General features: G+C 41.7%; 1 protein-coding gene, 1 non-coding gene and 3 pseudogenes across 4 annotated transcripts; 3 read left to right on the top strand and 2 right to left on the bottom strand.

Moving 5' to 3' along the window:
- On the top strand, positions 21,529 to 22,047 carry Gm5870 (predicted pseudogene 5870; annotated as a pseudogene).
- On the top strand, positions 28,110 to 75,864 carry Abcg3 (ATP binding cassette subfamily G member 3). 3 transcript variants are annotated; one of them, XM_017320905.1, is made up of 16 exons: positions 28,116 to 28,372; positions 33,087 to 33,308; positions 35,499 to 35,558; positions 36,159 to 36,273; positions 36,790 to 36,942; positions 41,390 to 41,526; positions 42,623 to 42,774; positions 44,092 to 44,193; positions 47,244 to 47,491; positions 49,662 to 49,744; positions 57,748 to 57,837; positions 59,280 to 59,404; positions 62,445 to 62,599; positions 71,690 to 71,779; positions 72,653 to 72,738; positions 74,303 to 75,016. In XM_017320905.1, exons 1-16 carry the CDS (start codon positions 28,173 to 28,175, stop codon positions 74,334 to 74,336), a joined length of 2,052 nt encoding a protein of 683 aa, XP_017176394.1. In that variant the 5' UTR covers positions 28,116 to 28,172; the 3' UTR covers positions 74,337 to 75,016. The 3 variants fall into 3 exon arrangements, with proteins under 3 accessions (XP_017176395.1, XP_017176394.1, NP_084515.2); NM_030239.2 differs by having other exon boundaries at positions 28,204 to 28,372; positions 74,818 to 75,864; XM_017320906.1 differs by lacking the exons at positions 47,244 to 47,491; positions 49,662 to 49,744; positions 57,748 to 57,837; ... (3 more) ...; positions 72,653 to 72,738; positions 74,303 to 75,016 and adding an exon at positions 44,510 to 44,674 and having other exon boundaries at positions 28,110 to 28,372.
- On the bottom strand, positions 74,164 to 74,270 carry Gm24097. The gene has a single exon (XR_003956042.1). It is a non-coding gene; the product is annotated as a U6 spliceosomal RNA (small nuclear RNA).
- Positions 75,865 to 75,968: 104 nt separating the features above from the next.
- Gm29716 lies at positions 75,969 to 128,360 on the top strand (annotated as a pseudogene).
- A 2,174-nt stretch (positions 128,361 to 130,534) lies between these two features.
- Positions 130,535 to 131,336, bottom strand: Gm29714 (annotated as a pseudogene).
- Positions 131,337 to 134,710: the final 3,374 nt, after the last annotated feature.

Genomic DNA, 134,710 nt, shown 5'->3' with positions numbered 1-134,710 from the left:
TTTTTTTTTTTTTCCGTGCAAAAAGTTCTATGTATTCGTTCATTTTTGTGCATGCACATGTATTCACATGCCACAGTGTATGCTGTTCCAGTCAGAAGACAGATTTAAGGATCACTTGGGTCCAGATTGTCTGAATGTGAACACATAAAGAAAGTAAGACTAAGCAGGGAAGACTGTCCCAGCCTAAGCCCTCTGCAGATGCTTGTCACAGGTTTCTAGGAGTTCTGGGTGCTGCTGTAGTCCTTGCAGCCTGCTGTCTGCTGCTTCCATCTGTAGTGCAGGATTTTGCTCAGCCTGGGCTTTTGTTTCTTTTGATGTGGCTGCTGCTACTGCACAAATGATGGTCTGTGGTTGGTTTGTGGAGCTCCAGCCTGCCTCCCAGTACTCAGAAAGGTGTTAGAAAGCTCAGGGTAGGACTACTGACTGCCTTTTTCCATGGCAGTGTACATAGCACTATGGGAGGAAATCCTCAGAGGGTAGGCTGCCAAATTAGGGGAATTTCCCAAGCACTCCACCTATATGAAGATCTATAGGCAATAAATGCTACTGAGAGGGAGAATCTGTGTTCTTCAAGTAGGAGTCCCCTGTTAGATTATCCAGTCATAAGTGGTCAGCCCTAAATACATACACATACAGCAATACCAAATAGACTCGATACATCACATGCCCATGTGCACATGCACACAGATGTGTCTTTACATCCCTCAGAGAAAGACATCCTGTCACGTAGCTATGGAAACTACTCATAGTCAGTCCTTGCAAATTTCTGAGGGAAAACTGGGTAAAAGTCCCAAAGTATGTGACATTTTTTTTTGACAGCATGCCTCAGTGATCAAAGAATGACATAACCAGAATATAATTTCCTCCCTTACTTGTTGGTGTTTAGAAGTTATGCTGACCTCCCTTGGACTGATATTTTGAATACAGTGGGTTAGTCTTCAAGATAAGTCAGTAAATTCGTAGCAACAAGAATGAATAAGTTCTCCAGTCATTAGAAATGGCACAAGACTTCAATTATATTTCCACCACTGAGCTTCTTCATAATAATTGTACCAAAGTATCAGCTCAATACTTCCTGAGGTCGAGCCAAACTCCAATGGCAGCTAATTCTACCCATGTCAACAATGCCCAGTGTGCACATAGTCACCTTCAGTATCATAGATACAGCCACATCAGACCTATGTCTTACTTATAAGCTACTAAGGGTCTTGAATGTCTGAATCTACATTCATTTTCTCTGGAATAGTTACTCTAGATTTTCCATTTTATCTTCAGTGTATTCTTCTGACTTTCTGTGTGAAAACATGAAGGTATCTGAAATGGAAGAGCATTCAAATACAGCTCAGACAGAAAATGGAAGTGTCTAGAGACATTTGGCCAAGAGGCTGACTTCTAAGTTGATATTTGTTCTGCCCAAACAAAATCGAAGTCCATAGTGAACTCTGTAAAACCCTTTCATATCATGAAACCAATGACCTTATATCACTTCTGTGGGTGCTTTTGGATCACATTCTCCCTCAGGCATCTTTCAGTATCTCATGGACCACAAATACTGCTGGCTGTCTTAGGGTTTTACTGCTGTGAACAGATACCATGACCAAGACAAGTCCTATAAAGGTCATCATATATTTGGGGCTGTCTTACAGGTTCAGAGTTTTAGTCCATTATCATCCAGGTGGGACCATGGCAGTATCCAGGCAAGCATGGTACAGGATGAGCTGATAGTTCTACATCCTCTTCTGAAGGCTGTTAGCAGAATACTGACTTCCAGAATGCTTGAATGAGGATCTTAAAGCCCACAACCACACTGAGACACCTACTTCAACAAGGCCATACCTCCTAACAGTACCATTCTCTGGGCCTATCATATACAAACCATCATACTGGTAATGGCAGTGTTCACTTGGTTAGGAATGAAGAAAAAGAAGCCTTTAACACTGCAACACTGCTCAGTGTAACTCCTGCTCCCTCATCCTCAGGAGGCAACCCCAGAGCTGAAAGCTTCAACATGTCCACAGAGAATACATTTATACTCTCCAGATTGGCAAGTTCTGTCTTTCACCATCCAGTATTTTAAAAAATATTCTATGGCATAGTTATCTGAAAACAATCATGATAGAAACAGTCTACAGCAATCCAATGTTTTCTGCTCTTACATCTTCACTAGTGCAAGGCTCAGGATGAGGAGTCAAGGTCACAGGATTTGTGAGCCTCCTTTTAAAATCTTACTTCTGTGTGGTGCTGTGCATTGAGTATTTCATTGTAGCACATTATTCGGTACTTTTGTGTCTTTCTATACAGAAATAGGTATTTGATAATATTCATGTCTTAGTAACTTTTCTAGTTCTGTACTAAGGTACCATGACCAAGGCAATGTACAGAAGAAAGACTATATTTGAAGCTCATTGTTTCAGAGGGTGATTCCATGACCATGATGACAGGGAACATGTGCACAGGTGAGCAGTAGCTGAGATCTTACTTACCTCTGATGCACAAGCACAAGGCAGAGAGAAAGAGCTAGATGGGAATGTGAGTCTTTTGAAACCTCAAAGCCCACCCAAGTGACACCAGCTCCAACAAGGACACACCCCCTAATCCTCACCAACCAGTTCTACCAACTGTAGACCAAGCATTCAAATCCATTAGCCTAAGGTTTAAATCACCACAATTGGTATACCATATTGAAATATGTGTTCATACTTCCAACTTCTCAGAATGTTGGTCGTATCATATATCTCCACATATGAAGGTCCCCATCTTTAATAGCATTAAAATATGAGATAAAATATAAGTAGCTTTAAAAATATGAGAACACTTTTTTTTCTTCAGTGAAATCACACAAGTGACTTCTTTTTTAAAACATTATTTAGATTTGCTTTTTATTTTATGTATATGGGGACTTTTCCTGCATTGCCTTTGGAGTCCAATAGAGGACTTCAGATGTCCTGGAATTGGAATTAGAGATGGTTGTAAGACTCCATGTGTGTGCTGAGGACACAGCCCATGTCCTCTGCCAGAGCCAATGCTCTTAACCTTTGACCATCTCTGTCCCTCTAATAGAGAAGTTATTTCTTAAGAAGATCATTGGGAGTTCTAACCATGCCAAAGTATGTGCCAACTTATAAGGTTCTAAAAATATTTATATACTTCATGACTTTAAAATAACACAGTGTGGCTTAGCCTGCCAACTCTGTCTTTTCCCCTCAAATTTTATGTTAATGTGGAAGTGTTTTTTGTGAACAATTTTGATGATTTTAGAGAGAAGATAATTTATTTTCTCTCAGTGTATTAGTTCTCTGAGAATTTCATACAATTGATTTTGATCCTATCTCCACTGACATTGCCTCTTTCCCCATATACCCAACTTTACATCTTTTCTCTCAAATCCATTAAGGACAGTTTATGCTGCTCATATACTCCAGGGTGTATAGCATTCTGTAGAGTGTGGTCATCCCACCAGATGCCGAAACATTAAAGAATAAAAATCCGACTCTTTTCCCCAGTAACTATGACCCTTAGCTAGGATTGAAACTGTGTGTCCCTGTTTCCTCTCCACCCTGGAATTCCTTCTGGCTTGGACCAACAGAGGTGATAATCTATGTTTAATGATAGAATCCATGGAAGAGTGCAATGAAGTGTAAACCTGAACATGCAGGCTCTGACAGTCAGAATAAGTACAGCCATACGTGTTTTCATGTCTTTGGAGTTAGGATTAACTAAAACCCACAAACAGGATAAATGTAAAAATAACAGAAAATTGTCTCTTAGCTTTAGACCCTGGGACTTCAAAATCAGAGTGTCAGCATGCTGGTATCTGGGGAGTTGTCACTTAGGTCAATGACCACTGACTTATGGTGTCTCCTCACACTATGGGAAGGCCAGTGAGTTGTCTTAGGAGCTTTTGTAAGAACAGCAATTCCAGGCACAAGACCTCTGCACTTCCCACTTAAACATCTCATGAAAGGCTGCACATCCTGTGGGGTTGAGTGTAAGGACTGAATTTTTGAGGAAGGCAAACGTTTACTCCATTTCAGTGAGTGTTTGTGATCTTAGACTCAATCTCAGAGCCATGGATCTTACTGAGTTGGAGATTTGATATTTGCCTATCTTTTTACAAAATTCACAAAGGATTTGAGGACTCAGGTGACAACCTCTGTGGACGGCATCAACAATTTAGCAGTTGTAATAAAAAAGTTATTTCTATCACAGAAGTGGTAGAAATACTATCACTGCTGTTAGTCCAGGCCAGACGGAAGGGGACAAAGAGTTCCACTTCTAGCTAAAGAGTCATGGCTACTGGTGGAGGCTGGGGGAGTCATGTTTTTATTTTTTAGTGCTGCAGTTGTGGTTGTATGGCCACCATCCAGTGAATGTTATAAACCCAAGAGTGTATAAGCTGTACAAACTATACTTAGTGCCTTGTCTAGGGGTAACTCTGGTCCTTCATGAGAACTCAGCATTGTGCAGAAAGCAGCTGGCCAGTGCAGTGAGCAGAAGGCCCAGTGACTGGGGCTCCCCTCAGTCATTCTCTAGCAGCTTCTGATGCTCACACAGCCTGTTAGAAGGAAGTTATTGCTGTCTTTTCACTTGTAAATAAGTCACATTTTTGATTCTTGACTTATTCCAAGTCTTAATACACTAGAATATGCTTCTCATGAGTGGTAGTCAAACGGACTTTTCTACTGGTTTCTTTGAAAGTTCCTTTCTGTTTTTTTCCCATTTGGTCACATTTCTGTACATTTTCCTTGTAGGAATCAGTAGTAGATAAGGAGGTGATTTCTGCAGAAGAATGAAGAGACATCTGTGATCACCAAGGGAGAGCTGGTCAGCTTCAGCGGCTCTCAGGGAGAATTCAGCCCCTAAGGTTTCAGTGTCTGGAGGTCATGAGGGAGAAGACTGAGCATGACTATTGAAGGTGCTCAAGAGAGGAGTGAAGGTAAAGAGCAGGGACTAAGCCAGGTATGGTGGCGCACGCCTTTAATCCCAGCACTCGGGAGGCAGAGGCAGAAGGATGTCTGAGTTCGAGGCCAGCCTGGTCTACAAAGTGAGTTCCCGGACAGCTGGGGCTATACACAGAAACCTTGTCTCAAAAAAACAGAAAAAAAAAAAAGAGCTGGGACCATGGGGAAGGAGTGAGGGTGAGGCAGGGAGCACTGAAGATATGAGGTGAGTATAAGGAGGTGTCTGATGGCATTGGCATACTCAGCACTTGAAAATTCTGAGGAAACAAGGCACCTTAGCCTTTTTTCAGTGTTGGGAACCAAACTCAGGGACCTGAATGATGGCCTATTACACAACCAAAGATCATGTATGTGCATGTGTGTACATGTATATGCACGTGGGTGTGTGGGTGTGCATGTCAGTGCACTGTACTGTGTGTGCATGTATGTGCTTTGTGTGTGTGTATGCATGTGTGTGCATGCATGTGTGTGCATGCATGTATGTGCATGCATGTATGTGCACTTGTGTGCGTGCATGTTCATGCTTGTATGCCTGTCTACATGCAGTTGAAGTATAGAAAGACTGTAAGAGTGCATACATACACCTGTCCTGAATCGCGAGTCTGGGTTTTGGCCAGTGAGGAGTCAACCTCCAAACTGAATGCAATTCCAGCTTAGCAGAGTTGCTGGGCAGCCAGAGAGACAACCCTGACACAGTTCAGCCCCTGAAAGGCATTTCCTGGAACATGATTCTCATGGAAACTGAAAGCAAGTGAGCTCTTCTGCAACCAAGGCATTCTAGGAACTTAGTTGCTTTCTGTGTCAGGAAAAGAGGGAAAGTGATTTTTTAAGTGAGGTATCCAACTACAAATTTAAAGTACAAAGATAATTAAGCTACTTACTCCTGTGGCATTTTTCTTATTTTTTTAAAAGTCTTTTTCTCTTTCTCTGTTCTGTCTCTCAGTTTCTTTCTTACTGACTCTGTCTCTATGTGTGTGTGCATGCTGTGTGCACACACATTTGTATGAATGCATGCATGTTCATGTGTGTCTCACTGTGGTAGAGCTCCTTGCTCTCCATGCTGTGTGAGGCAGGGCACCTCTTTTGTTTCTCAGTATTCTTCTGCCGCTGTCACGTGCCTTGCCACACTAGCACTGAGGTTGCATATGCACACTGCAGCCTCACATGGCCTCACATGGGGATCTAATCTCAGGTCCTCAGGCTTGAATGGCCAGGGATCTACAAACTAAGCCAAGTCTCCACACCCCGGGCACTTCTGCAGAGTGCTTGTAGACACTGCATTTTACACTGTCATACCTATGTGTCACATCTAGAAAGGCTTCCTGGCATGGGTGGTGGTTTTGACTGAAAACTTCACCAAAGTCTCACAACTGTCATTATGACTCTTCAGTGTCTGCTGACTCCCTGACCTCCATAGTGAAAGCCGCCCACAGAGCTTCCAAAGTCAGTGTGGCTGTGTGATTTTGAGCTGTCTGTGTTCTTCCACAGTCTCCCTGTCATCTGTCAGAGAATAACTACTGAGAAAGCATAGTAAAAAGGCAAAAGCAGAAGTTTATTATTTTAAGACACAATGAAAATTCTTGATAAAAGGGTTGCAAAAAGAGGTTTATAGAATCTCTCAACATACCTTCAGAGCAGGGCAGGGCCATAAATGAGAATATGAACACCAGAAGAGACCTGAACAACTAAAGAGTGACACCACAGTCCCATTAGAGAATGTTTTCATGGTCTCCAAGTATGGGAGAATAAGGTAAAGGAGAGGGTACAGCACTGAGGGGTTGTAAGTGTAAGGGGTTGAGAGCCTGTGGGTTCCCTCACTTGTGACAGAGTCTTTAGAAAAAATGGCATTCTAGATCTTCAGTGAGATCCCCACACTTTTCTTTGAGTTTTGGGGTCTCCAATTTGGAAGTGAATTTCCCACAAAGTAATGAACCCAGTTCTATGTCAGGTGACACCACTGTTCCCAAGCCCAGGCCACACTCCTGAGCACAGCATCTTGTCTGCTGCAGCAGGCTTCAGATCTGGACCCAGCAGCTTCTGAGTCAGCCTTTGAGCTCGCTCAGACACCACAGGAAAATGGAGGCGCCTTTGATTTGCCTTTGCTTTTGGTGGGCATGGACTTAGAGACTGCATGTTCAAGTTAGAACCGACGTGGACTCAGTAGATGAGTCCTTGGGAAACAAGTCTGTTAGATACCTTCTTGGTTAGGCATAGCGCCTGTGTTCAGGACCCATCTCAGCACTGTGATCCTCTCTGACTTACACCTGTGCAGGTCTTGTGCATGCTTCAACCATCTCTGTGAGGTTATATGTGTGTCAGTCTTGTGTCTGAAAGACATTTGTTTCCTGTTGTCTTCCATCACCTCTGGATCTCACAATCTTTCTGACTCCTCTTCCACATAGTTCCCTGAGCCCCAAGAAGAGAGGTATGATGAAGATGTCCCAGTTAAACTGAGAGTTCCAAACTCTCTCCCTGTCTGCACATTGACCAGTTGTAGGTCTCTATGTTGACCTCTATATACTGCAAGAGGAAGTATCTCTGATGTGGACTGAAAGAGGTCAAGGGTACCCCATGGGTACTTTACTCCATGGGCAAAGTAGTATGTCATAAGGAGTCACTTTATTGCTCTGTTCTTCTGTCAGAACATCAGTATTTGATTCTCCTCTAGGCCTATGGCATAACAATTCACATTCTGGGTCTCTTTAGTAATGCCATGTGTAGGCTCCATGTCATGGAGTGGCCTTGAATCCAATGAGAAAGTGAATGGTGACTCCTAAGTGCACAACCCACAGTATTATAATCATGGTTGATATAATTAACTCAACAGGGATACAGAAAAACCTAGTGATGTGCTGAATGCTGAATGTGATCCTTCCTCCTTCTCATCCGTGAGAAGGATGATGGTTCGTGCTGAGTTATGTCAGTCATGTAGCCACAGAAAGGGCAGTGTCTCAATTAAAAGTGTAGAAAAGTAAAATAATGCGGGCTTAAGGGGTAGAGAGAGAAAGAGACAGAGAGGGATACATACACAGAAACACAGAGAGACACACATGGAGACACACAGAGAGAGCCAGACACAGAGATAGACAGAGTGACAGTGACAGATACAGAGGCACAGAGAGAGAGGAAGGGAGAGATAGACAAAGACAGAGACACAGAGGGAGACACAGAGAGACACAGAGAGAGAGAGAGAGAGAGAGAGAGAGAGAGAGACAGAGAAACACAGAAAAAAAACCAGAGAGACAGAGACACAAAAAGAGAGACAGAGAGAGGCAGAGAGAGAGAAACATACAGAGAAACAGAGGCATATACAAAGTGGAGAGAGAGAGAGAGAGAGAGAGAGAGAGAGAGAGAGGAGGAAGGGGAGGAGCAGGGGCCGGGAGGAAGATGAGAAGAAGAAGGAGAAGGAGGAGAGGGAAAAGAGTTTAGTGCCTCATTGAGGATCTGGGTTCAGAGGGAACTTGCTCCAGGCTCTTGTTCTGAAGACAATGTGGTGCACTGGAGACCTATGGTTAGAAACAGACATGGAGCAGTTTATAAAGAGAACAGAAGCATTCCCAGGAGAGGGAGCGAGCAGTGAGCCAGGAAAGAGCTGGATTCCTTGGTCATGAGCTATGAAGCTCTTTGTATAGCCTTCATGGAACAGCTGCCTCTCCCACTAGTATTCCAAGGTCCTGTCTCACCAGTGTCAGTCCTCCTTTTGAAGTTGGCTTCCCTCATTTGCTGATCTTGAAGGCTCTACCTCTTATCCCTATTCTCCTGTCACAGCTGGGATCCAGGACTACACAGAAAGGCAACTGTGAGCTGGGCACAAGCAAGGAAACCAATGTCTTCCTCCCTGCCCAGCCTCCCCTGCTCCTGCCACCATGCTTTTCTTTCAAGAAGGACTGGATTCTTGGAATCTTGAGCCAAAATAAGTCCTCACTTAAGGTGCCATGGTTCTCAGAGAGAATTCCAGTAACATTGCACCTTTCATTGTGCTTGAACTGCCAAAAAACTCTCCCTCTGTGTTAAAAATTTATCTATGTTCTGCCAAGTCTGATAATGTGACCTGTTTGGGACTTATGATGGGAAGAGAGAGGTAAATTCTGCATGAATTGTAATTCTACTCTGAACTGCATAGCACACCTACACACACCACCTGGCCCAGAACGAATAGAAACCTGTATAAAGTTTTTACTTACTGAATGTACAGTTAGAGAGCTACTCAAACACAAGCAGGGTTAGGAGCACTGAGATTGAACTCTCCTATAACCAGCTTTGGACCTCCTATCTCTAATATTAAGGAAGGGTTTGAATGCCTCCTGCTCCCACATGTCTGTTTAGAATTTGAAATACCATGAGAACTGAGGGAAAGTATCACAGTTTTTCCCCCATAAGAACATCAAACACCAGGGCAGGGAGGGAAGGAGCATCATGATTAACCTTACATATGATGAAATTATCTTAGGAAAGGGAGGCATGTGGAAGGGACGTGTGGAGGAGGCAGGTCTGGAGTTGGCAGGTTTGAAGGAGGCAGGTGTGGAAGTGGCAGGTGTGGAAGTGGCAGGTGTGGAGGAAACAGGTATGGAGAAGACAGGTGTGGAGGTGGTAGGTGTGGGGAAGCAGGTGTGGTGGAGGCAGGTTTGGAGGATGCAGGTGTGAAAGTGGCAGGTATGAAGGAGGTAGGTTTGGATGGAGCAGTTGTGGAGGTAGCAGGTGTGGAAAAGGCAGATGTGGAGGAGGCAGGTGTGGAGGAGGCAGGTGTGGAGGAGGCAGGTGTAGAGGAGGCAGGTGTGGAAGATGCAGGTGTGGAAGTAGCAGGTGTGGAGGAAGCAGGTATGGAGGAGACAGGTGTGAAGCTGGCAGGTGTGGAGGAAGCAGGTGTGGAAGAGGCAGGTTTGGAGGAAGCAGGTGTGGAGGTGGCAGGTGTTGGGGTAGCAACTGTGTAGATAAAAAAGTTTTGATGAGGCAGAGTAGGGAAGGTTATTTCTCATTTTTAATAGATTTTAAAATTATTGCCATCTACTCTGTCACATGAGTTATGCTTAAAACAATTAGACCTTGGGTAATATCATTAACCCTTGGGGCAGATATGACATTCTAAAGGTTTCCAAAGAGTGTAATATTGCAAAGAAACACTATATTGTTCCTGTCCTTAAGAGTTCATCCAAATGAGCCTGTCAAGTCACCTGGACAGGAAAATACCCCTCAAAAAGTTGTAACTTGAAACACATGTTATACTTAAACACAATTACAAAGGGCACTATTACTGTAGCTGCTAACTGACCCTTAGTTAGAAAGTGGAACTCTTTGTTTCCTTTGTTTTTTCTTTTCTTGGGTACCAGTCCAAATCCTCAGCCTGCTCTCCTCATGTGAGGCACTAGGCATGCTCATTCTCTGTCTCTGAAGAAATCCCTTTCCCATTAGGAGCTTATAGACTTCCACTGTTGGTCTTCCCTACTGTCTTGGTCCACAACCAGAAAGCATGACCCACTCTCCTTCCTCTTGGTATAGTCTTCCCCACAGTTACCTGGAAACAGCCTGGTAGGCCTGGCCCATGATAAGAGGGGCTGTTTGCCCCCTCTTCTCTCTCTCTTACTCTCTTTCTCCTGTTTCCTGCTTATTTCTCTCTTGTGTTCTTCAACTCTTCTCCACCCCCCCACCCCCCCACATGGTCATGACCAGCCTCTATTTCTCTACTTTCCCCTTCTCTCTGCCTTTCTCTGCCTCTTCTACCCTCTTCACCACCTTCCCATGACCAGAATCAACTCTATTATACTGTCCAGTGGCTGATCCCTCAGGGGGAAGGGATACTTCAGCATGGGCCCCCTGAGAAATCCCCTTACCACACAGCTCACCACATCCCCATAGAACAAAGTTCTATACCTCTTTATCTTTTTATATAATCACAACAAGGATGGATGTCTCAGCACTGGCCTGCTGAGGTACCTCCTCCCACCACATCATACCTCGCTCTATAAAACATATCCTTGGCTTTATAAAAAAAAAAAAAAAACATCAGTATCTGCTTCCAAACTAAAGAATATATCATCCTATTTCAAAAGAGATAAAATAAACTATGCCTAAAACAATTAAAAAGAAAAGTTAAATTTTCTCTTTCTGCAACTACTTCTGTGAAAGTCTGGCAGTGACATCTAAGCCTTCCATCTGACAACCTTGTGGATATCTCCTTAGCTGTGTAGACTCAACTTATTTTGAGGTTTCTGTTTGCTTTGTAGTTTAGAAAGCCCTGTTGGCTTCTAAGGTTGGTGTTCTCTGAGTATGAGAGAGCTGGGAGGAGAAGGGAGTTTCCAGTATGTATCAGAAACAAACACAGCTCAGTATGGGAATAACTGTTAACACCCTTGCCAATCCCTCTCCAAAGCAGCTCTCTAGAGAGAGCAAGCCCCCTGTGCATCTATGACACCTTGTGGACTCATAAAAATTCAAATTCAGGGCCAAAGGAGATGCCTTATTCAGTGAAGTGTTTGTTTTTCAAGCATGGGGATGTCCATTTGGATCTGCAGTGAAAGGCTGGGCATGGCAGTGTGTGCCTGTAATCCCAATGCTGGGGTGGGGTCAGAGACAGCAAGGCCCTGAGGCTCACTAGTCAGCTAGTATAGCAAAGCAGTGAGGTCCTGATTCTGTAAGAGACATTTCAAAAAAAAAATCCGATTGCAGAGAGCAATAGAGGAAGACACCCAATGTCAACTGCAGACATCAGCAAATATGTGCATTTGCAGAGGTGCACTTGGCTGGCACACACACATACACACACACACACACATACACACCTCTCTCTCTCTCTCTCTCTCTCTCTCTCTATATATATATATATATATATATATATATATATATATATATATATATATATATAATAGAAACACAGGGGAAGGAACAATCAGGTTTATCCTGATGTTTTGTAGATTCAGTTGAGTGCTGAAGTGAACAAAAGGCTTAAGCAAGTGTTAGAGGCAGCCCTGCTCCTGCTGCTCCCCTCAATCCTGTCTCAGAAGTGCCACTCAACTGACAAGAACTGGACACATCCCTGGTTTGCTCCAGACCAGAGACTCCCCTGGCCTTAGCGGAATCCAAGAACTTGCTGACACAAACTTCCTCCTAGTCCTGGTGTGGACTCTGTGTGAGTTCTACCTGGGTCTGCAAATGGGTGGCCATGCTGACATATCAGATCAATAGCTGCAGAGTTCACTGAAGCTGAAATAAGGTAACAGTGCTTCAGCTTGGGAAAAAGAAAGAAAAGGACCTAGGAAACATTTTTTTTTTATTTCATAGGTAGCTAAGTATACTGTTTTTCATATCTCCTGTCCAACTTTTCTACAAAGTGACTAGTGAACATGACTAATGTAGATTTACTATTAAATTCAGTTAATCATAATTCTTGAACAGATTACTCTTCTTTTTTTTCTGTTTCCTTCACTAGCTAGTTTTTGTTTGTATGCTTAATTCAATAGCAAGGGAATGGACATTTATCAAATTAAATAGATTAAAGTATATATATATTATATACTAGATAAATACTGTATTTCCTTCTTTAGACATTAATGAAAGAATTAAAAACTTCAACCCAACCCCTCTGTATATATTGAAATTCTTCCTAGGTAAGAAATGCTTTTTATTTAACACCTTGTGATAACAACTCCACAAAGCCAGTTTGGTATACCTCACTGTTGCAAGCTTGCCAAGGTTGGTATACTCCACAGTGCTGACCTGAATCCCAAAGTTGTGCATCAACTGTCAGAACCCTGTTTTCATGTCTTCAGCCATTCCAAGACCAAGACCTTTCTGGGAGGCAATGGACCTCATGATTACCTTTTAAAGGATGCTTTTCCAACTCACAAAGAATAAGAGAGACATGGGGTTTCTTTGTGATGAATTGACATGTGAGTGAATAGGAACCCAAACCCACCATGATGGCAAAGTTACAGATTGTTTTAGTCAAACCCCCAAAGTTACATAAAATAAACTCATAAAAAAAGATGTCATAAAGTTAGAGAAGTTTTACCATGAGGGATCCACCATAGAAATGGAGTAGCTCACATGGCTTGACAATATTTGTTCAGTAGACACATGTAGATTCTCACTATGTCATACAATCTTCGATATGCACAAGATAAGACGTGGACACATTCTCTGTACAAATGAAATTTGGTTGTTACAGATGTTGAACAGACGCTCAAATTGTTTAGGATCCTGGAAGCTTTCCAATCAGCCTCCTTGGTGTGGTTTATCTTAAGAGCCTCATGTTTCAGAACTAGGCAAAAAAGACAAAGGGAATTTGCATCCTGTCCACGCAGAAGCTAATAATGAAGTAAACCAAGGGAGCTTCAAAAAGGAACAAGATCTGGAGTCCTGAATTTCCTGTTTACAGAGGAAAGTGTCCCACACCACCCTAGTGATAGTAAAGTAAAAGAAAAATATGAATAAAATAGAAAACTGAGAAAAAAGAAAAGTAAGATTACAGAAGCAAAGACCTAAAACAATATAATCAAATGAATGTCCCTGACTTTTCTATTACCTTATTTCTCCCTGGAGAAGAGAAAAGATGGCCCAACACATTCGTCTTGAGAATTCCTCTATTTCCTTGTTTCCAGGTAGACTTGGTCCTGTTCACCATGCTGTTTCTTTCTCTCTGTTTTTCCTCAAAGAAGGAATGGCCTGTCTTCTCAATCACACTTTTCCTCAAAAGAGGCAATGGGCCATGTCAGTTCTGGCCACTTGCTAAAAACTGTCAGGCAATCTACAGCTAGCACTCTGAGAATGAGTCTATACCAACTGGTAAAGGCCCTTGCTACCAAGCCTCAGGACCTTAGTGTGATGCTTGTGGCCTACATAGTAAAAGGAGAGAACATCTGCAAGTTGTCCACATGTGCACAATGGTATAAGCATTCGCTTTCAGTAAATAAACAAACAAACAAAAACAAACAAAGTAAAAATAATGGGCTACTATTAAACTGACAACTAAAGACCCAAATTATTTCCACATTTTAGCAAACTTTCACAGGCCACAGCGGATCTGTATTACAGTTTCATTTCTTTTGCATGATGAAACTAAGATGTGAATACCAGCTGCTAAACTCTTAGGATTTGAGTTGATCACTTGAAAATTAAATTTCAAACCAAGTTTTTAGGCAAACACCTAAAAAAAAAAAAAAAAACCTTGTAGAATTGTATGTTATGACACAAGATTAACAAGATTATAGGCTGTTTTTGCATTTTGAAACAATAATAATGAAACTGGCTCACTGACCCTTGGAACAACTCCATGATCTTCGGTGAGGAAGCTTTACCTACCATGACATGTGTAGGTGGTGTATGCTCATTTGGTTCTTCACAGAGATGGAACTAAGTGCTCTGTTTGTTGTGATGATCAGTTATACCTGTCAACATGACACAATCTATGCCAACTGGGAAGGGTCTCAGTGAGGAATTGTCTAGATTAGCTGGGTGTATCTCTGAGACATTTTCTTTCTTTTTTTTTCCTTTGTTTTATTTTAAATTGGGTATTTATTTCAATTACATTTCCAATGCTATCCCAAAAGTCCCCCACATGCTCCCCCACCCACTCCCCTACCAACCCACTCCCATTTCTTGGCCCTGGCATTCCCCTGTACTGAGGCATATAAAGTTTGCACGACCAATGGGCCTCTCTTTCCACTGATGGCCGACTAGGCCATCTTCTGATTCATATGCAGCTAGAGACACGAGCTCCAGGGGGGATATTGGTTAGTTCATATTGTTGTTCCACCTATAGGATTGCAGATCCCTTCAGCTCCTTGAGTACTTTCCCATGCTCCTCCATTGGGGGCCCTGTGATCCATCCAATAGCTGACTGTGAGCATCCACTTCTGTGTTTGCCAGGCCCCGGCATAGTCACACAAGAGACAGCCATATCTGGGATCCTTTTAGCAAAATCTTGCTAGTGTATGCAATGGTGTCACCGTTTGGAAGCTGATTATGGGATGGATCCCCAGATATGGCAGTCTCTAGATGGTCCATCTTTTCGTCTCAATTCTGTAACTCCTTCCATGGGTGTTTTGTTCCCGATTCTAGGAAGGGGCAAAGTGTCCACACTTTGGTCTTCGTTCTTCTTGAGTTTCATGCGTTTAGCAAATTGTATCTTATATCTTGGGTATTCTATATTTCTGGGCTAATATCCACTTACCAGTGAGTACATATTGTGTGAGTTCTTTTGCGATTGGGTTACCTCACTCAGGATGATGCCCTCCAGGTCCATCCATTTGCCTAGGAATTTCATAAATTCATTCTTTTTAATAGCTGAGTAGTACTCTATTGTGCAAATGTACCACATTTTCTGTATCCATTCCTCTGTTGAGGGGCATCTGGGTTCTTTCCAGCTTCTGGCTATTATAAATAAGGCTGCTATGAATATAGTGGAGCATGTGTCCTCCTTACCGGTTGGAACATCTTCTGGATATATGCCCAGGAGGGGTATTGCAGGATCCTCAGGTAGTACTATGTCCAGTTTTCTGAGGAACTGCCAGACTGATATCCAGAGTGGTTGTACAAACTTGCAATCCCACCAACAATGGAGGAGTGTTCCTCTTTCTCCACATCCACACCAGCATCTTCTGTCACCTGAATTTTTTATCTTAGCCATTCTGATTGGTGTGAGGTGGAATCTCAGGGTTGGTTTGATTTGCATTTCCCTGATGATTAAGGATGTTGAACATTTTTTCAGGTGCTTCTCAGCCATTTGGTATTCCTCAGGGGAGAATTCTTTGTTTAGCTCTGAGCCCCATCTTTTAAGAGGGTTATTTGATTTTCTGGTGTCCATCCTCTTGAGTTCTTTATATATATTGGATATTAGACCCTATCTGATTTGAGATAGGTAAAGATCCTTTCCCAATCTGTTGGTGGCCTTTTTGTCTTATTGACAGTGTCTTTTGCCTTACAGAAGCTTTGCAATTTTATTAGGTCCCATTTGTCAGTGATCGGTCTTACAGCACAAGCCATTGCTGTTCTAGTCAGGAATTTTTCCCCTGTACCCATATCTTCGAGGGGTTTCCCTATTTTCTCCTCAATAAGTTTCAGTGTCTCTGGTTTTATGTGGAGTTCCTTAATCCACTTAGATTTGACCTTAGTACAAGGAGATAGGAATGGATCAATTCGCATTCTTCTACATGATAACCGCCAGTTGTGCCAGCACCATTTGTTGAAAATGCTGTCTTTTTTCCACTGGATGGTTTTAGCTCCCTTGTCAAAGATCAAGTGACCATAGGTGTGTGGGTTCATTTTTGGGTCTTCAATTCTATTCCATTGGTCTACTTGTCTGTCACTATACCAGTACCATGCAGTTTTTATCACAATTGCTCTATAGTACAGCTTTAGGTCAGGCATGGTGATTCCACCAGAGGTTCTTTTATCCTTGAGAAGAGTTTTTGCTACCCTAGGTTTTTTGTTATTCCAGATGAATTTGCAGATTGCCCTTTCTAATTCGATGAAGAATTGAGTTGGAATTTTGATGGGGATTGCATTGAATCTGTAGATTGCTTTTGGCAAGATAGCCACTTTTACTATCTTGATCCTGCCAATCCATGAGCATGGGAGATCTTTCCATCTTCTGAGATCTTCTTTAACTTCTTTCTTCAGAGACTTGAAGTTCTTATCATACAGATCTTTCACTTCCTTAGTTAGAGTCACACCAAGGTATTTTATATTATTTGTGACTATTGAGATGGGTGTTGTTTCCCTAATTTCTTTCTCAGCCTGTTTATTCTTTGTGTAGAGAAAGGCCATTTACTTGTTTGAGTTAATTGTATATCCAGCTACTTCACCGAAGCTGTTTATCAGGCTTAGGAGTTCTCTGGTGGAATTTTTAGGGTTACTTATATATACTAATATATCATCTGCAAAAAGTGATATTTTGACTTCTTCCTTTCCAATTTGTATCCCCTTGATCTCCTTTTGTTGTCGAATTGCTCTGGATAGGACTTCAAGTACTATGTTGAATAGGTAGAGAGAAAGTGGGCAGCCTTGTCTAGTCCCTGATTTTAGTGGGATTGCTTCCATCTTCTCACCATTTACTTTGATGTTGGCTACTGGTTTGCTGTAGATTGCTTTTGTCATGTTTAGATATGGGCCTTGAGCTCCTGGTCTTTCCAAGCCTTTTATCATGAATGGGTGTTGGATTTTGTCAAATGCTTTCTCAGCATCTGAGGAGATGATCATGTGGTTTTTGTCTTTGAGTTTGTTTATATACTGGATTACGTTGATGGATATCCGTATATTGAATCATCCCTGCATCCCTGGGATGAAACCTACTTGGTCAGGATGGATGATTGTTGTGATGTGTTCTTGGATTCAGTTAGCGAGAGAACTTTATTGAGTATTTTTGTATCGATATTCATAAGGGAAATTGGTCTGAAGTTCTCTATCTTTGTTGGGTCTTTTTGTGGTTTAGGTATCAGAGTAATTGTGGCTTCATAGAATGAGTTGGGTAGAGTACCTACTGTTTCTATTTTGTGGAATAGTTTGTGAAGAACTGGAATTAGATCTTCTTTGAAGGTCTGATAGAACTCTGCACTAAACCCATCTGGTCCTGGGCTTTTTTTGGTTGGGAGACTATTAATGACTGCTTCTATTTCTTTAGGGGATATAGGACTGTTTAGATCATTAACCTGATCTTGATTTAACTTTGGTACCTGGTATCTGTCTAGAAACTTGTCCATTTCATCCAGGTTCTCTAGTTTTGTTGAGTATAGCCTTTTGTAGAAGGATCTGATGGTGTTTTGGATTTCTTCAGGATCTGTTGTTATGTTTCCCTTTTTGTTTCTGATTTTGTTAATTAGGATGCTTTCCCTGTGCCCTCTAGTGAGTCTGGCTAAGGGTTTATCTATCAAAGAACCAGCTCCTCGTTTGATTGATTCTTTGAATAGTTCTTCTTGTTTTCACTTGGTTGATTTCGCCCATGAGTTTGATTATTTCCTGCCGTCTACTCCTCTTGGGTGAATTTGCTTTTTTTTTGTTCTAGAGCTTTTAGGTGTGTTGTCAAGCTGCTTATGTGTGCTCTTTTTAGTTTCTTTTTGGAGGCACTCAGAGCTATGAGTTTCCCTCTTAGAAATGCTTTCATTGTGTCCCGTAGGTTTAGGTATGTTGTGGCTTCATTTTCATTAAACTCCAAAAAGTCCTTAATTTCTTTCTTTATTCCTTCCTTGTCCAAGGTATCATTGAGGCGAGTGTTGTTCACTTTCCACATGAATGTTGGCTTTCTATTATTTATTTTGTTATTGAAGATCAGCCTTAGTCCATGGTGATCTGATAGGATGCATGGGACAATTTCAATATTTTTGTATATGTTGAGGTTTGTTTTGTGTCCAATTATGTGGTCAAATTTGGAGAAGGTACCATGAGGTGCTGAGAAGAAGGTATATCGTTTTGTTTTAGGATAAAATGTTCTGTAGATATCTGTTAGATCCATTTGTTTCATAACTTCTGTTAGTTTCACTGTGTCCCTGTTTAGTTTCTGTTTCCATGATCTGTCCATTGGTGAAAGTGGTATGTTGAAGTCTTCCACTATTATTGTGTGAGGTGCAATGTGTGCTTTGAGCTTTACTAAAGTGTCTTTAATGAATGTGGCTGCCCTTGTATTTGGAGCATAGATATTCAGAATTGAGAGTTCCTCTTGGAAGATTTTACCTTTGATGAGTATGAAGTGCCCCTCCTTGTCTTTTTTGATGACTGGGTTGGAAGTCGATTTTATTAGATATTCAAATGGCTACTCTAGCTTGTTTCTTCAGACCATTTGCTTGGGAAATTGTTTTCCAGCCTTTCACTCTGAGGTAGTGCCAGTCTTTTTCCCTGAGATGGGTTTCCTGTAAGCAGCAAAATGTTGGGTCCTGTTTGTGTAGCCAGTCTGTTAGTCTATGTCTTTTTATTGGGGAGTTGAGTCCATTGATATTAAGAGATATTAAGGAAAGGTAATTGTTGCTTCCTATTATTTTTGTTGTTAAAGTTGGTATTCTGTTCTTGTGGCTGTCTTATTTTAGGTGTGTTGAGGGATTACCTTCTTGCTTTTTCTAGGATGTGGTTTCCGTCCTTATATTGTTTTCTGTTTGTTTGTTTGTTTGTTTTTTGTTTGTTTGTTTGTTTGTTTCTGTTATTATCCTTTGAAGGGCTGGATTCATGGAAAGGTAATGTGTGAATTTGGTTCTGTCGTGGAATACTTTTGTTTCTCCATCTAAGGTAATTGAAAGTTTGGCTGGGTATAGTATCCTGGGTTGGCATTTGTGCTCTCTTAGTGTCTGTATAACATCTGTTCAAGCTCTTCTTGCTTTCATAGTCTCTGGTGAAAAATCTGGTGTAATTCTGATAGGCTTGCCTTTATATACTTGACCCTTTTCCCTTACTGCTTTTAATATTCTCTCTTTATTTAGTGCATTTGTTGTTCTGATTATTATGTGTCGGGAGGAATTTCTTTTCTGGTCCAGTCTATTTGGAGTTCTGTAGGCTTCTTGTATGTTTTTGGGCATCTCTTTCTTTAGGTTTGGGAAGTTTTCTTCTATAATTTTGTTGAAGATATTTGCTGGCCCTTTGAGTTGAAAATCTTCATTCTCATCTACTCCTATTATCCATAGGTTTGGTCTTCTCATTGTGTCCTGGATTTCCTGGATGTTTTGAGTTAGAATCTTTTTGCATTTTCTATTTTCTTTGATTGTTTTGCCAATGTTCTCTATGGAATCTTCTGCACCTGAGATTCTCTCTTTCATCTTTTGTATTCTGTTGCTGATGCTCTTATCTATGGTTCCAGATTTCTTTCCTAGGGTTTCTATCTCCAGTGTTGCCTCACTTTGGGTTTTCTTTATTTTGTCTACTTCCCTTTTTAGGTCTTGGATGGTTTTATTCAATTCCATCACCTGTTTGGTTGTGTTTTCCTGCAATTCTTTAAGGGATTTTTGTGCTTCCTCTTTAAGATCTTCTACCTGTTTAGCAGTGTTCTCCTGTATTTCTTTGAGTGAGTTATTAAAGTCCTTCTTGATGTCCTCTACCATGAGATATCATGAGATATGCTTTTAGATCCAGGTCTAGCTTTTCAGGTGTGTTGGGGTGCCCTGGACTGGGCGAGGTGGGAGTGCTGGGTTCTGGTGATGGTGGTGGTCTTGGTTTCTTTAGTAAGATTCTTACATTTACCTTTCGCCATCGGGTAATCTCTGGAGTTGGTTGATTTAGTTGTCTCTGGTTAGAGTTTGTTCCTCAGGTGATTCTGTTAGCCTCTATCAGCAGACCTGGGAGACTAGATCTCTCCTCTGAGTTTCAGTGGTCAGAGCACTCTCTGCAGGCAAGCTCTCCTCTTACATGGAAGGTGCACAGATATCTGGTGTTAGGACCTCCCTCCTGGCCGAAGATGAAGGCCCAAAACAGGACCTGTCCCCGAAGCTGAGTTGCTTTGTTCTGTCCCAGAAGCTGTTAGTTTCTGTATTCCACACTCTCACCTGTGCAGAATTCTCTCGGCGGAGTCCTGGAACCAAGATATCTGCCGCCAATGCTCAGGCAAAGCACTCCTGGGCCGGGTGGACACCTATCCTCTGGCCGGGAAAGTGGCTGGATGTCTGGGGCCCGAAAAGGGGGCTAGAGCTTAGAAGCTCTGTGGCTCTCGCCTGTCCCAGAAGCTGTTAGCTTCTGTATTCCACACTCTCACCTGTGCAGAATACCCTGAGACATTTTCTTAACTGGGCTAACTGCAGTAGGAAGACCAACCCTGAATGTGGACAAGGCCGTTTCCTGGACCAGAGTCTGGCCTGAGTGAAAACCAGGGTAGGCTTGGCACACATGCATCTACTGCTGCTCTCCTCTTCAACTGCAGACATAACGGGACCAGAAATGGGCATGTGCTGTAGAGTCCCCACAATGCATTAGCTGACGTGAAATTCATTGGCATAGATTCATTTGAGGAGTGCGTCCCCTGGCTGGCCTGGAACTTGCTGTATAGTCCAGAGCTGTCCTCAGGTTCACTGCCTTCTCTGCCTCCAAAGAGCAGGTGGGATGTGATTCTAGAACTTTTAAACACATGTACCTTATGCCCCTGTTATTGACCTACAAACAGTTTTAGACATCCTGAATGTGTCTACCTTCAAGAGAAAACCAAAAAAAGTAAGAAAAAAAGAAAAGAAAAAGAGAATCTCAGGCTGGGGACATAATTCACCTAGCAGGTACAAGGTTCTACCCACCACCCATGCCACCAGAAAAGAATAAGAACAACAATGAAATAGAGATAAAGAAATAAAGACAAAATCCCAAAGAACTTTGCAGGGTTGAGCAGCAAACTAACACAGAGGACCTGACAAAGATCTGTGCCATGTTGGAAGGCAGCCAGGATTCCTTTCCACCTGGGGAGAGGATCTGTTTGCAAAACTGGATTTGAGGTTTTGTCGTCCACAATAGGGAGAACGGTACAGCAAATGAAAATCTAAGGACTAAATAAACATGGTGGGGTTGGGGCAGAGAGAGAGGGGGACATAGAGAGAGACAGAGAGAGTGAGAGAGAGAGAGAGAGAGAGAGAGAGAGAGAGAGAGAGAGAGAATAAGGTAGCTGAACAAAGAGCAAGAACGGGAAAGCTTCCCGACTACCCTCTTCCTGCCTCCTGTGCCCACCGTTCTTAGGCATCAGCATGCCGGGTCCAAAGCCCAGTGGCACCAACGTGGGTTCCTCTGGCCACTCTCCCAGCAAAGCGGTGGCCACAAGGGCTGCAGGATCCACTGTCTGGCAGAGAAAAAATGCCAGCTGTGGGACCCGGAGCGCAGGCCGCACCACCTCTGCAGGGACTGGGGGGATGTGGCGATTCTACACGGAAGATTCCTCAGGGCTCAAAGTGGGCCTTGTCCCAGTGCTGGTGATGAGTCTTCTGTTCATCGCTTCTGTATTTATGCTGAACATTTGGGGCAAGTACACGTGATCTTAGATTGGGCTACATCCATCTGTCATCTGAAGAAGAAGAAGGAAAAAACCCAACATATCTTGGACCAAAAGTGTAGTGATTTTCTGTTCACGTATATTATTCTACAGAGAATAAGAATTGACTTTGAGAAATCAGTTTTTTCTATGGCTAATAAACTTTGGAATTGCTTTAAAAAATAAAAAAAATTAAAAATGGGAAAGCTTGAGAGGGTTCTAGAATGAAAGAGGGGAAGGGGAGGGGAAGAGAGAGAGCACAAGAGCTTGAAAGAGAGAGCCAGAGAACAAGCAAGAGTCAGAGGGCAAGAGAGCATACCAAACTGAGAGCACAGGAGTGAGAAAATGAGAGAGAGTGAGAGAGGAGAGAGCTAGAGAGAGTTTAGGTGCAGAGAGCATTGTCCATGGGCTGTAAAATGCCAGGCAATTAAGAGGACCACACAAGATTTGTCTTTTAAATGTGCTTGCTTTATCCACACAAACACTCCACATTCTATCCTGCTGTTTGGGTAGAAATGCTGCTGCAGTTTCAGTCTTTCCTGGTGAGCAGAAGCTTGAAGGAGGATGGCCCTGAGGTCCTTTGTAAAAGTAGCTTTTATTCTGCTGATATAGTTGTTGTCTCCAAGGCTTGCTGCCTCTGCCTGCTAACCTCGGCCTACTCCTGGAACTTCTGGACTTGGTACATTCTAATCCAGGCCTAGAGTGTTTTCAGCCTCTAAGACTTACTGCTGAATAAGCTCACCCTTTCCTGTTCTTTCTGAGCTCTGACTGGCTGCTCAACTCAGCTGTTCTGGCTCAAACTCCTCTCCAAGCTGAGTGATTCAATCTGGCTTCTCTCTCAGCCTCTGACTTTTTGCTCTTCTTGGCCTCAAACTAAAGGTTGAAACACAAAGCAGGGCGGGGGGAGCTGCAGAGTGAACCATTGTGTTTTCACAGGAAGGATTAAACAAGGGAGTGCCCCTTGGAGACTGGGCCATGTCCAGGCACCTAGCTTCAGGGTCCTTAATTTATTCTCCTAGACATTTGGTGCAGAACTCAGAGTGATAAAGGGACAAAGGAGCAGGTCAGCAGCATGGAGGTAAACTGGTACCTTAATTCTACTTCAGTGAACTCTCCCCCTATTCATCTGTTGGGTCAGCACGGCCACCCATTTGCAGGCTCAGGTAGAATGCACACAGAGTCCACACCAGGACTGGGAAGAAGTTCATGTCAGCAGGTTCTTGGATTCCACTAAGGTTAGGGGAGTCTCTGGTCTGGAGCAAAGCAGGGATGTGTCCAGTTCTTGTCAGTTGAGTGGCACTGCTGAGACAGGATTGAGGGGAACTGCAGGAGCAAGGCTGCCTCTAACAATTGGTATCTCCAACTTCAACCCTCTTCAGATTGAGAGGATCTTGAACAAACCTGGCTTAAAATATAAGCCTGCAGTTAACCAGATCAAGTGCCACTCATACCTAACTCAGGAGAAGTCGATTGAGTACGGCCATTGCAAAGGCATCATGGTGACTACATACAGTCCCCCTTGGTTCTCCTGATAGGCCCTGGGCCAAGCCTGAAGACCCTTCTCTCCTGGAGGATCCAGGATCAAGGCAATTGCAGCCAAGTGCAATAAAACTGCAGCCCAGATAGTGATCCTGTTCCCCATTCAGAAGAACTTGGTAGTGATCCCCAATTCTGTGACTCCAGAGCATATTGCTGAGAACTTTAAGGTCTTTGGCATTGAGCTGAGCAGCAAGGATATGACCACTCTACTCAGCTACAACAGGAACTGGAGGATGTGTGCCTTGATGAGCTGTGCAAAACCCAAGGATTACCCCTCCATGCAGAAGTCTAAAGCTGCGGCAGACAGATCCCTGCTCCTCCCCAAGTGACAATAATTCCTCTTACAAATCTCAGGTGTCATCTTTCTCTAATTATTTGACAACTAATAAAAACATAATTAATTCTAAATGTTCAATCAAGATCACTTGGGAGCTACACCTCTAGATTACTAGGTTTCCAACGGTAAAGAAAAAAACACAACAGATATTTTCTGTTTGAGAAGTTATTCCTGGGGAGAAATATTTTAAAAACTGTAATTCTGGGAAATTGGGCAGAAGTGAAAGTAGTTACTGTAAGTGAGGAGCATACTGCCTCCTAGTGGTGACTTCTCCTGCTCTGCTTTAGTCATTTCTCTGAGAAGGTTCCTCCTTTAAACAAGCTTGCCAGCTATTTGAGACTGTCTTGGGAAGTATGGCACAGTTTCCCTGATTTCTTTCCCAGATCATTTGCCATTGTGTATGGGAAGGCTACTAATCTTTGTGAATTAATGTTGAGTCCTGTCACTTTGTTGAAGTTGCCAGTCCTGTCTTCACATCATGCACTTCTATCCCCTGTATGTATTATTATTTTTTTTTATACAGGTCTACCTATAAGGATATTACACCGACCCTTATAAATCCGCTGTAAGTTGAAAGTATTGACAGTTTACAAATGCATTTAACATACCTAAGCACTAGACAACTGAAGGCAATAACTTGCAGCACAATGAAATGTGTCACTCAATTGTCTTTCTGATCACGTGACTGACTGGGAGCCACAACTTATTGCAGCCGCTCAACACAGCAAATATCAAAATTCACAGTTCAGAGTGCAGCCTGGTGTGGTGGTACAAGCTTGTAGGAGCTACAGAGTAAGGATTAAGGCGTAAGGACCATGAGTTTGAGAACAACCTGGACTACAGAGCAACTCACTGGTTTTAGTCCATGAAGATCCTGCTCAAACATACAAACAAGCAAGCAAGCAACAACAACAACAAAAACACACTTTTAAAAAGTGAAAGTACAGTTTCTAAAAAGTATACATGGCCATAACATCATCTTGAAATTGAGAAATGGCTGAGTCAACCATCACAAGCCAGGGACTCTCTGTGTGATGGGTTTGCTTCTGTCCTAAGGACACATTTTTCACCAAGTATGAAAGCCAGTAAAATGGTTCTTATTCCTAAAAATTTTTACCGTGGGAGATGGTATATACAATCATGAAATTTATAGAAAATCACTTACCTTTAAGGCCATAAAGAAAGAATCTGCCTCTATACTGCTGGGGTTCAAGGTGTGTACAACCCTTCCCCGCATATGAGAATATTTAATAATAATTTAATAATAAATATTTAATAGTATATTAAATAGAGTATTTAATAGTAATTTAATAAAAAAGGGGAAAAATGAGGAAGATGTACCATAGGTCAGGTATGTTTCTGACATCCATCTATTTCAGCTTACTGTGAGTTAATAAGAATTATAGTTTGACAAATGTTTGTATATAAACATACCTGGATTGGTCTGGAAGATGGATCAGTGATTAAGACCACTGGCTGCTCTTCCTGAGGACCTGGATTTAATTCCCAGTACCAATATGGTGGCTCACAGCTTTCTCTAACTTAAGTTCTAGGGGATTTGACACCTTCTTCTGGGTTCAGTGGGTGCGCGCGCACACACACAGTGTGCACTTACATTCCTGTGGACAAACATCCAAATACATAAAAATAAAAAGAGAGAATGAACCTTTAAACAAAGGGAATGAGGATATGCTGTAAAGACAGGGCTGTCAAGAGGTGGCAAACAATTTTCAGAGCAGTTCACTGAGGGAGGAAGCTTTCCTGAGAGAGATGTGAAGAAAGTGCTGCTTGGGATAAAGGTTTCTTCAGGAAGACGCTAGTGAAAGCTGTAACAGAAAGGATATCTTCTATTACGAGCTAAATCAGTTCTAAGGACTCAAGATTTCCAAATTGGTCCTAAAAACATGGCAGCCCAACCTCTGATCTCTGGCCCACTGTAGTAGGATGTCTCGCTGTGGGGAGAGCTGTTTGTTTTACAATTAGTGACAGGAGATAAGAGAGATGGGGGCTGTGGTTTTATTCCCAGGGTTCAAACTTAAACCATCAAATGACCTCATAAAGATTCACCTCAGAGATCATATGCCTGCAGTGAGAGCTTTGGAAACTTCAGGAATTTAGCATAGAGACTCTGGTTAAACTCTTTCTGATATCCCCTAACTTTGTAAATATTGTTAAAGGAAAATCCACAGACTATAACACACTCATTAGAGATAGTTACTACTTCAGGGAAATATTTTTTATAGGACTTCTTTAAAATTTTTATTTAAGAAGGATTTATTTATGTATTTTATAAATGTGAGTGCCCTGTCAGCATGTACACCTGCAGGCCAGAAGAAGGAATCAGATCTCATTATAGATGGTGTGAGCCATCACGTGGTTGCTGGGACTTGAACTCAGGGGCATCTGGAAGAACAGCCAGTGTTCTTAACCTCTGAGGCATCTCTCCAGCCCCACAAGAACTTCTTTAATTATATCAGAGTTCAAGGGGTTTAAAGAGGATGCAAAGAAACAGCTCAGTGAATCAAGGAGAAAGAGTCTATGTGCCCGAGTGATGCCTGAGAGAACACACACCAGGCTGAAGGAAATGATGAAGACAGGCCCGGTCTTGAGGATGGAACTCCATGAGGAGACAGAAACACTGAGGAGGACTCAAGCTGAGATGGAGAGGGAGAGTCCAGTAACTCAGCTAGAACCCACAGGAAACCTTGACGCATGGAAAATCTCGACTCAGCTGGGCATGGTGGCACAGGCCTTTAATCCCAGCACTCAGGATGCAGAGGCAGGCGGATTTCTGAGTTCGAGGCCAGTCTGGTCTACAAAGTGAGTTCCAGGACAGCCAGGGCTATACAGAGAAACCCTGTCTCGAAAAGCAAAAACAAAAACAAAAAGGAAAGAAAAAAGAAAATCAGAACTCAAAGTTAAAGCAGAGATCTAGAGCAAATAATCAAGGAATATGGAGAAGAAAATAACACGGGAAAGGAACACCCAGGAAATGTGGGACAACATAGACAAAATGAGCCTTTCGATTACAGGCCCAGGTAAGGGAGAAGAAGCCCAAGTCAGAGGAATAGAACAGACTAACAGGATCATAGGCAAAAGCTTCCCTAAGACTAAGAGAAGGCACAAGAAGCACACAGAACACCAAATAGACAAGACCAGAAAAGACATGTTCCAGCATGTGTACACACCTACATCACACACGTACACCACACAGATCCTTAGTACCTCACCGTCACAACCGGCAAACTTCCATTTAGTAGTTATTCCCAGAAAGCGAGAGGATTCACTTAATGATACTGTCTTCCTACCAAACCAGAAAATGTAGGCTTGTAATTGAGTCTCAAAGCTCTCAGCCATGGCTGGAGAGATGGCTCCATGGTATAGAGCACTTGCTGTTCTTTCCTGAGGATCTGGGACATGGGCGGTCACAGCCATTCGTAACTCTAGTTCCCGGGGATCTAGAGATCTCTCTGGCCTCCGCAGGCACCGGGTGTGGAAGTCATACACAGACTTACAAGAGAGATTTTAGTCAGGTTTGAGGTACAACCATCTCCTTCATTTCAGGACAGGTGGCCACATCTAGAAGCTAAAACTGTAGAACCGGGCGGGGTAGGGTGGGGCTGGGAGTCGGGCGCCGACTTAATGTCCCTTCTTAATCCATGCTTGAATGTTAAAAACGTCTTGAGTACTGAAATTTTACTTGGATGACTTCAACATTGGCTTAAGGTTCGTCCAATGCTATACACGCACACGCACACGCACACACACACACAGAGCAGTCTGACCCAAGTAAACAGTCCATACTTAATCACTGTGCCCTCTTCTTGCTCTTTTTCAGATAGAGTTCGATGTTTAGGCCTGGCACACAAACTCCCAACCTCCTGTCCCAGCCTCTCGATTATAGGGATTACAATCGTAAACACTGAATTATTTCTTAATTGGTCTCTTCAGTTATAAAAAGAAGCTATAAATCAAATTATATTAAAAGCATGGGCACTTAACAAAACATATCCTTTGTCGTCCTGACCCATTGTTTGTCCTGTTCTGTGATAAGCATATATTCATCTCCTGTTTATTTTATCCCATTTGTTAAACAAAACAAAACAAAATTCAAAAACAAAAAACAAAAAAAATTCAAAACACACCACAGAAACTGTTACTTTCGCTTTGTCTTTTCCTGGATGCTGGCTTCTCAGAGTCCAATGTGAGCCTGAATTAGGGCAAAAAGTTTGCCCAGGTTTCCGGATCTGGCTGAACCCCTAGGTGAGCCCTCACCCCAAGACGCCACTCCAACCACGCCCCACAGAGACTCCCCCCTTCCCGCCCCTGCACCAGGACTCGCCCCTGCCCCTTTCCCCATGGCTTGGCCCCGCACCTGTCCCAAAGGGGGCCCCAGCCCCAGGGCTCCCCTGATTGCATCTTCCCCATGTCGCGCCCCACCCTCCCTTCCGCCCCACTGCCTGCTACTTCCTCTGCTCTCTTCGGGTTCCCTGCTCCTGACCACGACCACAGAGGCTCCAAGAGCTCTGCAGAGCAGAAGCCAGAGCCTCTTGCACCTTCCAAAGACCCGAGCTGCAAATCTTCCTGTGCAAGTAGCAACCTGAGCCCCTGCATTATCTCACAGTGGTGAGTGTGGGTGAGCAGGATGCAGAAGAGTGCAAGAGAGGGCTGGGAAACCCACTGCAGCTTCATTTGCAACTGTGAAATGCAAAGCAACTTGGTTCATAGAGGGTCTCTGTTTGGGTGGGTTAGCAGTGTACAACTTTTGATTGCCAAATGTATGAAGGCAAACACAGTTGGTGTTGGGCAGGTAAAAGTTTTACTGGTAGCAGAGATACCAGAAGTGCATGAGATATTTGTTAACACCGTTACTTTAAGGGAGCTGGGCAGTTTATAATTTTTTCTTTATCCCATGATATGAAATTTGTCAGGCAATCTCTAATTCGATATACAGATATTTACCAACTTCTTGCGACTCTTCCTCAGATAGTTCAGAAAAGGTTTCAACAGACAGAAAAGTTAAAGACCAGAATTATTAGACTGCAAACCTTTTAGTGGATTGTGTATCTATAATCTGTTTTATTTTCTTCCCTAATACTAGAAGTGTGGTCACTCCTTAGGGTGTTAACATGTGCCTCGCCAACTTAGTGTGTTCTCTTGCATCAATGTGCACTAAGACACAAACACATGCAGAACGTATTTTTGCATGTACCGTGGTTGAGCATCCGTGTAGCATTTGAGAAGAGAAGAAATATCATAAGCAGAAATAAAATGCAAACTAGAATGGAGGGCTTCCAGAAGCCATGGACATGGAGAGATCAGAAGGGGCCCAGTGCACTGAGGGACCCTCCAAGGTGAAAGTTGCATTTTTAGATGATTGATTTGTTTTTGTTTTGTTTTGTTTGTTTGTTACATGTATGCAGGTGCTCTGCTTGCATGTCTGGAGCCCACAGAGGCCTGTGAGGGCCCTGAAGCCTCTGGATCTGGCGTTGTAGGTGTTGTAAGTCCCTCCCTGCATTATGCAGGCGCTCAGAATAGGAAGAGTATGTGCTCTTAATTGCCGAGCCATATCTCTGGCCCCTTAAGTTGCTTTCCTGTGACCATAACAAGAAGGGGTTGCTCAGCCCCACAGCTCAAGAACAATAAGGGAAGCGCATTGCTTTTCAGAGAGGCTTTTGCCAGTTTGCCTTTGAGGGAACGTTCTTGCATGTGTTAATTTGGGATGTAGAAGAGACTCAAAGGAAGACTATGCTACGAACCATCCCATGATGCCAGCAGCAGCACTCATGCCAGGGTAAACTGTGGCTGTCATTTTCCTTACCCTGTGTGGTACAGACAGGTCTTACCTAAAGACAAACTGAGATGTCCTATGCAGTTAGGCAAGTCTCATGTTCTGGAAGTATTTGGTAAATACTTACCTTGTAGTCGCATTGCATATACTTTGGGGCACCATGTGACATTCAGTACATGAAAGCTATGATCAGTTCAGCACAATTTTCCTGTCATCACAGACAGTTTGTTGACTATTTTTTATTTAAATTTAGTTGTAGTTAAAAACTGTTTGAAGTAGGAAGGCTTAGAATGAGCTGCTTAATTAGAATTACTTAATTACTCCATTGTGTAAATATACCACATTTTCTGTATCCATTCTTCTGTCCCTTCAGCTTTTTCAATCCATCCCTTAACTCTTTCATAGAGGTCCCTGACCTTAGTCCAAGGGTTGGCTGTAAGTATCTGCATCTGTCTCAGTCAGCTCTGCTGGTAGAGCCTCTCAGAGGACAGCCATGCAGAGGGGTAGGGGCATGAGGTGAACAACTCTGGGAGGGGAGACCAGGAGGAGGTAACATTTGGGTATAAATGAACAAAATAATTAATTAAAAAATTATGATGACCTCATCTTGCATGACCTGCAGGATATGACTGAGAGACCAAAGAAGAACTTTTTTATTAGAGTAGAATCCTGAACTACAGACTGAAGACAGGAAACTTGTGTCCCCTGCCAGCAAGCACAGCACGGCATCAGTAACAGTGTCAGGGATTGATGCCCAACCATGCATGGGATAGGTCCCGAGCTGGGCCAGTCACTTGACTGCCTTTCCTACAGTCTCTGCTCCATTTTTGTCCCTGCAGTTTAGCTCAGACCACACTCATTGAGACCTGGGAGTCTCTCACCGCCCAGGTGTCTGGGCAATTTTTTTTCTTTTTTCCTCTCCAAGAGCAATAATTCATCACCTTGTTATTGAAGCTCTGGTAGTTTATATTTCAGTTCATTTAGTCTGCTGGAGACGCTTTTCCCTGAATTTTAAAACTTTATCTGCAAAGTTCCAAATTTCCATTTTTAGAAACTCCAGCTGGGCAGTGGTGGTGCACACCTTTAATCCCAGCACTTGGGAGGCAGAGGCAGGTGGATTTCTGAGTTTGAGGGCCAGCCTGGTCTACAGAGTGAGTTCCAGGATAGCCAGGGCAACACAGAGAAACCCTGTCTCGTAAAACCAAAAACAAAAAACAAAAAACAAAAAGACAAAACAAAAACAAAAACACCTCCATATTTATTGCTCAGATATAAAAACAATAATCATAACGGGCATAAGGAAAGTAATGGGTGAAACTAATATAGAATAAAACATAAAGTTAGAAACTGATAAAGGTAAAAAAATAGTGAAGAGAAAAGGAAAAGGAGCGGAAAAGAAAAGAACAAGAGATTAAAAACAATATAGGTACAAAAATTTTAAATGTATAAATAAAATAGATAAATTGCAGGTCTCTAATCCTGACACTTGGAAGTTGAGGGTAGAAGATCAAAAATTTCTGGCAAGTCTGAGCCATACAAGGAGAACCTGTCTCAAAGTTAAAAACAGCAAGATTAAGTAAACACAAGACAGGGGCTTTTAAAACATTTAAATGTTTTAAAATATTAAAATGAATATAATATCAAAATAACACATAACATTTTTAATATCTGGAGGGCAAGGAATTAGAAGAGACTTCTCTTTGGCTCTCAGAGAATTTGCCATGTCTGTGAGCATCAGGTCATAGTCAGTGTGTCTCCTTGTTCTTTGTTGCCACCTTACAGGTTGGTGCTGTGCACAGTATTCAGGTGCTGTGCACAGTACTCAGGTGCTGCACACAGTACTCAGGTGCTGTGCACAGTACTCAGGTGCTGTAATAACAGAGCATCTGCTCTGCTGACTTCCCTCCTTTGTGTACCTCTTTCCTTCTGCCCAGAGGACTCTGTGGCCTGTGGTCTATGTGAAAACACCAGTTTGTAGGATTTATCTAAAAAAACAGCTGTGTCTCACAGATGCTTTGGGGGAAGTGGAGATGGCAAACAGAGCTTGGTGTTCTGCAATGAGGAAGAGGAGTCCTGGGACCCGAGCTCTCTGCCTGCCTAAGATTTTCAGATCCTACCCAGCAGCTAACTCCCACACAGTGAGGAGGAAGCTGTGATAACTGGGTAATCCTTGCAACTAGGGGTCAGAGCTCTCAGCCCCTGTCTGCCGCACACAACATGCAGTGGGAGCCAGTTTCAGAAACCAAGAGTCTGCCAGCCACCTGCTCAGAACTCTCAGGCTCAGCAGTGTGCCTGTCAATCACTCCTACTTCTGCTACTGTCACTCATGGCTGCCACTCAACCCGTGTAACCAGGACACCATGACTTCTGCTGGATGATTTGGATCCCCCTCACAGTCAAACTCAGAACCTAGAAGCTCCTGGTGCTTGCAGTCTGAGAACTAGAGAGAGTATAGAACTCGGGCTCTGCCCATCTCGGTGTGTCTTTGTATTATCTGGGACAGTGATTACCAGAGTAAGCCTTGCCATGAGGGACTCCAGTTTACAAAGCAGTGGTTGCAAATGCTAAAGCAAAATGACTTTGTAACATATGTGTGCAAATATCTAGCACAGTTAAAAATAGATCGTTAAGTAACTTATAAATACAAATATATAATGCCTACGAACACATTAAGCCTGGAACACCTAGATACATGGATGTTTTTAAGACCTTGTCAGAGAAACCAAGCTTGTATGCTGCCCAAAACACCAGAGCCATGAGCACTGCAATGCCCTGTCTTGGGTCCCCCCCACCCCCAAGCCATCGTCAGGCCGCCTGAGCTGTGCGTGCATCACCACATACACAGGCAACAAACTCTCAAGTCTATCCTCAGGATCTCTGCTGACCATGATCAGCCTCACTTGAAATGGCCCACTTGAGTTCCCATATGTTCAAACCTCATAGGCCTGGTGTCAGCTCTGTGCTCTGCAGCAGTCTACACCTTACTGACACTGTGCCTTGAACCAACTGTATATTTTGGCTGCCCTGTTACAGAATAGCTCAATCTGGATGTGTATCTGTTCCTTTGCCTTCCACAAGTTTACATATATGCCAGCATGCATGAACATCACACACACACACACACATGAGTGGGAGTGGGGACACACACATGCACACACACACACACGGGGGGGGGGGGTGGGAAGGAGGTATTAATGGTGGTCATTGGTAGTCATGTATTTTTCCTCTGAACTCATAGTATATCATAATAATCTTTTGAAGTAAATAAAATCTTCCCTTTCATCTCTCTTTATTAATTACAGATGGCATTTATCTTCAGCTCAATATGCTCATTAGTTTCTTAGGAATATGGTGTCTTAGGGGTCTACGTACTCAGTCATGTCTGCTTCTCATCTAGGTCCTCAGGTAATCACAGAGATATGTATGTTCATCAGGAAGGAGTCCACCCATGGAAGGAAGTCCCATTTAAAACCATCCGTGAGTGTGATGATCCGTGTTACGATCGTGTTTGTCTGGACCTTCAACTTGCTATTGATTTTCCTTCCACAGGAAGAAAGAACCTCCTGAGATGGCTTCTAATAATGACCCCACTGTAATCTCAATGATAGAAAGACATCTTTGTGACCTTCCTGAAACAAACACCAGTGACCTGAAGACATTGACTGAAGAGGCTGTGTTGAGTTTTCACAACATCAGTTACCAAGAAACAGTACAGAGTGGCTTTCCACTTCGTAAAAAGGCATATGTGATAGAAAGACTATCAAACATCAGGTATGTCCATGAGCTAAAGACAACACTGTTTGGAATAACATTCTTTTTTTTTTTTTTTTTTTTTTGGTTTTTCGAGACAGGGTTCCTCTGTAGCCCTGGCTGTTCTGGAACTCACTTTGTAGACCAGGCTGGCCTCGGACTCAGAAATCTGCCTGCCTCTGCCTCCCTAGTACTGGTATTAAAGGCATGTGCCACCACACCTGGCTGGAATAACATTCTTAAGAAACACAGACTTTTTATTTATAAATAAGCTGATGTGTGTGTATGTTTGTGTCTATGTATGTATATAAGTTTATCTCTGTGCATGTGTGTACATGTCTGTGCATGTTTATGTGTGTGTATGTGTGTGGCATGCACACACACACATGTGCACACACACATGCATGTCTGTAGATGTGTGGATGCTATTACACACATGGCACAAGGCTCTCAGAGTACAACCTTGAGCATTGGTCTTCACCTTTTCCTTGTTGGAGAAAGAGTCTCTGATGGTTCACTGCTGTGTGTGGCAGGCTAGGAGCCTGCAGGCCCCTGGAGATTCTCCTGGCTCTGTCTCCTCTCCAACTGCTTTAGAGGTGCCTACTACTGCACCCAACTTTATGTTAGTTCTAGGGGGTTAACTTAGGTCCTTATGTATCAAGTGCTTCCCCATCAATCCAGCCTCACCATGTTCTACCTACAGATAGGTTCATGACCACAGTGACTTTAATGGGTTGGTGACTAAAGAACAACAAAATGGATTAATGACACAAAAAAGGTGGCTCTTTGGAAATACAAATAAGCTTGACAAACCCTTAGACATAGTACCAAAAAAGAACTGATAAATTTTAGTTCAATAAAATTAGGGATGAAAAGGTAATACCAAAGACATACTGTTAAAGTCAAGAGATGATAAAGGAATATTGAAAATTTAAATTCTAGAAATTTGAAAATCAAAAAAGAGTTGCGTACATGTCTATGCACACAGCCCTCCCAAAGCTGAACTGAGAGTTTCCAGCAGGCTGACTGGGTCAATCACAGGTGGTGAGATGGGAGCAGATAGAAAAGTGCCAACAGCAGACAGTCAGGGCCTGATGTATCTGCTCCAAGTTCATTGACAGCTAAAAAGGACAAAAGAAATGTGGAAACACAGTGTTCCACAAAGTAAAGAGAGCAGCCTGTAAGAAATCCTAAGGAGAACAAGCATACCAAGATTTCCCCAGCGCAGTCTGTGTTACACTCTCTTTCTCTCAAGCCCAGCCTTATGGTGTTCTTGGACACTGGACATTTCTGCTCCTCTACCTTCAACTTCCACCATTTCTTACTAAGAAGGGCATGGGCAGGGCAAAGTATTGACACATTATCTGAATGTGAACTGGTGAATGGGAAGCTAACTAAGCTTCTATAAGAATATATGCCTTTCAGCCTGAATATTCACTACTCTGACAGATTCAATCAGTTTTCTGAGACTGATTTGTGTTTGTGCTGTATCCATACATCAATAAGGAATGTCCGTGCTCTGAGCGATGTATTTCAATTCTAATCTGAGTGTATTCTAATTTATGTGCCAGAGAAGGAAACCATCATTTTCGGGATGTATATTTTTTGTTTCCTGTTTTGATTCAGGTGTTGTTCTTGAGTGTTGATCTCGGCAAAGCTTTCCTGACCTTTGGAGTGCTTCTTTCTACTCTTTGGATTTCTACTGAAGATGTATTGATTTTGGTTCTATTCCATTTTAATAGCAACAACAGAGCTTCTGATACCCTATGGATCATTGATTTCTCATGTAGAGGTTCACTTAGTAGCAAGCAGGGTTATGAAGACACTGATAATCACACATTAGCAGGAAGCTGTTATATACGTGACACAAAAAGGCTGTGTGTGCAGTGGAGTCTTCATGAGAACTGGCTGCTCACTTCAAGGAACGTGAAACTTAAATGCATCACATTTCAAAACAGAGAAATGATTTCAATAATAAACAAAAGGAATTTTGTGATATCTGAGACTTTTTTTTTCTGATGAGTCCCCACTATTAATTGATATCTTTCATAAATAATAGACCTCTATTAACATTTAAAATTTGTTATGCGTTTCTGCTTATATTCTGTCTACAATTTCATCCAAATTCAATGAGCATTTTCAGTGTAGACTCTAAGATAATATAACTTATTCATAATAGAAAAATAAACCAGTATGACTTTGTGTTTACAGTGGGATCATGAAACCTGGCCTCAATGCCATTATGGGACCTCAGGATGGGAGCAGATCTTTGTGAGTATTACAGAAAGCATACATAAGCCCTTCGCATCCAGTTCATGTGCTTTAAAAGCAGTCCCCTTTACGGGTGTTATTTAAGCATTGTTATTACAGCTAGTCTAGTCCTATGTGCTATGGATGATGTGCAGGAGGGATGTGTTCTAATGTTCCACAGTGAACAGGAAGTTTCTATGTCCACGTTATGAATAGGAAATGGTAATGTGATTGGCATGTGGTATTAATACATATTATTTAATGAAGTCGGGAGATAATATTGAAATAGAAAGATGAAGCAGAAGTTGTCTGAAAGGAAGAAATCATCGGTAGGCCTATTTCTCAAAATACAGCAGCACATTACCTGGATCCTCAGGTTTAGATAGCAGGGAAAGGTATTTATGTAGACCATGTCTTACATTTATAATTATGGGCTGAATGACAGCACATAGTGAAGAGAAAGGTACGTGTGTGTGATTTTTGTTAAACTGCTGACTTGTTCACTACATTATGTTTCTGGTTTACTTACTATGCAGAATTTTAATTTTGAGTCACTAAAGGATGATACAGTTTTCATTGAAGGGAGAAAATAAACTACACAATATAATTAACCCTTTGTAGGTTGTTAGATGTCTTAGCTGCAAGGAGAGATCCGCGTGGATTATCAGGAGATATTTTGATAAATGGCAAACCTCGACCTGCTAATTTCAAGTGTACTTCTGGTTATGTACCACAAGTAAGTGTTGGTGGGTTGTATTTTCAGTTTCCTTTGCTTGTGTGGGACAGATACTCAACTTATAGACTTGTGTCTTTCCAGTTAAGTGTATGATGCACTCAGAGGCCCCACATTTCCTATGCCAATCTTTCATAGTGACTCTTTACCTGGAGTCTGACTCTGTGGCACAGCATTAGCTATTGCAGCCGTGACTTAAGTCAAAAGGACCACTGTTGTCCACTTTTGCCTTTCCTCTAGCTTTCTACAATCCTTAGAAGATGTCTTCTGTAAATAACTGCAGGCAGCAATCACCAAAATTCCTGTCCTCTTCTTGGAAGGCAAATTGTTGCGGGCATGGGGGAAGGGAAGGGGGAACATTTGGATCAGGCTCTGTGTTTGGGATTAGTGAAATTGACAGCTTGTTTTAAGCTGTCAATTTAGAGCATTACATTGGGTGTGTTGTTTGTGTAGGCTAGGTTACATTTGTTAGAGTCTTAGTGATAACTATGCCTAATTGAAATTCCATTCGCCCTTAAGAATGATGTGGTGTTGGGCACAGTGACCGTGAGAGACAATTTAGAGTTCTCAGCAGCTCTTCGTCTCCCAGTGACTATAACAAGAGATGAAAAGAGAAGGAGGATTAATGAGGTGCTTGAACTTCTGCATCTGAATAAAGAACAAAATATCAAGGTAAGATGTGAGGAAAAATATTGAAAGACTCATAGCAAGAGAAAGAGAGAGAGAGATCTGTGTGTGGATGACATGCCCCTCCACAAGCTGTTTCCTGTAGTTTGTGTGGTCAAAGGTGGCTGCTTTCTCTGTTAATGACTAAGTGACTGGGTACATGATGTTAAGGTGGAAATTAAGCTGTAAAGCCATCTTAATAATGGTTGAGCCTGGGAATGGAGAGTGATCCAGCGGGGAAAAGTGCTCCTCACATGGCCATTTCAAGTCTTCCTCACATGACATCTCTACCCTTAGTGTTAAACTCATGACTCATCTGAGAATTTGATGAGTTTTCTTTTTCTGTTGACCTTCCCTTCCTCTAGAGTGGTGGTTCTCAATTTTCTAAATGCTGTGGCCCTTTAATACAGTTCCTCATTCCTGGTTACCCACAAGCACAAAATTATTTTGTTGGTACCTTATAACTGTAATTTTGCTACTGTTGTGAATCCTAATGTAAATGTCTGATATGTGACCCCTAAGGGAGTGGTGACCCACAGGTTGAGAAGCCATGACCCAGAGTTACTTTGTTCCCTTGTTGTTTCAAATGTATTTCTGGAACTGACCTGTGCTGCAAGACTGAGGACTCTGGCTTTGTGCTTCTCCCTACCTTAATTTTTCTTGCAGGTTGTACTTGGTCTCTGACATCCTCTTCTAACTTATTTAGTGCTTGTTATTTTTTGTAGCCTCTTGTTTTGTGTTTTTATCTCATCCCATCTAAGGTGGTTAGTTCTGACTGTCTACTTGACACAATCTACAATCCCTTGGAACCATCTAGAAAATGAAGAATACTCTAGTCACGTGGTTTGTGGACATTTCTATAGGTGCTTGTCTTCATTAAGTTAAACCATGAGGGAAGACCCAGCCCACTGCAGGCTGCAACCTTCTTTGGGCTTGGGTCCTTGGGTGGTGGAAGAATGGAGAAGGTGAGCTGAGCACTGGCAGGCAGGTGTGCATTCTCGCTGTGCTCTGGACTGCATGCAACCAGCTGCAACATGCTCCTGCCTTGACTGTCCTGCAATGATTGACTGCACTTCTGAACTGTGCTCTGAAACAAACCTTTAGCACCATGTGTACTTTCATCAGAACATTTCGTCTCAGCAACGAGACGGAAAACTAGGATATCCTTTTGCCCTTGCTCCCTGATTCCCTTTCTTCTGACAACATTTACTCCCAGGTTCTGTATAAGGTTTCAGAGATAGAGCCTTGGTCAAGAGCAACAGTGAATTGACCAACTGTCTCCTGGGGAAGCTTGTGCAGGACCAGGAAGGGCAATAGATGAGTGGTGAGGTTCATAGCTGACCATGTAGTGGATAACATGTTTCCTTTTTTTTTCTTTTTAAAAATATTTATTTAATGTATATATGTATACTGTAGCTGTCTTCAGACACACCAGAGGAGGGCATAGGATCCCATTACAGATGGTTGTGAGCCACCATGCATTTGCTGAAAATTGAGCTTAGGACCTCTGGAAGTCAGTGCTCTTAACCACTGGGCCATCTCCTAATAATCAGTTTTTTACTGACATATTAAAGGGAATATTACATAGCACCTCACTCCTGAGTACTGAATTATTCTTCATCTCTTTAAAAGGACATTTACTTACCTTAACAATTCCATTCTTAACTATCAAAATGAACATATCCTTGCCATGCTCAGCTCTGTCAGGTCTATAACCCTTCACAGTCCCCAAATGTCCTTGATTATTTCATTGCTAATAGAACCTGATCAGGAACTTTATAATATGCTTCAAGTTTTTAAATATCTTTATTTAGATATTTATTTACAGGGTTGTTTCCCTCTTTTTGGGTCCCCAAAACCTTCCTGCCTCTCACCATGACATTGATTCATGGAGAAGATTAAATGTAGATATTTGGTGAATGGACATTGGGTGCTATGGATGGAAGTGGCTTAAATGAAGGTAATTCTCATGACTTACCTCCTGTGCTGGCCATTTGTTAGAACAACGAGGACTAGGGTGGCACTGGCTGTTGATTCTCTTTAATCTTCTATGAGACACTTGTCTTGGTGAGAAGAATGTCACAAATGCTGCCATTCACCATGTTTTCTTTCTTCCTGAGTAATAGAAATCTGTTTGCTTTGGCCCTTTTTATAACTTGGTTTTATATTTAAAATGAAGTGCTTTATTTTGTTTCAAACAGTAAGTAGTAGTCAGCGCCCTAAGTTGCTTACTTGATTTTTTAGTGACAACCAATAAAGATATTTATTAACTCCTTGAAGGTCATGAAGTATAAAAGATTTCAAGAATTTTAATCATGAAACTTTTTAATAATCACTTTGAAAAAGTGTGTGTGTTACTGTGTGTGTTTGTGTGTAGCTGTGGGTGTGAGTGTGTGGATGTGAGCCTGTGGGGTGTGTGTGTGTGTGTGTGTGTGAATGTGTGTATGTGAGTGTGTGTGTGAGGGTTATGTGTGTGAGTGTGTATGTGTGTATATGTAAGTGTGTATGAGCCTGTTTATGTCCCTTCCTGAGGCTCACTGCACACACAGTAAGGTCATAGGACATTGTATTCAGGGTTCATTCCCACCTGGTATCCCGAGCTAGTATCTCGCCAGCAAGAATTCACTCGGACAACCAGATTCTTCTACGGCAAAGCTTTATTGCTTCATCAGAAGGAAGACCCCGAACAAGGAAAATGGTGCTGCTTATATACCCCTCCGTGTGACGTGTCAGCTCCTGATTAGCTGCTCACTCATTACCCCACTACTACGCCCCGGGGTGGGCAGTGACTTGACAGGAATTTACTCTTGCACCTGTGCACATTACTTGTTTACCAGTTACGCACAGTGGAGGCTCATGATGGCGATTGCTCACGGCTCTCCACAACCTGGTATGGAGGCAGGGTCTGGCTCCTGCTGCTGCTTTACCTGCAAGCTTATGCTCCTCTGTTCTCACTGTAATTACATTCTGATGAGCTACAGATGCATGCCACTGCATGTAGCTTTCTATGAGAGTTTCAGGGATTGAACCCAGGCTTCAGGCTTGTGTGGCTTTCCCCTGCTAAACCTCTTCAGCTGTCATAGACTTCGATATAAGAAACATAGAGGAGAGCTGGAGAGATGGCTCAGAGGTTAAGAGCACTGACAGCTCTTCCAGAGGTCCTGAGTTCAATTCCCAGCAACCACATGGTGCCTCATAACCATTTGTAATGGGATCTGACGCCCTCTTATGGTGTGTCTGAAGACAGTGTACTCACACATATAAAATAAATAAACCTAAAGAAAAGAAACTTAGAGGAAACATAGTTACCATAGCAATGTGATTGTCATGTAGTCAGCACAGTAGTGTATTTGCTAATACCAGCCTTTGGGCTTCTGAGTCGGTTGTATTTTATCTCATACTTGCTAAAGCTATTTTTCATGGGAGTATTTTAAATGAACACTAGGCAGTATTTTACTCCTGAGAACTTAATTACATTTCATTCATCAAAGCAAGGACATATGCAAATCTATAAATTCTAAACTATCAAGATGAATAATTCCTTTGTATCGTCAGCCTTGTCATGTCCACATTCTTCCACATCCTTCAACATTCTTTATTGTATGTTATCAGTAGGGCTTAATCATGGTTTTGTTTAGTAAACTTAGTGAGTTTAAGCTTCAGAATTGTTCCCTATTTCTTTATCCCTTCAACCTTCCTGTGATTTACCTTACACATTGACACTGTCTGGTTTAAAAAGACAGTTCCAGTTTGGCCTGAAGAATGGCCCACTTTTTTTTTTTTTTTTTTTTTTTTGTATTTGCCTATAAGGGTGAGAAATTAATTCTTAGTTGCTGTCCAGTGTAAGTGATGTCAATTCACAAAGTCTTAAGGAACTTGAAAAATGTACTAAGAAGGCAATTTGAACGTTCCACTTAGCACTCGGGAGGCAGAGGCAGGTGGATTTCTGAGTTCTACAAAGTGAGTTCCAGGACAGCCAGGGCTACACAGAGAAACCCTGTCTCAAAAAAACAAAAAAAAACAAACAAACAAAAAAAAAGGAATGTTTGCTAAAAGCAGTGTGTGTGTGTGTGTGTGTGTGTGTGTGTATTGGGGTGTTGTTAAACGATTACAAAATTACTAGAGATATTTTATCTTCTCCTCTCTCATTTTCCTCATTTCTTTAGACAGTGATCTCACTATGCTGGTCTTTGCTTGTGATAACTCATCCCATAGAATACGCGACTTGATAATGAACAAACAATAAGTGTTATTAATATGGCTACATGTCAAGTCTGATCTGAGCCTCATTCTACACTTTAGTTAGGAAAGAAACTTCCTTCTTTTCCCAGGTGCCCATGTTTTCTTTCTTTGGAATAATGATTTAACACAATCTTTTATTGCTGGAACAAGCTAGTTCACCAAACGATAATGACTATGTTCTTGTTGATAACAATGGTCATTGATGCTTTAGCCTAGATCCAAAGAACTCAGGAAAAGGACCAGTATAGCAATGGAGCTGGTCACTGAGCATCCCATTTTGTTCTTGGATGATCCCACAACTGGCTTAGATTTGAGAACTACGACTGATGTCATTTTAGTCCTGAGAAGGTATGTGCTAAAGGGACATTAAGGTGTAATTTACTTAATGCCTGGTCACTTGTGTGCATTTTTGGTGCAAGAGATTCAGAAGTAGGCAAGAGAACTCTTGTTTATTAGAGGGAAACTTCAACCAACAAAGAAGAGGTATCATGAACATAGCCTAGAGCATAGGATGAGTGACTGTGGAGAAGGTGGAGCACTGTTTAAATAGAATGTCACAAAACCCTCAAGCATGTGACAAGTGAGCTGAGGCTGAGTAAAGAGATCTGAACAGAGTGATGGCTGCAGAGGAAATGGATTTTCTCTGAGGCAAAGCACATTTGATGTGTCTGGAACATTCAAGGGACAGGGTAGACTAGAACCCAGTGGGCTGAGGAGAAGGAAGCTTGCTTGCTAGTGCACTGTTAGGGACAACCCAGACTGGGTGAGTTGACAGAAGTTGAATTTCTAACAGTCTAGATCCTGGAAGGTAGGTATGAAGATATCCATAGGCTGTATGTCTCCTTGAGTTGTGGATTGTGTATACTCCTTCTCTCTCTGTCTATGCCCTGATCTGTCACTTAAAAAAGGTTCAGCCCATTATAATCATGGCAGGAACAAGACAGCATCCAGGCAGGCATAGTGCAAGAGGAGCTGAGAGTTCTACATCTTTATCTGAAGGCTGCTAGCAGAAAATTGACTTTCAGGCAGTTAGGATAAGGTCCTAATGCCCACATCCACAGTGACACACCTACTCCAACAGGACCACACCTTCTAATAGTGCCATTCCCTGGGCTGAGCATATGTAAACCACCATGCTGATCCAATTCATTGTCTCAGATGAATTGGATGTCTACACTGCCTGGGGATCTACATTGTCAATAAAACTCTGGTAGTCTGTGAACACCTGATATTCCACACGTTAAGAAGTTCTAGACTTTTAAATAGAAGCATGGAGCTTGGTTTGTTTCTGGAGTGCATAACACAAGTGAGATGAGGTGTTTAAGATGTGGAAAATTCAACCTGAAATGGGAACAAAGAGTATAACTTCAGGAATGAAATATTCTATCCAGAATTCAAGGTTCTGGTGTCCTGTGACTCCACATGTCTCCCTCTCTGAACTTAGGATGTCGAAGAAGGGACGGACCATCATCTTCTCCATCAATCAGCCTCAGTACTCCATCTTCAAATTTTTTGATAGCCTCACCTTAGTGGCTTCAGGAAAAGTTATGTTTCATGGACCTGCACAGGATGCTTTGGAGTACTTCAGATCTGCAGGTATGGCTGTCTATTGCTATGAGAGCTTCTTCATTCACAGGATCTGCAAAGAGTACAGGGGATATCAGGGATGCTGTTTGACTCTTGTGCAGACTTAATTGTGTGTGGGTTTCTTCACTTTAAATACCCGTGGTTACTTTGAGGACAGGAGTTTTGTTAGTTTAACAATATGGCTTGTTGTTTAGGTCTCTTCTTTGGCCTCAGGGCCCTTATCCATCATTTGAACAGCTTGGGAAAAGCACCATATCATAGTGTCCTTGCTCATGTAGCAGATGGTGGTTTTCAGTTTTCCCCTAGTGTGTGATCTGACTCTAAGTTGCTGTTGAGTTGTTACTTAACTTAGTGGTGACTTTGTATTTTGGGTTCAGGTGGGAGTTTTTTCAAAGGTTCATGCAGTCAGCTTTATCTTTTAGAAATATGGATACAGTTACGGAGGATTCTCTGACTCCAAATATAGGCTTACCTCTTTGCTTTCCAGCACTCTTTATTTGTTAGTGACTAATCATAGTCACTTAAAATGTGCAAACTTGCCCGGCAGTGGTGGCACAAGCCTTTAATCCTAGCACTTGGGAGGCAGAGGTAGGCGGATTTCTGAGTTCAAGGCCAGCCTGGTCTACAGAGTGAGTTCCAGGACAGCCAGGGCAACACAGCGAAACCCTGCCCCAAAAAACAAAAGAAAGAAAGAAAGAAAGAAAGAAAGAAAGAAAGAAAGAAAGAAAGAAAGAAAGAAAGAAAGAAAGAGAGAAAGAAAGAGAGAGAGAGAGAGAGAAAGAGAGAGAGAGAGAGAGAGAGAGAGAGAGAGAGAGAGAGAGAAAGAGAGAAAGAGAGAAAGAGAGAAAGAGAGAAAGAGAGAAAGAGAGAAAGAGAGAAAGAGAGAAAGAGAGAAAGAGAGAAAGAGAGAAAGAGAGAAAGAGAGAAAGAGAGAAAGAGAGAGAAAGAGAGAAATTGTGCAAACTTGGCGAGTCTATGGAGTCTAATAAAAATTTGGGCTGAGTTCAAGTGCTTGTCTTTACAGGAAGAGTTTGCATATATATATATATATATATATATATATATATATCATACACATAAACATATATACTCTTTCTACATTAGACAGGAAAGAAAGATTGCTGAAATATTGTGTGATTTTATATGTGTATATATACATATATATACATATATACATATATACATACACATATATATGTGGAAAAAATAAATTAGTGGAAGAAAATTGCAAGAAGAGGAAGAAGTTAGACTGTGCCTTCCCCCCCCCCCCCCCATTCTCTGAAAGAGTGTCCTCAGGTTTGTGTTCTTGGCCTGCATTCTTTGTAGGTTACAATTATGAATCGCACAACAACCCTGCAGACTTCTTCCTGGATGTCATTAATGGAGGTTTCTCTAATATATTAGACACAGAGGAAGACGGCCATGAAGGTATGTGAGTTTTCTAGAGTCAGACATTTTTGCCTAACTGATTTCCTTCAAACACGACAATGTGGTTCATTAGAATATAGCTTTTTATGTTAATTAAGTGTCCTAAAATTAGCTGGTAGACTTTGTTGTTGGTCAGTTCCGGGTGCTTATGATTTAATTTATGAAAGAATATTTATATGATATTGTCGGTAGTAATGGAAATTTCTGTTAGAAAGTAAATGCACTCATTGCTTGTCATATTATTCTTTGTACTGTTTTAGATAAAGTTTGCTTAGGTAGCCAGGCTGTCTTTGCATCTGTGTGTTTTCTATTTCAGTTCCTAAGTACAGGCATTATAGGGCTATGCCAACTTGTCACAGAAAGCCACCTGAGAGGAAGAAACCTCCATTATGAAAATGCCCCCATAAGAGTGGGCTGTAGCCAAGTCTGTAGAGTATTTTCATAATTAGTGATTGACCTGTGACCTGGCCTGGTGGCATTGAAACAGGTAAGCCAGTCCTAGGGCAAGAGAGTGGGAAAGCTGGCCCTGCCCCTCATCTGGGCAGTACAGTAGATCTGGTCAGGGTCAAGAAAGCACAGGAGAGCCTGTCCTGAGGGTTTGAGAACAGGAGATCTGGCCTTGCCCCTTCTGGCTGCAGCACTCTAGAGTGTGGGCCCTATACCTCACCTGGGTACCACAATAGAGTTGACTCTGGTGCATGGGGGCTGGTGAACTGGTTTTAAGGTCATGGGAGTGGGAGAAATGGTCCTGTCCCTTGCTGGCTGCACCACTGGGTGAGCTAGCTGGGGCAGTACTAGAGAGGTCACCCTGGTGATAAAAATACTGGAGAGCTGGTAGGCTGAGCAGCTCAGTTACCACTGAGGCCCAGACCCAGGCTTTGTGTTAGCCCACTCCAACATCTACCCCATCTTTGATCTGCAGGAGCTTGTGAAAGAGCCAGTCCTACAGATCCAAAGCTACAGGATCTCCATGACACAAGGCAACAGCAGGATATCTGAGAGAAGTCCCCATAAGAATCCAGTATTGATAGTGCAGCAAAAGCCAGACATCTCAAAACAGAGCACTGACTCGTTGCAATGAACATTTGCAAAAGGTTATTCTGTATAAAAAACTGTGACATACTATAACTTAAAGAAATTTGACATTTTATACATTTGAATGTACATTTGCATGTAGCAGAAAGCAGGGACCAGACCATTATATTAAAGAACGACCATCCAGAGACTGCCCCACTTGGGGATCCATCCCATAAACAACCACCAGACCCAAACACTATGGCAGATGCCAACAAGAGCTTGCTGACAGGAGCCTGATATAGCTGTCTCCTGGCAGAAGTGGATGCTCACAGTCATCCATTTGTCAGAACACAGGGTCCCCAATGAAGAAGCTAGAGAAAGTAACCAAGGAGTTGAGAGGGTTGGCAGCCCCATAGGAGGAACATCAATATGAACTAACCAATACCCCCAGAGCTCCTTGGGATTAAACCACCAATCAAAGAAAACACATGGTAGGACTCATGGCTCTAGCTGCATATGTAGCAGAGGATGGCCTAGTTGGTCATCAATGGGAGGAGAAGCCCTGTGTCCTGTCGAGATTCTATGCCCCAGTATAGGGGAAGGCCAGGACCAGGAATGGGAGTGGGTGTGTTGGGGAGCAGGGGGAGGGGGAAGGGGATAGGGGATTTTCAGATGGGAAACTAGGAAAGGGGATAACATTTAAAGTGTAAACAAAGAAAACATCTAATAATAAAAAAAGAATGAGATGTAGACTTTCCAAATGACAAATATAAAGTAGGTTTATCTATGACCATTTAATAAATAAATAATTGAATTGGAAGAAGAAAGAAAGAAAGAAAGAAAGAGAGAGAGAGAGAGAGAGAGAGAGAGAGAGAGAGAAAGAAAGAAAGAAAGAAAGAAAGAAAGAAAGAAAGAAAGAAAAGAAGAGAAAGGAAGGAAGAAAGGAAGGAAGAAAGGAAGAAATGTAGATCCGTATGAGAAAGAAGCCTTTGTTAAGAATTAGGGTCCAGAAGGGAAAATGCCATCCAGTTTTCTGAATCCATGAGGTAATAACAGTAGTTAGGCCAGTTTAGTGTATTAGTCAGGGTTTTCTAGAGTCACAGAACTTATGGAATGTTTCTATATATTAAGGGAATTTATTGCAATGACTTATAGACTGTATTCAACTACCTCAACAATGGGCAACTGTGAGTGAGAAGTCTAAGAATCTAGTAGTTGCTCAGTCCCAGGAGGGTAGGTGTTTCAGCTGGTCTTCTGTAGAAGTAGGTTCCAACAGATGTACTGGCAAGTAAGTGGAAGCAGTTGAAGAAGAGTGAATCTTCCTTCTTCCATTGTCCTTATGTAGGCCCCCAGCAGAAGGTGTGTACCACCACACCTGGACCTAAAACTTGCTTTGTCCCAAACTGACCTTGAGCTCAGAGGTCTGCTTGCCTCGGTCTCCTGGGATCAAAGGCGTGTACTACCTTGCCAGGGCCTAAGCTTTTCATGGCCACTATACCTCACAATCTCAGAAACCTGTGTCTTTCAGTCTCAAGATGTGCATCACAGGTGTGCCCTCCATTTCTGGATTGTAGTTCATTCCAGATATAGTCAAGATGACAACCAAGAATGGCCCTCGTAGTTAGAAATGCTCTTCTAATATGTAAAGGAATTACACAGTAGCAGTTGTTATATTCTCAAATTTTTGTGAGCTGAGGATGTTAGTCAGCCAGCAGAATGCTTGCCTAGCAAGCACAAAACCTTGAGTTTAGTTCCTAACCCTGCATAACTGGGTCTGAAGGTGGATGCCAGTAGTCACAGCACTTGAGACCCAGATTCAGGTGGACCAGGAGAAGATTGATGTCACTCTTGGCTATATAACAACTTTGAGGAAAGTCTAGGTTACATTAAGACTGTCTCAAAGAAAAGTCAATACATAACACGTGTGAAAAAAATCAACAAATAGTACATTCAGGAATTCTACATGCTATTCAACAGAAAAATTGGTTAACATATTTTCTTGTTTCTGATCTTTATCCACTTTCATCACAAAGATGACAAATATGAAGAGCTTTTTGAGAGACAGTATCAAGTCACAGGAAAACTGGCCAATATGTATGCCCAGTCCCCATTATACAGTGAAACAAGAGCCATCCTGGATCAACTCTTGGGAGAACAGAAGCTGGAGAGGAGCTCAGCCGTGGAGACAACATGTGTCACCCCTTTCTGCCATCAGCTCAAGTGGATTATCTGTCAATCATTCAAAAATTTCAAGGGTTTTCCATGGGTCACTGTGATTCAGGTAATGTGATGAATTATTTCAAATGTACTGTGAAAGGCTCAAGTGGGAACAGTTTGTGTCTGTGTCAGTGACTTCTGAGTCACACTTGCCTTCTGCTACTGTCCATTTGTTTGTGGTCCCTATATACTTGCCATGTAGAAATGTTCACTACAGCAAGTAGAACATGAATACCTCCAAACTTACAGAAAACTTTTTTAGTGGGTTTTTTTTGGGGGGGCAGATTTTTTATTAGGTATTTTCTTCATTTACATTTCAAATGCTATCCCAAAAGTCCCCCATACCCTCCCCCCTCACTGCTCTACCCACCCACTCCCACTTCTTAGCCCTGGTGTTCCCCTGTACTGGGGCATATAAAGTTTGCAAGACCAAGGGGCTTCTCTTCCCAATGACGGCCGACTAGGCCATCTTCTGCTACATATGCAGCTAGAGACACGAGCTCTGGGGCTACTGGTTAGTTCATATTGTTGTTGCACCTATAGGGTTGCAGACCCCTTTAGCTCCTTGGGTACTTTCTCTAGCTCCTCCATTGGGGGTTCTGTGTTCCATCCAATAGATGACTGTGAGCATCCACTTCTGTGTTTGCCAGGCACTGGCATAGCCTCACAAGAGACAGCTATATCAGGGTCCTTTCAGCAAAATCTTGCTGGTGTATGCAATGGTGTCTGTGTTTGGAGGCTGATTATGGGATGGATCCCTGGGTGCGACAGTCTCTAGATGGTCCATCCTTTCATCTCAGCTCCAAACTTTGTCTCTGTAACTCCTTCCATGGGTGTTTTGTTCCCAATTCTAAGAAGAGGCAAAATGACCACACTTTAGTCTTCGTTCTTCTTGAGTTTCATGTTTTGCAAATTGTATCTTGTATCTTGGGTATTCTAAGTTTCTGGGCTAATATCCACTTATCAGCGAGTACATATCATGTGAGTTCTTTTGTGATTGGGTTACCTCACTCAGGATGATACCCTCCAGGTCCATCCATTTGCCTAGGAATTACTTAGAGGGACTGTAATGACCAATCCAAGTAGGAAATTTCATTCAACAGTTGCATACAGTAATGAGAGGCACACTTGGGAGTTCCTCTCAGCTGTTTTCTTTAATTCACCAGCCCATCCTCAAGTCCAAGTACAGACATGAGTAAAGTGAGCACAAAGGATTTTTCCTGGTGCAACATTTGTTGTGGTAGATGGATGGTACCTGCACAAACAGATGAAATTCATAGCATGCCAGGTGAAAGATCAGACTTTGGAGAAAGTTTAAGTGGAGAAGGGGTGGGGATGGCTGGAGAAAGGGAGAGGAAGAAGGGATGAGATGATCGGTAGCTGAAATCAGGCTATGAGGAAGCGATGCCATTGAACCCCTGTGTGGGGATGAGGTGCATCTACTGTCTGAGTGATGAGCCTACTAAGGAGTGCTGTTTCCCTATGTAGAGGCTGGTGTTTGAAAGCAATAGCTACTCAGAGAGCAGTTCATACACAGTGCAGCCAGACTTAACCAGGCTCCTCCCTGTCAGGTAACTGGGAACTGGGAGGAGGGCACTCTCTACTTTTCTTTAAACTCTCTGTAACAATGGTCACCCTGCCTTAAATTTTCTGTAATTTTAACATGAATGCCACAGAAATGTAGTTCTCCCAGCTTTCTTGGGCCAAAAAATATTTATTTATGTTTTTATTTGATGATGGTGTTGCTGTGTTATCTGTTGGTCTCAGGGTCTTAGCCATTAGAGGACAAGTGATCTGTCATGGATCTCCATCCATACTCCTGTGCAACCTTCACAGTCAGGTTACCTGGTTATTGTGGGTTGTTACTTTACTATCAGATATGTACTATCTGTTGAGTACAGAAAGATGGCCAGATGTTGGCTGCGATGAAATTTTTATTTTTATTGTTTGACCTTGCCTGGCCATTCCTCCTGCGGTACAGGGAGAAACCTTAACTTTTCCAGGGTCTGTACACTTAAGGCCTCAGATTGCAGGGCTCTCAAATTTTAATTTAACGTACTAGCAGTCTATAAACATGTGCGTTTTATATTCTCCCAGGATTCTGGTCAAAATATGGTGTTCATCTCATTGTGAAGATATGATTAGGAAACCATGTATCTTAAAATAATGGACAAAAAAGGAGCATTTTTCACTCCTAATGGAAATTTTCCTTTTTCTCATTTTCTGTTTGATAGGCCATTATCACAGTCATATTGGCTACAGCCGTAGGCACTGCTTTCCGTGTCCTAAAAAATGATTGTATTGAAGTCCAGATGAGGTAAGCAAACTTGGGTCCTGAGTTTGAGACAATGCTGTCATTTTATTCAACATTATATAAATCAATTGATACTTGAAATTTGTGACAAGCAAGCATTCATTATGTGGTCCAATGTGTAGTACATTGAAAGCTGAGAGAAAGAGCCCACTTTTCAAGTGTTTATATGTAGATAGTATGATACTATACATACCACACAGTTCACATTTTAAAGTTCTCATCTTATATATTACATCCCTACCATATTTTTCCTCCCCCTCCCCAGTTTCTCTATCTACCTCCCCTCTCTCCTAGATGCACACCCATCTCTTCTCCTAAGAAAATAGCAGGCCTCCCAGTGACAGCACCAAACATGGAATAAAAAGCTTCAAGAAGGTTAGACACATGCCCTCCTATCAAGGCTAGATAAGGCAACCCAGAAGGAGGAAAATGGTTTTAACAGGTTTTGGTGTATGTGACTCTAACCATAGTCTAAAGGTGGGGCAATTTTCCACCTTCCTACATGGAGTCCTAGAACTCTGAGAGGAGATACCCCCCTCCATATGAATCAGTCTCAATTCCTGGCATTCTCTATTCTACTCTCTGCCTTCGAATATGACTAATTTTGGACCCTGAATTACAGTCATAAAGTATTTGTGGTTTGTTGTTAGTTTGATTAGGTTCTTGTTTGTTCTGGCTGACTTGATAGTGCAATGTATTCATGACTCATCAAAGTGTGGTGGTTGTGTGGAGTTCTCAGGCCCTGTAAAGCAGAATAATTGTCTATTGCATGCATATGCTATTGGTTCATTCATCTTAGCCTAGAAATGCGGTTTTCTCTCACCTCTAGCCAGAGGTGACCAATGCTGCTGAATGTGTGATACATGTGTTTGAGCCCTGGGATTTTGTCCTTAAGGAAGAGAGATAGAGTTGACATACCATAAGGCCATTTTGTTATGTGAGGAACTGCTGCCCTGACTCCACTCCACTGTACTATTTGATATTCTTACCAGCAGAACAAATGGGCTCAATTCCATATTCTCGCCCAAACATATTCTTTCTTGTATTGAACAAGATACCTTAAGAAGAAAATAAGTAAGAATCCATTGGATGTTTTATGAATTGTTTGCAGAACCCATTTAAAGTTGGAATGTTTTCTTTTCATTCCAAAATTATTTTTATGTGTTTACTTAGTATGTGTATATGTGTGGGCATGTATATCTTACAGCCTGCATGTGGAGGACAGAGGACAGCTTATAAGAGCTGATCCCTCCACCACATGGGTTTCAGGGATTGTTTGCAGGTCATCAAGCTTGGCGTAGTCATCTCACCTGCCAAACCTACTCATTGGCCTGGGATTCTTCCTTGCTATTGAGTTATAGTTATTTTTGTTTCTGAAATATGATACCCTTGCCACATACACAATGCACATACATTTTCTCCCATTTATGTGTTGGCTTTTTATTCTGTTGATAATGCCATTGGTGCATGAATGGTTTTAGCTTACCTATTTATTCTGCATTTGTTGCTCGGGGTCAATTTTCTTGAATATATTTGGTTTGTTGAATGTGAGTGTTGGGTACCAGGATGCAATTCAGTTATTCTGAATTGTAGATGCCACTTTTGTGGTTGTTGTCTAGTTTGAGTTCTAATGTGGCCTTAAAAATATTCACTTATGTTCCAGATGTAGTTTCTCAGCAACATCACCATTGTCAAAATTCTCACTGAAATGTATGTATGGCAAATGCTTTGCTCAAAACTTTGCTCCCTGCTACACATCCCGAGATCAGGGTACCTCACAATGGCCAGATAATTTGACAACTAAAGAAACTTCAGGAAGCTTCTCTTGTGTATTTGTGAGGTGTGTGAGTGTGTTAGTGTGTGTGTGCATATGTATGATGGAAAGTGTGTCTATAAGGTGTGTATCAGTGTGTATTTATGTATGTGTGAGAATGTGAGTGTGTGTGTGTGTGTGTGTGAATATATAAATGTGTGAGAAAGACTTGTGTGTTAGTGTGCATGAGTGTGTGTTTGGGTGTAATTATGCCATGTTGGATACTTTATATACACTCTTGTGTGTGCTTCATCCAGGTTTATGTAGGTGTGAATACATGTACATGTGGGTCAAAATACATGTGTCTCCATGTGGGGGCCAGAGGTTGAGACTAGATTTTACTTGATGACTCTCCACTGTCTCTTTCAAGACAGGTTTCTCACTCAACCTAGAGCTCAATTATTGGCTGGGCTGGCTGGCCAATGAGCTCTAAGATCCTTCTCAGTATCCTTCATCTCTGTAGTACAGGTGTGAAGTGTGTGCCTGGCTTTTACATGGGTTCTAGGTCTGAACTCAGGTCCTCGTGGCTGCATGGTTGACACTTTGCTGAACAGGCCACCTACACAGCCCCACAAATCAGTTTGATGTGTGGGAAAAAAACAATTAGTTTTGAAAGAAAGAAGGATAAACCCAGCTCTTCAGTGGGTTTCCTCCTATGTGGATTGGCCGTCAGTCTGCACAGAGGCAATTGTTACAACAGGCATCTTCTCTGAAGTCTGAAGACTTGGCAATCCTCCTAGGACTTGGCTTGTGCCTGTGATGTTGGCACATCTCAATCCACCACAGCTCAGGTCACAGGATAGAAGATGTAGACACTGTCAAAGGAAGCATTCAGAAATAAACCCCCAAAACCCCAAAGTGGAAATGTTCTTGGAAAATGCAGACATAAAGAAGAGTTTTATTAGCTGTTTCTACATTGGCCTTTAGAAATTGTGAAATACTCTTAAGATGTATTTTTCACTTCCTCTCTTAGAGCATGTTAGAGGAAGTTGAACTGTGTGAAAATGGCCTTTGTGTGTGGTGAATGCTTCCTGAGGAGTGTTTGTTTCTTTTGGTTGGTGGACTTGTCACTTGCCTACTTGGCAGAACTAGAGTCATATAGGGGAAATGAACCACAATTGAGAAGATGCCTCTGTCAGACCGGCTGTAGGCAAGACTGTGGGATTCTCTTGATTAATGATGATGTGGTTGAGGCTGGCCCACTGGGGACAGAGTTATCCCTAGGCTGGTGGTTCTGAGTTGTACGAACAAGCAGGCTGAGCAAGCTATGAGGAGCAAGGCAGGAGGAGCATTCCTCCCATGGCCCCAGCTTCCATTCCTGCCCCCAAGCTTCTGCCTTGAATTCCTGCTCTGGCTTCTCTTAAGCTGGACCATTACTTGGGATATATTAGACAAATAAACCCCATTCTCCCAAGGTTGCTTTTGGTTATAGTGTTTACCACAGCAACAGAAACCTAAGCAGGACAGTTAGAAACACTTCCTCAGTATCATCTATTCAATTATTTTTAGGGTCAATATTAGTATTTAAACCATCAATGAAGTTCAGAAGGCCAGAAGTCGCTTCTCATGCTTGGATCCAGTGTTGCCTTTGTACATTCTCCAAGCAGTGTAACTGGGAACTGGATTTGAATTTTGTGGCATATGAACTCCTTTGGGTCAATAGTGTTGAGATGGCAGCAGAATAGGAAGGAACTGGCATTAAAGGAAATTATTACACCCAGAAATTGATCCTGTGCAAACTAACAAACATATATGAAATAATTTTTCCAAAATACGTCTGTAATCTGATGTTCATTGGAGCACTACACATAGTAACCAAGTTAAGGAATTTAAATGTCTGCCAACATTAAACTGGCAAAGAAAATGACAATTGTAATACTGTGCTTATGTTGAAAATGGGAATTTCACCAATAAAGGATAGAATTGAAGATTTAAAGAACACCATTCAAAGTAAAATAATCTAAGGACAGAGAGACAAACACGTGTTTCACTTACTTGTGGATTGTAAAGCAGTTCATCCCCCAGGCAGTGTGGCTGACAGAGGCGACTGCCAGAGGAGGTGTGCATCGAAGAGACACATGCAGGCTAAGAGTGAAAAATCCATTAAACTGGAGAAGTAACATTCTCTTCTACTGAAATAAGGTGTATGGCATATTCAATCCAGCAAGTACAATATACACCTCAATGTTTCTGAGCATATATTTCAAATGAGGTACCATAAAGATGATGTAGAGATGGGTGGGTACCACTTCCTTTAGTTGATTAAATTATTTCATAAAAGGTATAATTTTTCTTTTATACTTTATACATTTAACTAAATTTGTTAATCTATAGCTAAAACATTTTTAAAAATCAAAAGAATTGGGAACAAAACAACCATGGAAGGAGTTACAGAAACAAAGTTTGGAGCTGTGACAAAAGAATGGACCATCTAGAGACTGCCATATCCAGGGATCCACCCCATAATCAGCTTCCAAACGCTGACACCATTGCATACACTAGCAAGATTTTGCTGAAAGATCCCAGATATAGGTATCTCTTGTGAGACTATGCTGGGGCCTAGCAAACACAGAAGTGGATGCTCACAGTCAGCTATTGGATGGATCACAGGGCTCCCAATGGAGGAGCTAGAGAAAGTACTCAAGGAGCTAAAGGGATCTGCAACCCTATAGGTGGAACAACATTCTGAACTAACCAGTACCCCAGAGCTCTTGACTATAGCTGCATATGTATCAAAAGATGGCCTAGTCGGCCATCACTGGAAAGAGAGGCCCATTGGACTTGCAAATTTTATATGCCCCAGTACAGGGGAACGCCAGGGCCAAAAAAAAAAAAAAAAAAAATGGGAATGGGTGGGTAGGGAAGTGTGGGGGAGGGTATGGGGGACTTTTGGGATAGCATTGGAAATGTAATTGAGGAAAATATGTAATAAAAAATATTTTTAAAAAATCAAACCAGTAAGTAGATGTGGCATATAGTGAACTGTAGCCAGGGTCACAAGGTACAAGGTTCCCTTTCTAAATTGTCAATAAAAATGAAAACACAGATAGGAACTGGAGGATAATTTATTGGAAACAGAGAGAGAGGGGAGAGAGAGAGAGAGAGAGAGAGAGAGAGAGAGAGAGAGAGAGAGAAAATACCTGCCATCTGAGGTCAGATGTGTGTCTGGGGCGGAAGGGAAGAGTGGAGAGAGAGAGAGTTGTACATTTAGTAGAGTAGGGGTAAAGCAGATGGGCCTTAAAAAGCAGCACTGGCTGCCCAGGAGAGGACTACGAGCCCAAGATTGCTGCTGGGTTCTGTCGTGGGGTGCCTGGGTCCTCTGCTTTTATTTTATTCTTTGAGGCAGGACCAGAGTTATACCCTGACAGTCCCAGAATTGTCCTGTAGCTCAAGCTAGCCTCAGTCTGCAGTAATCTTCCTGCCTATGCCTCCCAAGTTCTGGGAGGCCAGGCTTCCTCCTCTTCCCAGAGTCTCAATCCCATTCTTTCTTGTTCAACATTTTACTTTAATCTGGCCTTTGGTAGATGGTAAAAAGAATGGAGTTCTTTACATAGGAGCAAACTTGTCTCCAATAAGATCCCCTCATCTGATCTGGATAGCTATCCACTGTGTATCTATACAAGGAGAGTCACTGACCCCTGACTGTCATATGTGCCAGGATGTTAGGGACCCCAATCATGCCATTTGTCTTAGAGGAACCTGACCAGGAAACACATGACTACAGGGGGCTTTTATCCCCTTCTTCCTGCTTACTATCATGTATCGCATGAACACAAATTATTTCTTCATAAATATGCATGCCTGAATTCATGTTTTTGCACTCTTTGGAGACTTCGAAACTCTTCAGGATGATAGTTTCCCTATTTTAGGAATACTCATCTTTAAGGATGACTCAGTGGAGATGTCTGTGGTAAGCTGTTGAGTGGGGATTCCCTTCACTGGTTCATGTTTTTAGTTCTTACTCATTTGTGAAAGCAAAGTGGCTAACTGAATGTGAAAATCCCTTGGAGTTTTATTTAGCTTTCTTTATCTCTATATTAGGAATAATACAAATTTTGTTAGTTAAATTGAAGTGGTCGGTTGGGTTGCTATGACTAACTGCTGCAGGCTCAGTGGATTTAAGACTAAATGTGTCTCCCCACTGCAGTGTGAGAGTCTAGGGGAGGGTTCTGTCATGGGCTCTTCTGTCTGGGTACCTTCTCTCAAGGGCCTCTCATGACAGAGGCTACATTGCTGAGTCTTCTCCAGGTGAGGACACAGATCACATTGTGGGACTCTACTCTCATCGTTTTATCTAAAGCTAATTAACTCCCAAAAGACACACTCTAAGTTCATTCTATTAGGGACCATTATCAAATTGTTGAATTTTTAGAGGACACACATCAATCCATAGATAGCTGCCATAGAGACAGAGAGGGTGAATACCTCATGGGACTCACACTTCCTGAGTTTTGTTATTGTTTTTTATCAGAGCAGTTCTACGTTTTTCCTTTCTATGTTTTAAAAATATTTATTTAACTTTCTACATGTATGAGTGTTTGCCTGCATATTTTTCTGTGTACCATGTGTGTGTGTGTGTCGGTGCCTGTGAGGATCAGATGAAGGCATCAGATTCTGTCTTAGCTAAGGTTATTGTTACTGCATCAAAACACCCTGACCTAAAGCAAAAGCAGGAAGGAAAGATTTGATCGCCTTTTATTTCCACGTTGTTGTCCGTCACTGAAGTAAGTCAAGAGAATCTTTTGCCTGGGGCAGGAACCTGGAAGCAGGAGCTGATGCAGAGATCATGGAAGGTGTTGTTTACTGGATTGTTCTCCATTGCTTGCTCAGCCTGCTTTCCTATAGAACCCAGGACCACAGCCCCGGGATGGCACCAAACACAATGGGCTGGGCTCTCCTATATCAATCACTAATTAGGAAAATGCTCTACAGGCTTGCCTACAACTGTAACTTTTGGAAGTATTTTCTCAGGTAAAGTTCTCTCCTCTCAGATAATTCTAGCTTGTGTCAAATTGACATACAACTAGCCTGCACAGGATCTCCTGCAACTCTAATGACAGTTGATTATGATGTACCATGTGGGTGCTGACAACCAAACCTGAGTCTTTTGTAAGCATTCTTTACTGTGAGGTCATATCTCCAGGTCTGCTATCTATCATCTATCTATCTATCTATCTATCTATCTATCTATCTATCCATCCATCTGCCCGCCCGCCTGCCCATCCGTCTGTCTGTCCGTCCGTCCACCCACCCACCCACCCACCCACCCATCTATCTACCCATCCACCCATCTATCTATCTATCTATCTATCTATGAATCTATATAACTCAATACGCTGTCATCTATCTGAATCATCTATCTATCTATCTATCTATCTATCTATCTATCTATCATCTATCTATATCAATCATCTGTCTGTCTGTATGTATGTATGTCTGTTGGTCTGTCGGTTTTTCTGTCAGTCTGTCAGTCTATCTATCTATCTATCTATCTATCTATCTATCTATCTATCTATCTATCTATCTATCTCTTACACGTGTTCGCGACCGGCCAGGAAAGACGCAACAAACCGGAATCTTCTGCGGCAAAGCTTTATTGCTTACATCTTCAGGAGCCAGAGAGCAAGAGAGCAAGAGTGCAAGAGCAAGAGAGAGCAAGAAAGCAAGAAAAAGAACAAGAACAAGAAAGCAAGAGAAAGAAAAAGAATGGCAAAACCCTGTCCCTTTTAAGGAGAATTATCCTCCGCCTAGGACGTATTACTCCCTGATTGGCTGCAGCCCATCGGCCCAGTTGTCATCACGGGAAAGGCAGAACACATGGCGGGAAAACTGCCCCTGCACGTGTGCAGATTATGTTTACTACTTAGAACACAGCTGTCAGCGCCATCTTGTAATGGCAAATGTGAGGGCGGCTCCCCACATCTATCTATCTATCTATCATGTATCTCAATCATCTATCTGTCATCTATATATCTATTGATATCAATAATGTATGTATGTATGTATGTATGTATGTATCTATCTATCTATCTATCTATCTATCTATCTGTCATCTATCTATTGATATCAATTGTCTATCTGTCTAAAAGAAATGTCTGTGTAATGTTATTTAATCTACAGAGCAAGCTATGTTGGGAGAAAACTGTCCTAACTTGAATTTGCTGTTTGCTTTTTCTCCATTCTCTCCCAACAGAGCTGGCCTACTTTACCTGCTCACCATCTTCCAGTGTATCACAAGTGTGTCTGCAGGGGAGCTCTTTGTGATTGACAGGGTTCGCTTTCTGTGAGTAGTCCCTGCTGCACTAGGCATCAGCACTGGTGACCAAAACCATTACATTCATAGTTGGACCTAGAGCTTTATCTCATGAGTTACTAGTATTTTTCCATGCTTGTCTTAGTTGAAAAATTAACAAATTATGAAATTTTATGCTTATCACATGGCATCATGTGTTTTGAAGTACATGTAGAAATTGCCAATATTAACTGCAGAAACATGTGGGAATTCAAGAGCAGAGGTAACTGCAGCTCAGTGGAAGTTTCAAAGTTGGGATGTGGTCACCAGGTCTCAGTGCTATAGACAAAGCAGCAGTAGGGGAATCAAAGTGATGATTCATTCATGAAGCCCTAAAATGATGTCAGGGCTTTGATAGAGCTTAAGTGTAGTGGGTTTAGCAGCAAAGGATCAGAGAGTTAAAGCTGCACAAGAATAAGAGTGTGCAGCCCCCTTGGGTGAAGGACTAGAAAGAGCCAGCAGATGCTCTATAGTGAACAGCTGTCTGTCTTGTGCTTTTCAAACATGGAAGAAGACTTCCCTGGTGGCCTATGCTTAGGTTTCGTGGTTTCAAAGCTGGACAAGATTTGCCTACAAGTGCATACCAAGGAAAGGACCATTAGAGTGAATCCAAGTGAATAGCTCAGTTGGTAAAGTGCTTGTATGAAACCCTGGCGTAGATACACATCACCACATAAACTTCAGCTGGAAGATATTCTTGTAATGACAGCACTTGTGGGTGGGGCAGGAAGATTGTCATTTTAACTACATATGGAGTTTGAGGCCAGTCTGCACTAGTGGTCCTTTCAGTAAAATAAAATAAAATAAAATAAAATAAAATAAAATAAAATAAAATAAAATAAAATAAAATAAAATCAGCGAAGCAATGAAGACACTGGCTTGGAGTTTGGAATGGCTTAGGGATAGGTGCCAGGTCGGAGAAGGACTGGGTGTGGTAGGTGGAAAGGATTCATGGTTGTAAACTGAGATTGGTGAAAGAAGAAGTATTTCCTAAAATGAGATGCCGAAGAGAAGCAGGTAGTAACTGCAGCGTGACCTCAGAAGGCAAGTGTCACCATCTTTGTAAGAAGGGGATGGAGAGGAGTCTCCATGACCACTGTTCTGAGAGCTGAAGTACCTCAGTGAGCCAGCCTTAGAGGAGCAGAGTCTCCGTAGAAAGTGGAAACATTGTACTCTTTCCTTGCAGGATCTGTTCTGTGGCTTAGTGGACCAAACGGGATTTCTCTGATGGGAGTCACAATGAGAATGCCATAAGGATGGTGGCGGAGGGATGCTGGTTCTAAGACGGGAGGTGTATGGGAGTCAGCCTGGAGCACAGGGACATTGTCCTCATAGGTTCCCTGTGGTATCAGCAGTCAGCATAGCCAGCATCTGACCTGTGCTTGCTGGACTAACTTCTTAATAATGTATAACAAGGACTTTTGCTTCTGTAGACATGAGCACACCAGTGGATACTACAGAGTGTCATCCTATTTCTTTGGGAAATTGCTGGCTGAGCTAATACCCAGGAGGCTTTTGCCAAGTACTGTATTTTCTCTAATAACATATGTCATAGCAGGTAAGTAACAAAACTTGAGATATGTCTTTAGTCTTGGGGGATCATGGTCTGGTTTGTACAACTGTGATAAGCCTTAAAGTAAAAAAAAGTATGTCTCCACTCTGTGTGAACTAAAACAGGTGATTGATGTGAGTACAGTCTCCAAAACTCCTTTAAAAAAGAACTCCAAAAGCTGTTTATGAAGAATGTAGAAATAGTTTTCAAGTTTGAGGCAGAGCTAATTGAGCAAGAACATTTATTATTAGATATCTATCCATATGTATTTTAAAAGATTTATTTTTCTTTTATTTGAGTGTTTGTATCTCTGCCTCTCTGTCTCTCTCACTCTGTCTCTCGCTTTCTCTCTCTCCTCTCACTCTTTCTCTCTCTCTCTCTCTTTCTCTCTCTCTCTCTCTCTCTCGTGTGTGTGTGTGTGTGTGTGTGTGTGTGCGCGCGCACGCGTGCACATGTGTACTAACTGAACCCAGTACCTGGGAGGCCAGAAGAGGATGTCAGATCCCTAGAACTAGAGTTACAGGAGAATGTGAGCAACCATGTGGGTGCTTGCAAGTGAATCCAGGGCTTATTCAAGAATAGCACATGCTCTGAATCACTGAGACATATCTCTAGTCGAGTCATATATTTTTCTCTGTGTTTTTGTATAAGTGTGTTTATGTAAGTAAAATATTGAAAAGTGGATAATATGGCATACATATGTATGTGTGTAAAAAGACTAAATGTATAAGTGTCTTACACTTGAAAAGAGAGAGGACACTGAATTTGGGGTTTGTTGAAAAGAAATAATATAGTTATTCAGAATATGTGCAGATTTTTGTGTTTTAAAGCTAGGCTTCATCCTAGACTCTCTAGAATTTCCAGTTTTTTAACATACACATTCATTGTTCCAAAATGAGTACAGATAAAGCTTAGAATTCAATTAATAAGAGATTTATCATCTAGAATCAGTCATTTAGGTCATAGGATTGCTTATGGGTAAATGTTCTTGTCCTGAAAACCTGACAACCTGAATCTGATCCTTGGAATCCAAAATAGAAGATAGACTCCCTCCAGAAAGTTGTCCTTCTCTCTGATACATGCACACCATGACACAAGTGCACAATGACATATGCACACTATGAAACATGCACACCAAGACATTTGCACAGCATGACACATGCACATGCTGACATATGCACACCATGGCATATGCACACCATGATACATGCACACTGTGACACATACATACCATGACACATGCACACCAAGACATATGCACAGCATGACATATGCACATACTGACATATGCACACCCTGACACATGCACAGCATCGAACATTCACACCACGACATATTCACACCATCACACATGCAGACAGTCCCATATGTACACCATGGCACATGAACACTATGGCACATGCACAACACACACACCATAATACATACATACTCTTATCCACACCATGATAATAATAATAATGATAATGATAATAGTAATAATAAAATTTCTAAACAACTGGGGATGGAATTCAGTTTCCCCAGATTCCATCTTGTTTTTCTGTGGCTATTCTAAACATACACGATGATGTATGTATGACTCATGCATCTGCTCCAACAAGATTATGGATCAGCTTTTGAAACTTACTGCCCTCCTCCGTAGCTGTTGCATGATTTCCTAGGGAAAAATAAAGTTGGAGGCATCCTCCCATCCTCTAGATGTTAAAACCACTAGCTAGCTGCAAGGTTGTTTAAATGGTTGAATCCCTTCTTGTAAGTCAGGGTAGGAACTCAAACAGGAGCCTGGAGGCAGGAGCTGAAGCTGAGTCCATGGAATAATGCTTCCTACTAGCTAGCTGGCTTGCTCCAAAAGATAGGAGCACACCATGACACATGCACACTATGTTTTAAAATAGAATTAAAAACCATATATAACAATACTCTGTGGTCACATGGAGGGAAATGATGAAATTGGAGACCCAGAGTAGTTTCTTATGGAACCCAGGACTACCTGCCCAGGATGGCATCAGCCATAGTTGTCTAACTCCTCCCAATCTAACAGAAGCATTTCCTCTTCCCTCCCCTCCCCTCCCCTCCCCTCCCCTCCCCTTCCTCTCCCCTTCCCTTCCCTTCCCTTCCCTTCCCTTCCCTTCCCTTCCTCTCCCCTTCCCTTCCCTTCCCTTCCCTTCCCTTCCCTTCCCTTCCCTTCCCTTCCCTTCCCTTCTCTTCCTTTCTCCTCTCTTTTCCTTTTTCTTTTCTTTTTCAACATATGGTTTCTCGGTATAACAAGCCCTGGCTGTCTGAACTCTCTTTGCAGATCAGGGTGGCCTTGAACTCACAGAGATCTACTTGCCTCTGCCTCTCAAGTGCTTGGGATAAAGGCCAGAAGCATTTCTTCATTAAGGTCTCCTCTTTCCTTAGGGCCCTAGCTTATAACAGATTGACAAAAACTAACCAGCACAGTCCAGATCTCAATTTCCTTATAATACAATTATAACAAACACAGGGGAATGTGGATAGGAGTGTTTTCTCTTGGTCATTCTCCTGTGAGAGAAGGCATAGAATTTTGGCCAGTTGTGTTGCCTGTAACTCTCCATGTTGGGATCTCATAAGTTGTTCTTAATTATGTATAAAGGAAAACAGGTATTATATTGAAAGGTATTTTTCTGACAAATCTAAAAAGAAAGAGTTAAGAGCGGGTGATGCTAACCAAATCCCACATTTGGTTCCCAGCACACACATCATTGGTTAGTTTTCAACTGCTTGAAACTATGGCTGCAGAAGGTCTGATGCTCTCTTCTGGCCTCCGTAGGGAAACTGCACACATGTGGCATACTTTCATACAGACACAATAAATACATATTTAAAAAATAGAATAAAAAAACCTCCACTCTGTCTAACGATTCTCTGTGGTCACATGGAAGGAAATAATGAAATGGGAGACCCAGAGTAGTTGGATGGCTTTAAAACAGTTACCAGTCTCTGTGATTATTAAAGTATTATTTGAAAAATGCATAATTCTCTGACTTGGGTATTTGGACTAATTTGTTTTTTTTTTTCCTCTAAGGAGTAAAAATGAGTATGAAGTGTTTCTTCACTATGATATGTACCATCATGGTGCTGGCCTATTCTGCCAGTTCCCTGCCATTGTCCATAGGAGCTGGGGAGAATGCAGTGGCTGTTCCAACACTGCTTGTGACCATCTACTTTGTGTTCATGCTGGTGAGTGGGGTTTTCTCAGAGAAAAAGTTGCCTCTCTTCCTTCTTGGACATGGAACCCTTGGGACATGACGCCCTATCCTAAAGCTTATTATGGTCTGTAGTAGAGAAGGAGCTGCCTTTCTTCCTCTTCTGTGACTATCGCTCCAATGTCAGTACTAGGATGTAGTTAACAGGCCGTTTCTAGTGGGTTCTTAAAAGACATTTCTTGGAGTCATATTAGAAACCACAATAAATTGGAATTTCAGTAAAGTGCTGTGGTTGGCTGATTCCCTTACAAAGGGAACAGACTGCTGTCTTGCTTTCATGCTGGTATAAGAGACATGCTGTCATTTTAGTCACAGCAAAGATGACTTGGCTCATTTACTAGTTTCTAATGGGAAAGCAAAAGTCAGGAGAATATAAGTGTTTATCAGGAGGACTCTATTTCAGGGCTCCCTTGTGTTCTGAAAAGCATTAGAAACAATGGGAGATTCCAGAATCCTTAGCACGAAGTCAGTTTCTTGTGTTAGCATACTTCTGCTCATCTTTGTAAAATCGGTTACTCAGTCTTAGTCTTGTATGCCCACAAATTATACACAATGTATATCAATCAATGGACAAATGGAACCAGAGTCTACACTTTCCCACCAAGCTGATCAGGTGAATAGATGTATTGAGTGTGCTGCTATTCACCCCATTTCTTCTGGTGCAAGAGCATCCTGTAGCTTGGCAATGGGGGATGCATGGCTTTAAGGAAGTGCCCAGGTTTGTTCCTATTTCCTATTAATATGGTCATATACATATGATCATCCAGTAATATAAATCTTCAGTAAATATGTTTTTAATTTAATTTTGTTTGAGTTATATAAATGCCTATAAGATGTTTTGTTCAAGTCCACCCCTATTTTCTCCCTCCAAAATTGACTGAGAAATGTCCCCGAGCCTTAGGGGGCCATGGATTTGATGGGTAAAGTATGTTACTGGCTGTGGCAGCTTTGGGTGGCTGTGGTCTTCCCCCTCTGCTGTTTCCTCCCTGCTTTTTGCATTCATGGGAACACATGAGCATCCAGCTTCCTGATCCCATGCTCATTTCTGCTGCCTGCTGTCATAACCCCCACCAAGATGGACTCTTATCACTCTGGAAACTGAATGCTGAACAAACTCTCTCTTCTACAAGTTGCCTTGGCCATGGTGCTCTGTCAGCATCAGGAAAGCAGCTGCTACATATCCAGTCACACTCACTACTCCTCCCATCCCGCCTCATGTTTTGTTTCACTTTTTTTTTTTTTTTTTTTTTTTTTTTTTTTGGTTTCTAGAGACAGGGTTTCTCTGTATAGCCCTGACTGTCCTGGAACTCACTTTGTAGACCAGGCAGGCCTCAAACTCAGAAATCCACCTGCCTCTGCCTCCCGAGTGCTGGGATTAAAGGCATGTGCCATCATGCCCGGCTTTGTTTCACTTTCATGTCCACTTCTCCCCTCCATGCTGGGATGTGTCAGGCTTGATCTTGTTCAAGTGTTTCACATGTTGTCACAACTCTTTTGCTTTCACATGTGTCACTGCACAATTATGACTGGACGACACTGCTTCACTGTAGTTACCCACTGCTTCTGGCTCTTATAGTCTTTCTAACCTGTGTTTCATCATGATCTTAGAACCTTGAGGGGGGTGGTGTAATACAGAGTCCCCGTGCACGGCTGGATCCTTTGCAGTCTCTTTTCTCTGCATGTTGTGGGTCACAGTGTCAACCAACATTTATTGATGTTGTGGGTCTCTGTCAATCACCATCTACTAATGTTGTGGGTCTCTGTGTCAATCACCATCTACTAATGTTGTGGGTCTCTGTGTCAATCACCATCTACTGATTTTGTGGGTCTCTTTGTCAATCACCATCCACTGATGTGGGTCTCTGTCAATCATCATCTACTGATGTTGTGGGTCTCTGTGTCAATCACCATCTACTGATGTGGGTCTCTGTCAATCATCATCTACTGATGTTGTGGGTTGCTGTGTCAATCACTATCTACTGAGGTTGTGCATCCCTGTGTCAATCTCCATCCACTGATCCACTGATGTGGGTCTCTATGTCAATCACTATCTACTGAGGTTGTGGGTTGCTGTGTCAGTCACCATCTACTGAGGTTGTGGATCTCTGCCTATCACCATCACCTGCAAAAATAAGCTTCTCTGAATTAATGTCTGAAATATACTAATCTATGGGTATAGCAGTAACTCATTAGACATCAGTTTAATACTATATTCATTTAGAAGAATAATAGCAGAGTCTCCTCTGATACTTATGACCTCACTAGCCACAGCATCACACAGGTTTGTATCCTGCAGAGAAGGCCATAATATAATCAGAAAATGAGTGTTTGGTTACTGCCATGGTAGTAGTCTGTCTAGTGTCCCCCATGTGTCTCCTTTTCACCCAAGGGAAAGAAAAGAAAAAAAAAAGCAGGCAGAATGGTCACTGTCTTTAAGCATACTTGCAATTTACCACGAAACTCCTGCCCCCACTCCCAGGTTGATTTCAGCACATTTAGCTCAGTGCCCATAGTTTACAGCACCCAATCAAAATGTTAAGTCACCACACACAAGAGACAAAGAAAAAGTGATGAAACATTTTGCTCATTAATTACATCAGGACATGGACTCACAGCACTCTGCCTAGCCTACTGGCCTGCCCATCAACAAGTGGCTATAAAGGAAGCCTTGGCATTCTGGTTCTTAGCGCTAAAAGCCTGTAACATACTTAGGTGCTCCTGTTGGGAGCACACCACCAGAAGTTTTTGGTGTATTTCTCTCTGTGGAGTCCTAACAAATACACCTTAACTACTCAACATAAGGCGAACCAATACGTGTTGTGTTGTTAGCAAAGAATCTATCACCACGTGTCCTTCACTTGCTTGCTTTAGCAGAACATCCTCTCTCCTGTAAGCCCCTTTAACAAAACAGTCCTTCACAAGTTTGCCTTAGTCCTTCACCTGTGTCCATTTCAGAAAAACCCTCCCTCATGTGATTGCCTCAGCTAAACACTTTCCAATACAACTGACTTTCCAAAGAACGTTTACATTTACATTTCACCCCTAACATGTTTCAGATGTGAACAAATATGGGCACCCTGTTCTGAAGCCGATAGGCTTCTTAATGAGATAGTGAAACTCACCAGTAGATTTCAATAGCAGCAACAAAAACAAACTTTAAGATACTGTATTCTTGTTATTGGTTTAAAAGATTGGGCTTTACTCTTCTTCTGTAGCCTGATGATAAAGAAATAGTTGCTTTTAAATGTATATTGTAAACAGTCATACACCCATGCCCCATGGAATTTTTTTAGAGTTAGTTTTAAAAATGTAATAAGAATGTAAATATGATGCTTGGTATGTTGGAGCACGCCTTTAATCCCAGCACTTGAGAAGCAAATGCAGGTAAATCTTTGAGAGTTTGAGGCCAGCTTGGGCTACAGAATGAATTTCAGAGCAGCAGGGTCTAAACAGAGAGACCCCGTCTCAAAAAATGAAAAACAAACAAATTAAAAAAAAAAACAGAAGAAAGAAGGAGAAGGAAGTGAAGATTAAACTGAATATTTCCAGAATGGAAAGAAAAGGTTTATGTAGGTTTTAAGCGACCAAGTAAGTTATTTATGATATATAAGCAATAAATTTTAGAGATGATAGACAGAGTATTACAATTTGTAAGTGAATGGTCAGGATATTGATGTCAAACCTTTACTTAAATCAACAGAAATGATATAATTTACAAACTCATGGTAACAGTTATAAACACCAAACTGGCTTCTAAAGCTTTATGCAACCAATTTCACTTATCACAGATAACAAAACGGAAATTCATGTACTCAATGTAATTACTTGTGGTTTTGCTACCTTTGTTTAACTGAATTACTTGGAAAAACAAAACCAATTTCATTTCAAAATGTCTGAGCTTTATCTGCATGTTGCACAGAGTTAAATTGACAAGGCTGGGAAAACTAGACTACACTAGTCTATTTCCAACAAAGCTTGGAAGCTCCAGCCAAGAGAATAATGGTGGTCAGACAGAACATGCAGTATTTTGGTCATTGTCTTCTTAGGTCAGATAGGATGCAGAACAATGAGACCCTTCTGGTAAATGGTCTGTTGCAGAGAGGTCATGGAGTGTTGAGAGACTAAACTCTGACCATTCTACATCTTACAAGAAATCCACTGGGGACCCCAAGCTATGAGTGATACAATACAGAGGTTACAATTGTGTGTGGATTTTCCTGGTTGGTATTTTGTCAGAGCAACTTGAAAGAAGCTCTGGTCATTTTGAAGAGGAAACATTGTCAAAAGGTGGTGTGGTTTGCCCAAGGCCAGCCTGGTTTACATACTAAGTTCCAGGACAACCAGGGCTACACAGAAAAACCCTGGAGAGAGGGAGAGAGAGAGAGAAAGAGAGAAAGAGAGAGACAGAGAGAGAGATACAGAGAGAGACAGAGAGAGAGGCAAAGAGAGACAGAGATAGACAGAGAAAAACAGATAGTGATAGACAGAGAGAGACTGAGACAGAGCAAATAGACAGTGATAGACAGAGAGAGACACAGAGAGAATGACAGAGAGAGGGAGCGAGGAGAGAAAGAGAGAAAGAAAACACCAGCCTCAGTACCTCTGTTGAGAAAATGATTCCATCAGATTCACTTATAGACAAACCTTTGGCGGTATTTTCTTGATTGATTGATGTGGGAGGGCCCAGCCCACTATGTATAGTACCATTCTGGGAAGGCCATCCTGGGTTGTATAAGAAAATAGGCTGAAGAAGTCACAGGTGTGTGCCAGTGATCAGCATCCATCATGGTCCCTGCTTCAGCTCCTGCCTCCAGGTTCCTTCCTCCCCTGAGTTTCTATCTTGGCTGCTCTTAATGATAGAATATGGTCAGCATGGTCAGCGAAATAATCTCCCTTTTCTACATACTTTAGCTAATGATGAGGTTTTACAGCAATAGAAACCATACTTATGTAGGAGTCTATACAGGTATGTTACAGACATGTGTGTTAATGATTTGTAACTTACCAAAACAGAAAAAGGGGGTTGGAGATAATTACAAAATCAGATGTGAGATCTGAACTGAAACCCTGTTGGGGTATCCAGATGGACTTCCACCGATACCAAGGATACAAATCAACAGACAAACATAACTGTGTACTGATAGGATGTGCCACCTCCTCCTATGGACATAGGCCTCTTCCCTTCCTTCCACCACTGTTGCTTAATAGGACGAAGAGTCTTAGAGTGACTCATGACTAAATAGATTTAATTAAGGTTAAGATAGCTCTTGAGGAGAAGTGTTCTCTCTCCACATGAGTGTGGCATGGCCTCCTGCATCTCCGTATATCCACAAGCCTTCTCCCCAGGGAAACTAAAATTGGATTCTCATAAATGATGTCCTGGATCTCTCCTTCCCCCTCTTAGTTTCACCCACACTCCTCTGATAAAAACTATCAGCTTATCATCTCCTGCTTGGGCATCAAACACTGATAAACAAAACAAAACAGAAGCCAAACTGAAGCCACCCTGGGAGGGCCCCTATACTGAGATGAGAACTGAAACCACCAATAGAAGGTTCCAGAGGGGGACTACATCACCCATCCCAGTGCTTAGGGAAATAGGAAAAACCTTAATAATTTTTTAAAAAATCTTGTTTATGATTTTTTAAATGATAATACAAATTTGTCAACATAATGAAAGCAGCTTTTCTACTAAGAGTTCAGTTATGAGTATCTAGCCTTAGACTTAATTAAAAAAAATAAACAGAAAGCTTTCTTTGGGACAGATTCATGTGTCCCAGGTTTTCCCCTTTGGATCATGCAGGCAGCCTTTAAAGTTAATTCTGAAGAGCATCTTAACAATACCTCATTCCCTAAAGGACACACAGTGTTGGTAGAGTTCACTTTGTTTTGCCTTTTGCTAGATGTGCTTGTAAAACTGGATGTAGAGAACTGAATATTTGGGTGCCACTATACAGTGCATGTGCCCAAGGAGTGCTTGCTAAGTATGCAAGGCAGGAAATCACTGGGCTCGTGTATCCTTTGATTTGAATGGGACATTGATCCTACAGAGCAAATGACATTCAGCCTCTTTATGAGGACACGTGGGGTGATAAAGCTTGCCAGAGTCTGCTGCTCTTGTTCCCCGATGTCCAGGCAAACCTCTAGAAACCCTCCTATCAGTGGAGAAGATAAATTATTCCTCATACAAAAAGGGATGTATTCTCTCACCAAAGGGTTGCAATCCTTCCAGTCGGTGGGGATCTCTCCAGTAGGTGGGGATCCCTCTAGTGGGTGGTGATCCCTCTAATGAGTGGTAATCCCTCCATTGAGTGATGATCCCTCCAGTGAATGGTGATCCCTTCACTGAGTGGTAATGTCTCCAGCAGTCTTGCTCTTGTTATTCAGGTTTGGTCTGGCTACACTGCATCTTTTGATTTCTGCGATTTATATTGGAATTTTGATGGGGACTGCATTGAATATGATGACTGCCTTTGATAGGATGTTGCAATAAATCTCCAACCCAAATAAGCCCGGGCAAAGAAAACACAACTAAATTAATATGAATACATCTGTTAGCCTAGATTGGGCAGATTTAGCGCTACACTACCATCTTCCCCATATAAGAGACCCTTATAACTGGAGGTCTCTCCAGGCCAGCTGCTTCTGCTCCACCTTCCTTCTTCCTCCTCCCCTGTCAGCCTTTCTTTCTCTGTCTCCTTTTCTCCCAAAACCTTCAGCTCCACCTTCCCTTCTTTCTCTACCCAATCACCAGCTCTAGCCTTTATTTATAAATTAAGGTGGGAAGAAGGTTTACAGCAAATCACCTGAGTACTGACTCATTCCTTGTTCCCAGCCCCTCATAGGACAACAGAATTAACTTCAAATACAATTGGCCCCGGGGCTAGCCACAACAGGGTCTTTTGTATTTCCATGTGAAATCTGAGGTGTTTTTTTTTTTAAATGTCTGTGGTTTATATTGGAATTTTGATGAGGACTGCATTGAATCTGATGATTGCTTTTGGCAGTATGTGTATTTGATATCTATCTATGGAATATAAGTATAGGAGGTCTTTCTGTCTTTTAGTATCTTCTTGAATTTCTTTATTTTCAGTTTCTTAAAGTTTTTATTGTAGAAATATTTCAGTTGGTTGGATTTATTCCAAGACATTTTCTCACTTCCCCATTTTTGAAGTTATTGTGAATGAAAATTTTTCTTTCACTTCTTTCCCATTAGGCTTATAATTTTTCATGGCGTTTTATCAGAGCAAGAGGAAAGTAACTAAAACAACTGGTCATTGTATAAATTTTCTATATGTGACCTTAAAAACTAGTTCTGAAGCTGAATGTTGTATTTTATGCATAAGCATTTGCTCAGGGCAAGTCTGAATGCACACACACTGTGGTCCCTTTGACTAGTCTAGTATACTTTAGATGAGACAGAGCAAGTATTATGTGAACTATCTCCTGCTCATCCCCATCAGTCTTTTCTGGCAACTCATTTTGAATCTGATGTTTGGTAGCTTTATAAAATGGGGAGATTGGCCACTTTTTCTGCTGTTCTTCATCAACACTGTGTAGTTTATCAGTTCTAGGCTTGAACTTGTCTTAAGGCTGTTGTCTTAGTCAGGGTTTCTATTCCTGTACAAACATCATGACCAAGAAGCAAGTTGGAAAGGAAGGGGTTTATTCAGCTTACACTTCCATGTTGCTGTTCATCACCAAAGGAAGTCAGGACTGGAACTCAAGCAGGTCAGGGAGCAGGAGCTGATGCAGAGGCCATGAAGGAATTTTTCTTACTGTCTTGCTTCCCCTGGCTTGCTCAGCTTGTTCTCTTATAGAACCCAAGACTATCAGTCCAGGGATGGCACCACCCACAATGGGCCCTTCCCTCTTGATCACCAACCAAGGAAATGCCCCACAGCTGGATCTCATGGAGGCACTTCCCCAACTGAAGTTCCTTTCTCTGTGATAACTCCAACCTGTGTCAAGTTGACACACAAAACCATCCAGTACAGCTGTATTTTAATTGAATCCCAAATTACTCCTAGTCAGGAATAGAGAGTCAACACTCTTATAAGTAATAAGTTTTATTGATCGTTGGAAGTAGAAGTGGGTGTCTGTTGTTTAGTGTTTATCCTAGTGAGGGTTTCTACTACTGTGAGGAAACAATATCCCCAAATATCTTAGAGAAGAAAGGCTTTGAGCTTATAGTTCTACTTGTTCATCAGCAAAGGAGGTCAGGGAAGAAACTCATGTTTGGCAGGAACATGGAGGCAGGGGCTGATATAGAGGCAATGGAGGGGTGCTGCTTATGGGATTGCTCCCTATGGCTTGCTCAGCCTACTTGCTTATAGAAACCAGGACCACTGCCTAGGGATGGTACTACCTGCTATGGGCTGGGCCCTAACCTTTTAATCACTAATAAAAAATATCCCACTGAGTTGAGTATGGGTGATTTTATAGAGGCATTTTCTTAATTGAGGTTCCCTCCATTCCAGTGAATTTAGTTTGTGTCAAGTGGACAAAAAATGAGCCAAGAAAGCATTCTTTCAGTATGTGTTCCTAGATGGCACTACTTTTATTTGTATAGTAACTACACTTGGCCTGTCATATTGTCAGAGATTCAACCAATCATATATTAACAACATATGAAACCAGTAATGTTTTTGTTCTGAATATCGCCACTCCCTGAATTACACAATATAAACTATGTAGCTAAATAAATTAGATATCATAAGGAATCTGGAATGATTGTAAGTATGTAGCATGGATGTATTTACAGCTTAAAGGATGTGTGTAGATTGCATGCCATCTTAAAGATAACAAAAGCATCAATATGATTTGGTTTCTGCAGAGTGGGGTGACAGTTCCTTCTTTCAAGAACCACAAAGAACCTTGGCATTGACAAGAGTAAAGACTTTGGTTTAGAGTTAACTGAAAGAATGTTTTGAAAGATCTGATCTGAAGTAGAAGGTCAGGAGTAGAAATGGTCAGAAGGATATAGGGGTCTTGAAGAGGGAGGAGCTTGCCTAGAATTCTTAGTTATTGGACTGGCACTAACTTGTAATTCTGCTCTTTGTAGTTTTTTTCAGGTCTATCACTATATTCTGGAAGCTTCCTGCCTAAGCTCTCATGGATTCAGTACTTTAGCATTCCTCATTATGGATTTAGGGTAAGCTGGCCTTTCTGTCTCTGTACTTGGGTTCTCTGATTGTAGTAACTGAAATGAATCCTTCCCAGGTCTTTTCATTAGCTATAATCTCTAACCAGCTGCTGCCCAGAAATGTCCTTCCAGGAGCAAAAGATGAACAATCTCTTGTTAGTTTTACTTAGCCTATGGTCAGTAAGTTGCCTGTGCTTTTCCCCTGTCATGTGTTATTTGAGAGAATTTAAGGGTGAGAGAAAGCTCAGAGTAAAGGGGAAAGTTAGATGATGTGATGAAAAACGAACAAACCACAGTGTTTCTGCCCAATGAAGAATTGATGACAGGATCAGAGACTATGATATATGGTTCATATCAGGAAATTAACAGAAACAGAAACCATGTAATACCCACAGTCGTATTGGCCTCACAAGCTTTCTCTGCAGCAGACTGTGCCTTAATATACTTTTACTTCCATAATTACTGCTGGTTTTGATTAAAACAGGCAAGAAAACATTGTTATTATGCCTCAATAGTATTGCTTTAATTTTTAGCTTTTATGGGGTTGCAAAACTAGAGTGCAAAGAAGGAGAATGTGTGGGCTAATTTAGTTAGAGATTTCACATTTTAGTCAATGGGAAACATCATTATTTCAATCTTAAGCCTCCAGAATCTGGGGCAGTCCAGGCAGGGACACTGGTGTGCTGAGAAGACTGTGAACTTGGTAGGGATGTGTGTGTGTGTGTGTGTGTGTGTGTGTGTGTGTGTGTGTGTGTATTTGTATGTGTATTTGTATGTATATATGTGGTAAAGATTGAACTTGAAGATACAGCTGTGTTTATTCTTTGGAAACTATGGAAATATAAAACTATTGGCCTTTCCCTGTTCCTACTTGCGTTACAGGCTCTGCTGCATAATGAATTCCTGGGACAAAACTTTTGTCCAGAACACAACACAGAAGAAGTCAGTAGATGCCATAACTATGTTATGTAAGCTTGAGTTCTGTGTCACAATGGGGCATAGAATGTTAGTAGACTGAGAGGGACCTGACCGTCCAGGGTTAACATTCTGTCTTTTGCCAGTTCCCTGAGTCTCTCCCTGTGCACCAGAGAACATGTATCTTGACCCTACTTCTTCATGGGGTAGAGAATGTGTAGAAATGGGGTTCTTAGGGCATCTTAGAAAAGAGTTTTGGTGATTTGATAGTGGATTTGGGTTGCTTGTTTCAGAATATATGAGTTTGACATAAGCTGCTTTGGTAAGTTAGCAAAGCCGTATGGATTCTAAATTTATAGGGTATGAAACCTATGAGCTGACCCTGATAATGTCAGGGCAGCAAGGGTGAGCTTTGTCTGCCTGCATTCACGGTCCTCCCTCTGCCACACACTCTGGAAGACTTCAAGAAACAAAAGGCCAGTTTTTTTGTTTGTTTGTTTTGTTTTTTTGGTGTGTGTGTAAAATGTCCTATCAAAGAATATCCACTTAAGTGAAAGAAACAAATATTTCAGCATACTGAGAAAAATCTCTTTTTTGCTAATACTATTAAAATACAAACATATTTTTAATAAAATTAAACTTTTGAAGTTAGATTACCTTCATTTTCTGATTTTTCTCATGATTTGATTTTGATATAAAAATGAAAGAAGAATCTTCTCATATCTCTCATGGATATTCAAAATAATACTAAATAATAGCAATTCAAATTTGTGTTTTGAATTTGATGATAAGAATAGCTATTTGGAGAGAGACCTTATTTCTCACATCTGCTTTCCCATGGTGTGGCCTGGCCTCTTTCTAATACAGCTTCCTTACCAGTTTCTGGTCAGGAGGACATGGATGGGAAAGGGAAAGCAGAGGAGACCATCCACAGACTTCCTTATCACAGATTGTCCTCTCAAGAGCAAGAAATCTGCTCTTTCAGTGGATTTGTGACCTGCTACATCCTAAGAAATACAAAGGAATGGAGAGTCCCAGGGATGGAGAGGCAAGGGCAGCAATTGTAGCTGAGACAGAATTCTTTGCAGCAGCTCCTTTCCTAACCAGTGTAAGGCCCACTGAATGCAGCTGGGCTCCCACTGGTACCACAGGTTCAGTTTGTCACCAGTGCTGCTGGGGACATCCTGTAGCTGAGCAGCTGTGGTTGTCACTTCAGGCTTAGTACAGGAATAGACTCCCAGCTGAAACTTTTTTTTTTTTTTGGAGTATTGTTGGCTTTATTTTTTCTATTAGATATTTTCTTTATTTACATTTCAAATGTTATCCCCTTTCCTAGTTTCCCCTCCAAAAATCACCTATCCCCTTCCTTCTCCCCCTGCTCCCCAACACACCCAGTCCCATTCCTTGTCCTGGCATTCCCCTATGTTGGGGTGTAGCGCCTTCCCAGGACCAAGGGCCTCTCTTCCCATTGATGACCAAAAAATATAGAATGCTTCATGAATTTGCGTGTCATTCTTGCACAGTGGCCATGCTAATCTTCTCTGTATCATTCCAATTTTACTATATGTGCTGTTGAAGCGAGCACTAGCTGAAACTCTTAATTTCCTTTGGTTCCAGGTCTAGAATTCTATGCATCTGTTCTTGTGCATGACTGTCTCCTGGGTCAGGAAAATGCTGACAGAGCTTAGATCTCTTTGGAATGCTTGTGTCATTAGGAAGCTGGAGTTTTCTGCTTTGGGAGTAACAACAATACTTGAAACATGCTTTTGCCTGTTGAAGAGAGCAGCATTATAGATTCAGAAAGGAATGACACCGTGAAGTCTACAGAGTTGGATCATAGTGTGACTCTGTAAACTCCCCAAGTTTATTAGGCCTTCATCCTGTATGCTTTTAAGTGGATATGGCAGCTACACTTCTCTGGATAGTTTTTGAAATTAACAATGGTGACTGCCTCACATAGATTCAGATGATTGGCATAATACATAACAAAATTGTAAGCACATCATGACTACTGTGATTCAGATAAAAGGGAGAAATTTTTAATGATATGTTGAGATTATAAGTTTTTAAGGGAAGCAACAGTGAATCTACTAAATAACTTTGACATTACCTTTGTGTATGTTGAATTACAGATGTACTGGTGAAGAATTCTTGATGATCCAGGGCATTGATCTCTCATCGTGGGGCTTCTGGGAGAATCACCTGGCTTTAGTTTGTACAATGATTATCCTCTTAACAATTACCTATGTGCAGTTATTACAGGTTAAGAATATTAGAAATTTTTAGTTCCTGGGGGAGGAATTTTCTACAGTTGTTTAAATAGATGTGATTCCAAACAATCCTCTGAACATTAATAATTATACTCGTGGACAAATGCCACTGAGAGGATCCCTCTTCTGTGAACTGTGTGAATGCAGAGACTTATGGCTGCTCACAGTACAAGGCTAAGGAACACGCAAATGTTTATCTCCAACAGAACACCTATAGCAAACCCTCTATAGCTTAGAGCATTGTGGAATATGGGAGAAAGAGTGCAAGAGCCAGATGATGAAAAGAAGGAATGGAAATGCAGTATTGTGGTCATGAACAGACATAGCAACCGTGGTCTGTGTCCCAACTCCACAGCTTAACTGCATAAGACTGGATCCCTCATCAGCACAGGAAGGAACAGAGGGGACCTCAATGATCCCATCCACCATTCTGCTCAGCTATTGGCTACTGGAGAGAGGCAGTCATTGATTCACATTTACACTCACATTTGAGCCTACAGGAATCCAGTGGAAAGTCTGAAACCCTTCATCACACAGACAGCCCTGTTTAAACCCTGGGGGGGTGGTCACATGATAATACCAAAGTTGTGAAGGTGAGAAAGACACTTGTAAAGAGGAGTATGTCAAGGGAGTGTAAGGGAGATGAGAGAGGTGGGACAGAGGGGGAAATGGCTGAAATGAACTATATATGTATATGGAATTGTCAATTTTTAAATAAAAATTACAAATATACAAAAATTGTAAAAAATAATAAACATTGTCATTTGTCTTATACTGTAAATCAGCAATAAATATATGTTTAAGAAATCACAAAATAATAAGTAAAAGGGTCTAAGCCCTAAACGTCTACAGAGATACTTGCTCATCCCTTGTGTTTCTGTAGTGCATAAAATAAAAACTTCAACAACCAAGACAATATGTCTCCTGTAGAATTCAGCAACTCTATCAAAAACATAAAAACTGATCTATAGGAAGATGCAATTGGGGACCATTGAACATTAATGTATTAGTGTTCAATGACATAAGTAAATGAGGTCTTCTGGGTCTTGGTGTCAAGTCATGTACACTAACTGATAGCTTTGGCAATAATCTGTGATGCTTGTGGGAATCCATAGAGTCCCCTGTGACAAATGTCTCAACATAATGTAATAAATTCCTAGCACTGTAGATGACAGACATCTTAATTGGTAATTAATTGGCTGGCTTATTGTGCCCTTGTATCATCCATTATATGGTGACTCTATTTAAATTCCTTTCATAAATGTATAAAATGTAGGATAGCACTATGGTATGTAGCAGGAATGGTGGGCCACAAAAGCATCTCCTGCAGGAGGACCTAATTGAAGACTGCCTGAGAGAACAAGGATTGCTGGTTCAGACAAAGCCAGCCAATCAGGAGATGCCTTTTAGAAGAGGTGCATCCTTTGTCTGGCCTCGCCCCTCATCATGAACTGCATTTCCCATCCCTGAGCAGTCTTGGCTTCCCTGAAGCCCAGCACCAGCTAGGCAGCAGAAAGGGAAAGCAGACTCAATGTATTCAGAGGTTAGGTGCCCAAGGAGGCTGTAACCAGCGGAAGTACAGATAGGACTGACAGATGCACTGGCCAATCAGAGCCTTCATACGGGTGTGCCAGTCAGAAGAGGAGGTGGGTTCTTCCTGGGATCCCGTTGTGGAGCCCATGCACTCGAGCGGATTTAAGTGTTCTGGTGAGCTGTGCTTTCACCTCAATTGCTCAGTACTGAGGGAAGCCTAAACAAGCTCTGAAATTGCAGCATGGCCAGCATATGCTCACTGCCCACAAAGGTGAGGAGCGGGAGTCTTTGTGCTGGGTCCTACTCGGGGCTGGGCAGGAACCAGCAGCTTGCTGCAGCCATTATACATTGTCCTGGACATCAAAAAGGATACGATGCTGTGACAAGGGGAAATAACATGGCTGATGTTAAAGCTAAACAGGCTGCACTCGGCCCTAAGATACTGCCCTTCAGGACTCAACAGATAGAACCTCTCCAGAAAGTTGCTCTGCCAGAACTGGAACTGTGCAGCCAGAGTTTTGAGTATACCCCTGTAGATATGAAACTAATGGACAATTTAGGGTTTACTGCAGAAAATTCACAGGGCCAACGAGCAGCCAATAATGGTAAAATAATATTACCACAAAAAGAAGGGAAAAGATTTATTGAAAATATACATCTGCTGTCCCACCTGGGAGCCAAACACCTGCAAACACTGGTTAAAGCATCTACTTTTTATGTTTTAAGACTCTCTGATGTTGCAGAAGCAGTAGTTAAGAACTGTGTACTGTGTGCCATGACTAATGCAGGACATTCCAGATATCCTCCAGGGAGAAGACTACGAGGAGATCGCCCTGGAGCCTATTGGGAAGTAGATTTTACTGAAGGAAAGTCAGCTAAGTATTGTAATAAATATCTTTTAGTTTTTATAGATACCTTTTCAGGATGGGTGGAGGCCTACCCAACAAAAAAAGAAACTGCCAATGCTGTGGTTAAGAAAATCCTAGAAGAAAAGTTTCCACGGTTTGGATTACCTAAGGTAATAGGGTGTGACAATGGACCCACCTTTGTTGCCCAGGTAAGTCAGGGACTAGCCATCCAACTGGGGATTGATTGGAAATTACATTGTGTTTATAGACCCCAGAGTTCAGGCTAGGTAGAAAGGGAAAAAAAAAAAAAAAAAAAAAACTTGACTAAATTGACCTTAGAGACCAGTGGGAATAACTGGACAGCCCTCCTTCCCTTTGCCTTGTTCCACGTAAGGAACACACTGGGAACATTTAAGCTCACTCCATATGAAATCCTGTACGGGGGTGGGGGGGTGGGGGGGGCTCCGGGGCTCCCCTGCTCACTGAAGTGGGGAGAGTGTTAGATCCTTTAAAATTTAACCCTGGTCCTGCATTGTTTACACGCATGAAAGCCCTAGAAGTGGTCAGAAACACCGCCTGAGAGCAGCTCAAGTAGGCCTATGAACCAAGAGATTTAATGGTACCACACCAGCTCCAGGTGGGAGATGCAGTTCTCATCTGACGACATCGAGCTGAAAATCTAAAACCTTGTTAGAAAGGCCCTTGCATCGTGCTGCTGACCACCCCTACTGCTGTCAAAGTAGAAGGCATCTCTGCTTAGAGTCATGCCTCTCACGTAAAGCGAGCTCCTGAAGGATAAATCCGTTTGGGTGGCCACCCTCATTTCTACTCTGATAGACCCTCTAATAATTTTGCTGTTACTGCTGACCTGTGGCCCAATAGTTCTTAATAAATTGGTGCTGTCCAGCTGTTAGTACTAAGACAACAATACCAGTCTCTGCAGAACCTTAAAGAAGAGATTGCAGTTTAGTTCTAAGATTAGAACTAGTAACTAGAAGAAGTGGGGAATGAAAGATCCTGACAGAATGTAAAAGGTCACAGAAGCCCTGAAATTGGCAAGATAGATGTCACTGTTAGCAGAACTAGCTTCACTGATTTAGAAAAATAGAGGCGCACAATGCTCTGGCCACTCCTTGAACCTGTGTGTCTGCCAATGTTTTGACCGTTCCTTGAACCCATGTGTGTGCCCACTGAAAAAGCCCATTGCCAGGTAGATGTTTGTGATATTGGTTGCTGAGAAAAAGTCAGAAAATCTCCCCGGAAACCACAGCCCGGCCAATCTGGAGTTGCTACACCTGCACCAGACTCTTTCCTTGTATCCCTCCCATACCCATTTCTTGAGAATAGACATTGTTTAGATCTGGAAATCCTCTAACTCTCCCCCTTCTTCTCCCCCCCCCCAGGGCCTATAAAAACTGGGACCTCTTTCCCCTCAAGGTCGGCTCCTCTACCCCAGCGTGGGATATGAGTTGTCCCCAGAGCTCTGGCTTTCCCCGAATAAAGCCTCATGTAGTTTACATCAAGCTTGGTCTATCATGAGTTCTTGGGTGTCCGCTATTGTCCTGAGGCCTGAGCGAGGGGCTCCTCTCAGAGTCTTTCAGGCCCACTTATTCATCCTTTGAACAGCTTGGGAAAAGACCATGTAGCAGATGGTGATTTTCAGTTTTCCCCTAGGGTATGATCTGACTCTAAGCTGCTGTGGAGATGTCACTCAACTCAGGAGTCTGTTCTAATTTCAGATTCAGGCCTTGCTTGTGGCCTGTAGAGACTATACTATTCATAAGACTTCATATTTTTGGTATGCCTGGTTTTGTCAGAGTCAGATTGTATGGTGAGTGCTTTTTATAAGTCCATGAAGTCAGCTTCATCTGTTAGAAATATGGATACAGTTATGGAGTAGTCTCTGACTCTAAATATAGGCTTAACACTTTGATTTCCAGCACTCTTGAAATGTGCAATATTTTTGAATCTATGGACTCAAATAAAAATTTAGGTGGAATTCAAATGTTTGTTTCCCAGGAAGACTACAAATGTATACATCAAGTCTACATCTATTGTAAGTCTACATCTAGTCTATGTCTATTTATTGTATATGTGCATATTTATAGATAGTATCAGCATAAACATATGGGCACCTTTCAGAGCCCAGAGCTGCCTGTGTCTTATGAGAGAGGATTACAAATCTATGAAATGCAGTTCTCAGTGACTCAGGAGCATTGGGTTGAGGGTGAAAGACAATTGAATGTGTACATATAAATAAATGGGAAAAGAGTCTGTGATTCCTCCCACTTTTTTCTCCTGTGTAATTGTGATGAGTAATGGGGGAAGAATATGGATAAATAACAGTACTTATGTCCCCTGGGATATATGGTGGAATTTCAAAAGGAGTACACAATAGATTGTGATGTTAAACTGTGTCCTGGAGGTCTCTTGAAATTCTGTGTAATAGACTGGCCTTTGTGTGGACTGAGATGACCCAAACCACAGCTTTCCCTAAGGCTGTTGCTCCTGTTGCTTGACAGCCTGTCCACTTCAGTTTCTCTGTTGGCTTTTGCTCAAGGGAGTTGTTCACCTCTTAAATTTCATATGCATCTGCAACAATTACAGTCTTCACCTAAGAAATTGAAACTAAGTCAACATTGAAAAACATTTGTGAGCTTTCATTCCCTAGTGTGGTCTTGAGCATGAGCAGCAACTTGGGCGGCTTCTGCAGGGGATCCTCCTCCAGCCCCTATCTTGTTCCAGGAAGTTGGCAGCCATCCATGGCTTAGTACCCAGCAGCAAGGAGCCTTCCACCACCTTGAGGCTGTATGACTTGCGCATACATAACCATTTTTTATTTTTTTATTTTTTATGGTTTTTCAAGACAGGGTTTCTCTGTATAGCTCTGACTGCCCTGGAACTCACTTTGTAGACCAGGTTGGCCTCAAACTCAGAAATCCGCCTGCCTCTGCCTCCTGAGTGCTGGGATTAAAGGCATGCACCACCATGCCCAGCTTGTACATACATAACCAAAGCTTGCCTTCACCTTAAAGCACTTTTTGTTTCACCATGAAGTTGGATATGATCCTTTTATATTTTTATATTTTATTTCTTAAAATGTTAAAGAAAATTCATTTAATTACTTAAGTCTCTTAAAAATGAAACTTCATACTATGGCTCAAGACTTGCCATCTTTAAAGGGTTACTAAACAAAGCTAAGCCCTGGATTACCAACAAGCCTGTTGCTTCTACTGCCAAGTCTGAACGTGACATCCCCAAATTTAGCACACACTCGGAACTTCTTCCACTGTGAGACAGAAGCCTGCAGAGCACTTCATGGGCGTTGTTATTGTCTACAATAAGCCTTAGACAGACAATGAGGAAGTTGCGATCACCGATTTCTTTCATTGGCATAAGAAAATGCAAACTCTGGTTATTAAAATGAATAATTAGTAAGTATATCTTCATTCTGTGGCTACAGATCCTCATACAATTGCTTATTTGATTATAACGTGCTAAGATATGGGCACTAATAAAATAGAATCTCAATTTCTAAGAACATACCCTTGTAGCTGCTTGTATTCTTATGTTCATTTTGATCCCCAAAACTGCTCACAAAAGTTTCCATATGTACGATGCTCAGGGATGCTCCAGGTTGATTCTGACTGGTAAGTAAAGATGCTGACAACCAAGGGCTGTGCAGGGCAGGAAGAGGAGTTTTATGATTCACAGACTTGGGAGAGATAAGAAGGAAGAGATGGAGATTTGGCATGTGCTGGGGGAGGGTCAGGAGATACCACCCATGAGAAGGTGAGGAATAGAGAGCATAGCCAACATGTAGGAGACAGAGGATAGTGGCCCTGAAAGGGCTGCCTGACTGTGTGAAGGACAGCAAAGTTGGAATATAGAATTTGGTAAGCAATAACTTAGGAAGATCAAAGGGAGATGGATTGACAATATAGCGGACAGGAAATGGCCCTGCCATTGAGTTGTTTTAGGCATATAAAATATAACTGCTGTGTGTGTGTGTGTGTGTGTGTGTGTATTTCATTAAGGAAAGTAGTGAAAGATCCCCGAGGGGAGTCCCTCTTCAGGGAGGCGCGCACCCAGTAGGACACTCAGACCTTACTCGTTGTAACAACACGAGGCTTTTAATGGCACACACACACACAAACAACAAAAGAGCGCTCAAGCCAGCATGCTGGGGTCGAAACTCATGCACGGCACAGGGGACAGGGGAGTTTGATCCCGGCCCAAACTTCTTACAGGCTTATAAAGGCAAAAACAACAAACCAAAAAGGGAGGGAGCCGAAGGAATTTGCGCAGTTACACATGATTGGCTTATTTAAATGTCGGCAAGGTGATTACAAGTTAACAGGGCAGTATATGCTAGTTAAGGTGTAGGGGGGCACAAAGGCTTGGACTTCTCGAGGTCAGCAGGACACCTGGTCAGTGTATGATTTATGGTGGGCTATAGGGAGGCGCCACCTGGGAGGCGCCATCCTGCCAGGTGGCCATTTGGTCCTGATAGCCCTGGCTAGTTCCTGCACTTTCTTTTTTATCTTTTATGGCCGGATATTCTTAGCTACAGGGTGGATCTGGCTGTACCTGGATCCGCCTGGGTCTATTCTTCAGCCCTGAATTTCTTGAGCTTAGATACCACAATGTTATAAGACCCAAAATTATAAGTTTTCTCTTCATTCCCCACTTCTTTTTGTGGATAGCTCTAATCTTAGAGTGATCTTTCTTCTTCTTGTTGAAGAGTCTGATATTGCTGTCTGAGGACCATGATTTGTATGGTGTTTATTCTATCTTTAACAAAAGCAGCCAGCTTATTTAAAATACATGGCCCAAAAGTAAGCAGGAGGAAAAGGATAATCAGAGGGCCTGCCAGGGTGGATATAAGTGTAGTAAACCAGGGAGACCTGTTAAACCAATTTTCGTACCATCCTTGATATGCTTCTCTTTCTTTGTTTCGTTTTTCTAACCTTTCTCTGAGCTTAGCCATGGAGTCCCTGATAACACCAGAATGGTCTACATAAAAACAGCACTCTTCTTTTAGTGCAGCACAGAGTCCACCCTCTTTAAGAAAAAGAAGATCTAGCCCCCTCCTGTTCTGTAGCACTACCTCTGATAACGAGGTCAAAGATTCTTCGAGTTTGGTGATGGACTGCTCTAGCGCTCCTAGGTCTGCATCCATAGCGGTGCGCAATTCATGAAAATAGTGGGGAGCCTGTATCAAGGCAGTTGTGCCTGTGCCGACCCCAGCTGCTACTCCTAGACCTAAAAGGACTGCTAAGGTCATGGTAATAGGTTCCCTTTTATAGCGGGTCCGGTGGTCGAATTCATCGACAAAAGAGCTGTCATCATGATACAGGAGCCTCGGAACAAGCTGAACTAAAACACAATAATCTTTAGAAGTATCAAAAACAGAAGTAAATACACAGGGAGTGAGTCCAGTGTTACAGGCCCATACTGTGTCTAAGGGAGGGACCAAGTACTGACCTCTATTATTGGAAGACTGGAAATGATGAGTCTGATTACAGAGGTACCGTTTGTCATGTGGGACTTGTCCCAAGCAAAGTCCATTTCCCGAGACAGCTGCTAAAGTTAGTTTTCTGTTTTCTCTCCAAGGGCACTGAGAATGGTCCTCAGCCTTATTGTATGTCCTGACTTGAGCAATTCCCTCATAATATGGGGGATTGGAGGCATAACACAGCCAACAAGACTGAGTGATGTTGGGATTGGTACGATTGAGTACCAAAAAAGCCCCCTGTACCAGGCTGAACAGTCGGTTTTCAGTATCTGGGGGAGTAGTGGACGATGTAGGTTTCAGGTCTGAGGAAGGGGTATAGACTTCTGTTGGAATAGCTGGACCAACTAGGGTAGGTCTGGGGAGGGTAGGTCTGGGGAGGGTAGGTCTGGGGAGGGTAGGTCTGGGAAGGGGCATTGGAGGTTTTTTAACAAGGACGGGGTTAGGTCCTACTGACTGGGTTGGGGGACTCTTTATCTTTAGCCGGATCTTAAATGTGAATCCAGGGTCCGTCCCTGTCACATAAAACCTCAGGCCCCACTGTCTTCCCTTTATCCAATCTTTTTTTGTCTCTTTTCCTTTTTGAGTAAAAGTGATGTTTAAGGAATCATGGCCCTTATTTCGTCTGGATACTATAATAAGATCTCAGTTAGAAGAAGGGTGCCAATGAGTGGTGCCAGTGGTTTCACATCCCCACTGACTACAAAAGAAGCCCTCTGTCCCCCCACACCGGTGAGCCTCTTTTTTATTTTCCCTGTCTCTGGGACAGACATAAAAGGGCTCCTGGCGGAGTCTCCTCTGTTTGGACCTACTACTACAGCCTGGTATATCTGCAACGTACTGTCCTTGGGAACTTAACCCCTGGTGATATGACCACTTTTGATAGATTACCTCATCTTGGGGCACCGTTTCATGTGACTCTTCAGGGATATCCCAAGCGTCTAATCCAGCTATTAGGGCACAGATTTCAGGGAACAGAGGGGGCCATCATGTATAAGGGGGGGGCACCTTTGAAGTACTCTACACAGTATCTCCGGCTTGGGAGATGACCTCCCATGTCAGAGTCATAGGAGCGTGGGGATTATTACCCAAGGTTGGGGCTACGGCGAAGGCACAGTTTAAGAGGATTATCAGTAGTGGCCACCGTCCAATTTTCTCCGCAGTCGTCTTCATCTTGGTTGGGTGCCTTTTTTATGTGGGAAGCGTGGATCCAGGCGGCGATCCCGTCTACCTTTATGGCTGTGGGGGTGGTCAGTAGCACTAAGTAAGGTCCCTTCCACCGGGGCTCAAGCGTGCCAGCTCGATGTCGTCGGACCAGGACCGAGTCCCCGACTTGGAACCCGTGGGGCACTGCAGTGGTCCCCAGTGTGTAGGCTTCTTTGATCTGGTCCCAGATCTGTGTTCTGACAACTTTTGCCTTTAAATGGGTAAACAGAGCAGAGGGTGAGGAAGAGTCAGCACTGGGATCTAATATCCCGCCAGACTCAGTCAAGGGGGGTGGTCCCCCATGTAGAATTTCATAAGGGGTAAGGCCGAAATGCCCAGGTGTGTTTTGGACCCTAAGGAGTGCGAAGGGAAGGAGGGTCACCCAGTCTTTACCGCCGGTCTCAATAGCTAATTTAGTTAGGGATTCTTTTAGAGTCCTGTTCATTCTTTCTACCAGAGTTCAGAGTCCTGAACTCTGGGGTCTATAAGCACAATGTAACTTCCAATTAGTCCCCAGTTGTGTGGCCAATTCATGACTTACCTGGGCAACAAATGCAGGCCCATTATCTGAGCCAATTACCCTGGGGATCTCAAACCGGGGTAGGATCTCTTCAAGGATCTTCTTGGTCACCACCTGAGCAGTTTCAGACTTGGTGGGGAAGGCTTCTACCCATCCTGAGAAGGTGTCTATGAAAACTAGTAAATATTTATTACCATATTTTCCTGGTTTGATCTCAGTAAAGTCTATTTCCCAGTAAACTCCGGGTCTATTCCCCTGTTGTCGTTTTCCTTGTTCATTAAAGGGGTGTGCAGCATTAGTTAGGGCACACATTTTGCAGGATTTAGTTACTTGTTCGGCTATGGGACGCAGCCCGAGCACATAATAGTTTGAGGACTGGATTAAATCACACAATTTCTTTGTCCCCAGATGTGTCAGGTGATGGATGCGTTTTACATACGCCTTTCCATCTCTATAGGGCAAAATAATTTTTCCTTCTTTTGTTACTGCAATCCCATGGTAGCTAAATCTCTTGGACTTCCCTTGTTCTTCAAGATCTTCAATCATCTCATAATCTTGAGAGTATATTCAAAACTGATCTCTGGGGTTCCTTTTGGTTCTTCTATAGTCTCTAGAGGCAGCACAGGGATGCCTTGTGCCACCTGTTTGGCTGCCCAATCTGCCATCTGATTTCCCTGGGCTACAGGACCTTGTCCCTTTTGATGGCCAGGGCAGTGGACCATTGCCACTTTCTTGGGCATGTGTATAGCCTCTAGGAGGGCCAAGATTTCTTCTTTATTTTTGATGTCCTTGCCTGCCGAAGTAAGTAGCCCCCTTTGTCTATAGATGGCCCCATGAATGTGGGCCATGGCGAAAGTATAGCGGCTGTCAGTGTAAATGTTGATCGCCTTACCTTCTGCCAGGTGCAGAGCTTGAGTTAGCGCCAGGAGCTCAGCCTTATGAGCCGAAGTTTCTTCTGGAAGGCTACTTGCCCAAATTACCTGTTTTCCGTCCACCACTGCCGCTCCTGCTCTTCTTTTACCCTCCACCACAAAGCTGCTACCATCTGTGTACCAGTCAGGCACGCCTGGCCAAGGTTGATCAGTCAGATCTTTTCTCGTTCCAGTTTCTTCAGCCTGGATATCAGCACATTGATGTACCGGGGTGGAGTCATCCGTCAGGGGGAGGAGGGTGGCAGGATTGAGGATGGCAGGTGGGGCAAAAGTCACTCGGTCATTTAGCAACAGGCTCTGGTAGTGGGTCATCCAGGCATTAGTCATCTAATGGTCAGGGGGCTGTCGTACAATACTCTCTAACACATGAGGAGCAATTACAGTCCCATGCTGACCTAGAGTAAGCTTGTCAGCGTCTTTAACAAGTAGGGCTACTGTGGCGATGGCTTTTAAGCAAGAAGGCCATCCGCTGGCAACTAGGTCCAATTTTTTTGACAGGTAGGCTACTGGCTGCTTCCAAGGCCCCAGAGTCTGAGTCAGAACTCCGCGGGCTACCCTAGCCCACTCATCAACATATAGGGTGAAAGGCTTAGTCAAATCTGGCAGGGCCAAAGCCGGAGCTGCAAGCAGAGCAGCCTTTATACTGTTAAAGGCTTTTTGGTGTTCCTCTGTCCAGGTGAATGGGACTTTTTCTTTAGTGAGTGGGTATAGAGGGGCTGCCAACGTCGCGAACCCCAGTATCCAGAGTCTGCAAAAGCCCACCGTTCCCAGAAACTCACATACTTGTCTCGGAATGGTGGGGGTTGGGATCTGCATCACGGTCTTCTTTTGAGCTTCGGTGAGCCACCACTTTCCTTTTCGGAGGGTGTATCCTAGGTAGGTCACCTCCATACGGCATAGCTGAGCTTTCTTAGCAGATACCCGGTACCCCAACTCACCTAGTTCATTTAGAAGCTTTTTTGTTCCATCGAGGCACAGTTCCTGGGTTGAAGCTGCAAGGAGTAAGTCATCTACGTACTCCAGGAGAGAAATTTGGGGGTTCTGTGCCCTGAAGGGCGCAAGGTCGCGGTGAAGCGCTTCATCAAAAAGAGTGGGTGAATTTTTGAACCCCTGTGGCAGCCTAGTCCAGGTTAGCTGACCAGTATATCTTCCTTCAGGGTCTCGCCACTCAAAAGCGAACAGAGGTTGACTGTTCGGGTGTAATCTGAGACAGAAAAAGGCATCTTTTAAATCTAGGACGGTGTACCAGGATTGCTCAGGTGGTAAGGAACTCAGCAAGTTGTAAGGGTTGGGCACGGTTGGGTGAATATCCTGTACCCACTTATTGATTTCTCTTAAGTCCTGGACAGGCCGATAGTCATTTGTCCCAGGTTTATGCACAGGCAGGAGCGGGGTTTCCAAGGGGACTGGCACGGGACCAATATACCCTCTTGTAGCAGTCTCTGGATATGTGGTCGAATGCCTTCTTTAGCCCCTTGGCTCATGGGGTACTGCCTGACTGAAACGGGTGTGGCAGCTGCTTTTAGCTCGACTACGACAGGTGGCACTTGCCTAGCTAATCTCATCCCAGCCTGCTCTGCCCAAACCTCTGGAAAAGCTGTCAACCATTCTTTAGAGGATAATGTCCCAGATTTCTGTTCATGGAGGCGTTATTCTTCTTCTAAATTTAAAACTAAGCATGCCACTGGATTCTTATTCCATAAGACCTCAGGTCCGTCAGAAGTAAACTGGACTTGTGCTTTCAATTTTGTCAAAAGGTCCCGGCCTAGCAGGGGCGCCGGGCACTCAGGTATCACAAGAAAAGAATGAGTCACTTTATTTTTTCCTACTTCTAAAATCCTTTTGGTTGTCCAGGGATAAAGCTTGCTGCCAGTGGCTCCCATAACTAACGTTTTCTTTGATCTTAATTGTCCTAAAGGTTCAGTTAAGACTGAATGTTCAGTTCCTGTGTCTATTAGTAAATTAACGGGGGTCCCCTCTACAGAGAGAGTTACCCTAGGCTCGGGGAGGGGGACCGAGCCTCGACTTCCCTAGTTTTCTTCAAGGGCCAATACTTTGTGGCCCCTCTGCTTCTTCTTTGGGCAGTCTCTGGCCCAATGTCCTTTTTCCTTGCAGTATGCGCATTGGTCCTTCTCAAGTGGCGGTCTCTGTACTCCTGGGGGTCTTCTTGCCCTGTTGCCCAGGTACTCTAACTGTCCCTTCTCTGACCTTTCTTCACCTACCACTGCAGCCAAAATCTTAGTTAAATTCCTTTCCTGCCAGCGTTCACGCTGGTTTTCTCTTTCTTCTGCCTCTTTCTTTTCTCTCTCTTGCTTTTCTTCCTCAGTCTCTCTCTTGTGATACACTTTCTCAGCTTCTTTTACTAGATCCTGCAAAGTATTATCTTAGAGCCCCTCTAACCTCTGTAACTTTCTTCTAATATCAGAGGCAGATTGACCAATGAAAGCCATTGCAACAGTTGCCTTCTGTCCCTCTGAAGAGGGATCAAACGGAGTATATCTCCTATAAGCCTCCATAGTCGTTCTAAGAAAACGGAGGACGGCTCCATTGAACCCTGAAGGACTTCTCTTACCTTGGCCAAATTAGTGGGTTGCCGTGCGGCCCCCTTTATCCCCGAGACTAGAGTCCAGCGGTAGACTGTGAGTTGCTCCCTACCTTCCGCAGTATTGAAGTCCCAGGCAGGACAGGCCAAGGGGAAAGCTTCATCTATAAGGTTGGGGAGATTAGTGGGATTTCCATCTGTTCCTAGGACATTTCTTCTGGCCTCTAGCAGGATCCTCTCTCTCTCTTCAGTTGTAAAGAGCACCTGTAAAAGTTGCTGGCAGTCATCTCAAGTGGGCTGGTGGGAGAACATTAGAGACTCAAGGAGACTTAAGCCTGGGGGGTTTTCTGTAAAAGAAGGATGATTAGACTTCCAGTTATACATATCAGCCGATGAAAATGGCCAGTACTGCAAAGGGATTAACTGCCCGGGGGCAGGGGCAGGTCTTCCCACATAAGCTCTCAAAGGCAAAGAAACAGTGGAATCTGGTCCAGATTCACTTTCCTCTGGGCTACGGTCCCTGCGGCTACGAGTTCCTCTCGTCGGTCCAGGTCCTGTCTCAGAGGCCGCACGGGGCTCCACTGGGCGGGTGGCTGTGAGGGATAGGGTTGGGGGTAAGGAGGCGTCATTTTCGGTTTCGTGGCGACGGCCACCGTAGCTGCCTTGGCTCCTGAAGTCCAGGGACGAAGCCAGGGTGGTGGATTTTGTACCAGGTCCTGCCTCACGACGATATATACGGTACCTGATCAGGATGCCCTCCTGCGGTCTGAAAAATAACTCGCTTGACAGCAAGAATTACAAGCAAGCTAAAAGTTCCTTGTGAAGGCCAACCCACGTTGAAGGTTGGCCATTTAGAGGAGCAAAAAGTTTTCCAAGGTCCCTTCTTGACCTCGACAGAAAGATTGTGGGCCCTAGTTTTAACATCCGTCCAATGGTTCTAAGTCAGTGTTAGTGGGGTAGTCACAGTCTGTCCCATGTCGAGTTCTGTCACACATACGACAAAAACTATTACAAAGAGTACAAAACTCAAAAACAAGACCAGTCACCGACTCTGTCGACCAGAATTCCTGAAAGGAATCAGATGGCCTAGTACTAGGCCTCAGAAACCGATCATCAAGGAGAAGACTTATCTCCTGACTTTTCTCGCGGGGGTCTGCCAGGCTTCCCTGGTCCCCCTCCTGACTCCCTGCAACGTCTCCCAGGGTGAACAAACGATGGGCACCTGGGTACGGCTACCCTTACCCACTCCCTGCTCCCTCTCGGAGCACGGCCTCATAAGAGCGTTCGCAAAACTGAAACTGCGATCGATCGCACCAGATTTTCAGACAGAATATAGACATAAAACCAAGACAAGACAGAGGGCCTTACCTCCAAGTAGGTCTAGGGCCCCTGGGTGATCGTGCACTTCCCAGCCAATGCACCACATGAAAGTTCCCCGAGGGGAGTCCCTCTTCGGGGAGACGCGCACCCAGTAGGACACTCAGACCTTACTCGTAACAACACGAGGCTTTTAATGGCACACACACACACACACACAAACAACAAAAGAGCGCTCAAACCAGCATGCTGGGGTCGAAACTCATGCACCGCGCAGGGGACAGGGGAGTTTGACCCCGGCCCAAACTTCTTACAGGCTTATAAAGGCAAAAAACAACAAACCAAAAAGGGAGGGAGCCGAAGGAATTTGCGCAGTTACACATGATTGGCTTATTTAAATGTTGGCGAGGTGATTACAAATTAACAGGGCAGTACGTGCTAGTTAAGGTGTAGGGGGGCACAAAGGCTTGGACTTCTCGAGGTCAGCAGGACACCTGGTCAGTGTATGATTTATGGTGGGCTATAGGGAGGCGCCACCTGGGAGGCGCCATCCTGCCAGGTGGCCATTTGGTCCTGATAGCCCTGGCTAGTTCCTGCACTTTCTTTTTTATCTTTTATGGCCGGATATTCTTAGCTACAGGGTGGATCTGGCTGTACCTGGATCCGCCTGGGTCTATTCTTCAGCCCTGAATTTCTTGAGCTTAGATACCACAATGTTATAAGACCCAAAATTATAAGTTTTCTCTTCAGTAGAACTTTGGTGCTAGCAGCTAGTAACTGGGAGCAGCTGCTGCCACTGGGATCAGTTTGGTAGTTTAATTGGGAACAGCTGCAGTCCTTAACCTCTCCAACATGTTTAAAATTAGAAAAAATAAGGCTGCCACTCATCCTGGACCTGACATGCTTCTTACTGAGGTAATGAAAAATCATCAATCCATCACAACTACAAAAACAAAGATCAAATGAGCATGGTATTGTTACTGATTAAGAGATTGTTTTTATTATTCGGTATCCTGATACTAAGATCAAATGAGCATGGTATTGTTACTGATTAAGAGATTGTACTATTCTTTATCCTGATACTAAGATCAAATGGGCATGGTATTGTTACTGATTAAGAGATTGTACTATTCTATATCCTGATACTAAGATCAAATGAGCATGGTATTGTTACTGATTAAGAGATTGTACTATTCTATATCCTGATACTAAGGAAATAGTTGCATTTTTAGCTTCATGCTCTCAATGGTCAAACATCAATGTCCTTTGGAATCTTTAAAATGTAAGTTAAAAAATTATAAGAATGTAAACATGAGGCTTGGAAATAAGGGGCAAGTCTTTAATCTGACCACCTCTGGAGCAGAAGCAGGAGGATCATAGAGTTCAAAGTCAACCTGGTCTGTGTAGTAATGAATTCCAGGACTGCCAGGGCTACATGGAGGAACCCTGTCTCAATAATAAAAAACAACAAGGAGAAGGAAGAGGAGAAGGAGGAAGAGAAGGCAATGATTGAGTTTTAATAAATAAAGTTTTATCTAAGAAGATTGGGATGGCTGAATTTTTCCAGAATGGAAAGGGAAACTACAAAGTTTATGCAAGTTGCAAGTGTACAAGTAAGTTATTAAAGATATGTAAATGTTAAACCTTAGAGATGATAGACAGGAGCCGGGTATGGTAGCACACACCATTAATCCCAGCACTTGGGAGGCAGAGGCAGGCGGATTTCTGAGTTCAACGCAAGCCTGGTCTACAGAGTGAGTTCCAGGACAGCCAGGGCTATACAAAGAAACCCTGTCTCAAAAAACCAAAGGGAAAAAAAAAAGAAGAAGAAGAGATGATAGACAGGATATTTCAATGTGTAGCCAACGACCAATGCATTTATGTCAAGCCTCTAATTAAATCAACAGTTTCCGTTAGCTTTGACCAATCATGGTAACAGTTATAAACTCTTACTTCTAAAGCTTTATGTGAGCTGTTTCAATTATCACAGATACAAAACAAAGATACATGCAAACAATCTTTGTTGATGTAATTATGTCAGCTGAGAAGCTGTGTGTGTGTCAGGTTATAGATCAGCAGCTAATATTACACATAATAACAAGATCGTACATCATCTTATTGATGGCATTTCCTCAGCAGGGAATGGCCTGCTCTTCTTGAAAGTCACTGTTGTTATTCATCTGTCCCTTGTTTTATTACCACCAGCCACAATGCAAGTTTCACAGAAATTAACTCCACGGTTCAAAAATAGATTTGAGTTTCAGCGGTTTTTCATGTGTTCATGGTGCTTGGCAGGAAGCAGACATTAAATTGTTCATTCAAGTTGTTTTCTTTGTGGGTTCTAGAGGGCATGGGTTTTCCTGAAGTCATAAGGAGGCATGAGAGACTGCAGAGCCATAGCCACCATTCTGATCTCCATGCAGAGAGATCTGTAGAGCATGGGTCCTCACTGTTTGAAAGATGAATAGTAGATTGACAGTGAGAAATATAACAGTTAAAGTCACTTTGGTTTTGTTGTTGTTGTTGGACTTTGTGAGTTTTTTTTGTTTGTTTTTTGGTTTTTTTTTTTTTAGTTTCAATGCACATGTGCTTTTAGGTAACATTGTTCAAGTTCGCATCTAAGGTACTCTTCCCTTATAAAGGATCCCTATAATCAGTGCCCTATTGGTCATAAAACAGCACAGAATGACAGCTTAAGCAATGTCCTGTTGACTGTTTCTCCTATCTGATTTTAATCTTTTATAACATTGCCATTTGTCAGATGGATGTGAGAGCTTCAGCCGACTTGTCTACATTACAGGTTGAAACTGAAAATTCGGGGGAGAAAGCACAGAATGTAGCATCAGCTTTCACGTTCAAAATGTTTTTATAAAGTTCTTCTGGTTGGTGTTTAGGGAGGAAAGAGTGAGTGTCAAGCTTTTTACACCAGAGTTGCCAGGTTACTGAGAAGCAAATAGGTCATAGCAGACTGGAAGAATCCAGAAAGTTCTTCTATGTGGATGCAAAGAGGACTTTCTGCCCATGAGTCACAGTAGATCAAAAAGTAAAAATGAGGTTAAGAATCAGATTGATTGATTTTGTTTGAATTTAAATAATGGCAATAAATGATCATTGAGCAAAAGTGCAATAATTTAGAAAAGTGACCCATTTCAATTCTTCTGAGGAAATAACCAGGATTAGGTAGTCACACATTTTTGCTCTGGAGAATATGTTTGTAAATATTTAAGAGTTTTTTTTAAAGATGTTATTTTATTTTTTTATTTATTTATTTTAATTCATTTATTTTTTTATGTATACAGTGTATTGCCTGCATGTATGTATGCAAGCCAGGAGAGGACTCCTGATCTCATTATACATGACTGTGACCTACCATCTGGTTGCTGGGAATTGAACTCAGGACTTTTAGAAGAGCAGCCAGTTCTCTTCACCTCTGAGCCATCTCTTCAGCCCAACATTTAAGGTTTTAGTCCAGGAGTGTCTGTTAAGTGTAATATATAATTGTAATATCAATACCCTATAATTTATGTATGCATTTTTTATTTTTTGAATAGTTAATCAAACATAATTTTTCATATTGGTAAGAGTGGTTGTTTAGAAATAAATGTGCAATTATTCTTCTAATTTCACAGTCCAAACTTATGAAAGACAAAACAAGACAATGACCTGAGTCTCTTTACTGTTTTATGTGTGTGTGTACATTTTTACACGCGAGCATGCACACACACACACACACACACACACACACACACACACAAGCTTGGCATGAACTCTTCTGTGACGGTCATCCTCTTCAGAAAGAGCATGAGAAATGTATCTGTCAAAAATCATGCTCTCCTAGTCTTCATCATTTTGATTTTCTTTCTTCATTGTTTCTCTCCTTTGCATTTTCCTTTCTTTTTACTTTTCATTTTTTCTTTTGTTGTTGTTTTTGGAGACATTGTTTTCTCTGTATAGCCCTGGCTGTCCTGGAACTCACTCTGTAGACCAGGCTGGCATATAACTCAAAAATCCTCTTGCCTCTGCCTCTGCCTCCCAAATTCTGGAAAAAATGGTGTGCGCCACCACATCCCAGCTCTTTGCATTTTCATTCAAGTAATACTTTGATTAATTTTTCATTGAAAGTAGATTCTTCTCCCCTCATACAGTATGTCAGGCCTACAGTTTCTAGTCCCTGAATTCCTTCCAGTTACACTGCCACCTCTTCTATCATCCTCTCCCACAGATTCCCTCTCATTCTGTTTTCTCGTTAGAAGAGAGCAGGTTGCAAGGAGAGGAGAGCCAAGCAGAACAAAACAAGACAGAGAAGGCATGTTGAAAGCCCTCATTTTGGGGCTGTCCATGGCAAGCCAATAGGAAGAAAAGAACATCAAAATCAAGCAAAGGGGTCAGAGCCATAATTCCTCCCAGTGTTAGGGTTACCACAAATCACCAAGCTAATCACCATAACATAGAAGCAGAGGACCTGGGTGAGATCCATGCAATCCCCATTTTGCCTATTTAAGTCTTTAAGTCTTTTCTGAAAACCCTGGCCATGTAAGGATTGCATTCCCTCTGACAGCTCCTCAAGTTAAATCAAATAATGATTGGCCGCTCAAAAAGGTTCAATATCAATTAGGCTCAGCACACTTTACAGACAGGAGTGTGTATACGGAGGTTTTATAGCTTGTATCGGTTTGAAGATTTTCTTTTTTGGCCTATGGACTCTCTTGTCTCCACAAAGAAACTAGACCATAGGGGTGAAGGCTCCAAACCTGCACAAACTTGATTTTCACATTTAGCTGGTTGTGTGAATGTTGTCCAAAACAATGTGTCCCTTTGGTCTGGTTGCAGAGAGCAAAATGTTTTAGATGTATTCAGCATGGGTAGTTTTGAGCCGTCCATGGCTCACAAATCAGTGAAATATAACCTGTTCCCAACACAGAATCCATGCTGCCTATAAAGGATGACCAGTTAAGACTTTGTCCTCAATTAGTAGGAATGGTCACCAGTGTCACCCTCAGAGTTTACTGAAAGTTCCCAGGGCACTTTGTTCCTTTACAAACCTGCAATTGTCCCCTAATTCTACCTCTGTCTCCCTGAACTCTCTCCCTACATCCCCCCTCCAAATGATCCCTACCACTTTTTTTTTCCCATTTGCCTCAGTCTACCAAGAAAGTCTCTTCTATTTCTGCTTTCCAGAAATGTGTGTTTCCCCTCTACATCTCTTCTCTTTACATAACCTCTCTGGGTCTGTGGAGGATACCTAGATTAAATTTTACCTAAGAGCTAATATCCACATGTCAGGGAAAGTATAACTCTTCCATCATTCTAAGTCTGGGTTACGTCATGGAGGTGCTTTTACTCTAGTTCCAATCATGAGCCTATTGCCATGGATTCATTTTAAGTTATCATATTTTTAGCAGCTGATTCATACTCTCTTGTACAGACAAGCCACATTTTCTTTATCTGATTTCATCAGGGGGATACCTATGTTGTTTTTACCTCCTGGCTAGTACAAACAATGCTATTATGAATATAGGTGAGCATGTGTCCTTCTGGGTTGCTGCATGGAGTACCTTTTTCATATATGCCCAAGACTGATATAGCTTGCTTGAGGTAGTTGGATTCCCAGATTTCTGAGGAGTCATGATATAGATTTCCACATTGGCCATATTTGTCTGCTGTTGGGAGCTATTAAGGCAACGCTATTGTCCTGATCTCTGAATTGGGCCTCTCCCCCCGAGAAGAAAAAGAGGGTCAAAAGCGGGCCACCAACACATGGATTCTGAGAACCACGGGATGTTCCAGCCCTAGGTCATCACCGATGTCCTGACCACACCCTGATACCACCAAGTTCCTGCTTCCCCGCGTAGCTGTCAAAAGAAAAAATTTCTATTGCCCTACCCCTCCCACTGATAATTACCTCTCCTTTTGCTTGTATTGCCCTACCCCTCCCACTGATAAATACCTCTCCTTTTGCTTGTATTGCCCTACCCCTCCCACTGATAAATACCTCTCCTTTTGCTTGTATTGCCCTACCCATCCCACTGATAATTACCCACTGATAATTATCTGTACTTCCCCTTTTGCTTGTGCATTTAAGCCTTAGACCTTTCTCAATACAGCGGGGTCTTGATACAGCTGCAGAACGGTTTCCGTGTCGTTATTCGTACAAGACCCTCTTCTCTCTCTACCCCCCATTTGGTTATTAGGAGGAGGTCCCCTCGAGATCCTCGAATAACTGGACCTGCTGGATGGGTCAAGTGGCGCCCGACGTGGAGCACGAGGTACGACTGCCCTCCGGACAACGGATTAAGGATTAAAGAGGTACCGCACAGACACAGAAACAGTGGAACAGTCCGCTGATACTTCGCTCGAGTGTCGAGGACGGACGTCGGAGAGGTAAGCCCGGGCATTCAGTTGTTGTCCCATTAACCATGGGGAAGGTTCTGTCCAAAGAGGCAGTTTTTATTCAAGAGATGAAGGGTTCTCTTAAGGAGAGAGGGATAAGAGTTTAAAAAAAAAGGATTTAATAAAAGTTTTTCTGTTTTGTGGACAAGAGATGTCCATGGCTGGTATTAAATGGTTCTGAAACTTAGAATAAAGTAGGCAAAGAAATCAATAGTTTAATAAAACAAGGAGAAGATGTCCCTAAGTCCTTTTTAGCTATTGGGGAATCACCAGAGACCTCCTTGATTAGGCAGAAAAGGGCAGAAAAGGAGCTCGCCCCTTAGCCCTCACTGAAGATTTTTTAGAAAACTCTCGCAAAAGCGAAACTAAGCTGCCGGCGCACAGTATCTCTATTAGAAGGTTTAGCAGGAGAAGGCTACTTGATACCCAATGAATGGAATAAAGTTGTTCAGTCAGTCTCACTAGAGGCCAATATTTAACTTAGAAGTCAGAGTTTAGGGCTGCCCTGAGAGGTAAAACCAAGAGTTTAGATATAAATGATATGATCAAGCTTTGTAATGAGGTAAATGTGTTTTCTCAACAAGTTTCTAAGTCTATTAACCTGGCAATTGGGGCTGCTCTACAATGAAATATAGGAGAAAAAACTTGCTATAGATGCAACCAATCTGGACATTTTGCTAGAGAATGCCCTACACAAAGACAGAACACCCTAGTAACTGTGGTCCACGGAAATGGCCAGAGGGCCCCCCTGTGAGGCCCGTCTCCCCTAATAACAACTGTAGACAACCCCCCCAGCCCCCATGGGAGATTGTGCAGGGTACCAGCAGAAAGCACAGCGAGCTCGGGAGTGCGGCCTTCTTTGCCCCGAGCCCCTCATGGCCTCGGCCTGCGCCAGGTGAGCCCGAGGGACCCGAGAGCAGCCTACCCTGCGGATGCCAGGAAGCCATCGGCTAGGCCTGAAGGCCAAGGCTGGGCCTTCGGGGTTTCTGCGGCCTAAGGCGGTAGGTCTGAGCAAGAACACTCTGCCATCGCAGGCCTGCCTGTGGCCGAGCACACAGACCTAGATGAACCAAGGCCTCGGTGGGCCTAGACTAAGGTAAGTGTGTGTGTGTGTGGGGGGGGGGGCTCTTCCACTGATTTATTGTGGTCTATATTAAATACTTCTGCTTTAGCCTTGTTGGATAAGACACAAAGATAATGCCTCAAAATTTGACTAAGTGTGAACTGATAATGGCTTCAAAAAAGCTTTAGCATGGTAAACTTAGGCTATTTGAGACATTTAGTGTATAGAGATTGTGTGTTTTCTCAAAAATTTGCCCTCAGATTAAATAAATTAAAAGTTTTAGATACTTGCCAGAAGCTGTTAGAAAATTTTAAATTTTAATCTTGGTTTGACAAGCTACCTCTTACAAGCAGAAAAGGAAAGGAAGGAATAAAGGAAAATGGATTTTAGAACTCTCCCAGGGACAGAGAGAAATCGGGGGACGCCCTGTTTTATTCTCTCTGGCCCCTACAGGAGAAGCTCTCTACCCTCTTTCTATTGTCTGTTTGGTGCACCAATCACGTCAATTCATGTATGTTTTTTGTCTCGTTGTCTAAATGATTGTTTCGTTGTCTGAATGACTGGCTGTTTTATGTTTCATGTTAAAAAGAAAAGAAAAAAAAAAAAGGTTAAAAACTTTACCTGCTGAATCACTCTCAGTTTGCACAACGGAGGCTGAGAGAGGCCCCTCCCTTTAGCTAAAAATCAAGCACAGCAGGAGAGGTCCTGCTGAAAAACTTGTTTTTAAAGAAAAAGAATCTACAACCTCTTAGTTCTAAGGCAAATAAGCTGATAGTTGTTTTTTCCTAAAAAATTCTCTGCAATTTTGTGATTATTGTGTTTAGCAAATGACAAAGTGTGTTTTTATCTTATAAGTATAGCTATAAAAAGTAAAAGTCTTTAATTGATCTAAATTTATAAGATTCGTGAAGCCACTTAATTTGGTTTTTGATTGGTCTTAAAGGTATAAATATGATCTACATATCTTGGTCATAGAAAATTGGCTTATAAGTTATTTGGGTATGATTAAAAAGGTGTAACACTGGTTACAAAGTTAGCTTAAGTAGTAACTCAGGGCTAGCTAAAGTCATTTTCAAACAAAAGCACCTGGCATAAAACAGCCCAGAAAACTAGTCCTCTAAAGATACTTCTAAATTGAGATAAAATTTTGTGTAATTCTAATCCAGAAAGTAGACTTATAGAGATAAGATTTTAAAACAATGTCTCTTTAATAAAACATTAAAATTTACACTGTCATGCATTCATGAATTAGCAAGCCAAACTTTGTAACGTGATAGTGATGCTTCTAGTATTGATTTTAAAGAGAATAAATTGTTTTAAATTGGGTCTTACTTTTCAAAAGTTATAGATATATTCTAATATTACAACGGAAACTTAAATTATGGTTAAAATTGCCAGTGTTCCATTGACTACAGCTTGCAGTTTGATTTCAAATTTAAGATCTTTAATTCATCTATATATTGTAATTAAGATAATTATAAGAGTAATCATCTTTAAGAAAGAGTATCAAAAATTAGAGGCATAGACAGTTAAATTGTTCCTCTAAAATTGGTCCTTATTACAGGAAGACCAAAATGCTCAGATTAAAAAATATACATTTAGGTTGATACTAAGCTTAGAGCAGCCTCAGGTAAGCTTGTACAATGTTTCTTGTGTTTTGCAGACTGTGCCTAGAGAAGTTCTTAAAACTTCACCCCTCCCTGCCTTCAGGGAGATTTCTTTTCAGCTAAACAACTTTTTTTTTTTTTCAGATCTACCCAGGTGTTCATAATAAAGTCTAAATTCAAGATTTATAAAAGGTCAATCAGGGTGTAGAACTTATAAAGGCATTACAAGATAGCTTGCCTACTCCATATAAAATTATTATAGATTTAAAAGATTATTTTTTCCTTTTATATCCTGTTAATTGTAAAGAGTTTACTTCTAGTGAACTGGTGACCATTAAAGGATTTTGCCCCTAGGTATGGCTAATATAGTCTTACATTATGTAAGAAATTTTCATTGTCCAGGCTTCAATACAAAAAGCTAAGACTTTGAATCTTTCAGTGTATATTGTTTCCTGGGTAAAAAATACTTTAGCTAATGCCTCTAAAGGAAAGTTTAAAGTTCTAGGGAATAGTTGCTGCTCCATAAGATTCAGAGGCAATATTTTTAATATTTAGGGTTCTAGTTATACTAAAAAATTGTGGTACAAATTTGCTTCAAAATTTTATTTTCAAAAGCTTCCAGGAGATGTTAATTGTCTAAAGACCTCACCTTAAACTCACCACAGGAGAACCTAAGCCTATGTTAGGTGCTATCAAATGAGATTCAAATTAATTGGTGAGAACCAAAAAGGCTTTAACAGAAAGTAGAGGAAACTTCTATAATCTATTGGTATCGATTATAATTGGTGGTAATCAGATATTAGCTACATATTCTAGTTATTGTTATTAAATGTGTCCACAGCTATTCTTTGGCAAAAAAAACAATAAAAAACAATGTAAAATCATTCTTCTTCACCTTAAAGTTTTAACATTCTATTATAAAGCTGCTGTGGTGCTAATTAAGAATTCCTTGTTCCAAACAGCAATTAGTTATTGCAAAATATTAATATTTGACCTGTTACATACCATCATTTTAAATAAAATTGATACTCATCCTAAAAGTAAATTAGAAATTACTTATATACATGCTTTTGTATCTTCTATAAATTCATGCATGCATGCATCCCATTTACTGTATTTAAAAACAACCCTTCTATAGAAAAGAAGTATATGTGAATTAGATCACATGTTTATTCTTGTAAGTTTCCGCCTGCTTCAGCACAGATAATTAAATTATGTGCTATAGATGGTGTTTTAAAATGTTAAAGATTGCCTTAAAAAGACCTCTTAAGACAATGCCACGCTAGATTTATATCCCAGGTAGATTATGGATCTTATACAAAAATAATTGGCCATATAATCTCATTCTTTACATCATCAAAATAGTAATGGCTTAAAATAATAATTTGGTACTTAAAATAAATAAATAAATAAATAATTGTGCATGTCATATTATAAAGATTTACTCTCAGTGTCCTCAGTTTCTACCTGTTCCACACATTGGTGTTAATTCTCGAGGACGTATACTTAAACAATTATTGCAAATGGGTACTCATTTTTAATAAAAAAAATATACACATGACTATTGATACCTTTTTAGTCTTTCTAATTACAATTACTTTAACAAAAAAAAGCAACTAAAAGTATAGTTAGTCATTGCCTGTGTTGATTTTTGCTTGCTTGGTGTTCTAAATCAAATTAAAACCGGCTATTACAGCCAAAGATTTAAGGTTTTGTCAACATTTTAATGTTACACATGTTACTGAGATATTTTATAATTCTCAAAGACAAGGTATTGTAAAACTTTAAAAACTATACCTTCTTTAAAAACAAAGAAGGGGGGAGAGAAATTATATCCCTGTACACATTATTTAGATCACATCTTCGTTTTTGGAAAAACTGGATATAATAGTTTCTAGGGCAGATAAAAAGGATCCACTTATTGGCACTTGCCATGATCCTGTTCAGATATTTAATATGGGGAAAAGGGGAATGTTTCTGTTTTTTCCACAGAATGCTACAAGAGCATACTAGCTTCCAATGTGACAGGCTGACCTGTGACCTGTGAGTGCCTTGACAGTGGTGACCAAAAAGCTGTGTTGAGTCCACAAAAGAGGAGAAATCGGAGAGCATCCACTTACAAACAAATAAAGAAACTTCGTATCTCCACCATGGGCTGCAGCAAGGAGTACCAACCTGGTGCCAACTTAAAATACAAACAACTAAAAAAGCTGACTCGTGAGGCAAAAAGACTGGTACAGAGAATGTACAAGATGCTTTTGTCAGAGACACTGTTTTTGGCCACTCAGGCCAGCTCCTTATAGCTATGAAAGTTTGTGTACCTTACCTATATGCTTATTGTTCGATAATTTTAAGAGTTAAGATCGCCAATCTTGGCAAGTCTTTTCATATTCATTGTAATTCTTGTCAATTAACTAATTGTGTAGATCCTAATTTAGATAAGGAATCTACTGTTATGTTTTTGTAAGAGACCTGCTTATGCTTTGCTGCCTATTAGAGTTAGAAAATGATCCTTGGTTTTAAAATCTGAAAATGCAAACTTTTAAAAGGTATCTACTACAGCTTTAGATCAGCAGCTACATACTGCCCATTTTGCTAATGATAAGCATAGGAATATTTCCATAGCTTTGTCAGAGCAACATATTATATAGATAAAAATTTAGAGACAAAAGATGTCTTAGAAGTAGTAGTCTTAGTAAGAAGACAGGATATAACATACATTAAGGCTAGAAAGGTGGAAATTTTAGACATAGCCAAGCCTTGACGGTGTTCCACTGTCCTAGAAAGTCCTTGAGCAGACCATGGGCTTAGAATTCAGGAAGAGTGCTGCCTATTCACTGACATTCAGAATTGCCTCTGGCATTACACTATCACTTTGAATAAAAGCTAGGTCACTGCCTTACACAGGAATTTAACATCAACTAGGAAAAAGGAAGTTTAAGACCTAAAGAGGAACCAGAGTAGTTACTTAGAACTGTAGATAGCTGAGTTACACCCATACACAAGTATTTACAATGGCCTAGAGGGAAGGTAGACTACCAAAACTGGTTTTCAACCTCCCCCTGGCTTTCGACCTTGTTGCCCTCCCTTTTGGGGCCCCTATTGGGACTCCTACTATTGATCTCCTTCGGTCCTTGGGCATTTCAGAAATTGACCCGATTTGTTAAATCTCAAATTGATTCATCTCTTTCAAGCACATTTGTTTCAGTTCATTTCATGTCATCAGCTAGACGTTGGCGATAACAAGCAGGTTACTAGAGAAGAGGCAGACGTGGATACCGCTTCATCACCCTCTTCTCGGGGAGAGAGACTCAATTTCCATAAAATGCTTAAGTAAGACCATTCCCCTCCCCCTAAATTCGGCCATCAATCTCATGCCACAAATCATTTTTAGATTGCCGTAGTCTGTGCTTCCGACATGGTAATATACATTCTCGCCACATTGGAAACTAAACAGTCATCCCAGGCTAGACACATCGAAAAATTGGAACTTAAAGCCGTCGCCCGTGAGAGTTGTAAGACTAAGTACTGCACAGAGATTAGTCTAAAAGCTGTTAGTCTCTGAGAGGCATGTCTGATTGCATAAAGGTTGAGTGCCCTAGGAACCTTTCCCCCCAAAAAAACGGCACGGGAGCAGGTCAGGGTTACTCTGGGTAAAAATCTGTGGGCCTGAGAGTCAATCCTGTACATGGACCCTAACATTACACACTGGGGATCAGACCTCTACCTCTACCCACGGAGCTTGCTTTGTTCCTAAATCCCTTGGCTGGCCCAGGTTATACCCAACAGACTGGGACCATTAATTCAAGCCTCATAAATGACTTGTCCTTGTGACCTTCGTGGTTTTAGAGAATCACCTGGTAAGCAAACAGACGCTTAGGCGATCTTTAAAAACGTGGCTACAAATTTATTATACAATGTGCCTTCATAATAATATTAAAATGGGGGAGATGTTAGGAGCTATTAAGGCAACGCTATTGTCCTGATCTCTGAATTGGGCCTCTCCCCCCGAGAAGAAAAAGAGGGTCAAAAGCGGACCACCAACACATGGATTCTGAGAACCACGGGATGTTCCAGCCCTAGGTCATCACCGATGTCCTGACCACACCCTGATACCACCAAGTTCCTGCTTCCCCGTGTAGCTGTCAAAAGAAAAAATTTCTATTGCCCTACCCCTCCCACTGATAAATACCTCTCCTTTTGCTTGTATTGCCCTACCCCTCCCACTGATAAATACCTCTCCTTTTGCTTGTATTGCCCTACCCCTCCCACTGATAAATACCTCTCCTTTTGCTTGTATTGCCCTACCCCTCCCACTGATAAATACCTCTCCTTTTGCTTGTATTGCCCTACCCATCCCACTGATAATTACCCACTGATAATTATCTGTACTTCCCCTTTTGCTTGTGCATTTAAGCCTTAGACCTTTCTCAATACAGCGGGGTCTTGATACAGCTGCAGAACGGTTTCCGTGTCGTTATTCGTACAAGACCCTCTTCTCTCTCTACCCCCCATTTGGTTATTAGGAGGAGGTCCCCTCGAGATCCTCGAATAACTGGACCTGCTGGACGGGTCAGTCTGCACTCCTACAAGCAGTAGAGGGCAGCACACTTGCTTTATATTCTCTCTATGATGAAAATCATTTGTGCTATTCTTTGTAACCATTCTTGCATGTTTCATATGGAATCACAAATTAGTTTTCACTTGCAATTCCATAATGAGTATGGATGGTGAATATTTCTTTAAGAGTTTCTCAGCCATTTGAGATTGTCTGTGGAGAATTCATGGTTTAAATATGTATCCTATTTTTATATGGTGTTTTTGATATTAGAACATCCAGTTTTGTGAGGTATAAACATTATCAGACAATGTAGATATGGTAAAATTACTTTTCTCAATCCTTAGGTGGTCTTTTGTCCAATTAAATGGGCTTTTGCCTTACAGAAATATCACTGTTTCATTAGGTCCAATTTATGAATTGTTGATCTTAGTTTCTGTACTATTAGTATTCTGTTCAGAACAGTGTCTCCTGTAACATTGAATTCAGTGAGGTTCTCCCTTTATACTTCTGTCAGGATCAATATGTCTGGTTTTATTTTAAGTCGTTGGAAATCTATTTGTGCATTGAAAGAAGACAAATCTATTTCTATATATCTCCATGTTGAACTACAGTTTAACAAGCACCACTGTGCTAAGCCAAGTGTGGCCCTGGTTAGCACAGGTAGGCACGGTTCATGCCCTCCCCCCCACCCCCCACCCCCAGGCACTAATGTGAGCTGTCATGAGTGTTGATGGCTGTTGTAGGTATAAGTAAGGCTTATTTGTGTAATCATGTACAAATTTTTTGGACCCACTCACAGAGGACTCTTTTCTCTGAAATCAGAGGATTTCATTTTCAGAGGAATGTCTTCCCTGTGAATGCTCTTGACTCCATGCTGGTTAGAAACTGCTGGAGTCCTGGAGGTGAGGATGTGGCTATGTCACAGCAAAGTTGTGAAAACTGAGATTTCAGGACAGCCTTTAAGGCTATGCAAAAAAGCTCTAAATACATGAGCTTGAAAATATATAATTTCTCAACTCTGCCAAAAATAAGGATGCAATATGAATCATATGAGGGGCTCCTTAAGGAATCTAAAGTAACCAAGTCAGTTACCCTGTGAGCCAGCAAGTGAGAAAGATGCAAAGGCAGGGATAAAAAGGCATGCACATTCCACAGTTCAAGGCCAGTTTGGCTAGGGGAAAGGCCTTTCCCTGGAGAGGTAAAAAGGGTAATTTGATGACTTTGTGCAATTGAACTGGCTTCTGAAGTATGCTTAAGAAAGGCTAATGGATCCCTGAATTCTTTTGCATTGTTAAGAAAAAAAATAAATGTATGCTTCGGGTCCCTTAAGAATCTAAGAACTTGAGCCCGGGCGCGGTGGCACACGCCTTTAATCCCAGCACTTGGGAGGCAGAGGTAGGCAGATTTCTGAGTTCAAGGCCAGCCTGGTCTACAAAGTGAGTTCCAGGACAGCCAGGGCTATACAGAGAAACCGTGTCTCGAAAAACCAAAAAAAAAGAATCTAAGAACTTGTGCCTTGAACTTGTTTCCTGAAACACTCAAGGAAACCTTGAATAAATGATTGGATTGATATGTAAAATAATGATTAGATCTGGGTTTTACTGTAGTTGCTGTATCTAGTCAAACATTAAGGATAAAAAGAGAAAACTACTTAGAGATCTTTATCTCTCTCTCTCTCTCTCTCTCTCTCTCTCTCTCTCTCTCTCTCTCTCTCACACACACACACACACACACACACACACACACACACAAAAGAAGCATGACATGGACAGAGAGATCTCCAGGGAAGAAGCAGAAGAGAGAGAGGAGCAGGCTTAAAAAGATGTCTCAAGCAGAACACAGGTCTTGAGCTAGAATCCACAGTTTGACCTCTAGTCATGTTTTTGCTGTTCCCAGGCACCCCTTGTCTCAGGACCCTTCTCCGAGCCCATGTGGGTCATTGTCACCACTTGTTTAAGGTCCTGTTTTTCTCATTGTGTCTAGGTGGATTCCTTTAGACACTCCAGGTGTCCATATGTGGTTTGAATCTTCTCTGGTCTTCAACTCTATTCCATTATTCAAGCTGTGTGTCTATGTACCAGTACTATGTAGTTATTTTCCTGCTCCAGATTGTTGTAGCTCTCCTGGGTTTTTGTCCTGGGAGCTGGAAAGTGTCATTTCATGCTCTGTAAACTTTTTTGGCATTTTGTCAGGGATTGTGTTGAATTTGTAGATTACTTTTGTGAAGATTTGTGTTTTGACTGCATCAATCCTACCAATTCGTGAGCATGAGAAAGTGTCCCATCTTCTTATGTCCACTTCAATTTCTTTAACTAATTCAACTTGTCATGCAAATCTTTCATTTGCTTTTTTAAAGTGACATTTCTTTTTAAATGTTACTCTTGACACATTTCATATGTTATTTATTATACTGTTGCTCTGATTTTTTTTCTCAGTCAATTTGTCAGTTTGATATGTGAGGTATACAGAAGGGATATTGATTTATTTTACAGCTTTCAGTTAATCTTGTATCCAGCCACTTTCCTGAAAGTGTTTATAAGCTATAGAAAGTTGGTAGTAGAATTTTTTGTATCAGTAAGGTCCTATCATCTCCCAGTTAGGATAATTTGAGTTTTAACTCTTCAATTTATATCCCCTGGATCTCTTACAACATACTGAGTTCAGATATAGAGACTGATCAGCCTTGTCTTGTTCCTCATAATCAGGAATTCTTTTGAGTTTACCTTAATTCAATTTTATGTTGTCTGAATTTTGAGAGTTGATTTTCCTTAGTATGCTTTTTATATCCCTTGTGTCCCTAAAGCTTTTCTTAAATTCACAGAGGTTTTCCTCCCTTTGTGTTCTGAGTGCTGGGACTGAAGAAATGCACTAACATTCCCAGCTTAACTCCTAAGGTTTTATGATACTAATTTCTCTCTCTCTCTCTCTCTCTCTCTCTCTCTCTCTCTCTCTCTCTCTCTCTCTCTCTCTCTCTCTGTGTGTGTGTGTGTGTGTGTGTGTGTGCCTCTATCTTTCCCTCCCTGTCTCTCCTAGCAAAATAATTTAATCCTTATTTTATTTGTAGGAATATTTTATCTACACGCATGGTTTTGTACAATGTTCATGTCTGTTGAGCAGAAGGGCAAGGAGGTTGTGTTAAAGCCCCTGAACCCTGAGTAATATGTAGTAGTGAGATGTTTTGTGTCCTGGGAATGAAACATGGATGCTCTTGAAGAAACTTCTTTTTGCTTAGATGCTATGGTTTTTCTATCCCCAATTTTTTTTTTTTTTTTTGCATAGGCTGTTGGGCACCCCCAATTTTCTATCCTTCATGTTTTCTACACAATGCATTCTAGGTCACTTGGGCATCCAATTTTCTTGAGGGGCTCCCTTTAGGTATCAGATGGGGAAGCAAACCATGCTAAGAGATGAGAATGAAAATCTCATGCACATTGACTTTGTCAACCTGGTGCCGACTTGGGGGAATCTAATGCCAGCCAAATCATTGCCTACATATTTAAAATGCAATACAATTTTGGTGAAGATTTCCAGGAAACAAAGAGTCCAATCAGCCCAATTCTAGTTGTACAAGATGCTTTAAGTTTTGATTGCATTGAAATCATTTTAGAAAGCAAATGTGACTACAAAACTGGATTCTATATGTAAAATACCCAGAATTCAATGTGGTCTCTGACTGATGGCAAAGGTCATAAAGTACATTGGGCAGTTCCCCTAGGGATAGTTAACAGTGTAGAAAGAGTGTGGGATAATTGTTCTGCAGAAGTTGGCTAAGGTCTGCTTCTACAGCTAAAGGTAGGTAAGGTCTGTCTTCAAATAGCAGAGGTCAAGAGGTCTTTAAAAAATACATCTGAGCATTTTGAAGTGAATGAAGGGTTTTTTTTTTTTAATCTCCTTCATTGAGTACTGTCCTATGAGTGTTTACTATTTCTAGATTTCCTAGTGAACTGTGGGTGCAAAGAAATTCACCCCCACTGTCCTGTTGGTCATTAAAGAGTGAAATTCTCCAGCAATTGGAAGAATTGGCCTTAGGGAATGATGACCTCCGCATTTGACTATGCACTGGAATATTGCCAGTCCTGAAGTCATTATACAGGCAAAACAAAATGTAATCAGAAAATTTTATTCATATATTTGTGCATACTTAATCACACATTCTTTTTTCTGTTTATTTATTTTTTTTTTTTTTAGAAATTTTCTTTATATACATTTCAAATGGTATCCTGAAAGTTCCCTATACCCTCCCTCCACCCTGCTCCCCTACCCACCGACTCCTGCTTCTTGGCCCTGGCATTCCCCTGTTCTGGGGCATATAAAGTTTGCAATACCAAGGGGCCTCTCTTCCCAGTGATGGCCAACTAGGCCATCTTCTCCTACTTATGCAGCTAGAGATACGAGCTCTGGGGATACTGGTTAGTTCATACTGTTGTTCCACCAATAGGGTTGCAGACCCCTTCAGCTCCTTGGGTGCTTTCTCAAGCTTCCCCATTGGGGGCCATGTGTTCCATCTTATAGATGACTGAGAGCATCCAATTCTGTATTTGCCAGGCACTGGCATAGCCTCATACGAGACAGGTGTAACAGGGTGCCTTCAGCACAATCTTTCTGGCATATGCAATACTTAATCACACCTTTTTTTTTTTTTTTTTTGAGACAGGTTTTCTCTGTGTAGCCCTGGCTGTCCTGGAACTCACTTTGTAGACCAGGCTGGCCTCGAACTCAGAATCTACCTGCCTCTGAGTACAGAGTGCTGGGACTAAAGGCGTGTGCCACCACGACGGGATTTAATCACAGATTCTTAATAAGGAACAAATTACCTGAGGAAATTTGGGGAAGGGACTTAGTGAAGATCAAGGGGAAAACTGATCTAATATATTTTAATTAAAATATATAATTGTCAATGTTATATAAACAGTGGCTGTCAATTTGAATTTTAATTTTTTGGCATTAGAGCATATTTCTTTGGAATTCTATTATTTTCTGAAGATTACATGAAATTTTCTGCCACCTGGGACAGTTTAAACTAAACACTGCTGTCTTTTTGGTTTTCCATTGTTAGGCACCAATTCTTAGTCTACTTAGACCACAGCTTCTGATCCATTTAGAACACCCACTTTCTACATGCATCCTTTCATTTTATCAGTTCTGTTGATCTTTACTGGACAGTAGTGGGTTCTGGTTTGTTCTTTGATGTTTATGTTATTGTTATTTGAGGTTTATTTTGTTGTTCCTGCTGTTTGTATGTTTTTTAACCTTCCCATTAAGGAAGCTCTGCTCAGTAACAATAGTGCTCCACAGGTCTTTCATCTGTCTCCTGCTTTTCTCCCAGGGTTGTCTCATACATACCAGGTGAAAATGAGCTACAGTTTACCACAACCCATCATAAAGTTACAAAACTACAATCTCTCCTTAAGTGGCAATATTCTAGGAAACAGGCCACATGCAGGACAGATAGGGTTATTTGTTTCTCTGGAGTCTTAACTTTTTATTTTTTTTATTATTATTTTTTTTCTTTTCTTTTTTTTTTCGGAAAGGGTTTCCCTATATAGCCCTGGATTTCCTGGAACTCACTCTATAGACCAGACTTGCCTCAAATTCAGAGATCTGCCTGCCTCTGCCTCTCAGTTACTGGGATTAAAGGCGTGCAACATCAGTGCCCAGCCCATTTGTTTATTCTTGATTTTAGAGCATAAGCCATTGATGTTTTGTTCAGGAATGTTTCCCGTGTACCCATGTGTTCAAGGCTCTTGTCCACTTTCTCCTCAATAAGTTTCAGTGCATCTGGTTGAATGTCCACTTGGACTTTAGCTTTGTATAAGGAGATAAGAATGAACCCATTCCCATTCTTCTCCAAGCCAAGCAACATTTGAAGCAACACCATTTGTTGAATGTGCTGTACTTTATCCACAGGATGGTTTTGACCTCTTTGTCAAAGATCAGGTGACCATAGACCTGTGCGCTTATTTCTTGGTGTTCAATTGTTTTTCTTTGATCTACCCGTCTGTCTCTGTACCAATACCATGCAGTTTGTACCCGTCTTGCTCTGTATTACAGCTTGTGTTCAGAGATGATGATTCCCCCAGACGTTCTTTAATTGTTGACAGTACTTTTTGCTATCCTGGGTTTGTTTTTGTTATTACAGATCAATTTGAAAATTGCTCTTTCTATCTATGTGAAGAATGGAGTTGGAATTTTGGTGGTGTTTGCATTGAATCTGTAGCTTGCTTTTGGTAAGAGAGACGTTTTTACTATGTTAATCCAGTCGATCCATGAGCATAGGAGATCTTTCCAATTTCTGAGGTCTTCTTTGATTTCATTCTTCAGAGAGTTGAAGTTCTTGGTATACAGATCTCTCACTGACTTGGTTAAAGTCACACCAAGATATTTTCTATATTTGTTTTGATTGTGAAGGCTGTCGTTGCCCTAATTTCTTTCTCAGCCCATTTATCCTGTATGTAGAGTAAGGCTACTAGTTTATTTGATTTAATTTTATATTCAATCACTTTGCTGAAGTTGATTATCAGTTGTAGCAGTTTTCCTTCTTCCTTTTACCTACTGACTTTTTTCTCCTTTGGATTGTTAGTTGATTATCTTTATTATTATTGTTATTGTTATTATTATTATTTTATTTTTGCATTCCAGTCATTGGCCACCTATTATAGTTCCTCATCCTATTCCTTCTCCTACAGATTTCTCCTCTCTCCTCCTTCTGGCCAGGCCTCCACACTCCCTGGGCCTCAAGTCTCTGGAGGGTTAGGTGCCTCTTCCCTCACTGAGCCCAGTCCTCTGGTCTCTATGTGGCAGAGGCCATGGAGCAGCTCATTTGTGCTGCCTCGTTGGTAGCTCAGCGAGATCTCAGGGTTCTGGGTTATTGGAGACTGCCAGTCTCCCTATGGGTTTGCTCTGCTCCTCAGCTTCTTACAACCTTTCCCTAATTCAACTACAAGGCTCCCTGACTTCAGTCCAGTGGTTGGGTGGGAGTATCTGCATCTGTCTCAATCTGCTGCTCATTGGACCTCTCAGAGGACAGCTATGTTGTGCTCCTGTCTTCCATTGATTATCTGTTAGGTAATAGCCAATATCCACTTATAAGTGAATGCCTACTATATTTTTCATTCTTTGCCTATATTAACTCACTTAGTCTGATTTCTCTAGTTGCATCCAAATGCCTGTACATTTTATGCTCACACTTTTTAAATGACTACCATTTTTGTAATATTCAAATGTGTTAATGTGCCTCATTTTCGGAATGTATTCTTCAATTCAGTGACATCCAGGTTGTCTACAGTGACAGTGTGGTGAATGTATAATTCTTTTCAAGCACTTTAGTAATGACCTCTGAGTTCTTTACTTCTTTGTGGTTTGTTTGGTTGACATTGCATGGCATACAGGTTCTTAATATATATATCTTGCTGTCCTATGATCACATAGACCAGGCTAACATCCAACTCCATAAAATATGCTATTTTTTTGTCTACCTAATGCTGGGATTAAATGCCTGAGCCATTCTAACCAGCGTGCTCATTATGTTTTTCCTTTTTTTATTTAAATTTTATCTTTTTAAGTCATTCAATTTACCTCATGCTTGTTGCCCCCTCCTGTCACCCCCTCTTATAATTCTTCCCCCATGCCCTCATCCCATTCTCCTCTCACCCTGTGGAGGCCCTTTTGATTATCCCGCATCTCTGGCAACTAATCACTGAAAGGATACATACTTTCTCTTGCACTAAGGTCAGACAAGGCATTTGGCTACAAGAACCAATCCTATATATATGCAACATCTGTTTGCATATCCCCATTTCCAGTTGTTTAGGACCCACATGATGGCAAAGCTTCACATCTCTGACAAATGAGCATGGAGGCCTAGATCCAGCCCATGTATGTTTTTTAGTTGAGGGTTCAGACTCTGAGAACAATAAAAGTTATTTGACTCAGTCGGTCTTCCTATAGAGTTCCTTTGTCCTGGGAGGACTGTAATACTGGCTCCTATTCTTCCAGTAGAATCCCCAAACTCCATCTACTGTTTGGCTGTGGTTATCTGTCTCTTTATGAGCCAGCCCCAGGGTAGAGCCACTCAGTGGATGGCATGCTCCTGTCTGTAAGCATAACAGAGTACTATTAATAGTGTTAGGGACTGGTGCTTGCCCATGGGATGGGTCTCAATTTGGGCTGGTAATTGTTAGGCTATTCCCTCAGTCTCTCTTCCATTCCCCACGCACACATTTATTTTAGACACGGTAAATTTTGGGTTGAAATTTTTTGTGGCTTGGTTGGTGTCTCTAATGCTTCACTGGGGTTCCTGCCTGGCACCAGGAAGTGTCCTCTGCATGATCAATATCCCCATTGTAGTGAGTCACAGATGAGGTCATCCCCATTGATTCTTTAGTTAGTTAGTTAGTTTGTTTGTTTGTTTGTTTTGTCTGTTTTTCGAGACAGGATTTCTCTGTATAGCCCTGGCTGTCCTGGAACTCAATTTGCAGATAAGGCTGGCCTCAAACTCAGAAATCTGCCTGCCTCTGCCTTCTGAGTGCTGTGATTAAAGGCATGTGCTACCAAGCCTGGCTATCCCCATTGATTCTTGAGCGTTTGTCTTACACCAGGTCTCTGTCTCTTTCTGGAGATGCCCAGCCACCTCCTCACCCACATCAGTTGCATATTTCTCTTTTTTTTGTTGTTTTGTTTTTTTGAGACAGGGTTTCTTTGTATAGCCCTGGCTGTCCTGGAGCTCACTTTATAGACCAGGCTGGCCTCAAACTCAAAAATCCTACTGACTCTGCCTCCCAAGTGTTGGGATTAAAGGCCTGTGCCACTATGCCCGGCTCAGTTGCTGATTTCTAATCATATTCATGGCCATCTAGTCATCTCTCCTGTCCTTCCCCAATTCTGATCCTGTACAGACTGTTCCCTCTCCATGCTCTGCCAGTCCAATGTCCCTCTCTCCATCTGGCTTTTATGACTATTATATTCCCCTTCTGAGTGAGATTCAAAGATCCTCCTCATTTGGGCCTGTTTTCTTGCTTACTAACTTTTGGTTCTGTGTGGTATAACTTGGTAACTGTATTTTTTTGGCTAATATTTACATATAAATGAGTACATACCACGAAGGTCAATTTGATACTCTATTCCCTTGATAACGATGGTATTCTTAAGTTTCCTACATTTGATAGCAAATCTCATGGTATCTGTCTTTTCCATCACTGAATAGTACTCCATTGTGTAGATGTACATTACTTTTCTCCATTCTTTAGTCAAGGGACATCTAGGTTGATTCAATTTTCTTGCTCTTATGATTAAAGTTTCTGTGAACATAGTTCATCAAGGGTCTTTGTAGAATATTGGAGCATCATATGGGTACCAAGGAGTGGTATTGCTGGGTTTTGAGGTAGTATTCTTCTCAGTTTTCTGAGAAAGTGGTAAATTGATTTTCACAGGGGTTTTCTAAGCATGCATTCCCACTAACAATGAGCAGGTGGTCCAGGTTCTCCACATCCTTGCCAACATGTGCTATATCTTGAGCTTTTGGACTTATCCATTCTGCTGGTATAAAATAGAATCTCAGAATTGTCTTGCTTGTCGCCTAAAGCACTGTAAAAATTTTTGACATAATCCAGCATCCCTTAATGTGAAAGGTTTAGAGAAATTAGAGATAAAGGTCAAAATCCTAAACAGAGCCATAAAACAACTCAAGGAGATGAAGGGGATACAAATTGGAAACGAAGAAGCCAAAGTATCGCTCTTTGTTGATGATAAGATACTATACATAAATGACCCCCCAAGATTCTACCAGAGATTTCCTGGGATTGATACACACCTTCAGCCAAGTAGCTAGATACAAACTTAACTCAAAGAAATCAATAGCCCTCCTTTATTCAAATGATAATTAGACCAAGAATATAATAAGGGAAATAACACCCTTTCTAGTAACCACGAATTATATAATATCTCTTAGTATAACTCTATGCAAGCACGTGAGGGATCTGTATGAAAAGAACTTCAAATCTTGAAGAAAGAAAGTGAAGACTTAAAATTATGGAAAGATCTTCCATTCTCATGTATAGATAGGATTCCCAAAGCAAAAATGGGCATCTTACCAATAGTTCATTGCTTCTATTTTTTGACAGCCTATGAAATTATATAAAGAAAACTTTAAAATATACTTATATAAAATATACTTACTGTAAATCATATTTTCTTTGTTAATTTTTTTGTAGAACATGATTTTAACATTTTCTTTACTATTTCTATCATTGGATTCATGTATTTTTCTTTTTTTTTTACATCAAACATATTAATGATATTTAGAATTTTGATAAATAATATGTAAAAATTTGTTTAACTTTTATGTTTATATCCTTTCATACGTTAAAGATATCATTAGTGAATGTTTAATATTATTCATAACTGAGGATCCTAAATCTAATGTTGAATACTACATTGTTTCAAAACATATATAATATTTTGTGGGAATTAACCATAGTAAAAGAGCATAAAATATTAAAAATGAATCATTAAAAATATTTTCAAAAGCCCTTATATGATTCCTCCAGACTTAGTGGGTAAGTATTTAAAATGCATTATATATCTATGTATACTATGTAACACTCAGTTTACTTACAAAAGATTATCAGTGTTTCTAGGACAGAAATTATTTTATCAGTTAGTATATTTTGAAAATTTCGCCTGGCGTGGTGGCACATGCCTTTAATCACAGCACTCGAGAGGCAAAGGCAGGCAGATCTCTGAGTTCAAGACCAGCCTCGTCTACAGAGTGAGTTACAGGACAGCTAGGGCTACACAGAGAAACCCTGTCTCATAAAACCAAAAAAAAAAAAAAAAAAAAATCAAAATAGGAAAAACTCATTGAAGTTAAACGTTAAGAAAATGCTAACTTCAAGCACAGTGAGAAATATTATCAATGATACTTTTATGATGTTTGTAAGAATGATTTTAATATTTTGAACTGGTAATGCTCAACAAACAGAATAGTTATTTTAAGGTATATTTGGTTGTTATGTTTATTTTTTATTTTTTATTTTATTAATTTGGATACTGTCTATGCCCTCTGGTTAATTTGGCTAAGAGTTTATCTATCTTGTTGATTTTCTCAAAGAACCAGCTCCTGGTTTGGTTGATTCTTTATATAGTTGTTTTTGTTCTGTTTGGTTGATTTCAGAACTGAGTTTGATTATTTCCTGCAGGCTACGCCTCTTGGGTGCATTTGCTTCTTTTTGTTCTAGAACTTTCAGGTGTGCTGTCAAGCTGCTGGTATAAGCTCTCTCCAGTTTCTTTATGGAGGCACTTAGAGCTATGAATTTTCCTCTTAGCACTGCTTTCATTGTTTCCCATCAGTTTTGGTATGATGTGTCTTCATTTTCATTAAATTCTCAAAAGCCTTTAATTTTTTTCTTTATTTCTTCCTTGACCAAGTTATCATTGAGTAGAGTGTTGTTAAGCTTCTATGTGCATGTGTGCTTTCCTTTGCTTTTGTTGGTATTTAAGACCAGCCTTAGTCAGTGGTGATCTGATGGGGTGCATGGGATGATTTCAGTCTTCTTGTATCTGTTGAGGCCTGTTTTGTGACGGATTATATGGTCAGTTTTGGAGAAGTTACTGTGAGCTGCTGAGACGAAGGTGTATTCTTTGCCTTTAGGATGAAATGTTTGTTTCATAACTTCTGTTATTTTCACTGTGTCTCTGTTTAGTTTCTGTTTCCATGATCTGTCCATTGCTGAGAGTGGGGTGTTGAGGTCTCTCACTATTATTGTGTGAGGTGCAATGTGCACTTTGAGCTCTAGTAAAGTTTGTATTATGAAAATAGTTGCCCTTGCATTTGGAGCATAGGTGTTCAGAATTGAGAGTTACTTGCTTTTTGTAGTTTGTAATATTCATACAGAATCTATGGTGTCTACTTAGTGTTGTTGATCTGTTTGCTTGTCTCTTTATATCTGTTAATTGGTACTCTTCTTGCAAATGCATGCCCCATTCAAAAGGTGAGGAAATGCGAGATGTGAACCTCATAATTCAGTTTCTGTCTGAAATGACGTTGAGATTACATTATAACTTCTGTGTTAGGATGGAGGAAAAGGGAGTTAATTTGAATACATTGTTAATGAAATATATGTCCAATATGTGCGCACCATGCTTTCTATTATAAACATGTATGGGATGTTCTAGAATGCAGTGACATATGAGGATGTGCATGTGAACTTTACTCGGGAAGAATGGGCTTTGCTGGATCCTTCCCAGAAGAGTCTCTACAAGGATGTGATGCTGGAGACCTACAGGACCCTCAGAGCTATAGGTAAGACTGTTCATGTGGTTTTCCTTGACAAGTTAGAGGGCAACTGTTTCCTTTGGTTTGAATGTGTGTTTGTCCTTTTGCTTGCTGCTTTTGTTGTTGATGGTGCTCTTCTATAATTTACATTGAGAAAGAAGAATGAGGTGAATGAGTCAGACATGGATCTAAGGTTCACTGAAGATAGTACGTTAAACTTTCCATCAACTCCAATAATATACATTTTCTGGTACGATGTTTTAGGCTGTTATTGGGAAGACCACAGTAATGAAAATTCTCAAACTTCTAGAAGAAATGGAAGGTAATTTTTATTTACACGCTGATCCAAATGTGCCTCAGAAGAAATCTCCATGTGTTCTTGAAATTTTAGTTCAAGGCAACAGTGTATGTAAATAAGCATAGCTTTAAAGATACTGAGTATTAAATTCTCACAAATGCATTTTCCCCTATGTCATGTACTCTATTTCAGTTGGCAGGGCATTCTTCAGTATAGAATACCGCCTTAACAGATAGAATTATTTCAAGCACAGCCCCATTGGCACTAAAATGCAGACCTGCCACTCGGTTTACTCTTATACTTGTTAGATATTGTAAAAAGGTATACACTTTGACCATATGATGTGTTTATATCCAGAAACTTCTCATAAACAAATAGTTCACAGTAACACATATGTAACTCATGTACTTGTGGAAAAGTGGTTAAGTTTAGTGATAGTGGAAGTTTATAAGGCTTGAGAAAGTTGAATAGAAAGATTAATAGAAATACCTCACATGTCTCTGGAGAATAAAAATTCAAAATTTGTGAATGTAATGTTTTTCCATTTTATTCTTGTACCTTTCATAGGTATATTATAAGGCACAGATCTATCTGTCTATCTATCTCTATCTTTTATAAAGTTTCAGGACCCATTTACTAAAGATATTAACAGAAACACTGAGTATCTTTTTGTCCAAGGACATTTAGAAAATATCTTGTAATCGCCACTTAGAGTATATTTATTGAACTAGATATGATTTTACAGTTAATTGATTTTCCAACTTCATTCGGAGTAAATCAACAAAATCGCACTACAAAAGATTCTTAGGAGTATTAGTAATGTAGAAATTTTCTGCTTTTTACTGGTTCACTATCCAAATATAATATGGCTTAATCTACGGGAAAATTTATGAATGCAGTCATTGTTATAAAACTCTGAGTACGTGGAGATTTTGTTAAATATGTAAAAAAAATTCATATAAGAAATGATTGCCATGAATGTGAGCCATGATATAAATGATTTTACGGCCATCTTTGTCCGGGACCCGCCGAACTTAGGAAATTAGTCTGAACAGGTGAGAGGGTGCGCCAGAGAACCTGACAGCTTCTGGAAGAGGCAGAAGCACAAAGCCGCTGAGGCAGCACCCTTTGTGGGCAGGGGACAGCTGGCCACAGTCCGGACCGGAGGTCAGGTGCCCGCCCGGCTGGGGAAGCGCCCTAAGCCACAGCAGCAGCGGTCGCCATCTTTGTCCGGGACCCGCCGAACTTAGGAAATTAGTCTGAACAGGTGAGAGGGTGCGCCAGAGAACCTGACAGCTTCTGGAAGAGGCAGAAGCACAAAGCCGCTGAGGCAGCACCCTTTGTGGGCAGGGGACAGCTGGCCACAGTCCGGACCGGAGGACAGGTGCCCGCCCAGCTGGGGAAGCGCCCTAAGCCACAGCAGCAGCGGTCGCCATCTTTGTCCGGGACCCGCCGAACTTAGGAAATTAGTCTGAACAGGTGAGAGGGTGCGCCAGAGAACCTGACAGCTTCTGGAAGAGGCAGAAGCACAAAGCCGCTGAGGCAGCACCCTTTGTGGGCAGGGGACAGCTGGCCACAGTCCGGACCGGAGGTCAGGTGCCCGCCTGGCTGGGGAAGCGCCCTAAGCCACAGCAGCAGTGGTCGCCATCCTGGTCCGGGACCCGCCGAACTTAGGAAATTAGTCTGCTTAGGTGAGAGTCTGTACCACAGAAGGTGACAGCTTCTGGGAACTGCCAAAGCAACACAGTGTCTGAGAAAGGTCCTGTTTTGGGCCTGCTTCTTCGGCCAGGAGGAGGTCCAAATACAAGATATCTGCGCACCTTCCCTGTAAGAGAGCTTGCCAGCAGAGAGAGCTCAGAGCACTGAAGCTCAGAGAAGAGAATCTGGCTCCCAGGACTGCTGATAGACGGTAACAGAATCACAGGAGAACAATCTCTAAACAGAGTCAACTATAAATACTAACTCCAGAGATTACCAGATGGCGAAAGGTAAACGAAGGAATCTTACTAACAGGAACCAAGACCACTCACCATCATCAGAACCCAGCACACCCACTTCGCCCAGTCCAGGGAACCCCAACACACCTGAGAACCTAGACCTAGATTTAAAAGCATATCTCATGATGATGGTAGAAGACATCAAGAAGGACTTTAATAAATCACTTAAAGAAATACAGGAGAACACTGCTAAAGAGTTACAAGTCCTTAAAGAAAAACAGGAAAACACAATCAAACAGGTAGAAGTCCTTACAGAAAAAGAGGAAAAAACATACAAACAGGTGATGGAAATGAACAAAACCATACTAGACCTAAAAAGGGAAGTAGACACAATAAAGAAAACTCAAAGCGAAGCAACACTAGAGATAGAATCCCTAGGAAAGAAATCTGGAACCATAGATTTGAGCATCAGCAACAGAATACAAGAGATGGAAGAGAGAATCTCAGGTGCAGAAGATTCCATAGAGAACATCGGCACAACAATCAAAGAAAATGGAAAATGCAAAAAGATCCTAACGCAAAATATCCAGGAAATCCAGGACACAATAAGAAGACCAAACTTACGGATAATAGGAGTGGATGAGAATGAAGATTTTCAACTCAAAGGTCCAGCAAACATCTTCAACAAAATTATTGAAGAAAACTTCCCAAATCTAAAGAATGAGATGTATATGAACATACAAGAAGCCTACAGAACTCCAAATAGACTGGACCAGAAAAGAAATTCCTCCCGACACATAATAATCAGAACATCAAATGCACTAAATAAAGATAGAATACTAAAAGCAGTAAGGGAAAAAGGTCAAGTAACATATAAAGGCAAGCCTATCAGAATTACACCAGATTTTTCACCAGAGACTATGAAAGCCAGAAGAGCCTGGACAGATGTTATACAGACACTAAAAGAACACAAACTGCAGCCCAGGCTACTATACCCAGCCAAACTCTCAATTATCATAGATGGAGAAACCAAAGTATTCCACGACAAAACCAAATTCACACATTATCTGTCCACGAATCCAGCCCTTCAAAGGATAATAACAGAAAAAAACCAATACAAGAACGGGAACAACGCCCTAGAAAAAACAAGAAGGTAATCCCTCAACAAACCTAAAAGAAGACAGCCACAAGAACAGAATGCCAACTTTAACAACAAAAATAACAGGAAGCAACAATTACTTTTCCTTAATATCTCTTAACATCAATGGTCTCAACTCGCCAATAAAAAGACATAGACTAACAAACTGGCTACACAAACAAGACCCAACATTTTGCTGCTTACAGGAAACTCATCTCAGAGAAAAAGATAGACACTACCTCAGAATGAAAGGCTGGAAAACAATTTTCCAAGCAAATGGTATGAAGAAACAAGCAGGAGTAGCCATCCTAATATCTGATAAGATTGACTTCCAACCCAAAGTCATCAAAAAAGACAAGGAGGGACACTTCATTCTCATCAAAGGTAAAATCCTCCAAGAGGAACTCTCAATTCTGAATATCTATGCTCCAAATACAAGAGCAGCCACATTCACTAAAGAAACTTTAGTAAAGCTCAAAGCACACATTGCACCTCACACAATAATAGTGGGAGACTTCAACACACCACTTTCACCAATGGACAGATCATGGAAACAGAAACTAAACAGGGACACACTGAAACTAACAGAAGTGATGAAACAAATGGATCTGACAGATATCTACAGAACATTTTATCCTAAAACAAAAGGATATACCTTCTTCTCAGCACCTCATGGTACCTTCTCCAAAATTGACCACATAATAGGTCACAAATCAGACCTCAACAGATTCAAAAATATTGAAATTGTCCCATGTATCCTATCAGATCACCATGCACTAAGGCTGATCTTCAATAACAAAATAAATAACAGAAAGCCAACATTCACGTGGAAACTGAACAACACTCTTCTCAATGATACCTTGGTCAAGGAAGGAATAAAGAAAGAAATTAAAGACTTTTTAGAGTTTAATGAAAATGAAGCCACAACGTACCCAAACCTTTGGGACACAATGAAAGCATTTCTAAGAGCGAAACTCATAGCTCTGAGTGATTCCAAGAAAAAACGGGAGAGAGCACATACTAGCAGCTTGACAACACATCTAAAAGCTCTAGAAAAAAAGGAAGCAAATTCACCCAAGAGGAGTAGACGGCAGGAAATAATCAAACTCAGGGGTGAAATCAACCAAGTGGAAACAAGAAGAACTATTCAAAGAATTAACCAAACGAGGAGTTGGTTCTTTGAGAAAATCAACAAGATAGATAAACCCTTAGCTAGACTCACTAGAGGGCACAGGGACAAAATCCTAATTAACAAAATCAGAAATGAAAAGGGAGACATAACAACAGATCCTGAAGAAATCCAAAACACCATCAGATCCTTCTACAAAAGGCTATACTCAACAAAACTGGAAAACCTGGACGAAATGGACAAATTTCTGGACAGATACCAGGTACCAAAGTTGAATCAGGATCAAGTTGACCTTCTAAACAGTCCCATATCCCCTAAAGAAATAGAAGCAGTTATTAATAGTCTCCCAGCCAAAAAAAGCCCAGGACCAGACGGGTTTAGTGCAGAGTTCTACCAGACCTTCAAAGAAGATCTAACTCCAGTTCTGCACAAACTTTTTCACAAGATAGAAGTAGAAGGTACTCTACCCAACTCATTTTATGAAGCCACTATTACTCTGATACCTAAACCACAGAAAGATCCAACAAAGATAGAAAACTTCAGACCAATTTCTCTTATGAACATCGATGCAAAAATCCTTAATAAAATTCTCGCTAACCGAATCCAAGAACACATTAAAGCAATCATCCATCCTGACCAAGTAGGTTTTATTCCAGGGATGCAGGGATGGTTTAATATACGAAAATCCATCAATGTAATCCATTATATAAACAAACTCAAAGACAAAAACCACATGATCATCTCGTTAGATGCAGAAAAAGCATTTGACAAGATCCAACACCCATTCATGATAAAAGTTCTGGAAAGATCAGGAATTCAAGGCCAATACCTAAACATGATAAAAGCAATCTACAGCAAACCAGTAGCCAACATCAAAGTAAATGGAGAGAAGCTGGAAGCAATCCCACTAAAATCAGGGACTAGACAAGGCTGCCCACTTTCTCCCTACCTTTTCAACATAGTACTTGAAGTATTAGCCAGAGCAATTCGACAACAAAAGGAGATCAAGGGGATACAAATTGGAAAAGAGGAAGTCAAAATATCACTTTTTGCAGATGATATGATAGTATATATAAGTGACCCTAAAAATTCCACCAGAGAACTCCTAAACCTGATAAACAGCTTCGGTGAAGTAGCTGGATATAAAATTAACTCAAACAAGTCAATGGCCTTTCTCTACACAAAGAATAAACACGCTGAGAAAGAAATTAGGGAAACAACACCCTTCTCAATAGCCACAAATAATATAAAATATCTTGGCGTGACTCTAACGAAGGAAGTGAAAGATCTGTATGATAAAAACTTCAAGTCCCTGAAGAAAGAAATTAAAGAAGATCTCAGAAGATGGAAAGATCTCCCATGCTCATGGATTGGCAGGATCAACATTGTAAAAATGGCTATCTTGCCAAAAGCAATCTACAGATTCAATGCAATCCCCATCAAAATTCCAACTCAATTCTTCAACGAATTAGAAGGAGCAATTTGCAAATTCATCTGGAATAACAAAAAACCGAGGATAGCAAAAACTCTTCTCAAGGATAAAAGAACCTCTGGTGGAATCACCATGCCTGACCTAAAGCTTTACTACAGAGCAATTGTGATAAAAACTGCATGGTACTGGTATAGAGACAGACAAGTGGACCAATGGAATAGAATTGAAGACCCAGAAATGAACCCACACACCTATGGTCACTTGATCTTTGACAAGGGAGCCAAAACCATCCAGTGGAAGAAAGACAGCATTTTCAACAATTGGTGCTGGCACAACTGGTTGTTATCATGTAGAAGAATGCGAATCGATCCATACTTATCTCCTTGTACTAAGGTCAAATCTAAGTGGATCAAGGAACTCCACATAAAACCAGAGACACTGAAACTTATAGAGGAGAAAGTGGGGAAAAGCCTTGAAGATATGGGCACAGGGGAAAAATTCCTGAACAGAACAGCAATGGCCTGTGCTGTAAGATCGAGAATTGACAAATGGGACCTAATGAAACTCCAAAGTTTCTGCAAGGCAAAAGACACTGTCAATAAGACAAAAAGACCACCAACGGACTGGGAAAGGATCTTTACCTATCCTAAATCAGATAGGGGACTAATATCCAACATATATAAAGAACTCAAGAAGGTGGACCTCAGAAAATCAAATAACCCCCTTAAAAAATGGGGCTCAGAACTGAACAAAGAATTCTCACCTGAGGAATACCGAATGGCAGAGAAGCACCTGAAAAAATGTTCAACATCTTTAATCATCAGGGAAATGCAAATCAAAACAACCCTGAGATTCCACCTCACTCCAGTGAGAATGGCTAAGATCAAAAATTCAGGTGACAGCAGATGCTGGCGTGGATGTGGAGAAAGAGGAACACTCCTCCATTGTTGGTGGGATTACAGGCTTGTACAACCACTCTGGAAATCAGTCTGGCGGTTCCTCAGAAAATTGGACATAGTACTACCGGAGGATCCAGCAATACCTCTCCTGGGCATATATCCAGAAGAAGCCCCAACTGGTAAGAAGGACACATGCTCCACTATGTTCATAGCAGCCTTACTTATAATAGCCAGAAACTGGAAAGAACCCAGATGCCCCTCAACAGAGGAATGGATACAGAAAATGTGGTACATCTACACAATGGAGTACTACTCAGCTATTAAAAAGAATGAATTTATGAAATTCCTAGCCAAATGGATGGACCTGGAGAGCATCATCCTGAGTGAGGTAACACATTCACAAAGGAACTCACACAATATGTACTCACTGATAAGTGGATATTAGCCCAAAACCTAGGATACCCACGATATAAGATACAATTTCCTAAACACATGAAACTCAAGAAAAATGAAGACTGAAGTGTGGACACTATGCCCCCTCCTTAGAAGTGGGAACAAAACACCCATGGAGGGAGTTACAGAAACAAAGTTTGGAGCTGAGATGAAAGGATGGACCATATAGAGACTGCCATATCCAGGGATCCACCCCATAATCAGCATCCAAATGCTGACACCATTGCACACACTAGCAAGATTTTACTGAAAGGACCCAGATGTAGCTGTCTCTTGTGAGACTATGCCGGGGCCTAGCAAACACAGAAGTGGATGCTCACAGTCAGCTAATGGATGGATCACAGGGCTCCCAATGGAGGAGCTAGAGAAAGTACCCAAGGAGCTAAAGGGATCTTCAACCCTATAGGTGGAACAACATTCTGAACTAACCAGTACCCCTGAGCTCTTGACTCTAGCTGCATATGTATCAAAAGATGGCCTAGTCGGCCATTGTTAGGAGCAGGTGTGGCGGCAGTCCCAAAGGCGCCAGGGACTGCAGCTAAGTCATATGACTTGCACCTGACTTCCTCATATAAGCCACAAACATCTTGAGTGCTGCGCAGGTGTACCAGGATACAGGTGAATCCAGTTTGATGGAGATATGCCCCTGCTGCCCTGATTAGCTGAAGCTGCCTGCCTGGTGAGGTGGTGTGGCCCGCTGTGCGTGGATGGGAACTGAGAGTATAAAAGAGTGAGAGGCCCAGGGTTCGGGAGAGATATAAATAAGGGAGATATAAACAGGGGAGATATAAACAAGGGAGATATAAACAAGGGAGATATAAACAAGAAGAAACAGGGCTGAATAAACGTGTGCAGAAGGATCCTGTTGTAGCGTTGTTCTTGCTGGAGAGTTGGGGGCGCGCGCAAGAGGCCATCACTGGAAAGAGAGGCCCATTGGACACGCAAACTTTATATGCCCCAGTACAGGGGAACGCCAGGGCCGAAAAGGGGGAGTGGGTGGGTAGGGGAGTGGGGGTGGGTGGGTATGGGGGACTTTTGGTATAGCATTGGAAATGTAAATGAGCTAAATACCTAATAAAAAATGGAAAAAAAAAAAAAAAGTTCAAAGCTAAAAAAAAAAAAAAAAAAATGATTTTACAATCACCATTATCTTCAAGTATTTAATGGAACCCATAATGAAATAAAACACCATGAATATAAACAAACTGATAAATCCTTATTATTTCTGATTTCTATTTCCATTTAGAAAATACTATACATTAATTCATACGTATAAAAAGATTCATTACTATAATACATGGGTAAACCTTTCAAAAGTGACAATTGCATCTACAGGCATAAAAGAATTTATAATGTTCAGAAAATTTCTGAATATATGCAAAATGCTAACGATTTTGTATGTCGTAGGCATCTTCAAATGGAAGACAGAACTCATACTGGAGAGAAAAGCTATGAAGGTGTGCAATGTAATGAAGTGCTTTCGAGTCACAATCATCCTCAGATATATAAAGGAATGCTTACTGGAGCCTTTGTACCTTATACTGGTGTTCAAATGCATAGAAGAACACAGGCAGGGGATAAACCCAGTGACTGTAACTCACTTGGTAAAGCCTGTGCATGCCACAGCCAACTGCAAAGCCATAAAAGAACACATACTAGAGAGAAGCCCTATAAATGTAATCAATACAATAAAGCCTTTTCATGTCACAGTTATCTTCAAAAGCATAAAAGAACACATAGTAGAGAGAAGCCCTTTGAGTGTAGCCAATGTGGTAAAGCCTTTGAATACCACAGCCATCTCCAAACACATAAAACATCACATACTGGAGAGAAGCCCTATGAATTTAACCACTGTGGTAAAGCCTTTACATATCACAGCCTTCTTCAAAGCCATGAAAGGACACATACTGGAGAGAAGCCTTATGAATGTAACCACTGTGGTAAAGCCTTTGCTCGTCACTGCCAACTACAAAGCCATGAAAAGACACATACAGAAGAGAAACCCTATGAATGTAACCACTGTTTCAAAGCCTTTGCATATCACAGTACTCTTCAAAGGCATAAAAGAACACATACTGGGGAGAAGCCCTATGAATGGAACCACTGTGGTAAAGCCTTTGCTCGTCACTGCCATCTTCACAGCCATGAAAGGACACATACTGGAGAGAAGCCCTTTGAGTGTAGTCAATGTGGTAAAGCCTTTGCATATCATAGTGATCTTCAAAGGCATAAAAGAACACATACTGGGGAGAAGCCCTATGAATGTAACCAATGTGGTAAAGCCTTTTCATGTCACAGTTATCTTCAAAGGCATAAAAGAACACATACTGGAGAGAAACCCTATGCATGTAACCAATGTGGTAAAGCCTTTGCATACCACAGCCTTCTCCATATACATAAAAAATCACATACTGGAGAGAAGCCTTATGAATGTAACCACTGTGGTAAAGCCTTTGCTCGTCACTGCTATCTACAAAGCCATGAAAAGACACATACTGGAGAGAAACACTATGGATGTAACCATTGTGGTAAAGCCTTTGCATATCACAGTACTCTTCAAAGGCATAAAAGAACACATACTGGGGAGAAGCCCTATGAATGTAACCAATGTGGTAAAACCTTTTCATGCCACAGTTATCTTCAACAGCATAAAAGAACACATACTGGAGAGAAACCTTAAGCATGTAACCAATGTGGTAAAGCCTTTGCATACCACAGCCATCTCCACAGACATAAAAAAAATCACATACTGGAGAGAAGCCCTATGAATGTAACCAATGTAGTAAAGTCTTTGCATACCACAACGATTTCCAAACACATAAAAAATTACATACTGGAAAGAAACCCTATGAACGTAAACAATGTGGTAAAGCCTTTCTATACCACAGCCATCTCCAAAGACATAAAAAAATCGCATATTGGAGAGAAGCCCTTTGAGTGTTGCCAATGTGGTAAAGCCTTTGCATGTCACAGTAATCTTCAGATTCATAAAAGAACACATACTGGAGAGAAACCCTATGCATGTAACCAATGTGGTAAAGCCTTTGCATACCAAAGCCATCTCCAAAGACATAAAAAATCACATACTGGGGACTGGAGTGAAGGCTCAGTGGTTAAGAGCACTGATTGCTCTTCTGAAGGTCCTGAGTTCAAATCTCAGCAACCACATGGTGGCTCACAATCATCTGTAATGAGTTCTGACGCCCTCTTCTAGTGTGTCTGAAGACAGCTGCAGTGTATGTACATATTATAATAATAAATAAATCTTTTTAAAAAATCACATACTGGAGAGAAGCCCTATGAATATAACAACTGTGGTAAAGCCTTTGCTCATCACTGCCATCTACAAAGCCATGAAAGGACACACACTAGAGAGAAACACTATGGATGTGACCATTGTGGTAAAGCCTTTGCATATCACAGTACTCTTCAAAGGCATAAAAGAACACATACTGGGGAGAAGCCCTACGAATGTAACCAATGTGGTAAAGCCTTTTCATGTCACAGTTATCTTCAAAAGCATAAAAGAACACATATTTTGTCCATTTTTTCTGAGGAACCGCCAGGCTGATTTCCAGTGTGGTTGTACAAGCTTGCAATCCCACCAACAATGGAGGAGCGTTCCTCTTTCTCCACATCCTCGCCAGCATCTGCTGTCACCTCAATTTTTGATCTTAGCCATTCTGACTGGTGTGATATGGAATCTCAGGGCTGTTTTAATTTGCATTTCCCTAATGATTAAGGATGCTGAACATTTTTTCAGGTGCTTCTCAGCCATTCAGTATTCCTCAAGTGAGATGGGATTGCAAGCTGGTACAACCACTCTGGAAATCAGTCAGGCAATTACTCAGTAAATTGGACATAGTACTACCGGAGGATCCCGCAATACCTCTCCTGGGCATATATCCAGAAGATGTTTAACTGGTAAGAGAGACACATGCTCCACTATGTTCATAGCAGCCTTATTTATAATAGCCAGAAGCTAGAAAGAACCCAGATGCCCCTCAACAGAGGAATGAATACAGAAAATGTGGTACATTCACACAATGGAGTACTACTCAGCTATTACAAAGAATGAATTTATGAAATTCCTAGGCAAATGGATGGACCTGGAGGGCATCATCCTGAGTGAGGTAATCCAATCACAAAAGAACTCACATGATATATACTCACTGATAAGTGGATATTAGCCCAGAAACTTAGAATACCCAAGATAGAAGATATAAATCACATGAAACTCAAGAAGAACGAAGACAAAAGTGTGGACACTTTGCCCCTTCTTAGAATTGGGAACAAAACACCCATGGAAGGAGTTACAGAGACAAAGTTTGGAGCTGTGACGAAAGGATGGACCATCTAGAGACTACCATATCCGGGAACCATCCCATAATCAGCCTCCAAACACTGACACCATTGCATATACTAGCAAGATTTTGCTGAAAGGACCCTGATATAGCTGTCTCTTGTGAGACTATGCCGGGGTCTAGCAAACACAGAAGTGGATACGCACAGTCAGCTATTGGATGGATCATAGGGCCCCTAATGGAGGAGCTAGAGTAAGTACCCAAGGAGCTAAAGGGATATGCAACCCTTTAGGTGGATCAACAATATGAACTAAGCAGTATCCCCTGGAGCTCGTGTCTCTAGCTGCATATGTATCAGAAGATGGCCTAGCCAGCCATCAGTGGAAAGAGAAGCCCATTGGTTGTGCAAACTTTATATGCTTCAGTACAGGAGAACGCCAGAACCAAGAAGTGGGAATGGGTGGGTAGTGGAGTGGGGGGAGGGTATGGGGGGGTTTGGGATAGCATTGGAAATGTAATTGAGGAAAATACCTAATAAAAAAAATAAAAAGAACACATACTTGAGTGAAGCCCTATGCATGTAACCAATGTGGTAAAGCCTTTGATTACCACAGCCATCTGCCAAGACATAAAAGGACACATACTGTAGTGAATCCCTATGAATGTAACTAGTTTGGTACAGCCTTTTTTTGTCACAGCCATCTTCAAAACCATAAAAAAACATATACTGGAAAGCAACCCTATGAATGTAATCAGTGTGGGAGAGCATTTGCATGTCACAGGGATTTTCAAAGGCATAAAAGAACACATACTGGTGAGAAGCCCTATGAATATAAATAATGTGGTAAAGCCTCAGCATGTCACAGTGCTCTTCAAAGGCATAAAAGCTCACATTCTGGAGAAAAACCTTGTGAAAGTAAACAATGTGGTAAAGCCTTTGCTCGTCATAGCCATCTTCAAAGCCAAAAAAGAACACATACTGGAGAGAAACCTTATGCATGTAACCACTGTGGCAAAGCATTTGCAGCAAACACTAATCTTCAAAAGCATTAAAAAAAAAAACCCTACACTGGAAAGACTATGTATGTAACCAATGTTATAAAGCCTTTGCTCATCACAGCTATCTTCAAATCCACTGAAAGACACATAGAGGAAATAAACACTATGCATGTACCCAGTGCCGTAAGTGTTTTCACATAACAGTAATCTTTCATGCCATAAAAGACACATACTGGATAGAAGCCCTATGAATGTAACCAATGTAGTAAAACCTATTCACAGAAGAGTTTTCTTCAGGGTCATAAAAGAACACATACTGGAGAGAAACCCTATGAATGTAACCACTGTTTCAAAGCCTTTGCTCTACACAGCCATCCTCAAAGCCATAACCGGACACATACTGGAGAGAAACACTATACATGCAACCAATGTGTTAAAGTGTTTTCACATGGCAGTAATCTTCAGAGTCACAAAAGAACACATACTTGACAGAATGTCTATGGATGTAAACAACGTGATAAAGCCTTTGCACATGTGGTCTTCAAGGGCATTAAAAACCTAGATTGCAGTGAACTCTTATGAATGTAATCAAGTTGATTAAGACTTTGCATATCAGAGTCTTTGCATTAAAAGAATCATACAGCAGAGAAACTGTGTGTATGCGTGTAACTCTTTTGTCTAATCTTCTCATGCTTTTTCTCCTAGTTAATTACCTTGCCTAGTTTTGAAATGAGAATTTGTGCTTTTTTTTGTTGTTGTCATATGTTATTTCTTGTTCAGTTGATATCCACAAGAGCCTGACCTGCTATTTTTTGAAGGGGGTGGGCAAGGAGTGGATCTTGGGATCATGGTAGGTTGGGAAAGTCATGGAGAACTGAAGGGGAGGGGAAACAACCCAGGATTGGAACCTTCAGCCTATAAAGTTTCCTGCTTGCAAGGTGTACTGGGTCAATAGTAGCACAGAACTTGTGGTGGTAACCAAATATTGACTGGTTTAATTGAAGGCACATGAAAGATGAAGGAGCCTGTAACTGACACTGACTGATAAATCAGAAAGTAGAAGCAAGATAAGCAAGAATCATATTTCAGAACCAAACATGACTGCCCCTTGCCCATCACCCACCCCTCCCCCCCAAAAAAAGCTTAATGATATTCTGCTCTTTTTATAGATTGCTATTTCAACTGTCATTAAAGTCTGCCTTCATCAGGGCCATGGGAATAGTATAAATGACCCACACCTAAAGTAAGCACATCATGACTACTGCCATGTAAATAAAAAGGAGAATTTTTTGTTATGCTAAAGAGCAGATTTTATTATTTTCCCAAAACACTAAAATAGCCCATGGCATAGTAATTTAGGACACAATATGAATGACAGGTACAGTCAGGTCCCCCCAACTCTCCCATGGTTCTTTTTAACACTGTCTTGGGTAGGGAGCGTTTAAAATGTCCACTCTTTAAATTTCCTTTATTAAAGTTATCAAGAAGCCACAATGGGAGAGTTATTTTGGAGAAAAAAAATCTTAATGTAAAAGAAATCACAAGTCCTGGGCCAGGATAAAGGAAAATTCTTCATTTGACATATGTGCTCTGTCAGCAAAAAAGTCTCAAACTCTCTGTAATTTAAAATTATGCTAAATGTAATATTGCAACTTCTCCAAAATGCCTCCATTAGAAAGTGCAACTCAGGGGGAAGGAGGGTGGCATGTGAGAAGGGACCTCTAGCTTCAGGACACTCAGTACAATGCAGAAATGGCAAGCAAGGCTCTTCATTACTGAAGCAACACTTACAAGAAGTGGAGGACATAGCCTACAGGCCTCCACTTCCAGCAGATGGCCAGAGGTGAGCTGAGGCAGACTGCATCTCGATGCTAGCCCTTGAGGATGGGTCTCCATGATTTAGACCCCTGTGCTAAATGATTCCTGTCTGATCATATATGGGATAGATCAATCATTTTCCCAGGGGGTTTCCCAGTTCTGAGTGTCTTTCCGAAAAGATTGAAAACATGCTCGAAAATCTTCTTCTGTATCAACCAGCGAGTGCCTGGTTCACAGGAAACAGCAAGAACTGAGCGGCTGCAGCATACGCCAAACTTAATGCAAAAGAAACTAAGACAACCTTTAAAATTAATCTGCTATTATTTGTTCTGCTTGAACCCTAACTATGGCATCAGAGACTGAAAGGAAATAAAACTTGAGACATGTGATTCATGTAATTTATGTCAAATAGCCCAAAGAGTTGTTTGTGAGCTTTGAAACCTGGGACTGAGAACATAGCAGAACAGGCCAGGACATGCCCAGGCAGGCCCGTCGTTACATGTCCTGACTGGCCTAGTGCCTCCCTATCTCCCGCCCTTCTGACAGTCTGTTAATGTTTAAATGGACCAATCATGTGAAACCGCGCCAATTCCTCCCCCAGCCCCACCCCTTTTCTATAAAAGTCCCTAGCTCCCAAGCCTCGGGGTCGAAACCACTGTCTCCTGCGTGAGATACGTTTCGAACTGGAGCTCCGCCATTATGGCTCCACCATGTGGTCGACACCTCTGTCTCCTGCGGGAGATATGTGTCGGCCTGGAGCTCTGTCATTAAACTACCTCATGCTTTTACATCAAGATGGTTGTCTGTTCGTGATTCTTGGGTGTGCGCCGAACAGAAATTGAGTGGGGGTTTCCCCACTAGGTTCTTTCAAGACTTGCTAATCTGGAAGACTGCAGAGCCAGTGATCCCACGACTATGTGCAGACCACCTGAAGTATTTGAAAGAATTTTCTCATCTTCTACTGTTTCCTCTGAAAGCACCGGATTGAAACGGTCAAGGGACACACATCTCGTCATGTCTTCTGGTAGAAGTTCATAATAAGGGTAAGCATATGGCAACTGGCACAGCTCAGAGTATCAGTGAGACTGTTATGAACCGACACCTATACCCTTGGGAACAGCACTTAGGGGTTCACCTCTTAGGAATCCCACTTCCCTTAGTTTTGGACGGCCTGGCCATCCTGACACTCAGGACTCTCCTTTGAGGTACTGTTCACGGTTGTCTGGCTCTGGGCTCTCTTCCTGGCCAGTCAATTCCTAGTGCATCCCCGATGCCATGGGACACCCGGGCTAGTTGTTCTTCTGAAGGAGCAGAGGACCAAGCCACAGCCTTGCCGAGGGAGCATGCTTTGTGCCCTCTGATGCAGTGAGTGGGGTGAGGCCTATCAGTCAAGGATGGACTTCAGTGGATCTCCATATGAACCTGCATACCACGTTGAACATCATGGATACCATGATGAAGAGGTAGGAAAGTTGATGCGCAGCAGCCAAGCTAGGTAAAAGAATATGAGCAGCAGCCCCTTGCAGACGACCCCATAGGAGCGGGCAGCAGCTGCAGGCAACAGCTGGACAGCCAGACCCGTGTAACAGAGCCGGGATGCTCCCAGTACCTGGCTGCCCTCCCTCTCTGTGCCCCATTGCCTAAGACCTCCTCCCCCAGGGTCAGGCATCACATCTCCAGCTCTGCCCTCAGTCGCACTCTAAGCTGAGGTTGATCCATTCCACTATGGCTGCTGTTCTTGGTGATCATCCCATGGTACTGACATCTCCAATACACTGGGGTGTTCCACTCCAACTGGGCTTCACCAATAGCCTCTCATAGGCTCTCTTCATGGTGCCAAGCATCAAATCCTTTGCTCAACCCCTTCAGTGCTGGGCCATCAACTACAGCTGAGGCTATACCTTCTCCAATGGCCTTCCATGACCTCTCACAGTGCCAAGCCTCAGCTGTTCTTCATGACACCTTCATGCCTTCAAAACCAGTACCACCTGGGTGACTCTTACACATTACCAAGTCCAGCTACAGCATGAGGTACTGAAAGACCCCGAGAGGAGCCCTTCGCTCAGGCCCCAGGACAATAGCGGACACCTAAGAACTCACGATACACCAAGCTTGATGTAAACCACATGAGGCTTTATTCGGGGAAAGCCAGAGCTCTGGGGATGACTCATATCCCACGCAGGGGTAGAGGACCTCGAGGTGAAAGAGGTCCCAGTTTTTATAGGCCCTCAGGGGAGAAAGGAGAAGAGGGTAGTAGGGGAATTCCAGATCTAAACAATATCTATTTTCAAGAAATGGGTATGGGAGGGGTACAAGGAAAGAGTCTGGTGCAGGTGTAGCAACTCCGGATAGGCCGGGCTGTGGTTGCTGGGGAGATTTTCTGACTTTTTCTCAGCAACCAATATCACAAACACCTACCTGGCATGGGCTTTTTCAGTGGGCACAGACATGGGTTCAAGGAATGGTCAAAACATTGGCAGACACACGGGTTCAAGGAGTGGCCAGAGCATTGTGCGCCTCTATTTTTCTAAATCAGTGAAGCTAATTCTACTAACAAATCTATTTTGCCAATTTCAGTGCTTTTGTGACCTTTTACATTCTGTCAGGATCTTTCAGTACAACCTTGGCTATATCTGGAACACAGCTTCTTTGTGCTCCCAGAAAACAACTCCCAGATTTCAACTCAGTGATGCTGGTCTCTTCTTAATCATTACTAATGTCTTAACTCCAGCTAACCAGCATCAATTGTCCCAGTAGTTCCTTCCATTCTTAACTCTAGAGCGAGAGCCACATGGCTGAAGCTGCTAACTTCTGCTGCTTGCAGTAATTAGAACATGACCCCCTTGTACTATATTACATTATCACTGGCTTTATGTTTTCCAAATCCTTCACTGCCTAAACTTGGCTGTGCTGGTCCTTGCTCTGTAGATTGACCTTGAATGCAGAGATCAGCATGCCCGTCTCATGGGATTAAAGGTGTGTACCACCATGCCTGGATCTAAATTCAGCTGGGTAGGATCTTGCCCCAAGGTCCCACTCCCTTAATCTGTTATTTCCTAGAACACAGGATTTTGCTCCATTTCACTTCCTGGTATGCCTTTAATACTCCAACCATATATTTTATATTTGGCCTTTCTAACCTTGGTATGCTTGTTCAAACTTCTCTTTGTGAGACTTAACCAGAGAACAAAGTCTCTGCTGGGCTTTTTGGAAACTTCCTTTGTCAATGCAATTAATGCAATTAATCCAAGTCCCTTCACCTTAGCCTCAGGCAGACTTTTCAGACAAGGGCAAAAAGTAGCCACATTCTTCACCAAAATACCACAAAAACAGTCTTTATGCCACATACTGAAAGTCTTCTCCTTTGACATCTCTTGGGCCAGGTCAACAGGGTTCAAGTTACTCCCAGCAACAAAGTCTTCCATATTCCTACTAGTATGACCCATTAAGCCCCATTTAAAGCATTCCACTGAGTTCCAAATCCAAAGTCCAAAAATCCACATTCTTTCAAATAAAAGAATGGTCAGGCCTATCACAGCAATGCCCCACTCCCAGTACCAACTTCTGTCTTAGTCAGGGTTTTACTGCTGTGAACAGACACCATGACCAAGGCAAGCCTTATAAAAATAACATTTAATTGGGGCTGGCTTACAGGTTCAGAGGTACAGTCCAGTATCATCAAGGTGGGAGCATGGCAGTATCCAGGCAGGCATGGCACAGGCAGAGCTGAGACTTCTATGTCTTCATCCAAAGGTGCTACTTGAAGACTGACTTCCAGGCAACTGGGGTGAGGATCTTATACCCACACCCACAGTGACACACCCACTCCAACCAGGTCACACCTATTCCAACAAGGCCACACCTCCAAATGGTGCCACTCCCTGATCCAAGAATATACAAACCATCACAGTGTGGCTATCATCTTTTGGGTTTGTTGAAAGGTCACTTTCTTGCTTTTTCTAGGGTGTAGTTTCCTCCAGTTTTCCATCTATTATTCTTTGTAGGGCAGGATTTATGAAAAGATACTGTTTGTCATTGAATATCTTAGTTTTTCCAACTATGATAATTGAGAGTTTTGCTTGGTATAGTACCCTGGGTTGGCATTTATGTTCTTTCAGGTCTGTATGACATCTACCGAGGGTCTTCTAGCTTTCACAGTCTCTGTCAAGACATCTGGATTAATTCTGAGAGGTCTACATTTATATGTTCATTGACTTTTTCCCTTACTGCTTTTCATATTCCTTCTTTGTTTACTGCATTTGGTGTTTTGATTACTGTGTGACAGGAGGAATTTCAATTCTTCTCTAGTCCATTCTATTTGGAGTTTTGTAGGCTTCTTGGATGTTCATGGGCATCCCTTTCTTTGGGTTAGGGAAGTTTTCTTCTATAATTTTGTTGAAGATATTTACTGGCCCTTTAAGTTGGGGGGAATCTTCACTCTCTTCTATACCTATTCTCTTCAGATTTGGTCTTCTCATTGTGTCCTGTTTTTCTCGGGTGTTTTGGGTTAGAAGCCTTTTCCTTTTTGCGTTTTCTTGGACTGTTCTATCAATGTTTTCTAAGTTATCTTCTGCCCCTGAGATTCTTTCTCTCTTCTATCTCTTGTATTCTGCTGGTGATGCTTGCATCTATGACTCCTGATCTCTTTCCTAGGTTTTCTAACTCCAGTGTTTACTCCCTTTGTCATTTCTTAATGTTTCTATTTCCATTTTTAGATCTTGGATGGTTTTGTTCATTTCCTTCACCTGTGTAATAGTGTTTCCCTGTAATTCTTTAAGGGATATTTATGTTTCCACTTTAAGGCCCTTTAGCTGTTTACATGTGTTCTCATGTATTTCTTTAAGAGTGTTAATTATGTCCTTCTAAAAGTCCTCTCTCATCTTCATGAGAAGTAACTTTAGAACTGAATCTTGCTTTTCTGGTGTGAAGGTGTATCCAGGACTTCCTGTGGTGGGAGAATTGGGTTCTGATGATGCCAAATGACCCTGGTTTTTGTTGTGTATGTTGTTAAGCTTGCCTCCTGCTTTTTGATTATTTCTACTG

The sequence above is a fragment of the Mus musculus genome, chromosome 5, assembly GCF_000001635.26.
Source record: "Mus musculus strain C57BL/6J chromosome 5, GRCm38.p6 C57BL/6J".
Lineage (NCBI taxonomy): Eukaryota > Metazoa > Chordata > Mammalia > Rodentia > Muridae > Mus > Mus musculus.
Note: the sequence above shows the minus strand (reverse complement) of the source record. Positions and strands in the feature narration are given on the sequence as shown.

Bases quoted from the DNA above. Each gene is read 5' to 3' on its own strand.
- Abcg3 (XM_017320905.1), top strand. From the start codon at position 28,173: ATGTCGCGCCCCACCCTCCCTTCCGCCCCACTGCCTGCTACTTCCTCT. The intron at 36,943-41,389 runs GTAAGATGTGAG...TTGATGCTTTAG, and splicing joins ATAAAGAACAAAATATCAAG to CCTAGATCCAAAGAACTCAG. The intron at 42,775-44,091 runs GTATGGCTGTCT...CATTCTTTGTAG, and splicing joins GGAGTACTTCAGATCTGCAG to GTTACAATTATGAATCGCAC.